Raw genomic sequence first — 134,382 nt, forward strand, 5'->3', positions numbered from 1 at the left:
CTAGCCCAGGTTGCTCCAAGCCCCCTCCAGCGTGGCCTTGGACATTTCCAGGGATGGGGCAGCTTCTCTCAATACCTGTCATTGATAGTATCGTGTCCTACAATCGTAGGAACTGTGCCCTGGAGCTGGAGAGCAGCATTTCCTTGTCTTTGTGCTCCTGGGAATTGCACAGGGTAGGTGGAGAGAGGAGCTTGGTGGAGAAAAAGGCCAGTAGATCCAGCTGTGCCTCGTGGCTTGGGCAGCAGCTTCAAACAGGGCTGTGCTGACACCCAGCCCGTGCTCAATGCTTGGCACCAAAGGCCAGAGCTGGGGGAGAGACCAGCCCCACAAGTGCTTCGCTGTAGATTATCCTTGAAGCCTTTAAAAGTCCAATCCAGGTTGTGCCTGCTTGCTTTTCCTTAGAGATGCTTTATCTTACAGCCTCCCTAGGAGGGGAGGGGGAAAAAAAAGTAAGTTTAATGTTCTTGTGGTTTTCAAGAGGACGCGGCAGGGGTTTGATTAGTTTATTGCTTGATGTCAGATTAGAAACGGAGCCTTAAGCAAGGCTGCTCCAGCTGGAAACGAGTAACGGGCGGCTTTGGAGACATGTTCCAAATTTGTGCATTCCTGCAGCTCTGCAGAGGGACTGACACTGGAAATGCTCCTGGAGTTGTTCCTCAGCAGCAGCCTGTGCCCCAGCCCTGAGTGGGATTTCACTCACGGCTCCAGAACAGCCCAGTGGATCTTCAGCAACAGCAGCAGAACAACACGTGGTTTATTGAGATGAGACCACGGGCTTGGGCTTCTAATTAGAACTGTCATTTACAGAGGGAATGAAGGTTTTGTTTGAATTCCCAGGACATGCAGGATGGACGTGTAACTCATCCCGATCAACGTTACATTGTGACTTTGTTCTGGTCGAGACCCACTGGGTCCTCAGACATTTTTTTCCTGTTGGGTGGAAACACGAGGATTTGCTCTCCGAGGTGTCGAACAAAGGGGTTCTCAGACTTGCCCTTTAGGTAACATTTAATGTGTCGTGTGGGTGAGGAATTTTATTAAAAAGCAGCAGATTTGGCAGCGTTCTGCTGTGAGGGGGAAAGCTTTGCTGTCTCCCTGCCCCTCTAAAGAAAAAGGAAGGTTAAAATACGAGAGCTGCTGGTTTTTGGCTCTGAGCAGCAGGGTTGGAGAAGCCAACCTGCAGTGGCTTCTCCAAGCAAAGGTCTTCCTGGAATGTGCCCGGAGAGACACATTCCCTTTGCCTTCCCTTCCACTCCTCCCTTTCTCTCTTGGACGACGTGCTCAGGACTTTAGTCGCTTCCAGTTGTTATTTTATCAAAAATACAAGTGCTGGGGGAAGGCCTGGTACGTGCTACACACACTTGGATGTCACAGTGCCCTGAGTAAAAACGTCCCTGGCTCCTATGTGAGGACAGAGGTGACCTTGGGAGGCTGCTGGGCATTTTCACAGGCTCTCATTTCTGGTGTGAGCTCAGTGCTGAGCTCAGGGCATGGATGGCTGGTCTCCCACGCTGCCTGGTGGGACCAGGCTGGGAGAACCGCTCCGGGTCTGGCCCTCAGTGGGAATAGGCTCATCCCCCTCTTTCCAGAGCCACCGTGTCACCGTTGGAGGACTGGGCCACCTGCCTGGAGCTGGAGCAATGTGGGAAACCCATTTGCTCCTCAGCGGAGCCGCAGGCGTTGGCCCCGGAGCAGAGGGGGTGTCACTTGTGGCCCATTTGTCTGTGCAATAAAGATCTGAGATTTCTGACCTCTGAGATGTTTTTGGATCCATAAATTACCAGTGATGCCGAGGGCAGGGTCAGGGGTCTGACCCCTCGGCAGTTTGCAGGACCTTTTGCCTGTATTTTTCTCCCTGGAAGTGTTTTGCTGCCTCAGCTCCCCCCTCCTCCAGGTTTCCATCCTGTTGGTGCCACCAGCCCTGGCCTGGGCTCGGGTGCAGCAGCAGCACTGGCCCCACTGGTGCCCCGTGGGTGATGGGTGGTGGAGCTGATGCACAGGATGGGCAGGAAGGGACAGTGCTGGTGAGCAGCCTGTGCATGGGACAGAAATAGGTCTGGAGTGGGGTTGGCAGCTCCCCTGAGCCCAGACTCTGGCTCTGCCCTGTCCCCTCACCTGTCCCCCAACTCTGTATGGGGTCCCACGGGTTTTGGCAGGCCCTGGCTCTGTCTCACTGCAGGGCTCAGTCTCCCCTGGCAGCAGAGGTGCTGGGAGGGCCCTCCATCCCAATCCCCCCACCCCCCCATGGTGACCCCCCTGTCCCCAGGGGCAGGGAGTAGTGCCAGGGGGATATTTGGGGGATGTGGCTGGAACTGGCAGTCAAAAATAGCTGTGCCACCTCAACCCTGCCGAGGGGACAATGGCAGACCCAGGGAGGCAGAGGGGACACTGTCACTTCCCCGTCCCTTGCCAGCCTGAGGTGTGGGAGGAAGCAGAAATCCATGCAGATTTTTACAGTTTACAAGAGTTTATTCAACTGGTTTCTGACTTTAGTTCTACCGAGTGGGTGCTGAACAGTTACAAGCTCCTTCAGGTAAATTACAGCCAATCTAACAAACAAACAAACAAAGAGGGGGAAAAAAACAAAAACGAAAGAAAAAAAATAAAAAGGAACAACTGGGAAAAACAATAAGAAAATCCACAACTTTTTCACGTGTCATTAAATATATTCATATATAATAACCATAATATATTAGTATGCATTGTAAAGAAACATCGCCCAAAGCAGTCTGCCATGGTCATAACTAAACAACATTTACAGTTCAAGATATTAACAGAAATAATAAAAAAAAAAAAATCGACAAAAACAGTTGAACCCCAAAACAACACAGGTTTTGTGAGGGGACGAGGGGGGTGTGCGGGGAGAGGGCACGGACACGACGAGACGAACAGAAACGAGACGAAGCGACTTTAGTCGGGTGCTACCGTCAGTGATGATTGTTTTGGCATTTCAGCTGCTCTCCAAAGCCCCGCCGGAGGCACCACAGCCCCTTCCCTGGTCACCCCCGCTGCCCTCCCGGCCCCCTGTCCTGTCCCCAGGGCCGTGGGGGGTGCCCGGGTTCTGTGCTGGTCATGGTGCGGTTGGTTCCCCACAGAGCTGCACCCCCGGCAGTGCAGGGCGTGTTTAGGGGGGCATCTTGTCCCTCTTTGGGTGACTGGACAGAGGTGTCCCCCTAGGAGATGTCCTGGAGCAGGGGGTGGCTGCAGGGAAGTGCTGCATCGCTGGGCACCCCGAAAATGGATGTGGGGGAGGCTGTGTGCCAGTTCCACCAGCAGCTCCTGCGGGTCAGGGTTACTGGGAGCGCATGAGGGGCACTGGGGGATCGTGCATGGAGTGAAGGGGTTTCCCTGGTCTGGTTGGAAATGCAAAACTCCAACAGGGATGATGGGACAAGGTCCTGGTGGGACAGGGATGGGGACTTCACCCCTGTGGGATCTGAGCTGTTCCATGTCCTGTGCAAACTCCTTTCCTTCAGATTTCCCAGGTTGTGTCGGTGCCTGGAGGGGTCTGGCCATGGCATGGAGTGGGTGGTGGTTCTTCTGAAGCCTCTGAGACCAGTGGGACAGGGAAGGGGCTGGGGTGTGTCCCTGGGTGGGTTTGGGGGTGTCAAGGCTGTGCTTGGGGAGAGTGGCTGTGCTTGACAAGGTTGGAAAATGGGATTGAGTGTTGGGTGTCCAGGTGTGCTCAGTGGGCAGTTCCCAAGTCCTCATGTCCCCTGGCCTTGCCTTCCTGCACTCCAAGTGAACTGGCTTTTGGTTGGATCTTGCTGGGTTTAGGCCATTTGAAGGTCTTCTGTGTTTCAGGACATCCCAAATAACCAAGGACATGCTGTCTCCAGCTGGTGGGGTGTCCCTGGCATCAGCTGACATTGGCTGCAGGAGAGCATCCAACCCCCATTTTGGGGCTTTAAGTCTCCATTTAGACACTTGAGGTCAGATTTTGTTCCTCAAAACTTGGTGGCTTGGCTTCCCTGGGTTGCAAAACTGTCACCTCCCCTTGAGCTCTGAGATGAGGAAAACCAAGTCCACTCTGGGAAAGGGGAGAAAACACAGACTTGAGGGGGATTTGCTTGATGTCCAGGGTGAGATTTTTCTCCTAATACCCAGACTAATTTTGGAGGGCCTTGTGGTGGCAGGGGGAGGCTCAGCAGAGCTTGCTCCCTTCGGGTGGTGTCTCCAGCAGCCCAGTGCTGGCTGGAGCTTCCCTGGGAGCCTCCACTTTGCACCTATTTACATGGCTGCCTCGCTTTATGGTGGTTTATGTCATTATATAAATATTGTCAATTGCTATAAAACAAGGCAAAACCACTGGAAAATGTCATAAAATAGATGTTTCCAAGTTTCCTAAAAGGAAAAATATCAGGGAGGTTTTGCTTTTCATAGCGACAAATGTTTGCTTCTCCTCCAGGTACCCGTCCTGCCCTCCCTGCCTTTCCTGTCTCCCTGGATGAGGTGAACTCGGATATCCCCATTCCTCATGGGCTGGTGTGGCAGGGGAGCAGCCTGGCATGGGGGTGCAGTGCCTGGGTGCCAGCTCACCAGCCAGTCCTGCCCTCAGGATGCAGGTTGGAGGTGAGGCAGCCCCTACCTGGCTTAGTGTGCTTGTGATTTGAAATTGGGAAATTTAAATTCAGGGTTTTCACCCCCAGCAGAAGGAGGAGAACAGTTTGGGGAGCTCCAGGTGGGTCATACCTTGTTCATCCAGTCCCTTCCCTCGGGCAGGTCTCTGCCCTGCACGGGCTCTACCTCAGCCAAGCCTTAGAGCTCTACCCTGGCCCCATGGGGACAGTCCCTGGCACTCACTGTCCCACCTCCTTTGTCTCCAAGGAGGTGGCCACCTTATGCAGGGATGCCAGGGAGCTACAGCTCCAGAGGGAGTGAGGGCAGAGCTGGTGTGGATTTGGGAGAGCTGCCTGAATTTGGGAGTGAAACCAGTGGCCAGTCAGGACCTGGGTGTCTTCTGCACAGATTTTCTGTCATCTGAGGGTTCATGGTCTGCTGACAGCACCGGAGAGGACCGAGCCCATGAAGGAGATCTCAGGGGTGGCCACAGTGGAGATTTAGGGATCTTCTGGAGCACTTCTGGGACTGGATGCCAGTTTGTGGCCAAGTCTGGGTGTTTCCTGGGAACCTGGTTATTAACTCCTTGGCTGGGAATCGGTGGCTGGGAGGGCACCCTGTGAGCTCACGCTCCTTCAGTGTGGTGGGGACAGCACTTCTCAGGGCGTGGGGGCTGCAGCGAGGAGTCTCTCCCCGAGTTATGCACATGGGGAAGTTGCCCACCAACAAGGTCCCCTCTTGGCTGTGCCTAAACTGGGCTCAGAGCATCATCATGGCTGGAGACCTCCCCAGGGACCACACAGCGGGTGGTGGTTACGGCTCTGGGGTACCCAAGTCTTCGATAACCCGTCAGTCGATCTCGGATCTGTCCTCGGCGAAAAGTCTCTGTTTAGTTTCCTCTACGATAACTGTCTTGGTCAACCTAAGCTGCGAATACGTATTTTGGGGATGGGGAGTTAATTTCCAGCGTTGCTGTTGATTAGTTTCTTACAGGTCTGATGTTCCCATGCCGTGCTTTGGAAGCAGCAGATGTTAGCAGCTGGAAGGCAGTTTGGTGTCTCTGAGTTCTTCGGCAATGGGGGGCAGGAAGAAGCGTGGGGGGGGCACTGGGTGCCACACCCACACTCCTCTTGGTTTGTGTCCATGTGCACGGTTGTTTTTGTTGGGTTTAAGTTTTGTTTTCCCCCGGAACACGAGGTGCAATCCCGACAGCCCCACGGCCGCGATCCCCCTCCCGTCCCCCCAGCCCGCCCCGGCGGCGCGTCCCCGTCGCCGGTCCCTGCCCGCCCCAGCTCTACACAAAGCAGCATGCACAGTCAGTCTCTCCCTCCCGCGCCCTCCGTGGCCTTCTCCTCCTTTTAGGCTTTCTTACACTTCCCCTTCTTCTCCCGCTGCTGGAACTTCCTGAGCCGCCGGGCCCACGTATCCCGCCACTGGATCACCAGGCTGGTTTTGTCCGCAATGATGCCGCTCTGGTCAGGAGAGTCCTCGTTGTTGCCCAGCAGCAAATACTTCTTCATGGGCTTGATTTTGGGGCACTTGCACGCTATGTCCTTGGAGTGGATCCACAGGGTCTGGTCTCCGCGCCGTATCCGGTTGCTCCCTTGTTTGTAGACGGAGATGATGTTGACCGTGAACTTCCACCAGTCGGCATTTTTTTCCGCTTTCAGGATGTGGATCTGAACAGCTGGAAAAAAAACAACACAGGAGGCAAGAGAGGAAAAGATGTTACCGTCTGAGCTGGTGAGAAGAAAATGAATTTCAGGTCTTACCTAAATGGGCTGTGTGAGGAAGAAGGGTTTTATCTCCGCAGCCCGGGCTGGGGGTGGCAGCGGACAAGGGTGGTGGGTGCCCCAAAACTGACCCTGTCCCCAGGCCACCAACCACGAGCAAGAGCAGCCAGTTCTGGCATCTGAGGGTCTCAGCAAAGGTTCTAAGGCCACCACAGACTTGGGAGATGCTCTCCAGTTCTGCTGCCACACACAGCCCTCGGTTCCCAGGGAGAATGGATGTGGTAACCCAAGGCCCACAGGGGCTGCAGGAGTGGCTGTAACAGCAAGAACCATGGCATTCCTTGTGCTGGCAGCCCTGGGAATGACACAGGGCTATCCAGAGCAGTGGCAGGGAGCAGGCTGCTTGTCCTCCTCTGTGTCCTAGGGAGGACCAGCATCTCCCAGGGCATAGTTGTGAAACAAGCACAGAGCAGCTCCTGGGGATGTTGGTGCAGCAACATCTGCCCCAGCACCTGTTAACTCTTAAAGTGATCAGAAAATCTTAAAAAAAACAGGTGGATTCGTGTACACTGGACCTGTCTTTTCCCTTGAAGCCACAAGCACAGAGAGAATTCAAACCCTGGGACAGCTGGTGCCTCCAGCCTCGGGGGTGGCCTGAGCACAGGGCAGAGCCCCATTCACGAGGTGTTGTAGGGGGCAGTGCTAAAGCCCCAGGCTGCAGTCCTAGGACATGGGATGAATATTCTTTCCAATCCACATGTCCAGAGAGCAGCTCATGCTTCAGCCAGAGGATGTGTTTCTGCAGGAACCCTCCAGCCCCTCTGCTCTCCTCTCCAGAGGATGTGTTTCTGCAGGAACCCTCCAGCCCCTCTGCTCTCCTCTCCTCACTGGATGGGCAACTTGGTACTTCTGCACCAGGACCCTCAGGCAGCCCCAGGTTTTAAGAGAAGATGAGCCCCAGTCTGGAGCAAAACACTGGGACTGGTCCTTATCTCCAAGCACTTGGAATCTGGAGGTAGGAAAGACCTGTGTGGGGGTCCAGCACATCTGCTCAGGGGCAGTGCAAGGAGGGAGCTCCTCATGAGACCCTGGCCTTGGACCAGGACACTGAGCAGGTTCAGACCTATGGATGGATTTGGAAACGGGGAGGATCCCTGGTCAGATGTTTCCAGGAGATGTTCCTCAGTCAAGGTTCTCCATGTCTTGCTGTGGAAAAAGCCATTGCTGGAAAAAGCACCGAAGAAGGACTGAGGGTGGGGCTCAGTGATCACAAGGAGAGGTCAGTGGCAGTGTCCAACTTTACTTCTGGCTCTGGCAGTCACTGGAGCACCTCTGCAGGTGCTGAACAGCAGCCTTGGGCTTCAAGGGGATAACTTAGTGTGGAGCAGCCTGGCAGAGAACCGGGAGATCACAAACTCCCGAAGGAGGACTGACATGGGAGCACAACTGTGATCCATAAGCAAGGTGATGATGTTTTCCAAGCCTGTGGCTGATGCTGTGTAACCTCCCCTGTTGCCCTGTGGGCTGAGAAAGCCTGGGGAGGGCTCAGCCCTCCAGCACTGCACCTCTTGCTCTTTCCTGAAACACGGTTCCTACGTGACATTATCCCTGCAGCCACCAGCAGCTGGGCAGGAGTGGTGGCCCAGGGTCCCAACAGGGACAGAGAGGAGAGGGGGCTCAGCCACCACTGGGGTGGGAGAGGGCTCTCTACAAGGTTGTCCACAAAGGTGCTGCAGAGCTGGGATGGTGCTGGACACCTGGATGCTCCAAGGGAGGGCTCTGCTCACGAGTGAGTTCAGAAGCCCCTGCAGCCACCATGGTTTTGTCCTGCAGCCCAGATGGCCCCAAGCAGACAATGGTGACTTCTGCCAGCCTTCCTCCTCCTCTTCCTCCTCCTCCTTGGACACCTCACCCATGCTGGACGACATCCATGTCTCCTGGCCATCCCTACAAGTGCTGCTGTGCCCTCCTCAGGTGACATCCTTGGGTTTAACCCTGACTTGGGTTTAAATCAAAGGGAAGGAAAGAGACCCACATGGGAAGGGGAGCGTTTGGCCCCCACAGCACGGTGAGGAAGAGGAGATACAAGCTCCTGCTGCACCAGTGGGCTTCCTCCTGACAGCAGTTCCTCACAGTGCAGGGGTGGCAGGTAAGGACGGGAGCTGCAATCAGCTGGGATCGCATCCTCCAGGGAGTCTGAACACATTCCTCCTCACCAAAAGTCAGCTTCCAGGAAAATATCCTCACCAGGCAGTGACTACCCAGCCCTCCTAGGGTTGCTGACTGTTGCTGAGTGTCCCCAGCAGCAGAGACAGAGGCAAAAACCCGGGTGGTGACTCCAGCCCTGGCTGGGAGAGCAGGCAGGGGCTCCGTGCAGGCTGGTGCAGCCCAACTATAAAGTGCTTTTTGACTAAATCTTTGAGCTTTTCCCTTTTTCCCACTCTTCCCCCGTGCCCTGGGAGCTATAACCTCCTGCCCATCCACCTGCCTGTCTCAGCTGTCTGGCCAGGCCCAAGCAGGGCCAATCCTGCTTCTATAAATTAACAGCAGGAGAAGAAACCCCCCAAAAAAACCAGGCAAAACTCTCTCATTTGCCTTTTAACAACCCAATTTCCCCCCACTGGGTTAGAGATGGAGGAGAATCACCCCCTCTATAAAAACACACCGTGCCAACTGATCCCAGGCTCTGGGAGGAAGCAGAGCTCTGCAGCCCAGCACAGCTTTTTAACACGTTGCAAAATATATGGGGTATTTTTTTTCAGAGCATGTCATGGAGGCCAGATGCTTTCATTAAAAAAAAAAAAAAAGAAAAAGAAAAAAAGGGGAAAAAAAAGGAAAAAAAACAACCCTAAGCTCTGACCGTGTATTTCCCTGTCTGGTGTGAAGGTAACAAAATGTGAAGATTAGCCAATTTTTATTTTTTTGGAAACAAATCTTTCCAAAAAAGCTTAAACCTTTGACCTGCCTTGTGTCCACACTGACAAAATGGAGAAAATGAATGAAAAGGAACCGGAGAGAGGTGGTTACAGGAAACTCTGCTCTAAAACACACAGTCTGTATTTTTTTTGATGTCAAGGCCCCCGTCTCTTATTTTTTTCCCCTTTTATTAATGAAGTGGAAGGAGTGAAAGCTTTGAGGAAGGCTTGGCTGGTGTGGCTGCAGCTGCCTCCCCTGACAGCCCGTTTTCTGCCCATAACTTCACATCCAGGACATGCAGTTCCCCCTGAGCCTGGTTTTGGAGTTCAGGTTTAGCAGTGCCTTGCCGGGGTGTTCCAGTGGTGGAGTGGGACCAGCTTCTCCAGCGTCTCCCAAAGACGTGCAGAGGTACAGAAAGGTACCAGGAGGTACCTAAGCTGGCTCCCCTGAGTGAATCCCCAGGGATTTAGACTCTCGTTTCTCATGAAAGAGAAGGTTTCAGACCCTTCATTATTTGGAGGGGGCTCAGCTGTGCCCCCCCTCTCCCAAAGCTGGTTTCAGTGCTTGGTGTTGTCCTTACCTGCCATTTCCTAGGGCAAAGCTTGGCTTTGTCTGTGCCGTGGTGAGCTGCTCTCACTTTGCTCTCCCACTGAACCCCTGTTACCAAGACTGTCCCTGTCACCATATCCCTGGAAAAACATCCCTGAAACATCCATGGGGCAGCCAGATGAAAGGATGCAATAGGGGATGATGGTTATTCACCACTGGGGAGATGGTGCTCCCCTGGCCACGATGCCCTGGGAGTGGGTGGTGACCTGGAGCAGGAGCACAAAATCAAACAAACTGCAGCTTTCACAGTGCTGCTGCTCCAGCTGGGGCTGGTGACACTGGTTTCCAGTGAGGATGGGCCCCAGTGCAGGCTGGTGACACTGGTTTCCAGTGAGGATGGGCCCCAGTGCGGGCTCCAAGCCTGGCAGAGCCTTGGGGCTGCCTGTGGCTTGTCCCTGAGCTTTGCAAACAGTGGGGAGCTGAGCCCTGCAGGCAATCTGGGGCTGCTGCACCCCAGACACCCCCACAGCTCCAGGGATTGTTCTCCAGGTTCACTGTTCTGCTCCCTGCCAGCCCCAAAGGAGCCCCAGCCAGCAATGGGCACGGAGAGCTGGGGGACCTGGTGAGCACACAGAGCCACCCCATGAACCACATCCCACCCTACACTGGTGCTCCTGGACCACAAATCCTGCCTGGATGGTGCCTTACAAGTCTCACCACGTTATGCTGCTTTGGAAGAAAAAGGTGGTCGAGTGGCCCCTGAGCTGTGGGAGGGGATGGAGTGTCCCTGCTCCCCTCCTGCATTCCCTGGAGCTCAGCTCAGGGGCTCAGGATGCTGCCTGGCTCCTGGAGGCTTGGCAGGGAGCCTCCAGCCACAAGAAAGACCCAAGGGCTGGATGCTGGAGATGAAAGCAGAAGGGTGGATGTCTTGATGTTAATAAAAACAAAACCCAACCCAAACCCTCCAAACAACATGTCTGAGGGCAGCTGCACAAGGCTTAAAGCAAAGCAGCTCCTCACAGCATTCAGAGACCATGAGTCAGGGGCCCAAAAATCCTGGGATTGCCATGAAAAGAGTGAGGCTGGGAAAAAAATTAATTATTTAAATTTTTGGGTTTGCTTTTGGGGTTTGTGATAAATCTCCTGCTTTCGAGGTTTCCCCTGCCAAGGCTGACCTAGGGCTGGGCTGCAGGGCCCAACCTGTGCATCCTATTGTGGACACACAGAATATCATGTATATCCTATGCACTGGCCTGTCCATTGGAGCTTCCAGAGACTGGGAGCATCGCTGTGCTGGCCCCTGGGGAAGATTCCACGGGCCTGGGGGTGGCAGTGGGAGCAGAGCAGTTTGCTGGGAGAACAGGAGGGTCTTTAATATGGACTGATGGAAGTAGGTGTTTAATATGGACTGGTGGAAGTGGGTGCTTGGGGTTCAGGTGTCCCAGCCTGAGATGGGGCTTTCCAAAGGCTTGGCTCCCATCTCACTGCACAAGCAGAGCAGAGCTCATGTGGATTTTATTCCAACCCAGCAGCTAAAGGTGACCCTGACACCATCTGGGTTTGGGAATGTAAAGGGCTGGCTCCTCGCTGGAGCAAAGAGTTAAAATGAGATTTTTCTCCCCTTATTTTTTAATTTTTAATTTATTTGGCGGTGGCTTTGCCTCGCTCCAGTTGCCAATTTCCTACTGGTTTAATATTGGAGATTTATGACTCCTAATCCCGGCCGGCCTGGGTGTGCCCTGGCCAGGCACAGCCCCTCCCCGTGGTGCTGGGAGTCCCTCACTGCCCCGGTCACTCCCTCAGCAAGTGGCTACAGGAGGGATTGCTCGGTGCTTCCCTGCTCCAGGAATGGGATTTCTCCACCTTCCCGGGCAGTGGAAGGGTCTGTGAGCACCCGGGATGGTGCTTCCCCCATGCCTCGTGTTTTCCTGTGGATTCAGGGTTTTTTCTCCCCCCTCCCTCTTTGCAAGCTGCCTTTTGAAAACACGTTTTTCCTTTTTTCCAGCAGCCCCTGCCAAGCTCCTCTCGACAAAGGGGGTGACTAAGTGAAGGCTCCGTGAAAGGAAGGATTTTTTTTCTTCACTTTTTTTTCCAAGAAAGGGCAAAGTGAGCAGATGATCTCACCTTTCAGATGAGGATCCTGTTCCTCACCCCCATCCTCTCCCTGATGCTGGGCTGTAGACACAGGACCCAGCACAACGCTCTGGGATCACCTGGGCAGGATCAGGCCCTGGTACAGCACAGGGGGCTCAGAATCAGGGGGGAAATGAGGTTTAAAAGCTTCAGGTTTCCTTTATCACAGCCACTTGGATGAGCCACAGTCACACAGAGAGTGGGAAAAGCCCCAAAGGACAGGATGAAATGGCAGCACCCAAGTGAGTAAAGGATGCTCCCACAACACCTGGATCAGCAGCACCTGCTCTAATCAAATAATCCCTTCTCCTTTTGGGCCACGGGGGAATCTCCACCCTCACTGGGTTCAGCAGGGATCCCCTCTGCTTCCCCAGGCTAATTTAAGTGACCCCAACCCAATGAAACCCCTCCTCTACCCCTGGATTTCTGGGAGCTGGGTGACCCTGCACTCCCCCACGCAGCCAAAGTAAACCCAGAAAAAGCTTTTCTGCTTCTCTTCTTGCCTTCCCCCCTCTCCGAATCTCCCAGCCCGCCCTCCCCGCGTCCTGTTTCACTCCAAATATTTGCACCAAAACCCATCTCGCAGGGAAAAAGCCCAATTTAAAATAAAAAGAAAAAAAACCCACAAACCCAACAAAAACAAACAGATAAGAAAAATAAATAAGGGAAAATATCCCCTTTGAATGGCTGAATGAAGCGGGGAGCTAAAAAGCCCCATTGAGGAGCGCGGGCGGATGATAGCTCCCGATTGAGCCCGCGGGAGAAGTAACTCTGTTCAAGCTAATTAGGGCCTTTTAGGACATTCAGCACAGCGATGGCAGCAGAACGGTGAGGAAAAGAGCCTCCTAATTGGCTTCCTGCTGGGGTGTCAGTCCCAAAGTCTTTATTATCCCTCCCTGCACCTTTTCATCCCTTTCTTCCCTCCCTCACCCCGGTGAAAGCCTGGACTGCCCCGGCACGGCACCGCTCACCCTGCAGCCTCGCCAGGCTGGTTTGCCCTTGGAAAAGCAAATTTGCTGTGGCTGTGGGGCTGGTTGGGGGTGTTGGGGACCCCTCCAGATTCAGGAGGGCTCGGCTGGGAGCACCCCAGTTCCTGCACTCGCTCACCCAAACCAGCAAAGGGTTTTGGCTCACTGGTGAAGCTGCAGAAGTGCTGCTGTGGGATAAAAGAGAAAAGCTCTTTCCAGCTCCCCTAATCACTGCTCTGGGGGTATCTCTCCCCTTTTCATGGCTCCAGGGGTATCTCCTGCCCAAAAAAGCTCTTGAGCCGTTCTCATCTCCCCAGCCTCAAACAAAACCAAGTGTGAGCTTTCAGCTGAACCCCCAACACCCCCTGGTGACACTGGACAAGCCAAGGAGCAAAAACACACCAGGGTTGCCCCTCCAGTAAAACCCAAGTGCTGCCACCACCAAAACCTCCCAATCCTCTCCCCAAGAGCACAGGGAAAGGTGTCACTGCTTGGCTGGAAACATGCTCTGAGGGGGATGCACTTGCCTTTTTGTCCTCCCTTCCATTCTCCCAACCCCTGGGGCTGACTTGGATCATGACAAGTCTGAGTTTCCTGCAGTCAAGCAACTGTTTTCTCCCCTCTTCAGAGGGCAAATGCTCCAGTGTGAGCTCAGTTCTCAAGACATGCTGGAGAAGCCATGGCTTTAGTGGCCTGGGGCTCAGCTCTACTCCCCTCTTTAATAACCCCATATATCACCTTAATAACCTTTTAGCAGCGACTTTCCCAAGTGCCATTAAACCCTTTTATCCAAGGGAAAAGGCATTCCTTGGACCTTCCCAACACGTGCTGAACCTCCAGCAGCTCCTACGAGCACGACCAGACCTCGGCACAGCCTTGCTGGATGGGGACCACAACTGCACCCCAGCCCTGGCACCTCACCCTTGCCAAGGGATACTCTCTGCTGCACAACCATTTTGCCATGTGGATAAAGGAAGAATAAATGGGAATGCAAATAAAAGATTTGCCTCCAAGGCCTTTTTCCCCTCCCCTGAGCTCACGGGGAAGTATCAGAGCACAAAGCCCGTGTGGAGCATCCCTCAGCCAGCCCTGCTGGGAAGCGCCTTGTCCAGGGATGGGCTGTTAAATGGGAATTCGTTCTACTCTTGCAAACACTTCCCAGACATGCTGAGTTGCTGCTGTGTGTTTGAAGGAGGGAGGAGGTATCTCCACTCCTGGGTGTTTTCATGTAGATGGAATGCGATGCTTCTGCTTGATAGTTTGGTGGAAATATATATACATAGATACATAAATGCACATGCATGTATTTATATCTAGATACAGATATTAGATATCTTTTATGTATTCCTCCACTGTGGAGGGAAGGACTGGCAGGCACTGGACAGATGCTAAACCCTGCAGCCTCTCATATTCCCTGGATTTTGCATGTGTGAAGGCTCAGCTTTGAGCTAGGCCCACTCCCCATCCCTGGGTCAAACCAAGTTGGTCCTTCCTCCAGACACTTTGCTCCCCCCTCTACAGTCCGTGGAGGGAGGAGATAATTTCCAACGCCTCCACAAGTTTAGCTGCATTTCTAACCATCCCCTGGCACACAGCATCTGTATTTAAGGAGATTTTTCCAGGTTGGTCCTATTCCTGACACTCAGCTCATCCCAGCAGCGTTGGCATGGCTGGCAAAGGAGGGACAGAGCAGAGCCATCCCTCCCCACCTGCCAGTGGGTGATGTCTGAGCCAAGGAGGAGAGAAGCTCCTGCTGGGGTCACCCTGGACATGTCCTGCATGGACACTGCATGGACCCACTGGTGACCATGTTGGGAATGGACCCACATTAAAAATAATCCCAGGAGCAGAGAGCTTGGGATGTGCCTGCTCCAAGCCACTGCTGCAGGGCAGAGCTGTGGAAGGATTCTCAGGACCTTGGGCACCAGCAAGGATTCCGCAGTGTCCCTGGCTCGTCCCAGGGCTGCACCACCTTCTGAACTGTCCTGGGATTTAAGGGGGATGGATCTGGGTGACAGGGAGCTACTTTCTGCTCATCCCCATGGCAAAGCATATTTTTTGAAAACTGCTGCACCTTATAAAGAGAGGGGACATAGTGTCATTGTAACCAAGAAGACACTGAAAACACCTGGAAAATATGAGTTTCTCTACAGACTCTAAGACAATCCCCTAATCAGGGTCCATAGTGTCCTCATCCCAAATTCCCAAGAAACACACTGCATCACTTTCTCCACCAAGCATTGCTGCCCAGGGCTTCCTCTCCAAACCTGCCAAAAATCATTCCCAAAACTGCACGTGACCCAGCACAGGGAGAGCTGGGCTGCCCGTGGCTGTGGCTGGGACACAGCCAGCAGCCTTTCCCTGGGCTGGGAGGGCCTGGGGACACCCCAGAGGGGGATGCTCCTCCTCTGCATCCCTTTGCCACCTCTCATCCCTGGGAAGCAGCGCTGAGAGGGAGGACTCACCATAGTCTTTCTTACAGTACTTCTTCATGTTGATCTTCAGTTTCCCCTTGGAGGCTTTGCAGTATGAGTCACAATCTGCACGGAGAGAGGGGGAGGGCAAGAAAACATTAACAAAACAAATTAGCCTTAAAATGAATAAAGGGCTGGGGGAAGGGGGGACGGCTCAAAGCTGCAGCCTGCCATGAATAAGCAGCGTGCCTGTGATATCCATCTGCCAGGCCCCGATTGGGTCGTCTAAGGGGGCATTCAGAAAACCCTTCCTTTCTAAAGAAAGCTGCTCACAAAGGAAACCATCCTCCCGCCCGCCTCCCCCAGCCCGGCTTCCCTGGGCCGCCTCTGTCTTCCTGGGAGACCCCGGGGGCCTCCCTTATTGTGCCACCCAGAGCTTTTGAGAGCCACACAAATTCTCCCTGTTCTCCAGCTCCCAACTGGAGCCTGCCCGGAGCCCACAGAGGCCCCATTGTCACCCCTAACCCGGACCAGTGTCAGCCTTTGGCATTCATTGCCGAGAGATTCGGGCTGGGGTCACCCTCCGACAATGCGGGTCAGAGAGGAAATTAGCAGCCCATGAAGCATTAGCAAAGCCTTTTGGTGTCCACTCTACTGAAGTGTGCAAATAAAATGCCCCAGTAGGAACATTTCATTTCTAATGGGCCCCCACTGCTGGGACACGCCGGCCGTGCCCGGGCGGCGCAGGGGCCGGAGCGGCGGCAGGCAGGAGGGCTGGCACGGCCTCCTGGCACTGCCACCAGGGCTGGAGCCCGGCCACGGGCACGGGTGGCTGCAGGGATGCTGAGCCCTGCCCCGGGAGCTGCTGCTCCCCAGGGACCTACTCCGGTGAGGGATGTGGGATGTGGGATATGGAATGTGGGATGTTGGTGCCCTCCAGCCACTGCTGGGAACATTCCAGTGGCGCCACAGCTGGAGATGTGCCACCCCATGCCAGCTCCCAGAATCGGACTGGGCTCAATCGGGGTGGGCTCAAGGATGTGCTGCCTGTGCACATCTCATGTCTCCTCAGCACCCACAGGTGCTGGAGAGAGGCTCCCAACACACAGAATGCCCTTATTTGGGAAAAAATGGGACATGTCTGGTACAGTGACAGCCCTGAGACACCTCCACTGTCCCAACTGCCCACCATCCCTGCACAGCCACCCATGGAGCCCAGGTGTGAAAACTGAAGTGCCCCAGCAGGGCCCCAGGGCTCTCTGAGCAGGGTGGGGATGCAGGGAAGGATGGGAATGCTGCTGGTATCCCAGTGCATGCCAGGTGCCCATATCCTGCCCCAGCCCACGTGGGCAGTGCCAGACCAGAACACACTTGCCCAGGCAACGCCCCCTCCTCTCCAGTACCATGACATGAAACCCTGGGGGACAAGCTGTGCAGCATCTTCCCTGTCCCCCGTCAGCAAGGCTGTGTCACACTCCAGGGTGGCACATGCCACAGCCTCAGCAGGGCTTGAGGCCTCATTCCTTGTGTGCTGCAAAAGCCCTTGCAAGAAGCAGTTCCTTCCCAGGGTCACTGGCACTAAGCAGGCTGGGAGGGGAAACTGAGGCACGGAGCTTGGAAGTGGCTGCACAGCCATAGCAGTGGCAGCATTTCCTGGCCATAACTCTGTTTGCAGCTCTGCTGTGCACACAGGGGCCATGGTATGAAGCCAGCTTTGGGACAGGGCCATGCTGGAGGAGGTGATCTCCAGTGGTGGATGCCCAGAGCCAGCCCAGGCAAGGAGGGCAGATGTGGTGCACTGAGTGCTCTGCACCCTCTCAGCTCACCAGCCCCAGTACAGGAGGTGTCCCTGGAGTGGGAGGTGAGTTCAGAACCATGGGGAGCTTTGTCAGGTGGAGAGGAGATGCTCCAGGAGGTCTCATGGAGCACAGATCCAACTCTGCCAGATCCCTCTGGCAGCAGAGCCAAACCCAGCCTGAGCCAAGCAGCAGCTGAAAAGTTTGAGTGGAGGAACTAACAAGTGAAGGAAACTTGAGGAGCTGGACACTCACACTTGCCAAGATCATCAGGTACCACCTCAGTACCAACACCTCTGATCCATGTGTGCCCCAGCCCTCTCAACATGGCCATGAAGAGTCCCCCAGCTCAGCACCCTCCTCCTGCCCCGTCTCTGCCTGCTGTTCCCACTCCTCAGGAGAGCATCCACAGGAATACATGGCTTCATCTTTCAGCATAACCCAGTCAGGGCCAAAACCAAAGCTATGATTTGAAGCAAGGCCCCTTCCTCCTCCAGGAGTCCCAGCTGAGGTCTCTGCACAGCTACAACCCAGCCAAAGCCCCTCAAAATCCAGGAGCTGAGCTGATGACTGAGGGTTTCCAGCATCTGATTCCATTTGCTTTTCTCATCTAACATGACTCTCAACATCGAGTAAAACTTGAAATGCACTGAGAAAGGAGTGGATATTCCATAAAAACTGCAGTTCAGATGATGGAGATTCGCTAGCAAAGTGTCAGCCATGCCTATGTGGCAGGTGGGGCGTGACTGCCCGGTGTCCCTGAGCTGGGGGAACAGAAATATTCCTGATCCAACACACTGGTAAGATGTTCCTGGCCATAAACTTTGCAAGAAAAGTCTATAGGGGAACTAAATGTGCATGCAGTGACCTGACAGCCCAGAGAGGCTTCCCCTCAGCTGCTCGGTGGAGCAGGGGATGACAAGGGACAGACAGGCCATTGCAGCTCCTACAGGTTTCTGGCACCATTCTGCTCAGCTGTGGATGTTCTCAGGACACCAGCATGGTTATGATAAACATGGTGATGGTTCTCCCCTGGCACAGAAATCCTGGAGCTCTGTGGATATTCACTGCTGCTGTTACCCCTCAGCCCCTGGGCAGCAGCTGCTCTGCTACAGGGGCAGGTGGAGAGGGAGCAGCTGAGCAGGGACAAGCCTGGGAGCTCTGGCTGCACATCCCTCCTGTCCTGGCCAAGTCAGACAGATGCTGGCAAGCAGCTGGCTCTGAGCACTAGTGGGGTGGACAGCAGCTCCCACCTCCACAGCTCAGCCCCTGGATCTGCGGGCTGATAGAGCCCACCTGGAGCAGATCCTCCTCCAGCCCAACTGCACTGCTTTGGGATCCACCCCAAGAAACAGCAATCAGACAGAAACCATTGCTCTGCACTTCAGTCCAGACCACTGACAAGAACAACCCCAAGTCACCTCAGCAACCTCTCCCCACAGGAACATCACTAACCACATCTGAGCTTCCCAGTCCTTGCACCACTGCTGTGATAATTCCACACTGCCTGAGATTCCAGACCTGCTGGAAACCCATCCTGGTGCTGTTTCCCAGACAGGGAGCCTGTGGGGTGATTGGGCACCAACCAGCTACCCCACACATGCTGTAGGACAGCACCCTATCTTCACAGCACCCCATCCCCACACCTCTGCTTGCTCCCAGGGCGAAAATCTGGAGCTCAAGACACCCACCTACAGCCAGATCTGACCCTGTTTTGACTGACACAACCCTGTCCTGCCTTCTCTTCTCTCTTTCCCCAGCCCCACAGGCTGTGCCAGAGCCTCAGCTGGTTTGAATTGAACTCTCTGTGGCCAGAGCCAGCTGGTGTAAATCACAGTGAATCACCAGATGCCAGGGCTGGTTTCCGTGGGTGGGGGATTTGCCCCGGTTCATTTCCTTTGTCTCCGATGTGGAGAGCTCTCCTGCCTCCTGGGTGACTTGGAGGTTCTGTGGGACCTCTTTGGGAGGGCAAATGAGATTTCCCAGAGCCAAGCACTGAGCCAGTTTGGCTGGGAAGCACTGCTGTGTGCATGGGGTAATGCTGAGAGATGACTCTTGCTTAGGGAAAGTGTGTGGAAGAGATGCTGCAGGATGTTATTTCAGTGCTGCCCAACGCCTGGGACAGACCCTGCTCTCATCCACCAAGGGACACTTCAGCATTTGGGCTCTAGGGAAGGTTTGCTGAGCTGCTGCTCCCTGATGGAAAGTGATAGTGGAGCTGGGGAAGGGATGGGAGGAAGGATCAGCTGGCTGAAAGGGGAGGAGAGGGTGGATGTGGAGCCCAGGGTGCTCTAACAGCCGTTCCAGTGACTCGTGGGTGTGCACAGGAGGTACAAACCATCTGAGACTCTTGCAAAATTTGTTCCCAAATGGTTCTGTTACAAACCTCTGGAGTCTCAAGATGTGTTGCTTGGCTATTCCAGGGGCTTGCTGTCCTGCAGGTCCCTCTTGCCCCTCTCCAGGAGGCTGCAGAGGATCAGCCTGAGGTAACCTGCCCGTGGAAGGTGATGCCAGAGTCCGGCCAGAAGGTCAGGCTGAAGATTAAGGGAGCTGCCTGAAGAGCTGAAGCCTCTTTGGGGTGGGGAACAACCTGGTACCTGAAGCATGGGGTTGTTGGTGTCCAGGTCCTGCTCAGCCAGGTGCTGTAGGTGGGATGTGGGGGCACCAAGAGGGGTGGGTGGGGTCAGGCCCAGCTCTCTGCCCACTGTGCTCTACAAACGTCCCCTGCACACGGGGGTGCAGAACAAGGGTTGGTGCTCACCCTGCTGCTGCCCTGCCCTGCTCCTCCTCCAGGCAGACCTGTCCTCTCAGCCTGCCTGGCCCTGGGCAGGACCTGAGACCTCTCTGAGCTGCTCCTAGCCTTAATCTGACCCAGCCACCCCCCTTCTGAAGGACCCAAACCCCCCTGGCTACAGCACCGCGGTGCAGGAGAAACGAAACGCTGATATCCAAGCACCCTCCTCCCCTGCTCCCGGCGCTTTCCGCCCCGAGTTTGCTCAGCTGCACAAATATTTCAGAGCAAATCCCCGTTTCAGAGGCTCAAACCCAAAGCACAACTAGACCTTAGTGCTTTTTTTTTTTTTCCTTCATCACTGCCTCCCGGCGCGGTGACATCCTGCTCCTCCCTGCCGGCTCCCCGGGGCCGGGAGCGCCCTTCCCTGCGGGAAAGCACCAGCTTTCTGCGATTCCCGGATAAACAGAGTGGGAGGGGATCTGGGAAGAGGCGTTTGGCGCTACTTGTTCGCAGAGGGAGCAGGTGGCGGGCGGCTGTTTCGTGTCCGTCGCAGCTTAGTAAAAAGTGTCAGCACAGCCTTCAGCAGCTTTGCAGCTCAGCCCATCCCCTTGATATAACTAATTCTCTGGCTGAGCAAAGAGTTTTCACAGCTAAACACCTTCTTTGTTTTGCCTTTTTTATTTTTTTTTTTAAATTTGAAATTTTTTTTATTGTATTTTTAAACATCTTCCTTTTGGGGTTGGTTTGAGCAGGGCTAGGGTTGCTCCCACCAGACTGGGAGCTGTGGGATGCTGGGCCCCCTGGTCACCCCATGCTTTGCTAACGCACCACGTTCCTCCCAGAGGCCGTTTATTTAAGAGTTGGGACTCTGTGATCCTTGTGAGTCCCTCCCAACCCAGAGTACTGTGTGACTCTGAGTGCTGATGCTCCCGGGGTTGGGCAGGATGGAGGTGCTGGCAGCAGAGCTGGGGGTGCTGAGTGTTGTTCCTGAGAAGACGCTGCACGAGGCGCCTCTTGCTGCGCTTGCAGTTCCAAAATGAGCTCTAAGCCCCTGTGAAAGCCACATGTCGGTAACGGAAATTAAAGGCCCCTTGATTCTGACATGATAGAACGATTAAAGCCACATTTCTTGGCCTGGGTACCTAACTCGAAATGCAGATATAAGGCTTAGATCCCCGAGGGGATTCAGATTTCTAATCCCAATTTATGCAGCTAAATTCTTATTGATTTCCCCCAGGTAGGGCCCTAAATGCCTTTGTGGGCTGCGATCCAGAGTGGAGGTGTTGTGGCTTAGAAGGGGAGCCCCAGCCTTGATGGTCTGACCTCAGTGTTTCAGGGTGAAGGGCATTTTCCTGCCTTCTCTCCCCGGGGGCTGTGCTTCCTCCTGGGGCTCTGGAGGGGGGGCCTGGGTGCCCCCATCTCCTGTAGTCCATGGGTAGGATGTGCAACCATACTGAGCCACTAAATAAAGGTGCAGGGCCAGTTATTAAATCCTGCATCCATGATTCTATAACTGGAGAGAGCAGGACTGAGGAAATGCAGTAGGGCCTGCCTGGGGTCCCAAATACCCCCAGAGTGGGACAGTGCATATCAGTGGGGCTGTTTTTACTTGCTGTAATGCAAGGGGACTGTGGTGGTGAGCAGCTCTCATCTCTCTGCCCTTTTCTCTTCCTTCCCCAGCATTACTGGTCAGAAATCCCCACACAGGGCTGGTGCATGAGCTGCCCCTTGTCACAGAGGAAACACAGCAGCATCCAGGTCCCCACCAGCTCTGGGCAAATGTATGCTTGGAAATGTCAGTGCACAACACCTAAACCTCTCTGCAGGTATATCCAAAACTGTTTGGAAATGCCAGTGCACAACACCTAAACCTCTCTGCAGGTATATCCAAAACTGTGTTTGGAAATGCCAGTGCACAACACCTAAACCTCTCTGCAGGTATATCCAAAACTGTGTTTGGAAATGCCAGTGCACAACACCTAAACCTCTCTGCAGGTATATCCAAAACTGTGTTTGGAAATGCCAGTGCACAACACCTAAACCTCTCTGCAGGTATATCCAAACCGTGCTCCAGCTGTGCTGCTGCTTCTGGTTTTCTAACAGTTGGGGAGGGTGTCTGCCCCCACCTAGGGGATGTGATTTATGTTTCTGTGCTGCAGAATCTGCACAAGAAGGAGAGGAAGGTGTATTTTTGTGAGCTCTGGTATCACAGTGATGCTGAAGATGGACCCAAATGATCCCTCCCTTCATCAGGAGTCAGGGAATCCCAGCTCTTGGCTGTGTCCATGCCCAGATCCCGCAGCTGAGCCAGCAGTGCTCTCAACCAAAGCCCTGGTGTGGTTCCATGAGCCCATCCAACAACTACAAAACTATTCCAGGTGCTCCAAAGAACTGCTGCAGCCTTAGTCCTGTGGGACATACAGGACACCGTGTACGGCAGCCTATGGCTCCACTGGTCTGCAGAGCTTCCTGCTGCCCCTTCCCCACAGAACTGAGTGCTCCTCCAGGCTATTCAGACTCTGGGAATTAATTTCCAGCCCTTCTTACAGGCAGCAATCCCACATCTTCAGCTTGTGGCTGGGGACATGGAGGAACAGCACAAGGAGCAGAAGGGGTGTGGGGGGGGGAGCCAGTTTTTGTTTGGGAAGGGCAGGGGCAGCAACATCATGTCTCTGCTCTGTGATTGAGCAGGGGCTCAGCTGGGTGCTCAGTGTGCTCAAACTGGGCATGAAAACATTTCTGGAAGCTGTCTCAGGGCATCCCAAAGGCAGTTTAACTCCCAGGCAACACAAGATAAAATGCATCCACAACCACCCAGCACTGGAACAGGAGAGGATGACCCTGTGCCAGGGTTTGGCCTGTAGCAGTTATGGCAGGGATGCCTTTGGCTCTTAGACCTCTGGAGATTTCCCCAGATGACCATGAAATCCTGTTTTGCTTCCCACAGCACTGAGGCTGCCCCTTGCTTCCATCCCAAAGAATTATTTTAACATCTCCTCCCTCAGTCTCAGTGAACGACTGTTAGAGTCATTTTGGAGAGTGCCAGCTCTGCTTGCTCCAAGCTTCCAGCTCTTGGCCTTTGCTGCCCACACATCCTGAGGGAGGGGATGCTCTGGAGTGGCCCTCTCCTTGTCCAAGGAATATGGATGGGATCCTCCCTGTGGGCCAAGCAGCAGGGACTGCAATGTGTCTGGCTCGCAGAGCACACACGGCCTGCGAGGGATCGATGCTGTGACCTAATTTGGGCTGGACTCCAGTGGGAGTCTTTGTCTCAGAGCTGGCTGCTTTAATATAAAGAAGCTTTAATAAAAAAGCAAACTTGGGGCAGAGAATCCCTCCCAGGTTATTCACTTTAGCAGTGGGATCACTTCTCCTGCACCCTTGTCCAGCCATTGGATGGAGCAGGAGGTCTGTTATGACTACACTGGCTCCTCTCCCCCCACCTGGTGAGGACCCAGCTGCTGAGCATGATGCCCTTTGCAAATATGATGTGCAAATCAGTGCCCTTCATCCTGGGCCTGCTGCAGGACAGCCAGTGCCTCTGGCTGGTGGCCTTGGCCATCTCTCCAGCACAGCCAGGAGCTGGAATGGGGAGACGCATCTTTTCCAAGCCTTGGACCTGGGATGAGCTGGGACTGGGCTGCTCAAGTCACACATGTTGTGTTGTCTACCTAATTGTCCCCAGGTTTGAAGCAGTCCCTACCTGAGCCTGTGGACAGGGATTCCAGGGGTCTGGATCTGCTCACAGAGGGACTGTGCAAATTCCTGGTGCACAGCAAGCCTTTGGTACAGCCTTGCATTTAACCACACAGCTGTGAGACTTTGCTGTCTGTCCTTGGTCACCCCCTGAGCTGGCTCAGGGCAGCCTTGGAGCAGCAGTCCCCAGGAGCTGGCAGGGGTTTGTCCCATCAGCTGAGACCCAGCCTTGGAGAGGGTCTGTGACCAGTCTGCAAAGGCAGAGGCACCTGCTTGGGCATCAGAGCATCTTCTGGCCTTCAAAGCAGGCTGAGGAGCACCTTTGCACCAGCACGAGTATGTGGGGCACTGAGGCCAACCCTGCCCTGTACTGATCACAATGAGCTGCACCAGCCCCAGTGGGGCAGGAGGAATGGCAGGAATTATTTCCACTATTTTTTTGTTTGTTTGTTTTGGTACTCTGCAGACCTAACCTTTCCCTGGGACCCTCCTGAAGCCCCCAGAAACAGAAACACAAAACCTTTCCTGCAGGACAGCTCTGGGACTCCCTGGGACCACCTGGCAGGAGCATCCTGAGCCCTGCCTGCAGTTCCAAAGATCCCCAGGCAGCATCCAGGCTGCTCCGTGCCCAAACTGGGGACTTGCTGCCTGGTGCTGAGGCAGAAGCTGCCCGAACCCCCGGCTGGGCAGCCCCGCAGGGGGAGAGCCAAGACCACAGCATCCCAGTGGATAACTGCCATTAACCTCTCCCTTGGAACAAGAAGGTGCAAATGAGCCCACAGTAGCCTCCTTTCTTCTGGCTGAGCAAGATTGATTGAAAAACAAATTGGCGCAAATAAAGCATGTAATTAGATTAAAGCCTCTCGCCTGGAGCGGGCGGGGAGCGGCAGCGAGGGCTTCGCAGGAGCCCGCAGCCCCTTCTCATCTCCCCAGCACCCAGCGCGGCTTGGGGGCCACTGGACCCTCCAGCATGACCCCCAGCACCCGCAGGATGCGGCCAGGGCTGCCCATGACCTCAGGGGAACCGCCCTTGCCAGGCCCCCCATGCTCAGCCACTCCAGTTCCAGCCGTGCTCCAGGCATGGTTTGGGTGCCTTTGGTGCATCCCTGGGAACCCTGGTCACGGTGTTCAGAGAGAGAATCACCCCCAGACACCCCCCGAGCACCACTGTGCCTCGGAGTGAGTTTGGTCCCTGCCTCCTGAGCTGCCTGCTGCCAGTTTGGGAACAGGAGAGAATGGCCTGAGTGATATCTGGTGTTTTGGGACATGGGTGCCCATAGCAGCCATGGCCTCATCAGCATCCCAATTTTCCCAGATATAAAGGGAGTGAGTAGGAAGGCTATGGCTGCTGGTGACACAGTGGGGACAGTCCCACTGTGACCCACTGGAAAACAGTACAATAGAAAACACCACACCAACACCGAGTTTTATGGTTCATCCATCCCCTCCTCTCCACCCTCCTCACTCTCTCCCAGGAGCACACGGGGCTGGCAGCACATTTTCTATCCCTTCCCACAGGATCAAACCCAGCACTGAGCCCCAGGACACGTGGGGGTGCCAGCCCTGGTAGTGCTTCATCCACACCCAGTGCTTCCCCACTCCAAACATATCCACTGACGAGCTCCAGGGGTGCTGCTCCCTGAACTCCAGGGGTGCCCTGGGATGCAGAACTGCCAAGAGCCACTGACAACACCATTAAATACATTCATAGGGAGCCATCTGTCCTCGAGAGCATCAGCCACCCCCTAAATTCCTGCCTGACAGCAGCTCCCAGCCGAGCGGAACCAGAACAGGGAAAATCACACTTCCCACTTTGAAACAGAGAGCTGGTGCTGGGGACAAGGGCTTTGTTTCTCCAAGGGGAATCAGAATCTGGAAATGTCCCCCTATGGGGAGAGAATCAGTTCATTTCACTTCAGAATCATCATCACTGTTTTTGCAAATGGGTCTGAGGGTGATGCTGAGCTGGGCAGTCCTTGATTTGAAGCTCGTGGCTTGGCTACAGTGCCCAGGGCTTGTGGGCACCCAGGTACCCCCGGGGTCAGAAGGACAGTCCCTGAGGCAGTGTCCAGAGCTGGGTATGTGGGGATGAAGGGAGAGGGGGATGGAAAGATGTGGGATGGAGAGATGAGGGATGGAGAGATGAGGGATGGAGGGATGTGGGGATGAAGGGCTGCAGAGATGGAAGGATATGGGGATGAAAGAATATGGGGATGGAAGAATGGAGGGTTTGAGGGTGGAGGGATGGAGGAATGAAGGGAGATGGAGATGAAGGAATGTGGGGATGAAGGAATGGAAGGATGTGGGGATAAAGGGTTGCATGGATGAAGGGATATGGGGATGAAAGAACAAGGGGATGGAGGACTGGAGGGATTTGGAGGTAGAGGGAATCAGGTTCAGGGGTGTAGGGATGGAGGAATGAAAGGATTTGGGAGTGGAGAAATGCAGGGATGGAGGAATGAATGGATGTGGGGGTGCAGGAAGCCCTGCACTGGGGTGATAAGAGCACAGTGCAGTTGTGCCTGAGGCTTATCTGCATTTCAGCAGTTTTATGGGGTTTGTTTTGGCTTTTTTTTTCCCCCAGACTTTCTGAGATATTTTGAAGTGACCAGAAGTTTCCTCTCTGGAAGCCCCTCACCCCTATTGTGCTCACAGCCATTCACTGCAGATCACCATGAGAAACCTCTTTTCAGGGGGGAGCTGGATGCTTTGGCCGATCAATCAGTCAATCAATCATGCAGTCAATCCATCACCTCGCTTACAGCCCGAGACAGGCGAGAGAATACCCATGCAGGGCTGAATTCATTCCTCATTTGGATGGGTACAAAGCTGGAGACCCCCAGACTGAGCCCAGATCTACACCAGGGTGACTGAAATGACAGTTTCTGCCTCCGATTGTGCCGAAGGCAGCTGGGCAGACCTTTATTCCCAGGCTGTGGGATGTGCCCAGCTCTCCACAGACAGAGCTGACAGTCGCTGTTAGAGCTTCCTCAGAGCAAAGTGCTGTGGCTTTTCTCTCCACAGGGTCCCTCTGGCCATGCCCCATCCCATCCTCACCCAGATGAGCAGGCAGGGCTGTGCCCTGGCAGCTCCCCCCCCGGGAGCCCTTTGGGAAGGAAGGGAGCAGTGCTGTGCCCTGTGCTTGGATCCGGTGCTGCTGACCCCCTCCAGACCCTGTGAGTGCTGACACGAGTGGCAACACACGTTCACACCCTCCTGTTCACTGCACACCAGTGCTGGGTGATGGCTGAGGCAGGTCACTGCTCCCATCCCAAAGGAAAGCTCAGCCTGGCTGTGCTCCTGTCCCCGCGCTCTCATTTTCCGAGCGAGCCTCGCACCCCTCGCAGATGTTCTGGAGGCAGCTGGCAGCTCACACGGTGTTGACTCCTTGTTTCCAGCTGCTGCAGCTCGTTAAAAGGAGCTGTGGTACATTTAATCCTTTCCTACTGTCACTCTTGCCTTGAAGCTGTTGCTGCAGTGATGATCACGGTGTTTATGGGGCTGTGAGCAGGGGGACAGTGATCTGCTCATCTGCCTGGAGTGGAGCTGTGGAGCCAAAAAGGCACGTTCCCGTGGGGATGCAGGGGTACAAGCTAGCTAGGAGGCTGGGGATAAGGAGATTTCTCCCAGCTGCCCAAGCCATGAAATTCAAGCACAGCTCCTGTACATGTGGTGGGAGCAAGGGATTTATTTAACTCATCCTCTACCTGTGCCTGCTGAGGTTTTGCTGGGGTGCTGCAGATGCTGGTGGCAGCAGACCCCAAGGAGCCCTTTTTCCTCCGTGCCTATCTATGGAGACAGACTGTGAGCCTCTGACCACCCTCTGAAATCTGCATTTTGCCCTTCTGCTGAGGGATACAGGAGCCCATTCCTGCTGCTCACCCTGTGATTGTCCTGGGAGTGATGGTGTGTACCTGGGAGCAGGGGACTCTCAGAGAGTGGCCTTGCATCACCTCAATTCATCTGGGCAGGGGCAGGCAAAGATTAAAGCTTCTGACATTCAGACAGAAGAAAACCAACCCTGTTTTAGGGCTTGAATACTTTGGCTACCTGCAAATGCTGCTGAAATGGGAGTTCCAGGTCATCAGGGAGGCCAATTTTCCGCATTCCTGGTTCTTGGGGGAGGATTCTGGCTAAATTTGGATATCAAGGCATGTACCCACCTCTGTAGTCTGGGAAAGCTGCAAGTTGCAGCCAAGCTGTGCACACTGGGGGACCCCCAGGGATCACCAAGACTGGGGGTTTCCCCCTTTTCTGCACTTGCTTCCAGCCTCTTCCTCACCAGCCAGGAACAAAAGGGCACAAATGACATTTGGAAAGTCCATATCTGGTTTTGAAGCTGCAGAGGCTGATTTCCAGGGGAAAACCATGTGAAGTTGCATCAATCCAATCACCTGGTTTTATTTAAGCCCACTAGCCAAAATCATCCACCTCAGATAATCATTCCCAAGCCAATCTGGATTTGATTCAGATAAGACAATGACTGAGTGGCAGGTTTGTAAACCTTTACCCCCCGCTATTATTTTTGTTTGCCCTTTCACTGGGGCCCTTCTGCCTCTCTGAATGGGACCAGAGAAGGACGGGGTGGTAGCACGAGGTCTTCTTGCCTCAGAAAGGCTGCAAAAGTGAGGAGCACCCCCTCCTCATCCTCCCATCTCCCGGAGTGGGAGAGTATGAATGCATTTCATCTAAACAATTCAGTTTTGGACTGTTTTCCCAAATTGATTGGGACCTCTGAGAGCTAAGCAGAGCCAGGCAGGACCCCCCACACCAAAGCTGATGTTGTCCCACCCCTTGTACCAAGGCCAGGTTTGGCCCATGGTCTTCTGCAATGTGCCCCTCGTTGGCTCCCAGTGGAGTGATGCTCTCTCAGCTCTTGGCCAGGGTGATGCTTTCTGTCCCCTGCAGCTTCAAGCAAAGGAAATAAAGCAGCATCTCTCCCAGAACTGGCTGCATCTAAAATCTCTCACTAATTACCTTCTCCATCTCTGTAACCCTTTTGTTCCCACAGCACAGGAGCTCTGGCTTGCAGACACACTGATTTAAGGATGTGCTAAAAACCCCCACAAAGTTCAGCAGAATTCTACAGGATGGGGGGGTGCTGAGGGTTGCCAAGGCACAGCACTGTCAGATGCTCCCCCTCAAGGGGAAGGCATGAAATGTGGAGGGTTCAAGCTCCTTGGACAAAACAGTGCTTAAAAAGTCCAATAAAATCACTGTGAGTAGAATTATGATGGGGTGCTGGGCCCATCAGATTGCTCAGCTTGGCTCAGCTTTCATGAGGAGGCAGGACAAGTGGCTCCTGGTGAGCTGGGTTGGTCCCTGGTCACCCTTCTGGGCAGGGAGTGGGGAGATCCAGCCCTCCAGTGACACAGGGATCCAAGAGGTGCTGTCAAGTCATTGCTCATGGCTCGCAGGCTGTCAGGATGCCCCCATGGATAACCTCCTCTCAGCCTCAGCAAGGGTTCCTCTGCTGAAGGGAGGTGCCTCTGACCCTGCTGAGATGTTCTCAGTTAGTGGCTTTATGGCAACTCAGTTGGGCTTGGGCAGATCCCTAAATAACCCCTCTCCCCACAGCAAGGATGCTGTTGTGGGGAGCTGTGGGACTCACTCCTTCCCCAGTGGAGCTGTTTGCTGCCAGGGGCTGCGGGGGGTCAGGACCAGGGGGTGCCCTGCCAGCAGCACCAGGGAGAGAAGGTGGCTTTGGAGAAAGGCTGGAAAACCCTGCAACCACCTACCCAAAGCCTTGGTCTGAGGTGAGGGGCACCTCCTGACCGAACTGCCTCTGATCCCTGCAGCCATCCCTGTTGGCATTCAGGGAGATGCAGGGCTGGCAGGGAGCACCTGGCTCTCCCCACTTGTTGCACAGGGACCTGCTCCTCATCAAAACGTCCCCATTTTGTGCCTAAAATGGGCTGTGCACCCCCTCGTCCTGCTCAAGGGTCCAATTGCTGCAGGCTCCGTGCTTGTCCTGACCCCGCTGAGGGGCCAGGGGGGCACCAGCCCCAGCCCTGCCCCAGCCCACCCCACACAGTGCCTGGTGCTGAGCTGGTGGCCGTGACTCGCAGCCTGGGGCTCCTGCAGGTCACACTGCCACAGCACATCAGGGCAGGCACTGGCAAGGGCTGTGGCCAATCAAGGTGGCATGTGGGGATTTGGGATGGCCAAATGCAGCTGCCCCACTTGGTGTTTGCCCAGGGCAGTGGGGGAGTTGTTTCCCCAGCTGTGTTGGTATCTGCAAGGAGCCCACAGGTGGCCAAGGTGGGGACATCCCCACACCAAGTCCCCTTACAGCCAGGACAAGATAGAGGGGCTAACAGGAGCTGTGGGGAGGGACTCTGTGTGGCTGAAAGAAGATGGTGAGCTGCACTATAGCATACGATTGAGCTCCTGAGGACCTGGGGAAGAAGATTTCTCCTGATGGAGTTGGGTAACAGAGGCTGGTATTGCCAGGAAACAGCATTGTAAGGAAGAGGAGACCTGCTCCTGCTTGGCTTCAGGTTGAGTGTGTTGGTCCCTGTTCCTGATAACCCAACACCTTGTTTTGTAGGGACTCCCCAAACAACACACCTCATGTTGGCACCCAATGTCTAAGGCAAAGCACCCAAAGGGCTGCTCAGCAGGGCTGGGCTGGAGGGAGCTGCCTGGGGCAGCCCTTGGTGCATCTTCAGGCTCCTTCCAGCCCTGCAGCTCAGAGGGAACGCTTCCAGAAGCACACAGGAAACAACAGGCACAACCCAAGGCTGGAAGATCATTCTTGCCCAGACCAGCCTGATACTGAAACACAGAGTTGCTGCTTCTGCATTTACATGTAGCAAGACTTGTCCTTTAAATCAGTCCTATGGAACACCCTGGGATTTACCTTGCCATGACAATGGAGACCTAAGACCTTGTCCCTTTGCTCCCTGGGTTCCCCACCCCGGGAGAGCTCCTGAGCACACAGCAACACACACAGCCCGTGTGACAACCCTTGCCACGGGACGAGCCTCGGCTCAGAGTTCAATTCAAGGTGACATCCATCACTTTTAGTACAAAGTCCTAAATTTATGAACCCTCCTACACTGCTGAGGCAAAAGTAAACAGCCTTTACACCTCGTGTCCTTCACAGCTGTGGCGCTGCTCAAATACCCCAGGGACCTGCAGGCAGTGGGACAAGTCACCCTTTCCCAGGACTCTCTGGCTCCTGCCATCATCCCCTGCTCAGTCCCAGACGTAAGACACATTGTTATAACACACACAGGTCACATCAGCACCTGAGATTGCTTGGCACAAGGAATGCACAGATCTAGGAATGTAACAAGAATGCTCCTATACAGCAGTAAGCAATGATTACGTATTTTTTCCCTTTTGGAGGATTTTTGGTTCTCCAGTCCTTCTCCACCAGAAAATCTCCTTGGAACTGTTCTCATCCTTCTGAGAAGGTAACCACGAAACTTTATAATCAACCAGTGGTGGTTTTGAATCCTTACCCCTTTTCCACCAAGTGTTGGTTCCACATTGAGTGGAACCACACATTAGGTTCCACCCTGTGTGCTTATGGATTTAGAACCTCTGGAAAAACCTCTCTCCACCTTCTCTACACTCCCACATGCTCTGAGGAACACCCGTCTCTCAGGATGCTGCACAGCTGTTTCGAACACTCAGACACTTGGGCGTAAAAGGAAACCACTTGTCCCGGTACGAACACCAGAATTTATGTATTTAATGCAATTTCATTCAAGGGAGGGGGTTGCTCAGAAGACTTTTAGCATCAGAGTGCTTCAAAAGAAGAGAGAACGTACCTGCGGGCTCCTCCGTGCTGCTGGCGGCCGTGGTGGGGGGCGCGGCGGGGATCTCTGGGCGGGACAGCGAGGAGGCAGGAGCAGAGGGGAGAGAAAAGAAAGAGGAATTATTCCAAATCCCAGAGAGCCTGGTCCCTGCACACACTGCATGTTCCCTCCCCAGCCGTGCCTACCAGCACGGAGGGTTTCCCAACGATGTCCTCCAGCAAGGAGCATTGCAAGAGCCCCAGAAAGCAGCGCACCAGGACCATACCTACTGGGGAGCCAGGCCTCCCTGGAGGGTGTGGGAAAGGGGTTCTTTAACAAAACATTTTGGCTCGTGGTTGCAGGCTGCACTGTGCCCAGCCCTTGCAGGCAGTGGGAATGCTGCTGCCTCTCCCTGTCCCAGGGTTGTCCCTTCCAGGTGCTGTCTCCACCCACGTCTGAGGCAGTGTGAGCACTCCTCTCCTGTGAGAGAGGGTGCAGGTAAAGCATTGCACCTCTGTAGGGATGCAAGAGTTACCTCACACATTTAAGGGAAACACAAACATATCTGGTACCAATGCACTGGTCCCTGGTTTTGATTTGGGACCAGCTTTGCAGAGCAAAAACCACATAATATTCGGGATATTCATGCCCACGCCTGGCTGTGTTTGTTGAAATACAAGGGATGGGCTGTGGATGGAGGGATGGCCCCAGCTTTGCAGGATGCTCTCCTTTCCCAGAGCACATACATAGCTCTCATCACAGACATCCTTCACACATTCAGGGCATGATGATGCAATTTCTGTGCATTCCTGGTAATCCTGGTGGGGGAACTCCCTACCAGCCCAGTTTGAAAGTGGAATTTAGGCATGAGCTGGGGGTCAGCATTTACTTCCTTCCACTTGTGCTCTTGGGAACACACCTGGCCACGAAGGCAGGGTTTGCTGGGGTCAGTCTGCATTGTGGTGACAGCAGCTCATAGGGGTGCAGCCCAATTAGCATTAGATGATTTTTTTAAGTCATTCACTCTCATGAAATTAAACACAGGCATAGCCCATGTGAAAGACATGGTGCATAGTCAGGAAGCACGTGGACAGCCAGCACAACCATCCCAAAAGGCTGGGTGGGTACTCCTGCCTGCAGTGCAGACCCTACTGGGGTCTTATTCATTCCCCATGAGGTGTTTTTTGCATGGCTATAAGTCTCTGGGACAAGGAAAATGTAAGCAGTGGTAAATCAGAGAGTAACTGTGCCCTTGCAGGCAAGGTGGCAGCCCCTTGCTAGCGGCAGTGAGCCTGTGGCAGTGGGAGAGCAGCGTGGGCAGGGATGGAGCCCCCCACTACACACAGATCAAACATGTGTGAACTCCATCCCCTCCCACGTGTAGGATATGCTGACTGACATTTTTCAAGGATGAAAATGTCCTGGTTTGGGTTTTTCTGGGATGAGGGAATTGTGAGTTGCTCATATCCTCACTTGAATTGCTTTAGAGTCCTACGTGCAGATCCAGCTCCCAACAACTGCACGTGGGCTTGACGGCCAGGCCAGAGCCTGGCTTGGAAAGCGTTTTTAGCAGAAGCTTTGGCCCCTGGGCAAGGATGTTTTGCAGTGACACAGAAGTAAGTTGCTCCCATGGGTGCTGGGTGGTGGTCAGGTGGCAGGGCCAGGCAGGGCAGCCCTGCCAGGCTCACACCAGCCTTGAGCATGCAGGGTCGAGAGCTGTGTGAGCACAGCCCAGCTCCAAACCCTTGGATGGGTCATGTTGAAATCCTGTGTTTGTCTTTATTTAGTGCAACAAATCCCAAGGGAGCTGATGCAAGGAACAATTTACTCTCTGATTTGCCATGGCCCTGGGGAATGGCTAATGATAAACCTTTGTGCATACTTGCTGCAGTGCAGACTGGAGCCACGACTGGAGGTCTTGGGGAAATAAGCATCTAGTCTGAGCTCTTGCTGTCCCATTGCAACATGGGGAAAAATGAATCTCAAGTGACCAAAACCCATCCCAGAATGTATGTTTTCTTCACCAGGAGAAGGTGGAGAAAGGGTATCTTCCCCATAATTCAGCAGTGGCCATGCTGAGAGGGGGATGCTGTGGGGGGACAGAGCAGGAGCAGACTGTGGGTTCCCAGGAAAGCTTTGATTCTTTAAACCTTCACTTTTCTTGTTGGGCCTTTTTCCCCTTTTAGCAGCAGGGAATCACCCTTGAGGGGAGCAGTTCCTCTTTCCCAGCCCATCCCAGGCACACTAATTTTGATGCTTCCTTTCATTAGGGTGGGGGGAGATGTCTCACAAGGTGCATGAGCCACTGAATGATCCAACAGCAGCAAACCCAACAGGCAGCAGAGAGGAGCACCAGGCTAAAGCCCACCTTGCCTGGGCAGTGAGAGCTCAACAGGGGCTGAGGGGGATCTGGGTGTTTGCAGAGCAAATGCTGCAGTGGAGCTGTACCTGTACCAGGGTGCTCCCTGCTGTTGTTTGAAGAGCAGAGGAGGAGAGCAGCCTTGGGAAGGCAAATTGAAAAGTAAGCCCAAGGAAGCAAACAATAAAACAGCCTCTGTTTCTGGGAGGGTTGTGTGAGTGCAAGATCCCCTTTAGCAATCCAGGTGCTATCACTGTTTTACTGTGATGGCAACTTCACCAAACCAGCAGCTCTTCTGATTTGAGCTCTGTGTCAGTGCAGCACAGTCTGTTTTTGGAGAGAAAATTCTGTTTGTAGTGATCTGATGTGGTACCCAAAAATAAATGTGCTCTTGAGGCACCTCTGCTCCATGAAGCAAAATCAAATTACCATCAAACTGGTCTGTAACTGCACTCACACAGCCCACCCAATGAGGCAGACGAGCTGTTTGGAAGCCAGTGTTGGATTCTGGGCTATGTTCCCTCCTGTGGGCAGTGCAGATGGCAGGGGGACCCAGGCAGCTCCATCCCCCCAGCACTGCCCACTGGCACAGTCGTTTGTGACAGGGTTAAGCAGCCTCCCAACACGGGCAGTGGCTCCTGTGGGTTTTTAAGGGTTAATATCTCTAATCTACAGACACTGAAAGAGTGATCCACCTACTTATGCAGGGGGCGATGGGAGAGCGGCTTTGCTGGTAGCCTTTGGCGCATCGGTTGCAGGTGATGCCGGTGACACCGTCCTTGCAGGGACACTGGCCCGTGGTTTGGTTACAGGTTTGGCCGGCGGCACCCACGGGATGACAGTCGCACTCTGTGGGGGGAACACACAACAAGAGGGTCAGGGGAGAGCAGAGCGGGCGCAGGCGACGTTGTGGCATCGTCGGGGAGCGATCCCGGCGTGGCTCCACCTTTCCTGCCGCCGGCAAACATCCCACCCAGCCTGCGACCACACTGACCTGGAACGGAGGTGGCATTTGGCAGAGGGGGTGTGGAGGCCCTTACTTGGGCACAGAGGGGATGGCACCAGAGAGGGAGTGGCCCTGCCACAGCCCATCCCGCTGCGGGGATGGAAACTGCAGCCAGGATGTCTCAGGTGCTGCACAGCCCTGGGCAGGCAGTGTGGGGACACCCACCCGTGGACACAGAATCACAGAGTACACCGAGTTGGAAGGGATCATCGAGGCCAACTCTTAGCCCTGCACAGGCCCATCCCCAAGAGTCACACCGTGCGCCTGAGAGGAAACACAACTGCTTTATCCGTGAGTGCTGTGATCAAGAGTTTGCAGCACTCAAAGAGGAGGGGAGCAGGCAAAGCAGCACCCACTGCCCCCACCCCAGCAACTTCAAACGCCCTCAGGCTCCCAGGAGCAGTGGCAGGACTGTAAGGAAGAGGGACAAAACCCAGGAGTGTTTCATCACCCCTTCAGCACAGGAGATCTCAGGCAGGGAGCGAGTGCTTTCAGAGATGTTGGGAATTCATTTCACGTGCACTACAAGAAAAACCAAACCAGCCACCCTCCTCCTTTCAGTGCTTTTGCTCGAGCCCTTCCCTGCTGAGCAGCATCCCTGGCAGCTGGCACTGAGGGAGCAGGAAGGAAATGCCCTTGTGGGATGCAGGCAGGCTGGAGGACCTGCTGTTCCCAGCCAGATGGATGGAGGCTTGACGGCAGAGCTGGGCAGATGTGAAGGGTTTGGCAGGGGATGTAAATACTGCACTTGAAAACATTCACCATCTCATTTCCCACAGTGGGACTTACCGGCGCAGCTGTTTGGTTAAAAAAAAAAAAAAAAGAAAAAAGCCAAAAAGAAAAAAGAAAGCCAAAAAAAAAAAGGCATCAGGGCTTGTTATCATCGCTGCTCCAAAAGGATTACGGCCTCGCACATTTGTTAACAGCCCTGATTTCTAAGAGCTGCAAGCACCGTGCCAGACTGTGGTCTGCCCCTGCTGAGCAGTGGCAGGGAGAGGCAGGAAAGCAGGAAAGCTTTCCTTTTCTTCTGCAGCATCCTCGGGAAGGAGCCAGCCAAATCCCTCCCAGGGGAGCACTGATCCCACTCTCCTGCCCCTCAGGGGAGCTGCCTGCAAGAAAGGGGGTTTGGGGGAAAATGTGTCCCACTGCCCAAAATCTGGAGGGGGCTGGTCTGTGGGTCAGGACCAGTACGAGTGTCTCCATGGGCTCCAGTGGCTTAAAACACCCCCAGATCCCCCAAACTGGGCATACCACTCCCATGAGGGTTTGTTCTGGACCCTGCAATGATTCTTAGTTTGTCTTGCAACCCCCCAGCTCTGAGACACCCTAAATCTGCCTCATCTGGGGAGAACAAATCACATCCCACATTCATTTGTGTTGGGTGTCCAAGCTTTGATGTTTGGCTGGAGCTTCCCTCCAACCCTCCCAGCATGATCCTGCTCCAGCTTCCCTGTACCAGCAGCTCCCAGTTTGACCCCCCTCCCAGCAGGGTTTGGATAGTGCCTCTGGCCTCCTTGCACCAGGATTTCCCTTTCTCCCTGCATGGGACATCCCATCCCTGTGCAGCCCTTCCCAGAGCACCAGCAAACTGCTGCCACCCCTGACTCCACCAGTCTTGGATGGGAAGAGATGGAGCCTTGCCAAAACCTGATGATTTTTTCACATGTGAGGGGAAAAAAAAACCTTCAAGAAACCAACAACGCTTTTGCTTCTTTTCTCCTCTTTTCCTAACACTTCTGATTTGGTTTTTTTGGTTAAGGGTCCTGCTCTCTCCCCTGCTGTGAGCTGTCCCTGGGAAATAGCTGCTTGCAAATCCGTCCACAGCAGAAAATTTGCTTTTCTAAACTTAATTTTAAATGAAAAAGTTTCAACATGAAATGAGTGTGGCTGGTGATGAGCTCGGAGAGCAGAGGGATGTTTAGGTGGGAAAACCTGCCCATTGCAGCCCCAGGGGATGGCTTTGACAATGCTGGGGGAGAGGAAATAAAAACACATTAAGTGAAAGAGTGAAGAAGAGCCAGGGCAGAAAAGAGTTAAAGAAGAGCAGAGAGGCAGGAGTTAATACAAAAATAAGCAAATCAGGGAAGGGTTACACAAGAAGAGGCAAAGGGCAGGAGGATGGGGAGGAACATGCCTCATGTTTCAGGCGTCCCCTCTGGGGCTGCGCTGGTTTCAGGCATCGCCTGCAAACCCCCATCCTGTGAGTAATCCTCCCCCATGTGAGCGGATTGCACCGATTTCAGTGGGACTGCTTGGACGAGAGAGGGAAAGGGAGGAAAAAAAGCCTTGGTGATGAGTAAGATTTACAGAATCAGGCTCTTGGAGGCCGGGCTGCAGAGCACAGAGCGCTCCTCTGGACACCACATAAATAAATAGCGATGCTGCTGCTTCCTTCCCTCATGAGGTAATGCCTCGGCACAGCTTGTCCGGAGCTGCTGGGTTATTTTTACAGCCATATCCGTCTGAGGTTGTCTCCTCTCTCCCCAGTCTGGGCTCCTGTGAGGGCTCTGCACACAAGTGTCACCCGTGTCCCCACGGGCACGTGTGATGTGCCCAAGGTTGCAGAGTAGACAAGTCATGGAGCTCGTGGTCCAGGACCTCACCAGGACAAAGCCCTGGCTGATCTCTGATAGCTCATGCTGACACATGGTGGGGTAAATCCCCTCTGGATGGAGGGATGTGCTTTGTGTCACCAGTCCCCAACTTTAGGTTGGGGCACAGGACCCTGCGTGTCCGGGACGGCTGCCCTGGGCAGAGCACTCTGGCTCCTCCAGAGCCTGACCCCACTCTGACTTAGTCTATCTTCCAGAAAACTCTCTGAATCAGCAGCAACTCAGCCCTCGTGGCGCAGGGAGGCAGGAGGTGGTCTAGGCAGTGTCTGCAGATGTGTATTTGCCGTCCCTGTCCTAGAGAAACTGAACCAGCGCCAGCAATTAGGAGCAATTAAAGGTAATTTGCAGTTCCCTGGCCAGTGCAAACACTTGCAGCCAGCAATTACAGGCTCTTCTCCTTCCCCAGCCGTGGAGTGGCTGGGCTGCTGGTGCTTGATGCTGATTTTTCTAGTACAGTTCAAATTCCTTTGGGCTGCAACCCCAAATTGAGGAAAGACTGCAGCAGAGTCACAGCGGGGGTGTGATTGGTGCCAACGCCCCCTTTGGCATCCCCATGGCCTTCCTGATGGGCACCTTTGGACTCACAAAATGGCTTTTCAGGCCTCAACTTCCCTGAGTGCAAGGATCTGTCACCCACCACGACGCAGAGGGTCGGCAGTGCCCTGCACTGAGTAGAGCCCTTGGGGCCCCAGGGCTGAGGAAAGCTCACTGATCAGGAAAGGAGGGTGTCTGGGACATGACTGGGGATTATAAGGGGGATAACAGGTGATTTTTCTACTGTACCCTCATGCCTTGCTTGAAAGGATCACCCCACAGAGGAGTGTGCAAGGGTGCAATGAGATGAGAGAGCAGCAAAGAGGAATTATGTCTGTGCAAGAAAACAGGAGGTCTGCACTCTGTTAGTCCACAGAGCACTGGGGGAAGGAAATAACCATCAGGATTTTGTTCTTTAAGAAAATCTTACAGAAAAATCTTTGATGTGGCAGAAATGATCAGGAATTTCTAGGGGAAAATGAAATAATCTTCTGCTTGAAAACATGGCTGTGGAGGAGGAAACTAGGAGCAGGAATCTATGGTGAGGTTTTAATGGGCACTGATGGTAGCAGTGGGGGTGCCTCTGCCCATAAAAGCTGATTTTTCTTATAAAATAATCATGGAGTGGAAAGCAGGGAGCTAAAAGCATTTCTAAGTGAGCCCCTGCAACTTGGCTAGTCCAGATGTGTTGGTCTTCTGCGAGACAGACCCAAACTGGCCGAATGGATGAGGGGATAGCAGCCAAAATCCGGTGCACAGAAGGCTGCATAATTGGAAGGAGGGAACAGGATGGCTCATACACACTGAAGGGTCCCAATTAACTGCAACCACTCCAGGAAAAGATCTAGGAGTCAATGAAACATCTGGCTGATTGCAACGGAGCTCAGAAGAGCCACAAGATGGGAGGTTGTGTTATGAAAGGGGTAGAGAGTAACAGTGAATGTGTAATATCATGGCACTATAGAAATCAATAGCACGTCCTCAGCTGGGGAAGTGCAGTGAAAGGCAGGGAGAGGCACCCATCTGAGGACGGAAAAGATTAGGGATGCCTTGCCAAGAGACGATGGAGGGGTGCCAAGCAACGCTGAGCACCGAGAAGGTCAGACAGGTGCTCCTCTTCACTGGTCCTTAAAACACGGGGACAAAGGGACATTCAAGGCGCTTAAAAGGCAACCTTTTTCAATGATAAAAGGAAATGCTTCTTTGCACTGCACGTAATTAACTCGTAGAACTCATGCTACGAGACACCATGGCAAGGGCCCAACAGGATTAGATAGGGCTATGAATGAGAACATCTGTAGTTACATTAGCTGGGATTAATATATATACGGATATAAGCACTCCAAGCCAGCTACTAACTGCCTGCAGTTAGGAGGAGATTTCCCCTGGGGCCAAGCTCTCGCAGAACTGGCTGTCTTGGAGTTTTATATCTCTGTCTGGAGCTTCCAAGACAAGCCACTATTATATGTACAAACCTGCTGAGGCAGAGCATCACCCGCCCGAGCACAGGGGCAGGGACACATTTCTGTGCTTCAGCTGAGGTCTGGGACGAAAAAATACCTGCAAGCAAATCTTAGGGCCTTTCATGGAAGGATGCAAAACACCCTGGGAAAGTGGTTGAACTTGCTGGGGTGTCTCTGCCCCGCTGAAGGCTGACAAATAGCATGACAAAAGTGCAAATATTTTTCCTCCCCTGAATTTTGGTCGGAGGTATTCCCAGCTGCTAATCTTCCCCCACACACGTGTGTTGAAAGGTAAACAGAGGGATAAATCTCCAGGCTTAGCTCTCCTCAAGTGTGACCTTTATTGAGAAGGTACCTGAAAAGACCTGCATTTTTTGAGAATTAACATCTTCCTGCTTTCAGGGAAGCTGTGTCTTTGGGATGCTTTCAGAATGACGAAAAATCTTTTTGACTGAGAGAAAAGGCTTTGATTTTACAAGGTGTGCAGATTTCCTCTTGTCACGCTGGGTCTGCCATGATCACACACCTCGCAGGGCTTCCAGGTCCAACTGCCCAAAGCGTGACCTCCGTACTGAGCAGTGACCCAACAGTGCATCAGACTGGAAAGAAACACTTTAATTTACAATAGTCACTGATGAAGTTCCCTGTACTGAGAAATCACATTCAATTTTAAGTATGAATTCATGTCTCATATAGCCCAGATGCCTTAGGTGCACATTTATGTTTGCCCACGCTTTAAAATGTTTTTTTCCAGAATCGCGGCCAAAAATTGCTTCCCTTTGGTTGCTTTTCTTCTCTCCTCTGAAGACTTCAATGGGAGTGAAAAATGTGGCTACAGAAAATTTCTGTTGGAAAAAAAAAATGCTCCAAGCCCAGATTTCTTTCAAACCCCTTCTCTTTGATTGCAGCAGTATTTTAAACACCAAAATGTCAAAACAGCTCAAATTTGCCTGTTGCCTCAATAACACAGCCTGGTGCAGTAACCATATCTCAGCCTTATGTTTTAGTATTTAAAGGTGTGGTTCCAATATTATTACTTATATGAGCTTTTTGTTGTTGTTGTTGTAGAGTTATTTTTTTCCTGCTCCACTGTCTTTAGTAACTTGCATACTGACATCCTGGTTCCTCTGGACATATCTGTCCAGGGAATGCAAGGTGTGAGAACTCCTTGGGTGAGTCCAGCTCTCCCATCATATCCATAATCCATCCCAGAGATGACCCCTTGAAGCTGTCACAAAGTCCTGACCTGGGCAGGCTATTTTAGGAGATTTGCTTTGGCTCCCGTCTTTGGGGAATCGATTCAAAACAACAGCTCTCCTTCCTCTGGAGACCTATCCCAGTTATTTGTCCATGGATGAGGAAAGTCTGGTCTGATCTCTGTGCACCTGAGCACTGCTGGCTCTGAGGGCAGCACCCTGTGGGGATGGGGGAGACCACAGCCACTGGCAGAGCATCTCCACCACGGGCAGCATGTCCTGCAAATCCCACAGATTTATGTCATGGGGAAGAGAAACTGTGGTATTTATTGTGCACCCACCCAGTCTGGCCCCAGCCTGTTTGCTTAACCAGAAGCAGAGGTTGAAATGTCTCTGTGTTAACCCTGAATACTAATAATGACTTTAAATATTAACTATTAACTGCTTTGCAAGGAGATCGTCGGCTTGTCTGCGATATTGTGAACTGGATTTAGCTCTCCAAAGGATCATGTTCATGCACAATGTCCCTCAGCACATTCTCTTGGAGATTTAAAGGTTTCTTGCCAGCAGAACATGAATTCCTCCTTTTATCGGGCGAAGCCAAATAATCTCTTGGTGTTCCACAGCGTCCCTCCTCCTGCGCCGCTTCTCAGGGCTCTCCCATTTCTTCCTCCTGAACTGGCACCCGGGGAAGCCAAGGGCTCTGGCGCCCTGCAGTTTGGGCCAAATTTCACAGATTAGACCTTGTCTTTGTCTTCTCCATAACAAGGAACAGACGGGCCCACAAAGCCTCCACTGAGCAGGAGTCGCCGCTAATCCGGAGGGGGCTTTGAACCACGGCAATAAATCCACTTTTTGGGCAGGCACACTACGGGCAGGCATTAGAGATACAGACAATAAGACAATTATGGCAGCACTCTCCAAAATGCTCGAAAATTCCCTCGTTAAAAAAGTTGCTAGAAATTCCCCTGTCGTCTGGGAGCTCCGGCTTTTGGGTGATTCTCAGCCAGGGATGCTGAGACACCCCAGGATGAAACATCAGGGTTTGCTTCTCCCTGCTTTGCTGGCAGGGCTTGGGTTTTGTCATAGAGGATGTTATCCCTTTTGTTTTTCCATCAAAAGATGTCAAGTCTGGTCTAAGACCTGCAGAGCAAGCTCTGGCCAGGCAAAGAGCAGCTTAGTGGGGCACATGACTCTAAAGCAAAATACAGCTCATCCTGCTTTCATGGGAGACATTGCAGGGGAAAGTGTGTTAGAAAATACTAATTTTGAGGGAGGAAAAAAAAAGGCAAACCTTTTCTCTTCCTGATGTGTTTTTAGCCTGGCTCCTGAGGAAATGAAGTTCCTACAAGTGTGTTCTCCCACTAACAGTATTTCAGTCAAATCTGGCAGCAGAGCAAAAGTTTCAGAGATAATGAGGTTGCCACAAGCCTCAGGGAAAAAAAGGCAATGGAGAAGATGAGAGAGAAACTCTAGGAAAAGCTCTGCAGAGGGGGATCCCTTCAGTGTGCACAGCCCTTATGGGACACTAAAGTATCCACAGTGAGGAGAGCCCCCAACACCTCAAGTGCAGGGGAAAATTGCAATGAGAGCTCTCGGGGCACAAATCCCAGTCACTAATTCGTGATGCTCCGAGAAGCCTATGTTTAAGTGGAAAACAAATCCTTTTCTACCAGAAAAAAAAGCCTTTTTCTTTTTAAAATGCTGAAAACCAGAGTGTGTGGATGAGCAGCTTTGGTTTAATTCTCAGGATCTGAGAGCCTGGAGGACTTTCCACTCTGGAGAACTGGTCTGAAGCAGGAAATTATCTCAACAGTTTGAAAACACTTATGGGGAAGGCAAATTATTCCTTGTCTTTCCTCTGTCTTGGAGATACGCAGAGGTCTAGCTATGTAAATGAATTTAGCAACTTTTGTTCATAGTCTGAGACTTATCATGGAGAACTGGAGTTTAGTCTGGTTTTATTTCTTAATTAGGGTGCAAATTCCCCTCTATTGTGTCGCATGCCACCACTTCTGAAAAACCACAGTCCAAACCTGCCCTCCAGGATTGCTTCTGGATGTATCTCTGCTGGAAAACCAAACCCAAGCCACAGTTTTGAAGGCGGTTGGCCCCCAGTTTAGCCAATAAAACTCCTTTTGGGCACCAGCATTGCCAGGATGTGATTTTTCAGGAATGCAGAGCTAGCTCTTGTCAGGGAATCAACTATCTACATTTTCCAATTAAGCTGGATCATCCAAGTGCCTAACACGGATTTGGGACTCAGCTGTCAGCTCTATCTCCCCTCTGAAGGTGCTGGGGGGTGGTTTCCAGGCTGCAGTGGAGACTCAAGGTCCTTCTGAGGGTCTCCAGTGGAGCCTCCTCCATCCTCCATCCTCCTCATCACACCTTTTGGTTCCCTGGAGTCAGCAGAGTGTCTCTCCCTGAACCCTGCAAGCCTCACACAGTGTTGGCAGGTTCTGCCATGGCTTTTACCCTTTCCTCTTTCCCTTTTTCAGCTCATCCCTTCCCTGGGCTGCTCCTCCTGTACCAAAAGTGCCGCAGGTGGAGGTGGATCTCTAACCCAGCTCACCTGGGGGTGTCCCTCTCCTGGGGGTGGTGTTTGGGGTCTTGGTTTTACAGAGCATTCCCAGACACACAGAACATGCTGGGTCTCTGAGTGCATCTCCCATGGGAGCAGGAGCTCCTGGCTGGGCTGGGAATGCCAAGTGGAGACAGCAGGGCCCCACTCCGGGGTCTGTGCAGCAGGTCAAGCCCCTGACCTGTGAACTGGTGTCTTGGTTATGTCCACATGTCTTCCCAGCCCATCTGAAGATGTCAAAAGTCCCTTCCTCACCTGCCCTTCCCTAAACCAGGTTTGTTTCAAATTAACCTTTAAATGCAAGGGAGTTGTACCAACTCAGCAAAGTCCAAAAGATTCCTGGGAGAGAGGGGAGCTCTGCTGAAAAGGGCTCTGGAAGTACCAGTGTGGCTCTTTGGAGGAGAACCAAAGCCCAGATAAGCAGCAGTCCCCTCCTTCAAGGTGCACAGGGCCTGCCCAGAGCAGTCCCAGGAGTCCTGGATGGCAGGGGAGTCATATCCCACAGCAAAAGTGCCTGGGAGGGAGCAATATGTGGAATTCTTGACTTCCCTGGAGCCAGAAGACAGCTGCAGCTTAGGGAAACTTTTGGAATGGAGGTGATTTTGCTCTGACCTTGTCAACAGGCAAACAGACAAACCCCTTTCTCTTCTTTTTCCTTTTTTTTCTTTTTCTTTTTTTTTTTTTATTTTCTTTCTTTTGTTGTTTTTTTGGTTAATGACCTTCAGAACCAATTTCCAGAGACTGTAGCAGAGCAGAGACTCCCAGCACATGCATTTTATCTGGGATGTGGGTGGCAGAGCCTCCTCATTCATGGCAATACCCCTTGGTGCTCTGCCAGCCCGTGGGGCTGGGAGGGAGGTCTGAGGTCCTCTCTGCTCTCTCCAAGCATCCAGGTTTCAATCCTGGACTGCCTAAGATATCCCCCACTGAAAGCAAATATCTGTTTAAACTTTGCTGTGTTGTGGGAGGTGGCCCTGATCGGAAGCCAGAGAGAGGAAAAAAATCAGTGATGAATTTCTGGGAAGACCAGAAAGCAGGAGTTTACCTTCATCCCAGCTAATTTGCACTGAACTGGAGAACCATACGTGACTAAAATTATGGATTTTAAAAAGCTGGAATGGCCAGGTAGATGCCTTGTGTTGAGCTTCATTATTCATTTGAAAAAGAAAAAGAATTCACTCCTTTTCCACATTTTCACACTACAAATGCAAAACAGTTTAGGAGTTTCTGTAATACTCATGTCCTTTGCTCTGGGACCCTCCCAGCCCAAGCTGGTGAATGGTGCAGCTCTGCCCTGGGTCCTGGGGGTGCCATAGAGGAGGTGGCACTTGGTGGCAGTGGCACTGGAGCTCCTGAGCTGCCTCAGGACACCCCCCCATAGCGACCCATGAGCACGGACAGCTCAGAGCTGCACTTCCACAAACCTTCCCCAACTGATTTGTGTGTGCCTGGGGGTTGCTGATGACAAGTTTTAGATGTAGAAACCATAAATCAGCTCTTGGCACTTGGAGTAATATCAATATAAAGACTTGTGGGGCCTTGGGGAAGGGGGTGACTAAGGCACAGCCACTAACAAATGCAGAATGGAAATGCAGCTAGAAAACTGTTCCTGTGGCAGTTGAAGTGCATGTCCTGTGGAGAAATGAAAGTCTGTGCTTGGCAGATCGATGCCTTGGAATTTGGACTTTCTCCAGTGATGCGATTTCTCAGAGATGACCAAGCCCTGACACATGAACTCGACCCAAGCCCTACCAGCACTACGAGTTGGCTCATCTCTCATCTGAACAGTAGCTCCAGCTGATCTTCAAAGAGGAAGAAAAAGAGAAAAGGAAGGGAAGGAAGTTTGATAATTAAGGACAACTCACTGGTGTGAGTTCCTAGAAAGTATTGCCTTGAAACAACAACTGAGCTGGACTGGAGATGGGCATCCAAATGAGGTTGCTCTGGAGAGAGGAGCATCTCTCTTGGGTTGCACTTCACCCTTGCCTAAGGTGGACACCAAGGGCACATCTCCTGTGTGGATGGGCTCCCTGCAGTGATGGGAGGGTGCCTGGGGAGCAGGTACTCACTGCAGACAAGGAGTCCTGTCAGGAGCCACCACTGGTGGCCCTGCTGTCCCTGGAGCCCTGGTGTAGGGGATCCAGCCAGACCATCCCTACGTGTGGGATGTGTTAGCTGTGAGCTGGCCTACCCTCCACCTGGGTGTGGACTGGGGACCATGATGACAGGGACATCCCTGAGGATGGAGGGGTGCTGACCACAACTGAGACCATGGACAGACTGATCTCTGTCCTGCACTGGGACATGGCCCGTGGGACACCAGTGGGACACCAGCACACTGATGGCAGGGAGCCCATTGTCAGACTCTGCTGTCTAAGGTGGGGTTTATCCCCACTGCCCTCTGCACCCCAAATTCCCAGTGGGGATCTGGGCAGCAAGGAGAGGTTCCATCTCCCCTGGCTTCAGCCTCGTGGGAATGAGCTCTCAGCTCTAAGCTGGTCACGCAGCTCCCTCTATAGTCAGTGGAGAGAGGTGGGGACTCGTCCCACTGTCCCTGTCACCAGAGGCTCTGCTCCCCTCTCCAGGCAGCACCGGGAGCCAAAGGGGTTCGACTGTGTTAGTCCCCCCCACTCAGGGCCTGCAGCTGGGTAGGAAGGAAACCTTTGTCTGCACCCATGAAATCAAGGATCAGAGGCTGAGCCCATGGGGATGGCACTCACCTTCCCTCTGCTTCGACCCAAACTGCCTCCAAAATGAAAATGTCAAAGGCTTGACCCTTTGTGGTTACAAGGCAGGATGGGCAGGTAGGCTGGGACTGCCTTTTGGGTTTTGAACAAGCCATTAAGTACTTCAGTGCAGATGGAAAACCTGCCAGGCTCTGCACAGGCGTGGAGCTGTGGCAGCACCAGGGAATCAGACAATCCCATTTTTTACCAAAACATGGAGTCCTAATGAATGTGACCTCTCCAGGTGCCAAATCCTGCCCCTCCACAAGGGGTTTACACTGGCAGCCTCAGCACAAGTGCATTCATAACGCGTATCATTTGTCATCTTTTCATCAAAAAGTGTGTAAAGCCTCTCCCTCAAGTGCAGAGCTGTTTTACAGCCGGGCTATAAAATCCTGCAGACTCTCTGCTCCAATAGAATTACATTAGTGCCAATAATCTGGCAAATATCAGGAGGGAATTTAATCAAAAGAAATAACACCAGGGCCCTGATTTACGGCGGCTCACGACAGAGCGGGGCGGACGAAGGTTTGCAGGACCCAGATGTGGAATTTCACTTGCAACATCATTTGGAGCAGAGGGAAAGCAGAAGGAACTGAAAGCACGGCTTTGGTGTGTTGGGAACTCTTCGTGCTTTCTCAAAAACCAGTGAGAAAGGAACAATTCACCCTTGTCTGTCTTAAAAGACGAACGTGCAAAACTTCTTATATCTGGAGCTTTGTTGCTTCTCTGGACAGCCCCCACACCTAAAGGGTCAATGCAACACCAGGGGTTTGATGTGTCCAGGGCAAAGGGCATCCTGCTCCCTTGCCCTCTAGGATGAGCCCATCCATCCCCCCGAGGAGCAGCAGGACCACGGGACTCCTCCAGCCCGAGTCCCGAGATGGGGCCACGCAGAGATCAGCTCTGGGGTCTGACCTCGAAACACCGGGGGAATCTGAGCCCTGGCTTGAGTAACTGTTGTCCCTGCGTTTGCCTGACCACCCACCCACAGCAGCCACACTCCTCCAGCCCCAGCCCCAGCTCCAGCCCCAGCTCCAGCCTGGCAGGCTCTGGTGCTCACCCAGCGTTGCCACTTCATGCAATATCCCCTCTCCATCTGTCATCAATTCCTTTGCATGTGGTTTGCAGACTCCGTGCCGTGCCCTGCCTTGTGTGGCTCTGTGGCAGGGCATCTCTGGGCACTGACAAATTCTTTGCTTTTATCATTTTTGCAAGAAAACCACTGGAAGCAAATGCAGAGGAGAATTACATGGCACAGCTGCATTGCTGTTAACCATCAGGGAAAAGTCATCCTTAAAGCCCAGCTTCTCATGCCTTCATCTGTGCTGCTGAGACAACTTCAGATCATGAAAAAAAAAAATCTATAATTTAACAGTTATTATAGGTTTGGCTATTAGAAAGCCAAACAGCCCTGTGATGGGTAGGAGGATGTTGCCCAGCTCTGCTTTCTGCTCACCTTTTGCTGCCTAAGCCTCACACTGTGCCCTATGAACACGTGCAAAAGTTTGTGGATTTCTCTTTTTCTCCAAGTTAAAATTAGGTAGATCTTGTGCAAACATTTCTGCAACATTGTATTTTTGCTTAAATAGCCAACCAAGCATTGAAAAGAATCCCTCTCTAATTTTCTAAGTTAGATGTGTTAGGAGCTGAGGTGCATAACCTCTTGTATAGGATGGAGTGGGAGATGAGGAATGTGAGTGAGAGGAAAGGCATTTTAGCTGGATGTGTGTGTTAGGCTGAATAAAGGAGTTGAATTAACACAAAAATCTCCTTGGCAGCTCTTTCATGGGGTGTTTGCTGCGAGCTCACACACTTGCCAGGGTAGGTGAGTGTGTCACGTGCTCTTGGCAGCTCCCAGGGCACCAGGGCTCTATTGTATGCATTTATTTAAATTTGTTACATGTGGAACACAATCAGAGCAATGTGATGGCTGAAAGACTCAAGTCTTACAGAGAAAACAGTCTGCTGGGTGAGAGCAGACAGCAGGTAGTGGTGAGGGAGATGGCAGATGCTTCAGAATGGTTAATTCCTCAATTTGAAACACATTTGGTCAAGATGGGGCTCTGGGAGAGGGTTGCCCATTGTCAGCTGGTTTGGTGAGAATGATAAATGAATATTGTTATCAATGGTGAGATGGCTGAAGCTGTTAGATGATAGGGTTGTTTTTTAAACATGCCTGTTTTCAACAATTCCTTCAGAAAAAGCCCTGAATTGGGAAAGAAAAATAGAGGGAATATGAACTTCCACTGTGTGATAAACAGAGCTCAGGAAAACGAGTTTTCAAAGGAATGTCTGTGCTGTAGGAAACTTCATTTTGCTGCTTTTGTACAGGACAGTGGATTACACCAACAATAACCCAACAAGTACCATGAAATCCTGCTCATAGGCTGCAAGCTGGGAGCTGCTCAGCACAGTTATCACCTTTGTATCTGTTACAAACCAGGGGGGCTGGAGAAGTATTTCAATTTGGCCACCGCCAATTTGAAGTGCAGGAGCAGTTAGAGAAGGCAGAGGATGAGAAAAGGACAATTGCAAAGAGCATTTAATAGAGTGAATGACCCAGCAACTGGGAAATTCAGCCTAAAATGCTTGTGGAGGGCCTCATGGAGGCCAGTGCCTGAATTCCCAGTGCTCTCCTGGAGAAACTGAGGCAGCTCTGAGGTTTCCCACCTGCAGGTACCACCCAGCTGTGTTTTTGGGTAGTCAGCCACGGAGAGGTCAGCAGAGGGAAGGGCCAGGGAACAGCAAGGAGGGGTGGGCAGGACAAGGGGAACAGGCTGCCTGGCCAGGGAGGAGAGCTGGGAAAAGCAGGAATGAGGACGGTCCTGGGAAGCACCAGGATCAGTCAAGAGAGGGTTAAGCACGGACATCACTGCCAACACAGGACAGAGACTGCATTTTCCCAGGATGAAAAAGCAGGAGATGGAATCCATCCTACCCTCCAGCCAAGCATCCCCTCCCTGCTCCATGCTCCGTGTGCTGATCCCAGAGGACTGGAATCCCTATGGATGCACAGTGAGCCCATGGCTGACAAAGAACCCTCCTCTCCTCCAAATCACACCACATCCATCCCCAGAAGTTCCCATGCTGGGGAGGCAGAAACCACAGCCCTGGGAAGGAGTTTACTGTCCTTGGGGAGGGCAAGAATTCTTCCCAGTGGGGAAGCCCAAAACCCTTTCTGGGGAGAAGGAAGGTAGACAGGAATCAGGCTCTGGACAGCAGCAGTGCTGATGATGGATGGTGATGGATGCCCACATGCATCCCACAAGGAGTGCCCACACCTTCACCATTTCCATTTGACTGGCCCAACTGAACATTCCTTCACTGCTATTTCACTGTTATTTCATCAGTGACCTGGCTGTGAAGGCAGAAATACTGACTTTATTCTGACACAAATCCTCTCAGGATGGGGAGACAAAGCATTTCCACTTACAACATGAAGCTCCCTGCCAGAGCTGAGGTCCCTCTGGGATGCTGGGTGTTGGGGCTGGCATGGAAGTGGCTCAGCTCCTCAACACCCCTCTCTTCTGGCTCCTTGCATCCTGAAATGGCAGCTCTTCTGCTGCCCAGGCCCATGGATGGGGTTCCCAGCAGCCCACACATCAGCTGGAGCTGGTTAGGAGCCTCAGTGCAGGGTAGGTCGAAAATATCTCGTTGGAGTAGTTTTTACAAGGTGAAAAGGGAGGAATAGGACTGTCTGAAGAAGTGGTTTCTTTTTCTGTTTTGGCAAAAAGTGTCTGTTTTCAGTGGGGAAAAAAAAATAAAGAAGCAGCATTTTCATTAAAAATTAAAATGCTGAAGACTCAAAACTTTCCAGCCAAAAATACCCAGCTAAGGCCAAAAAGCTTTTCATTTCTTATTGAAATGAGTCTTTAGAGAGAAAAGAGCTGAAGATTTCTGTGGGAAACACCAGCATTCTCTAGTCTGGGTTTTGAATGTTTGCTTGATTCCTTTCTCTGCACCTCAGGTTCAGGATTTACATCTCCCCCAACTGAGAGCGAAAAAGGTTCATTTGCAGGATTTGCTCTTATTGCTGCTCCCGCCCCAGCTGAAGCCCAGCTCGCCTCCACGTCCACACGAGGAAACCTCAAAAAACTCTGAGCTCAAAATAAACTTGTTTCCCTTTTTACTGTTCCCTCCTCGTCCCAAGGAGTGACATGTTCTGTGCGTGGGTTAAGTGCTGCCTGTGCCCCAGCAGTGCCGGGGCGAGGGTGGAGTGGGGGAGCTGGAGAAGGGTATTCGGGGGAGGCTGATTTACAGATGCTACATCTGACCCCATACCTGGGATTTTGTGCACTTTGCATGTGTGATGACCAGGTTAGCAGATGAAGCACGTGATAACTGATAAACACTGAAATAATTTAAAGTCATCCTCAGCAGTGAGGATTTGTTGTATTTCAGTGGCCTCGTCCTTACCAGGAAGAGACCAGGGAGAGGTGATATCAGGGAACGTGGGGGCAAGAAAAGCAATTTCAAACGGCACGAAAAGTCATTTCAAATTAGTTTGGGAGAGGGAGGAGCAGGAGGAGTTTGGCTCCTGCGGGAGCAGGAGCTGCAGGAAGGGGTTGGAGGGGAAGGAGCTGCGAGGTCCCGGCCATCCCACCCCCGACCCCGGTACCTTTGCAGGCCTTGCGGTGGGAGATGGGCTTGCTGAGGTCTCGGTAGAAGCCCTCCTTGCAGTAGTGGCAGTGCCTCCCCGCCGTGTTGTGCCGGCAGTTGAGGCAGACGCCGCCGCTCTTGCGCCCCGACAGCTTGTACAGCTCCATGTTGAAGCGGCAGCGCCGGGCGTGCAGGTTGCAATTGCAGGCTGAGAGAGGCAAAGAGTAGAGATTGTCACCATTTGTGCCCGGCCATGGAGGTGCCAAACCCAGGGGAGCCCGTGTGAGCAGGGCTGGGCACCCAGTGTGCCCTGTCAGAGTGGGGTGTCACAGGGTGGGATGCTTTGGTGGCAGCTGCTAACCCATGCCCCCTCCTGACCAAGGCTATGCGGTAAGTCCAGCTTTCTGGAGGGGCAGCTGATGTCACAAGGACCTCATTTCACTACCCTGACTTGCAGCAGATGTGCCTTTGCCTCTCCCTGCTCTTAATGTGGATTAGAATCTGGGTGCAGGCAGGGCTGTGAGGACAGGGAGCCCAACCATGGTCAGGGAACAGAGCACAGCGCCCCACACTTCTCCTTCAGCTTTGTCACAACCACTTTGTCCCATGCAAGCACTGCTCTCTCCCTTCTCATCCACTCTCACTTTGTACTGTGCTACTGCTCAGCACAAAGGCCCCAAACTGCCGTGAAATCCCCCACTTCCCAGTACCTCAGGAACCCCCTCTACCCACCCCTGCAGGAAGGGCATTTCCATCATCACCTGCCAGACCTTCCTGGTATTCCCACTCTCACCAGTTCTGACACACGTGTGTGTTTGAGCTCCAAATACCACTTCAAGACCTTCCTAGCTGGTTTCTTCCTCATCTTTCCATACCACAGGCTCTGTTACTCATCTGCAGCCTTGGATATGCTGATAAACCTCACCTCTGCCTCAGCATCCCCCATCCCGCCTGGGGCAGGGCCGGCCTGACACCCTGTTAGCCAAATACCAAGAAGTCCCCCAGTGCTTTGATTGCATGTGCTGTGACTGAGATGTCCAATTCCTCCACCATATGCAGCCTAATGTCAACACAGGCACTATTTTAACAGGGGGCCTTCGCAAAGGACAACTTAAGGACTTCAAAAGCCCGACCCCTCGCCCACCTCTCCCCAGAGCTGTCACGGGGACATCAAGAGGCAGTTGCTGGGGCTCTGTGCTTTGCTGAGAATTTTATAGCTTGTTTTCTTTTCCCCTTGCTTTTATTTGCTCTTCACCCCTGAACAATGCAGCTGTGCCATGCCAGCCCACAGCTGGGCCTCTCGGCTCGGCACGAAGGTGTCACGGCTCTGGGCTTGTCACCTTCCTTTAGAGCGGAGACATCTTAATCCCTCATTCCTTCCTGTTTACCTTATGGTGCTTGCCCAACACAAAGACATGCTATATTTGCTTAATTATCAAATTTCAACCCAGAAAATTACAGTGCAGTTCCGCATTATTCATCAGGAACAACCCCCAGCTGACACGAGACGTGAAAGGAAAGGGAAGAGCGAAATCCTCCATCCACATCCAACCAGCGGGATGGAGCCTGCTCTCTCTCCATGCCTTGCAATCGGAATTCCTGCAGCTGGCGTGGTGAGGCCAAGCCCCAGGTCCCCACCAAACGCTGGCAGAGCAGGAGCAGCAGCCACCGCCGTGCCAATGGTGACAGGAGCGGCCCGGGAGCGGTTTGCCGGCCGGGAGGGAGCGAGATCCCTGACGCTGAGCGGGGCCACGGCTCTGAACCGCGGTTTGCCTCTCCTTTAGATCAGCCCAGCAGCCTGTGGGTGCATTTGTCAACTCCTGAAACAGGAGATGGCCATCAAGGAGACCGGAGACACCGCTCCTGCATCCCGAGGGAACGGCTGCTGTTTGGATCTGGCCGGTCCCACAGACACATGTGCTGATGCTGCGCTTTAACAGCCTGTTTGCAGCTAAAAGGAGCACAGGAGCACGCACCAGGCGCTTTCTGTGCCCTCTTTGGAGGCTTTTCCCCTCCCATCTAAACCTCAGGAAGAGCAGCATGCTGTGCCTCACTGGAGCAGCTGCTCAGCTCTGGTTCCTCCTCGTCTCACACGTGCTGAGCAGCCCCAGCCACCACGATGGCTCCACCACACACAGTAAAAATAGGGGGTTAGAGGTGATTCTTGCCCTGCAGAACACACGAGCTGAGCTTCTGGGAAGGAGGTGAAGTTTTTAGAGTCCAAATCCTTGTTTTTCAGAAGGTAAAATCCTTGTTTTACAGAGGTGAATGAAGATATTGAGATTAAAAGTGCAGGGCCAAGGGCTGGTTCCTTCACTCAAGGCAGAGCCTCTCCCCAGCCATTAACCAGGGCTGTGACATGAAGGATGATCTCTTGGCTGTACCTAAATCCCAAGGCAACACCTTTATCAGTGGCACAGCCTCAAAACTCAGCTCAAGCAGAAGAAAAAAGAGATTTAAATCCCTCAGTCTGAGGGTTGGTCATCCCTGCTGTAGCCTGCGACCACATGGGCATGTCTCCATCATTCAAAGCCTTGAGGCTCATGAGCAGCTCTGCCTTTGGTGCTACAAACCACAGGACTTAGTCCCTGTTGATTAACAAGAGGAGACATTTCTCCAGGGGGTGGCATGCCCTCACAAAAGACTTAGTTCTTCCTTGAATCTGTCAGAAATGCATGTTTTCCCCAGAGAGTGAAAGCTCACCTCCTCCTAAAACTTGTATTTTAGGAGAGCTGGACTTGGCACTCGAGTATTTTGCAAGATTGCATTGGCAAATCCCTTTTTAAAATTCAAAGCTGAGCCCACACGAAGAGTGACTGAAAATCTTCGCATTTCTTTGGGTTGCTTGATAAGCAGAAATGTTTTTGCAAAGCCAGGAAAACAGGACTCTTGGGATTTTCTCAGGTTCTTTGCTAATATTTCTGCTGGTCCCACCAGAGCAGAGCTACACAGGAATGTGGAGGAATAAGTGGAGTGTGCAGAGCAGCTCAGAGCTCTGCTCCTGGGATCAATTTTACATTGATCTTCCAGGGATGGGAATATCCGGTGTCTGAAGAAGGGAAGAAGGGAAGAAGCTGAACCTCACAAGACACTGCAAGGAGCTCCCCAAAACAGCCATCCCTGTCCTCACCCAGCATCAACAACCTAAATATTGTGGATGCTTTGGGGTATAAACCCTCCAAGCGGGAGGAAGTGAATGAGCTGGGAGAAGGTGTGGGCTGGTCCAGCCCATCTCCATGAGCAGCATGAACTCCCTGTGAGCTTCCCACAAGCACAACAAGCAGCCAGGGAGCAACAGCCACCCCTCCACTGTGACTTCTCAGGTTTTTTTGGCTCCATCAGCTCAGCCTTTGTTCTATCTCCTCCTTCCACCTGCACTCCCAAGGCACAGAGGACACCCCTGGACACTGATTGCCTCCTAGCCCCATACACACAGCTGCAGTGCCATCATCCACCCCCTCCTGATCCACCTGTTTCTGCTGACAGAAGTGGCCAAACTGACACAGGGAGAGTGGTTTTAATTGAAATTACTGCCTCCTGTGTTCACCCTGAGTGCCTGGGTCCTGAGTGGCCAGTGCTGTGCACCTCTGGCCACCAGCCAGGGCTGGATGGAAGCTCCGTCTGCAACCTGATGTGTTTGCAGATGCCCAGTGGGAGAGGTTTGGTCTGATTGAAGGAAGATAGCCATCCTGTTTTCTCCTGACAATAGCACATAGGGACAGAGGAATTAGGGCAGTGCAGTAAATGACCCATCCAGGCAGCAGACAGTCCTTGCTGGAACACGTCAGGATGGGATCCATCACCTGGAGGTGCTGAGTGCTGTGGACCCAGCAGCAGGTCATGATGCTCTTGGATCCCATCTCCCAACCTGTGCACAGTCCCTGGGTGCTCCCCCTGCTCCCCATGGCGGGCAGGGCGTGTGGCTCACCCGGCCACACTTCCCTGGACAGAGGCACTCAGGAAAGGCGGATCCCACCCTCCCTCTCCCTCACCCGAGGTTAATCCCCCGCTGCGCTAAAGAGTTTTGCCTCGTTCCTAACATGACTTGGCCTGGCTTTAATTTTCAGCCACTGCTTCTTGGTTGGAATTTCCCTGCCACACTAAGTGGCTCTTTAGCAACCCAACTTTTCTTTCTATGAATGCCTTTGCCAGCTGTAGTAAAAATCACCTCCCAGTATTGGCATCACCTACACGCCCCACGCTTCGCTTTTCACCTGGGGGAGAAGACACCCCTGCATGGGCTGCAGACCCAGCTATGAGCAAAACATGGGCCAGGTGCTGAGACCTCTCTGATGAAAGGGTTTGGCTGCAGTTGCTCAGCTAAGCTCAGTGCTGCTGTCTCCTGCTCTCCTCTTTCCCCCCTCTTGCCAAGGACCTCACAAGCCTTTTGTTCGCTTGCTTTATTGCATACAGATGTACAGAGCTTCATCAGACTGTCTCTACCTGAGCTGCCAGGCTCCAATATGAATAACCAGGTTTCATTTAAACACAGATGTTCAGAAACTTGGAGAAGGCTGGAGTGGAAAAGGGGAAAGCTGTGGTTTGGACCCGGCTGAAGAACGTACCGCAGAATCTTCTCCGCGTTGAAAACAGCGACTCGGTCAAATTAATCACTAAAAGAAGGTCAAGGTGGGCAGGATTTTCCATTTGGGAGAACGAAAGGAGATACATGAATGGAAGCACAGGCTGGAGCTGTGTGGTGGGAGCTGTGGTTGTGGTCTTTGTGCTGCTGCTGTGTCCCCCAGGCCCCATGTCCCAGTGCCCTGCGTCTCCCAGGACGCATTCCTCTCCGTGGTTTTCATTCAGCAATGACAATGCTGCCCTTTCAAAAGACCCCACCCTCCCAAAGCTTATATTTTGGCAATTTTCAAAATGCAAATTGCTTTTTAAACAAACGAAAGCCCCAAAACATTTTGTTTTAATTTTTGCAAACAATAATTCGGGGGAAGGGGGGAAGGGAAAGGGGGGGATAGAAGAACCCAGAGGCTGAAAGTAATCTCTAAATTTGACTTGAATTTATGAACAGTCTCAGTCTCTTTAAAATCGTCCTTTTCCCAAATAAGTTTCTTTTTTCTAGAAAATTGCTAGTTCAGCCTGAGCCATTATTTCTCTTCTGCAGAGCAATCCTTGCGTGCACTGTCCTGGCTGCTGAGAGGGCACCCTGTCCTTACCCATCTGGGGGGGGCTTTGCTCCCAGGGCACCCCTGGAGATACCTTCAGGGATCTTATTTTTGAGGACCACACTGGTCAAGGAAAGAGCCACCTTTAAATCAAAGAGAGGAGACAATAGAGGTAAGGCAGCCAGAGACCTGTCTGCTTGCTGGACTGGGAGGTAAAGAGAAATCCCCTCTGGAGACAGCAGGAGGGCATCCCTGGTCCCCCACAGTGTCTCTTCAAGCTTGCTGGCAACTGGTTTGAGGTTTTGGAGCAGCTGGGCATGAACCTGGAGCTGCTGGATGAGCTCCCACACCACTACATGGCACTGGAGCCCACCAGTCCAGCACAGGCTGCTGTGCATTAGGTTGCCAGGGCTGTGCCTGCTGAGTGATCCCAGGTGGTGTGGCCTGCAGGGATCTCTCCTGAGGGCTATGGATATGGGGCAGAAGGTTTCTATCCGTGGCTGCAGCAGAATGGCCAAACGTGGTTGAACACCAGCCATGGTGGTGACAAAGTCCTGCAGAGTGGAACCACCACGTGTGGCCGCAGGAGCTTGGAGCCATCAGTACTGAGTGCCCAGACCCAGCTCTGCTTGCCCTCCCATGTGGCCCAGTGCCACCCACCACAGGCCCAGCCAGACACTGAACAGAAACGTTTGCTCAGGAAAATTCATTTGTGTGAGCTGCTGAGTCTGAGTAAGGAGCAGGCTCAGAAGTTGACTTGGTTTGCTCAAGCAAGAGGAAATCCATCGGGGGGTTGTGGCTGCGAGGGGGAGACACAAGGTCTGTGCCAGGCCCCAGGTTTTCCTGACAGTCAGAGCAAAAGGATGGAGGGAAGTGTGTGGACACACCACAAAATATGCGGCTATGGCTGGCATCGCCCACGGCCCCGAGCCACAAACCTGGCCTGCAGCAAAACCAAGTGTGCAATGTGGTGGGGGAAGGAAAGCCTCATCCCTGCTGGGATGGGACCCCCCCCACTGCTGGGCCTGAAGGCTTTTTGAGCAGCCCTTCACAGTCTGAGCTAATCCCCATGAGGCCTCTCCCCTCTCTTCACCCGTGAGAAACACCCTGAGAGCAAGGAATGGCCAAACTACACAGGTGGGTGAAGCAAGAAAGGAGGGTCCTGGGGATAAACACACTGAGAGCGTCTTCCCCTTGGCACAAAAATGGGTTGGGGAACAGAAGACTTTTCCATGCCTGAAAAACCTGAGGAATAGCCATTCTGTGGAAAAGTTCTAGACGAGATGTCATCAGAGTGACTCAGAACCTCCCTGGGGATGATGCACACCCCAAGTGCCCTTCACTTCCCACTTTGCCCAGTTCCCAAACCTCTACATCCCTGAGGGACTGGGAGGCCCTGGAGATGACCCCCCGTCAACACTGGTTCTGCAAAGTAGAACAACTCTCTGCAACACTGAAGCCCAAGTTGGTAACAGCAACGTTTACACCCACCTGGGGTTTCCAACGATAAGACACTCATTCTCTTTTATGTAAGAAAAAAAAAAATAGCCAGGCTCTGTTTGGGCTGAAATGTTTGAGATCAGGCATCTGACTCAGGCTGAATATTTCTAGAAAAATCCCTGCTAAAATGATTCAGCTGGTAATGAGAAACAAGACTAGTGAAAAATACTGTGCTGTGCCAATGCTAACAAATTTGGGGATTTATTTCCTTAAAGAAAATCTATTGCCCTTATATTAGAAGCCAAGGCTTAAACAGAAAAACATTGCTCTCTGGTAGGGATGTGTCTTTTGCTGTCTCTAAGAAGAACTCCTCGAGCTTGGCCGAGTTTCTAAAGGCACTGAAAAATGGGGGACATGTTTGGTTAAAGCTGATGGAGTTTTGTAGCTGAATTCCCTGAAAATCTAATTTTCACTGGCCAAACCAAGCCTGTAGAGAAAGGGCAGCGGATGCTTGTCCTGCTGGTGGACTCTGGTGGTGAATGTGGTGGTGCCAACCCATCCTGATCCCTTCTGCCTTCAATGCAAAGTCCATCATGCCCTGCCATGTTCATCATCAATTCCATCAGCAGGAAGGGTGAACTTTCAGCAGATGCTGGGGAATGGGTGGGAGAAGCAGATACTAAACAGCAGAGCTTGACAGCTTCAACCCATGAATGTGCTTTGGGAATTGCCCTCAACCCGACTGACAGCAGGGGAAAACCAGGCATGTCCATGGCAAACCAGATGTCCATCAACACCCGTAGCCAGCTTAAATACTGTCCATCAAAACTGGGCAGCCGACAGCTTGGCAAGGCCAGCTCCCAGGATGTGGTCTCTGGCATGTGGTTATGAGAGCGGATACAGGGAGAAAGTCCAGAGCTGTTCACAGATCAAACCCCAAGGAGGGAAGAACAAGTCCCATCAGATCAGCTACTGAGGGTTACTTTGTCATCACGCACAATTATCAAGTTTTCTGTAGTGCAGGGCTCTTCCCAATAGCACAAGATCCCTTTGGAGAGCACCCAGCAGCTGCTGCAAACCAGGCACTGTGGCTGCCTGTCCATCCTCCAGCCCCCCATGCCATGGGAGCTGGTCCCAACAGGGACAGACACCACTCACAACTTAACCTCCTACGTGAACCTCTCTGGCTGGGGTCTGATATATGTTTTTATTAATTTCATGAAGGGACATATTTTCATAACTGCTTCCACATTTATTAGTTCCAGACTGGACTGGAACACCAGAATCTCAGTAGGTATTTCCTGGCTGCACACGTGGCATTTCTGGCCCCACAGGAAGCATCAGAGGAGCAAGAACAAGACTTATCTTCTGGGAGATTTACAGCTCTTTGTTATTCAGATTTTGAGCCAGATTTTAACAATCTCTGGGCAGTGAAGATCCCCCCACTGCCAGCCAGCACACGTGGCAAACAGCTGCTCTCAGCCAGCAAGGTCCTACTGAATGGTGGGTTCCTGCCTGGAACCCTTGGAGACACGTCCAGTGACCTGCAATGACTCCTTCCAAGCCACCAGGCAGCTGACTGTCTATCAACAGGCAATGTTGGGATTTGTGGCAGCCTCTCACCCAAGGCATTTTATCCCAAGACAAAAGCAAGTCTTACTCAATACAGGATGGAAATCACAAAGCAAGCCTTGCCTTGGTGCAGCACACACGGTTGTACTCAAAGTGCCTGGAAATGGGTTGCAAATTGCCCTCACTTAGTCCAGTGTGCTGGTAGGAGGCATCACTGCTCTTCAACAGGGACTGGAGAAGACTCTTTTTCCACCTAGAGAACCTCTGGGAGCTGTCTGAAGATGAGGCCTTCAGCCTTGTAGTCTACATCATGAGTCTGCCTCAACAAGGACTGGAGGAACCACCTCTGAGGAGTGGGATGAGAGCTTCAGGTGGACCTCTCCTGAGGGCTGATCTGTGACTCAGAAGGACATGGGCAGAGTGTGTGCCAGGCTCGTCTCCTACACTGACTGACAGCACTTTGTACCCACATCCAGGTCCCAGCACAGCCAGTGAAGTGATGGCACTTGCAGGCACATTCTGAGTGATCCAACAAGAGCTCCCCTCTGCAAATCAGATGTTGTGCAGGAAGTTTGCAGATAACCTTCTGACTGGAAAGAGTTTAATTAATTTTATTTTTTTTTGAGAAGGGAAAAGTCAGGAAGTGAACTCTTTATTTCAGTGTGGGAGATGATACCAGGCTGTCATCAGCTTTCTTTATTTAATTGCACCATCCAAACCCAGCCTCCTGAGATTGTAAATCCTTTGAAATGAATTGTTTGCATCCCATAATTCATCCAGATGCCATCCAAAGGCAGGAGCTGATGGAGAGCTCACCCCACAACCCACAGGTTATCAGAGATAGCAGGCAGCCACCAGCCCCCCCTTTTGCCCACCCCAGCTCAGCTCCGAGGTGCTCCTTAAGTGTCAGTGTTTATTTAGAGTCCGAGGGGAATCCACTTGGGAACAATTTACCCACTTAGACTCTGGCCTTGTGGTTTCCTCTTATCTGGTACAGATCTCAGCAGCAGCTTCCCTCAACTGCTCCCTGCTCCGCAGGTTGTGGTGCTTTGCAAGACCTTTCTCCCCTCTCTACCCCACACCTCGGTGCTTCCCTCCTACTGTCCAGCCTGACGACCCCACAGGCAGTTCTGAACCGCTGCAGGTTGAGTGGATGCTTTTCAAATTGCCAAAATCATCATCCCAGCCCCAAGTGCTTGGTCTCATCAATACGTCTGTGTTTCTGTAAAACCCTGCAGCTCAAGAGGAGGGCACCTGGTGGGTCTGAGCACTGCAAACCTCCAGGTGATGCTCCAGCCCAGACCAAGGGGCAGGAGCCAGCACAGCCAGTGCACAGGCCATCGCTGCCCCACTCCAAGACATTTTCCTATAAGCATTCCTGCATTTCTGATCGAGGAGGAATCAGCCATTTCAGGGGTAAAGCCACAGCACAAACAGGTATTGAAAGAATTTGAGCAAAGTTTACCCAAAATGCAAAAGACTGATGTGTAACCAGCCCAGCAAAGAGTCAAAGCATTTTCAAATCTGTATTAAAACTCTTCAGCCCAGAAGGACCAGAGATAGAAACAGCTTTAGCTCTGCTTCCATCAGTGCCCCAGGGGAGCCAGGAAACTTGGCCATGGTTCCCCATCAGCCAGGGGTGAAAGCAATGCAAAGCTGTTTTAAACTAGCTCAGGCCGTGCTTCCTCCAGGGCAGACCCAGCTTAAAGTGCTGCTGCTCCTGTGCCCAGTCACTGCCGCTCCCGTGGTGCTAATTCAGCCTCCTGTGAGGTCGGGCTGTGCCGGGATCTACTTTATAAACAAACAAAGAGTGTTCAGGAACGTGCTGTGTTTTTTTAACCCTAGATCATTTCCCAATCTTCTCTGGAGCAGGGCCAGGGGAATTGTTAAACCAGCCCCAGCCAGACCTGCTTCCGAAGGGACTCTGTAGCTGGGAACCAAGGGCTGCTGCCGGAGCCTGGCATGGAGCTCAGCACATCCCATGGCATCTCAACCCAAACTGAGCAGCACCCCTACCAAGGTGACACAGAGTCCAGTGCCCTGTGTCACTGTACCAGAAACATCTCTCTGAAGTCCAGCTCTTGCAGGATTTCACTCCGGAGCCCGAGTCGGCACCACTTTCTCCTGTAACACCCTTTTGTCCTTTCCCCACTTTTGGTTGGATGCTGCCTTCCCTCCTCTGTGCCAGGATCCCATCACCTCATGTACCCGGGCAGTGCCAGTGGCTGCACCTGTGTATTTACACCCCTCTAGACCCGATATCCCTGTGGCAGCAAGGACAGGGGACCCCTGCCCTTAAGATACCATCCTTCTTGGAGCTGGGAAAGGATGTTATCCTGCAGGCAGATCCCACAAGCAGCTCATGGAACTGCTGGGTTACAGCATGGACAAAAGCCCCAGGCAAGGGGATTCTCCAAGGGGATGTTTTTTTCCATATTGTGGGACCATTTGGGAGATGGTTCTGCCTGTGCCTGCAGATGCTGCTCCAGCCCTTGCCTTACTCTGGCAGACGGAGCACAGGGTGGCTTTGGGAGCACTCACCACGGCCTCCTCCCCTTCCCCATGAATTACCGACCTCAGCTTGGCCACTTGACACGCCAGGCAGTAACACAAGCCTGACAGATGACGGCTCTCAGGAAGGGATTTGGTTTCTCTCCGAGGCCGAGCTGGCTCCGGGGAGCCGTTGGCAGCTCAGCACGGTCGCTTCCACCCAGCAGAGCAGGACCAGGCATCTGGAGAGGTTGGTCATGGGGCTGTCCCTGTGCCACACAGCCTGGGCTCAGCCACTTCTGCTCAGCAGCTCTTTCCTCAGTGAGGAGATGCTCCCCAGCACAACACCCCTTCCCAGCACAGCACCCCTTCCCAGCACAGCACCCCTTCCCAGGCTGGAGGCCACACCAGGAGAGCCAGAAATACTCATCTCTGCCTGTGCCATCCCCAACTGCAAAGCCCTGGCTGTGTCCAGAAGGACACCCACGTCCTGATATGACACCAAAGCCCTGAGCCACCCTGAGCTGCCATTCCCATTTTTGGAAAATATTTTCCAATCCTATTATATTAATTAATGCATTTAAAAGTAGATGAGTGCTTTGTAGGATTGGTTTCTTGCATCAGCTATTGTGCAGGGAAGAACTAGTGTCTTCCAAAGCACCACTGGTACAAAATAAGTCTTGATCTTCCCTGCATGGTGGGTGTCTCTGTTTTTCTGGCAATGAAGTTCCCTGATCACATTGGGCAGGTTCAGTTCACCATTAACCAACCCTGAAAAGGGCCTGAGCTCCTGCAGTCTGCAAAGTGCTCTGCTGAGGCAGGTGTGTGCATGGGAAACATCATTCTAGGAGCCTGAGGCTGGACACCAGCACACCTCCCTGTTATGCTAATAAAGTACAGTAGATTGCTGCTAATTAATCCCTGTTCAATCAATCCTACAGTGACTATGAAAACAGGGACCATCCATCCTTATGTGCATGTCTGGATGAAGGTGGGAAGCTGATCAGTGGCACATGTGTTTTTTCTCTCTGCTCTGCCCTTCTTTCTGCTCTACAAACACCCCAAAATTCAGTAGCTGTTGATGCCAAGGCAACGAGCAGAGTCAGCACTTCCTTCTTCCCATCCCACTCGTGCCCACCACTGCCTCATCCAAGGCATGGGCACACACTTCCCTGGACACCCCAGATGGTGACGAACTGCTGTCCCAAACAAACAGCTGCACTATCCCATTCCCTGCACTCTGGCACACAAACCATTCCACCAAAAGCAGAGAAGGTCATGCCATGGCTTGGCCAATCTAAGCCACCTAACACTGCTGTGCCTCAGTTTCCCTTCCTGGAAGTGGGCAGGTGCCTCAGGGGGACCCTGGGAGGGTTTTGTCCTGGCAAAGGTTGAGAGCTGTGGGTCACAGGAGCCCAAATTGTCTGTGGATCTCTCTGTTAGATGACTTATAAAAATTCAGCGCTACCTGGGAAACCTCAGCAGAGATGGATTTGAATTCCACTTCCAAGTCTTCCAAAACCTGAGGTAATCTGCAACCACACAGTCCTGAGAACAAATCCCAGCAGCTGATGGGATGAGCATCCACTGCCAATCCCACAGTCACTTGGACTCTGTATGGGTTGGCTTCCCAAATGCTGTGCAGGTGTGAGGAGTCGTGTTTGCTCAGGGATATTCACACCTCCAGGGCTGTGGACACAGCTCTCCTCTGTGCCCCGGGCAAACAGAGCTATCTTATCACTGAGACACTAGGAAAGCTCAGGCTGCTGTGCCTGACCTCCCAATCAGCGTTATCATCAACAGGGACATGACAGTATTTCACAGAGGGGTTGGGACAAGCTGTCTGCCCTGCTCCCCCTGCACTGTGGGATGGTGACTCTGCTCAGTGCTCCCAGCCAGGCTGGGCAGTCCTGGGACTCCCCAGCAAGGCACTGGTGTATTTTGTTTTCCTGGAGATTGGGGTTTTATCAAAAGCTGACAGGCTTATCCTGCCTTATCAGGGCAGCAGTGCTACCGTTAATGGTTTTCTGTAACACGCTCTGGGCAAAAATGTTGATTGTGCCTGGGCTCGAGTAGGTCGTGGAGGATGGGAGGCCACCACAGCTGAGCTCAGCATCCTCAGCCCACTGCAGGGGTCTCCATGGAAAGGAGTGCCACGATCCCATGGGTGAATGGGACAGTCCTGCACTGTCCTGCCGTGTTTGACATCAAAACCCCAGAACCTGTGAACATTCAAAGGTCCCTCTGCAAGAGGGCAGCTGCCAGCCTGGGTGTCCCACACACGCCCATCTGGAACACAGTGTTTCACCTTCTCACTTTCTCTTGGATTGCCATGGGATATGTTACTTGTCTGTTCTCCTGCTTCCCAGATGACTAGTGACAGCCTGAGCTGGCTGAAAGCTCACCCCAGAGAAGGGTCTGGGCTGCTGTAGGTGATGAGCTGTTACCTGAGGGTTCAACAGCCACAGTGCCCCTTAAATGCCAACATCTCAAGGAGCTTCACGGTCTGTGTGTGCTCATCCTCCCAAGCAGCTGTTATCCCCTTTTATAAATGGCAAAACCGAGGTTGGAGTGAGGGATCACAGAAATGTGAGGATCCTTATAGAAAGAACTGATGAGCTGGAAATGCAAATCTCTCTGGGGTCAGTGGGATCTATCGGACAATGTCGGGCAGGAACTTCAAAACAAGTCTGTACCTTGAGCCAGTGTTTGAGCATAGTCATGAGGGCATGGATGGAAAAATGCTTGGTGGTGCAGGACAAAGGGAATGGGGGGGTATGGACACTTCCAGCACCAGAGGAAGTGATGTTCATTTCATGAAGGATGCTCAGCTCCTGGCTCTGCCCAGCTCAGCCCAGCCCTGAGACAGTGTGAGCCTGCGAGTGATGCCACTGACCCAGGATGAGGAAAGCAGACATTTACTCAATCCTGAAGCAAGGCACCATATCTGACCCCACAGCCTCCCTCAGGCAAGGACAATGCACCTGAAAATGCAGCAGCACTTCACTGCCCAGCCCAGAGCCCACAGCTGCCTGCACACTTTGTAGGGTCACTCAGGGCAAACTTTGATGGCATCAAGTCAAAACACACAGCCCCAGGAAGGCTGTTTTTCTCTTTCTCTCAGAGGGATTTAGTCCAGATCAAAGCTAGTCAAACACAGGGATTTCCCAGCTTTTCTGCTGGGATCAACCTCCAATGCATGCCACAGCCCTGGGACACTGCCTTGGTCAGCCTGGCCCTCGCTGCTGTTATCACCCCAGGCTGGGGGCCAGGGAAGACCAGGACTGTTTGAAGAGGATGATTAATCCCTGGATGTGACAGCTTTCATAGCAACGGGGCAGTCTTTGGAGAAGAGCTTGATGTGAACACCCAGACTCACAAAGCTGCACGTTCTTCAGGGCACAAAGGCTGTTTCTGGCTGTGGAAACTCTTTGCTTTTCATTTTGGCCAAGACTTGAGGAATGGAAGTGCCTAGTAGAGGGTTCCCTGGGGGTGAGAGAAGGATACTGAGGTCCCCCCTTTCCTAAAGCCATATCACCCACATTTTCCAAGCCCCCTGCTCTCCACTGGTCTGTGGCCATGCAGGCACTGCCAGCAGCCTGTGGTCACATCTGTAACATCAGGGTCACTGCCAAAACCACCCTGGGGCACAGCAATCACCAGGAGACAGTCCAGACCTGAGCAAAGGTGCTGACAACCTCTTTGAGGACAGAGGAGGAGGAGGGGGTGTAATGGAGCCCCGGGTGTCCCAGCAGCTGCCTTCTCCCTTGCCCTGGGGGACTCCAGAGACACCACACACTCCTGTGCCTGCCGGGCAGGTTTTATCGGAACCCTTTAATTCCCTTATCACGGGCAATTAGCTCCCACTGCCCCTGGCACAGTCTGCAGGTCTGGATCCTTTCAAAGGAGGGCTGGCAGATGTGCAGACATCCCTGGGATGGAGGGAGTGGCAGTGCTGGTGATGGTGAGGAGGATGCTCAGAGATGGGCTGGAGTCACTCAAGCCAAGGGATGGGCCACTTTAGCCCTAAAATTGCCTGTCCCACCACTTCATTCTGCCCTGGATCTGAGTCCAGTCCATGAGCACTCCTGCAGTCACAGCAAGAAGGAGCATGACTGTGTGCTTACATGGACATGGGGCAGCCTGGGCATGGGCAGGAATTGAGCCATGTTCCCACAAATCCCGGAGCTAGCCCTGAACAGGTTCCCATACAAAAAAACCCCTGGAGTTGTACGATAGCTTAAGTCTGACCTGCCAGGGACGCTGTTCAGCTCATGTCCAGACTGTTCTCCTTCCTCTCCATCCCATGGGAAGGGTCTCTGGATGTACAACCCTACATTGGGTGTGGAAACAGGGAAAGTTGGTGCAGGCCAGCCCCATGCCAGGGAGCACGTGGTGGTAACAGTGTGGAGAGGCTGGCTTGGCTTCCATGGGGCAGGCTGGCCACAGCCTGACAGTGCCACATGGTGTGGCTGCTTCTCAGGTCACACTGAGGTGACATCTTCCTGCTGTGGGACAGGGCTGGAAAAGCTGCTTGGCCTGGGCTGGGAGACTAAGGCTGTGCAGGCAGGGTGACAGGTCTAATCCCTTCATCTAAGGGGGTTTTCTCCCTTTTTTGACATGATCCCCACTTGCCTGCAGCCCAGCTGCTGCACTAGACTTTGACTGAGCCTGTCTCTGTGGGAGACCTGCTCCAGGCCTCAGCTGAAGGTTATGAATTTTGCCCAAGTGTTGCAGAGAGGAGATTGCATTTCTCTAAAGGAAACTGCATTTCCTCTGGTTACAGCAACCGGCTGGGAGCGAGGAGTCCTGGATCTTAATCTGGCCTCTGCTTTTGAGTCTTGGATGCTGCTCTGAGCCAAACCTCTGATCCTGCTGTGGTTCATTTTCAGGCGCGTGTGCCCCAGAAACTTTTTTTTTTAAAATTCATTTTTCATACAGAATTCTTTCGCTTGATGGATGCAGTGAGAAACTATTTCCCAAACAGGAAAGAGGACCTCCCTCCCCCTCCTCTCTCCTGTGGATGTTTTTAATAACAACATCAATTGTCTACAAACAACTTATTCCTTTCTGACCTCAAAACAACTCCTGGTTAGTGCATTCCAGCTTGGCCACAAAATGAGTCTGAGTGACTTCACAGGGCTCAGCAAGAGGGTTTCCATCACAATGACCGGTCAGTGAAGGGCCTGATCCTTGCAGATGGGAAGTGTCTTGGCTTTGCTGAGGGATGAGGGTGCTGAGCAGCTTGGAAATACACCTCGAGCACAGGGGCTGGGGTGCTGCTGTGCCACTGATTTCCCTGATATTTATAACTTCATCTGCTCCCTTTTCCCTCAGGTCTACATCTACATCTAGATGACACCCCTGCTTGTCCTTTGTCCTGAAGCCCCTGTGAGTGGTATGGGCCAAGAAGCATCTCTGCTGTGGGCACTGGGCTCCTCGTGGCCCAAGACAGCTGTACAAGGCATGAGTAGGAGCTGAGACCTCCCACAGGTCTTGCTGCTGCACTGTGCAGATCAGGGAGAGGTTACAGTGGGGTGACAAAAGAAAGGGGAGTCTGAAGCTCCCCAGTGCCACCCCCGAGGGAGGATGTGTCCCCCACCACGCTGCAAGCTATGCCACCCACAGCTCAAGGCTAAACAATGACAGAGCTTTAATGTATTAGTGCAGACACAGACCAGCATTTTAAACCAGGTTTGGCCTAGGAAGTGGGAATTTTGGGGTCATCTTCCATTTCCATCCATTTCCATTCTTCCCTACACCTTGATGCTCTCCAGCATTTATCCCTTCATCCATAGCAATGCCCACACCAGGAAACAGGGAAGGAGCAATTTTTGCCCCAACCATACAGATCTTCAACTCAGCCCCACCAACCTTCAGCCTTACTCTTTACACCATGAAATTGTGGCTGGGGGTGGGTGAGATGATGCTCTCACAGCCGCCTCCCATGGTGGCACATCTGGTCCTGCCCTTGGATAGGCCAAAAATCTGCTGTGCTCCTGGAGCAGCCAGACTTGCTCAGCCCCAGCAGCCTCATGAGTGCTCCTGGTTAACAGGCTCTCACACTCTCTGGGCGTCTCACACTCACAGTTGTTACAGCCCAATTTCCAAATTTGCAGTCCTGCACAGCTGGACCACAGGGATCACCACAGGACCCAGACCCGCTGGCCCTGAGACTGCAGGATCCCAACCTGGCTGGGGGCATTTTCCAGCCAAAATTATTGATTTAAAGCAGCTTGGGACCAGCTGGAGCTGCTCACGAAATCATGGTGATCGAGCTGCAAAGAAATGCTGATTTTCCTGTTAGGTCACTGGAAATACCCATCTGGGAAATTTTGAAATGCAATATTTTGGTTTTCCGGTGTGAAAGGGCACTGCAAAGCCAAGGTCACCTCAAGGCAACCAGAGGAGGGGTGTCGAGCCACAGAGAATCAAACCAAAGGGAGGTTTGGTGTGGGGGATCAGATGAAACATTTCTATGGCCTGCAGTCCTGGAGGGAAGGGGGAAGGGAAGTGTGCAGGGCAGCAGATGCTTTGGCAAGGAAAAGAAAACAGGCTTGAGCTCAAGCCCACCTCCGGACAGAAAAGCTTTTGCAGTTCCCAGCTTGGCCAGAGCCGCAGGCACTCGCCCACTCCCAACTCCCCTCTGCAGGCGTGAGGGGCCACAGAGCTGTGACCTGGGATGAGAGACCCCTCCAGACTGGTGGCAATCACCCAACACCCACCCTTTCCACCCCAGAGCCTGAGCTGCCTAAAGCAAACCCCTGCCTCTGCCTCTGCTCACCCCAGCACAAACCTGGAGGTCTTGCAGAGACCCAGACATATATTAACTCCAAAAAGCCTGACTGCAGCAGGGGCTGATGTGCAAAACCTCTCCCACAGAAGCTTTTCTGGCTGGGTTTCCAGCCCAGTTGCCATGCAGACCACCACCATCTCCATGGGGCAGCCCATTTGTGTCCCCAGGGGTTGTGGGTGCCTCTGTCCCCTCTGGGCCAGGTACCGCCGCACCGGCCACAGCTTTGGAGCCTGTGCACACCAGTTCTCTTGCCTTGCCTTCCTTTGGGTGACCAGTTTCTCAAAGCCAAACCTGTGAAGTGCCTGTGGTTTGCCCAGTGCTGAACACTGGGCTTTGAAGTGCTTGTTTGCCATGCTTTGTATCTCTGGCACAAAGCTCTCTGCAGCCCTGGAAATAACGTGGAGCCGGAGCCCGATCCCCACGGCAGGAAACAAAGCTCATGTTATGAGCGTTAACAGACAGCAGAGCACCGGCAGGAACACGAGGCATTCCCTGGGAACCCAGATGTTTGTAAACCAACGGGCTGGGCCTCGCTCACGCTGATGTCAGGGAATGCTCAGGGCCTTAAGGGATGTTCCTACATTAGGAAACAATGTCCTCAAAAACCACAAAAACAGGGACTCCGGAGCTGAGAGGAGGAAAATGAACATGTGACATCCACCAAAGTGTCACCTTGTGGTCACACCCAGAGGAGCAGGAGACAGCAGGAGCACAGACCAGCCTAGCAAGGGTAATACAGCAAGGAGAGGCTGAGAGGCCAAGGGGACATGGCTTTTAGCCCTCTCTTAGTGGCTGACACTCTTGTAAGTTCTTATGGGCTTGAATATGCCCCTCAGCATTTTCTGGTTGCCATGCAAAGTGTTGGATTAAGGTCCTGGAACTCAGAAGTGGGATAGTTGCTGACTCCCCTTGGAAAACAAACATGTTTTCACCTGAAAGACCTGGGAACTTCCAATCACAAGCAGAGAAACAAACTCATCTTCACCAGGACAAACACTGCTTCTTTTGAAACCAGGCTTGGACCATCGGCCTAAAGCTCTCTCTGATGTCCCTTCCCCCAGGAGCTCAAGTCTTCACCTGTGCCCAAGCACGTTCCCTCCAAGGGAGAAGAGCTTTCTTCTCCCTTTGAAGACAGCCCAGCAGATTCATTCCAGCTGCACCATCTCGGGGAGCGCAAGTGAGAGGGATTTATTTATTGCTCTTGTTGACAAGCTGAACTAAACGGGCACTTGTAATCTGAAATCAGAGTATCTGCTGCAGCCTGGCACTGAGGCAGCTGTGGGTGAGAGCTGAACGGGTGTCACCAGCTGGGATCTGGGCACGGCTCTGTCACATGGCACATCCAGCCCTTCCTGGGATACTTCCCTGCTCCGTCCGACCGGCACACTGGGGCTGGCAGTGGGGCCCTTTGGGCTGTGTTTGCCAGTGAAGGGAAGACATAATTCAAATGATGTTTCAAATGTAACTTCTGAGCCCTTTCCCCAAATGGGAAGGGTATGTTTGTGCCCAGGGACCAGCGATGGGAGAGCTGCAGCACAGCTACTCACTGCTGGCTGCTGCTTGGGCAGGCATCAAAACTGCTGGTCCCTGGGCTACGGTTTTGCCTGGATTTAAGTTGGTGGCACACAGCAGACCTCTCCAGCCACACAGCTCATCCCAGGAGCTATTCCTGACCAGATTGCTGTAGGGGCAGTTTGGAGCTGGAACTGTACTCAGAGGGGCTGGAGTACCCTGAGTGTCCTGGGGATGGGACACTGGAGACCAGGCAGAAATCCTGCTCATGCCTTTGATGCCTTCCTGGGTGATAGAGGGTATTTTTTCAGCAGCAGCACAGACACAGGCAGGTTCTTTCCCCTCTGTTTGGACAGCTGCATGGAGAGCATCCCGGCTGAGAAACAAGACTTTGGTCTCATTTTTTTAAGCTTCTGCTGGGTTATTTATCACTGGTTCCAGTCCTGGATCCATTCACTGTGTGGCTGTGGCCAGCAGTGTGTGGGCAGGAGAAATACCCCAGGGGCCACGAAACCACAGCCTGAGCAGCTCTGGCTGAGGAGGGCAGCAGGAGCAGGAGCTTCCCCCTGTGCGGAGCAGGCGGCTGCTCTCCGTCATCACCCACTCAGCAGGAGAGTCCAGCCAGAGATATTGCCCCAAACAGGCCATTTAATCTGGGGAACCCTTTAAGGGATTGAGAACTAGGGAGCATCAGCCCCAGGGGTGGGTGGTGTTGCCTGCCCATTGTCCTGGCTCGGAAGATGCTGCAGAGCTGCGAGGACTGTGCACGGGTATCACCCTGAGGCTGTGGGATGTGTGATGGAGTGAGGCTTCATCAGGAATCAACTCTTGAAAACAAACTTTGTAGTTGCTGACACTCAGCTCACACTTCCAATAAACTGAAAAACTATTATTCCAGGCAAAACAGCCCCAAATAAACATTATTCAAACTGAAGCTCAGGGACTCTGCCTGGATGCAAAAAAACCATTTCTTTCAGAATGCCTAGAGGTGAGAAGGATGAGTCTGAGATGCTCAGCTGGTCTATGAGAGAGGGGCCTTCAAGTTTCCACCCTGTGATGGCCCTTTGGGATGCTCTCCATTGGCTCCAGCAACACATGGAGTGGAGAACTGCCTGCATTAACCACCCCAAGGTCCTCAAGGTGTCCCCACTGCACCTTGTAGGACACAGAGACACTGCATCTGGGGGCACATCTGCATGGAGAAAGACAAAGTCCATAAGATGTGGTCCTACACCTTGATTCTCTCCAGCATTTTTCCCTTCATCCATAGCAACGCCCACACCAGGAAACGGGGAAGGAGCAATTTTTACCCCGACCATACAGATCTTCAACTCAGCCCCACCAACCTTCAGCCTTACTTTTTACACAATTCTCTTTCCCTTAAAAAAATGCAAGAGATAGTTTCATTGGAGGCTCAGTTTCATGTCTGCATCCCATTCTGGGCCTCACCACACTGAGCTGCCCCTTGGCTGTCTGCAGCCACGACTCCAAACCCTTTGCTGACGAACGCGGGCAGCGCCGGCCCCGTGCGCCCAACACGTCCCTCTGCTCCAGGCAATTGTTCGTCCCAGATCCTGCTTGGATCATTTTTAACCTTCTACAACTCTGGCTCTGGCAGAACTAAGGCTGCTCCGTGGGTAGCCTATTCCAACCAGCGCTCCCTTGTATTTGCCTCTCCAGGTGGTAACGGGCTGAAAAGCGCCTGTAATCCCCCTGAATGAACCACACAGCACAGAAACAAAGTCGAACTCCATTGTGTTGTGTTCATCCCCTTTTAACACGGGCTGGTTCAGCCACCCAAGATAAAGTAGGCAAGGATCTCACAGCTCCCTGTGCCAGGCCCCCAAAGGAAAATGTAGGAAAGGTCCACCAGATTCCCCCATGGCCCTGAGGGGTTTCTCTGCCAAACTGATTGTGCTCTTGCCACCCCTTTTTAACCAGATCAAGGAAAAAAGTCTCCTGTCCCATCTCCTCCCACAACTGGTGCCTTTCACCGCATTTTTGTCAAAGTTCAATTCGATTTTTTCTCCAGCCTTAGTTGGGTTCCACACTGAAATAGAAAAGCTCCCTTTAGGACAGCAGTGCATGTCCATAGCTATAAATGGGAGACACATTTATACATGAGACACTTGTGCCTCAGGCTTCCTCTGAAAGACATCAGCCCATGGCCATGGACTCAACTGACCCGCCGAGACAGCAACTCCAGTCTCAAGGTCAATGTGAGCTGTTTGAAACAGTTCACTCAGCAGGGAGTGCAATACATTCTCCATGCCAAGCATCACATGTCTTATGTCTTATTTCTTCAGTTCAGGTTTTCTACAAAGATTCCAGCCAGGAAACTCTTGATAATCCTTGGCTGGTTGATTTAGTTTGTGGATCTGCTGCTCTGCACCCTCCCAAGACCCCTGACACGACTCAAGGTCTCTTGGCAGACCCGACTGCTGCCCTGAGGCTGAGAGGCTGCACTGACACTGCTCCCAGCATGAGCTGAGGATGCAGAGGTAAAAAGGCAGAGCTGAGCCCCAGCCCCAGAGCTGTAGAATCTGCTCCCATTGGCTGCCTTGTAGAATCTTGTATTGGCCTCATTAGCCACCAGAGTGCTTGTAACAAACGTGGATAGAGCCTTCCTAAATCTTTGTTCGCAAAGCCTGGCCATGAGGTGAGGTGAGAAAGGTGATGCTGAGCATGGGGGTGGCCACACACTGAATCCAGCTCCTGCTGCATTCACCTGCCCTGCTTGTATAGAAACTCCTCAGCTTGGCAGCCAAAAAAGAGCTCTGTGCCCTCTCCTAGTGTGTCTCTGTTAGGAGTGATCTCTCCTTGCTGCCCACAGCAGCAGCCCTTATGCCTCTTCATCCAACCATGCTCACGAGGACTCATGGTGATGAGCAACCAAGCCAGGGATGCTTCACACCTCCATGTTCAGCTCCTACTCATATCCAACAACTTTAAGTGGTAAAAGCCCCAATGGAGTAAAATTGGCTCCAGAGCATCCTCTGTGCTGGAGCCCGAATTCTGCTCAAACTCCTACAAGGGCAGCACTGGGAATGCTCCCACTTGGTTTGTCTGCAGGGGATCCTGTGAGCTACCACGCTCAGAGTGACTGGGATCGGGAGGGAATAGATCGGGGCAGCTGCTGGACTCAAGGTCACCTGGGGCCGCCCTTGAGTGCAGGTCAGTTGGTCCCTGCGTTGGCAGCTCAGGAGCCGGGACGGGCTGTTCCTGCTGACACCAGATGAGCTCCCGGCTCCAGCAGCACAGACTGCTCTGTCCTGCCCTTTGCATGTCTCCCTTCCCCTGCCCCCCCCATGGATGAGCCACAGCTTTGCCTCCCTGACCCAGAGCTACTCAGGCCAAAATGAACAAGACCTCACCGAGGAAGCAGCCACGAGCTGTGTCCTGTGCACTGCTCTGTTTAACTGAAAACAACTGCCCTCTGCCAGTTCAAATACAACTCCCCTTTCCTTACTTATATAATATGGTAACCTTCTTTCAACAAATTCCCTTTATTCCTGGCCCAACAAAGCATTTTAAGCCCTTATGTTTCTTGGCTACAATGGCCAAGACCCTCGGAGAAAAGCAAAGCGGTTCGGAGTCAGCACTGGGTGCTCCTCACTGGTACAGGTCCAGGCTTAGGTGAAACACTCCATGCATGAAGGACTGGATGTTTGCTAAGGGCAGGGGAAGCTGGCAGGATGTGGGAATTTTCTTCTGACTGTTGTCTGCCTTGTGCCACTGCGGAGCTGGATCCAAGAGGAGAAATGTCAGCACAGCTCAGGCTGCTCAGCACCTCCTGAGCAAGGTCTGCCCTCCATCCAGCACACCTTAGGTGGCCCCAGGCATGTCCTTGACCCAAACTGGGAACATCCCTGGTTCTTCCTTTCTCCAGCTGGGCAGGGGTTTCCAACAGGATGAAGCAGAATAAGATTTCTGCTTTGGTTTCTCACAACCCTTAAACTGGACCTGCATCCAGGCTCTTCACCAGAAGTCAGGGTTGTCTTGTCAGGAAAGTAGTGGAGAAGGCTTTGGGGCAAAGACAGAGTTTCCATTGCCAAACCCAGGCAGTGATGGGGAGAGGGAATGATGTGAGATCCAAGGAGATCCACCTTGGTCCCGTTTGCTGGGGATCAGTGCCTGCTGAGCCAATGGCTGGTTCGTTAAGTCAGCTGTTGTTTGAAAAGGCGTTTCATTAGCCTGGCGTTTTCCAAGAACATCAGAGCTTTGGCAGGGGCCAAGCAGCAGTCTGAGGTTAACAAAACAACCTGGTGTAGACAGGCGCTCTGGTGCCTCGGAGAAGTCCTCTGTCAGCAGCTCAGTTCATGCCACGGGGACCTGTGTGGACGCCAGGGACGTCCACTCCTCATCTTCCCGAGCCCTTCCGGAGGCCGGGAACAGCCCGTGTCCGCAGGAGGACAGTCCATGAGACGCACATGGAGAACAAAACCTCCTAGTCCTGCTGGAGAGACAGCAGCTCCCTGGCTCCTGCAGGCATTTCTCCACTACAAGTGAGCACTGGAGCCAAGAGCAACCTGTGCGACGTCCAACGCGCCGTCTCCTTCGGCCGCGCTCAGCCCGCAAGAGCAGCCGGAGTCTCAGGGGACAAGCCCGGCTGGAAATGTCATTAGTATGTGTCACCTCTGCCTGCTTGGAAGGATTAATCAGAACGAGGAGCTCACTTTTAACGAGCCTTTTCATGGTGCGTTACCGGGGGGAGAAAAAAACACACCACCACCACCTTCCCCCCTCGAGCGAAACAGATTTTCCAATAAAATTTATAGAGCATGAAAAGGGCTTCTGGCTCTGGGGTTCAGAGGTGGCTGGCTCTGTGCGTGTGGAGGCACCACCCTCCTCCTCCTCCTCCTCCTCAGATCAAAACAAAACCAACAGGCAGAAAAATTCCCGAAGCAGATAAGTGAAGTCACGTCCTTCACTGGAACGAGTGAGGTGATGGTGTTGGGAAGTGACCCTCTGATGGACAAACTGAGCCCTCTGAGGTTTCTGGGGTCGTCAGGGCAGGCACTCATCCATGGCCACAGGGCTCAGCTCCTCCAGGAGCCCCCCAGGACATCCCTGGATGCCAGGAGCAAACTCTCAGGCTTTCCTTGCACCAAAGTGGAACTTAAACCCCAACCCAAGCCATGCCATGCTGTGTGTGTGCAGAAGATGCTCATCACAGAGAGCTTGCACAGGGTGTGCTAAGTGGATAAACAAACTGTGGACAAGGTGGAAGCCCACGTGCCTTACAGTCTGTGGTTCAGTAGCCATGTTACATTTGAGCTAGCCACCCCAAGTTCTCTTTCAGAACCACAGGGCAGAAGCAGCCACTTCCAAGGGGGCTGCACCTCACCCTTGGGCAGGTGTCTAAGGTGTACAATAAGCCATTCTCAGTGCTCTGGGTGAGATGCTCAGACTCAACATCCCCCTTTCAGCCCTGGGCAAGGGGCAGGAGCATCCCCAGGTTGTCATTCACCGGGGCTGGAAGTGTGAGGAGACAGGAATCACCCTGTGACTGGCATTTCCCAGCTGGCTCTGTCCAGCCTCAGGACCTTGGGAGTCAGCATCCTCTTGTGGGGTAAGGGATGGGGGACAGGGGGGGATGGAGACTGGGGAAGGGGGAGTGGGATTTCCATGCCTAGCCAAGAGAACAAATTATTCTTGCAGAGTCCACCCTTCCCTCCAGTCGAGAGTAATCCTTGCAACCATGACAGCCACTTCTCTTTGCCCCAGAGAACTGTATAAATCAGAGCAGAACAAAAGTCCTTTGCTGGGAGCTGGGCATGTGCACTGCCTTTCAAAGGGGAGGCACATTTCTCTATAGATCTGCGTTCTCCAGGGACTGCAACTCTGACAGCAGAGAGATTAAGCAAAACAACCCACTCAACCTTCCCTTCTCCAGCGTCTCTCTATGGGTGGAACAAACCCATCACAGTCAAACCACAGGGCAGGGCCATAATTCACACTTGTTCCTTTGCCTCTTAGTTGTTTAATGGCCTATTTTTCCTACTTAATGTTTTCAAAGTTTTGAGTAATAATTACATAGAATACGGCCTCCTTTGGCGTTAGAGCTGGAAAACTTAGAAATAATGAGGAAAAGCAAACCAAATGTACCAATTATTAGAGTCCTCGGGGAACCTGCAGAGCTCTAGTGAGCTGCATCCAAACCTTCAGCAGAGCCATTCAAACTGCATTCCTCGCTGGAGTGGTAAACACGCACACACGAACCCTCGCCCACACACCCCGAAGAGCAGCTTTAAATCAACCCAACGACACCAGGCAAACTTCTTAAGCTAAAGCAACCACGGCTTCTTTTGTTACTGCCAATACACCTCAGGTTGCAGGTCCCCAAGGGGACAGTGCTGCTGGTGGTGTGTCCATCACCCACAGCACCACGAGTCAGGTGGTGGCAGGGAGCGAGGGCTGAATCCCTCCCCTGCTCTCACAGACCATGATGCGTTTTCTTGGAACTCTCCTAAGCAATCAGGGCAGCAAAATCATTTCTTTTTTGCTTCTATTTGCACCAGTGGAGACCTGGCTCAGCCCCACACCGGCTGAAGGAGGGACTGAAAAATCAGAGTCATGGGGAGTTCAAGCCCTCGTGTTCCTCAGGGGTTTTGGGGAATGGGCTATTTTTCTGTGAGCTCCTAATTATACAGCTATGGGCAAATTTTGGCTTCTGGGTTGTGCCCTGTGTGCCTGCTTCAAGGCTTGGATATTGGTGGGGTGTGGGACTGTGACCTCTGTCAGCTCTGTGTCTCTCCACCTGCTCCAAGGCCAGCAGGAGAAGCTCTTGGTGCACTCTGTGCTTGTTACCCCCATCCCCAGCCTCCCTCACATCTCCTGCAGAAGACTGTTCTGGAGCTGGGGACCAATCTCCACCTTGCTGACACTGGAGAGCTCTTATGTGGCAGCTCTCTGCAGAGGGGACATGGCATTGTGGGCAAGGGACACTCAGAAGGTCCCCTGAGCCACCTTGGGGCCACCTTGGAGCCACCCAGTAACTCCATCACCCTCCAGGCACAGCAGAACCAGGCACAGACTCTTCCTCCATCTCAGATGAGCCAAACTGAAAACCTGGCCTGGAAAAGTCTTTGAAGGAAAAGGAAGTATTAAAGAGTAAAGAATGAACAACAACCACATATGTTTGTCATTAGTCATACAAAGAAGTGCCATCCACAAAATCTGTGCCAAGAAACCTACTGCTATGATGTTCCTCTGCATAGGAAATAACAAGGAATTGTGCAACTGCAGTTGTTGTCAGAGCATATAACCCGAGCTGGGAAGTGGAGTTGTGGCTTTTGCCAACATGCCTGGGTGTCAAACCCAAAACTGATTACCCAGTGTGTGTGCTCGAGACAGCAACCACACACTGACCTGCTGGTTGGAGGCTCTTGGAGGAAGCATTTTCATTTTTCCAATGAAAAACATCTACATGTAGTAGAAACAGTTTTGGGTTTATTTCAGATTTAAATGGTTTCATTTGGGGTTTTGAAAGCCAAGCCAAGCCAAAAGTTTGGGTTTAAAACAAAAAAAGGGAAATTTTTCTCTCCTGTTTTGAATTGCCTTCCATCAGATAATAAAAAAACCTTCATGGAAAGGGAAGAGTTTCCTTCAAATATTCACATCCAATCTGAGACAGTAAACTCAAAGGAGCTGGATGTTTTTAAAGAGCTCCCCCATAGCAGCAATGTGACTTCTTTCCCAACAGCATCGAGACTCAACCTCTCCTGTTTTTCCTGCTGTCATTCCACTAACACATGGGATAGTTTTAGGGTGCCTGATTTGAAGCTGAATTGTCTCCAGAACGTTTCTCCAGGGGGGGTTGAGCACCCCCTTTTCCTGCCCATCCTGCCCATGGTCTAGGTTGGGTGCCTGGCAGTGCTTTGCTTCCCTTCTCATGGCTGCATCCAATAACCTCTTCCACAATTTTCTCCACAGGCAGAGGAGCCCGACTGAGGGTCTGGATCCCCCCAGAATTTGGGTACACACACAAAGAGTGAAAAACCACCCTGCTCCACAGTGTCTCCAGCCTGCAAAATGGGGATAAATACTATTTACTCTCTGCAAGCTGTGCATGAAAAATGATAAAATGAGGATAAATCTCTGCTTTCTCTTCTTTTCTCATCTTTTTAATGCTAGGAAGGTAAAACTCCTGAGCCCTGGGGATTGCCTTTATTTTCTCTTTTATGATATTTACTAAAGACTTAAAGATGGGAAGAGGCAGAGGCCTATGGTGTGTATGGGCTGAGATGAAAAGGTCCCGGATCCCCAGCGGGATAGGAAGGCTTCCAACAGGAGGCACAAGCTGCTTGGCTTTGTTTCTCAATTCAAACATGGTACCAGGCACAAAAGGAGGTGAATAATATCGCTCTCCCAGGCGGTGAGCCCACGCCTCACTGCTGGCCATAATCATCATAATTCTAAACAAAAAAAGGATGCCAGCAAGAAAAATGATTTGGGATTAAGGGTTCCCGTGTCCCACCTGCTGGCTCGGGGTATTCTTCTGCTGAATAGACCTTCAGCTCTCCCAGACCTCGGGCACCCTGGGGCAGGATCCATCCCTTTCCGGGCCACCATTGACAAACTGTGGGATCAAAATGCCTAAGGAAAGATTCCTGGGGAGCTGATCATGTGAATAAAAGGGCAACCTGTCAATGACTCCATGACAGCACAAACACTGGGGTTGAGGGGAAGGCACAGCTCAGGTTTTCCTGCGAGGCAGAGGTTGGGGGGAATGGGCAGCACAATGCATGTTAATGCCTGAGCTGACCAGGGCTGGGCAGCTCAATGCCACTCCAGGAACTCCCTGTAATCTGCCATTATATCCCTCCTTTGACATGGCTTTCCTCTGCTTAATGGTCCTCTGTGGGCTTGGCTCCCGAGGAACAAGGTTGAGCTGGCTGGCCCCTTCCCCAGTCCCAAGGTGTGAGGACAATGCTCAATTTTCTCCTAACAGCACAAACACAATGAGAGAGTCAAGTTGCCCTTACATGTCAATAGAGCATCTAAACTCAACCTTTTTCCCTCACAGTCACCCCTTGAGCCACAGAAACCTCTATTGTCCACTGCATCCAAGGGTGAGGAGCTCCATAGCTTGCCCACAGCACTGGAGGAATGGAGGAATGATATCCTTACATTTGACTTGGATCAAGATCCTATTGGCTTCATTCATCCCCTCCTGCACAAAGTCCCACATGTTCTCACAGAGCATCCTGCCCCACTGTCATCCACTCATCCCTGCATCCCACTCCCAGTGCTGGCAGGGGACGTGGCTCAGAGGCTCAGAAATGTACCTCTTCCAGTGTACCTTCCCAGCCACACACTTTTCCTGCCCCGTTCCCTGCACGGGTCAGGCTTTGCTGAGTGGGTTCAGGGGCTGTGAAACCCTCCCAGCCACAGCCAAGTTCAAATCCCGCTGCAGGGGCAGGACAAGCAGCTACTCCCAGGCCTCCACTGTAGCCACTGGAGGAGCATCACCACTTGTGTTGGCCAGGCTGGAGGAGCACCATCACCTGCCTTGTTTGGCTGGAGGAACATCACCACCTCTGCTGGTCTGGGCTGGAAGAGCATCACCCCCCACCCTGGCTGTGCTGGAGATGCATCACTGCCCTCCTTGGCTGGCCCCAGAGCACCTTGGCAGGCTCTGAATGAAGGTCCTTGCTGGCCTTGCCAAGCCAGAAGGTCAGTGGTGCTCACAAGGCACCAGGGCAATACAGAGAGTAAAAGCTAAAACTGAAGGGAACTGAGCTCTGACCACAACTCCCCAAGAAGACAAACCCACTCTGCTGAGTCTTTAAGCTGGCTTAGAAACCTCCACAGGCCACCTGGAGAGCTGTGCCCTTTGCAGTTTGTGCAGCAGGTGCTGCTCAGACACGACAGTCCCTTTATCCTTGGCGTGGTGGGGGCAGCTTAGGTAACCCAGCACTGGCATTTCCCCTTGGAGCTCTGCCCTGCTCCCACTGTGATCAGTGGGATGCTTCAGTTAACTCCAGAGAAACAACTGCCACCAGCTCTTCCATCAGCTTTATCCAGCATGGAACAAGCCCTTAGAATCACATAAATAAATAACAGCATTTCCATCTGGTTTTGGATCAAAGCTGGTAGGATTTTTAACTCACTAAGAACCGACGTGCCGTGCCCTTCATTTGCCCAGCTTGTTACGTGGGTACAAACTCTTAATGGCAAACAACTGACCTGATCCCCCCACAGCTTTACACAGTGAGATGCCACTTCCCCATGGGGAAGATATGGGTGACTCTGGCAATGAGAGCACACAGAGAGGGGCCCAGATTTGTCCTTTCAGAGATCAGCCACCATTTACAGGGAAATTACATCCCTGCTCAGGGCACAGGTCATGGGGCATCTACAGAATAATTCACAGAATCACAGAATGTGCTGAGTTGGAAGGGACCCCATCGAGTCCAACTCCTGGCCCTGCACAGGACCATCCCAAGAATCACACCATGTGCCCAAGTGTATTGTCCAAACACTTCTTGGCCTCTGTCAGGCTTGGTGCTGTGATCAGGCTTGCTGCTGAGGCAGCTTTAATGCCCAGCTTGACCCCTGTAAAACACTCAGAGCACATGACCCCAAGCAGGTCTTGGGTCCAAGGCTGGCCAGGTGAACAGCTGGCATAGGGATGAGTCAGGAAGGCCAAGATATAGGGTAAAACTCTATCTGTAGGATTATATATGTATCTGTAGGAGCCGTAGAGTCCTGCTGGGGCAAGGCCACACAGGAGATATAGAGTAGTAAAGACAAGGGCTGAGGAAACACCCTGTGAGAGGAAGGGTGCTGGGAACAGGGGAGCCTCAAAAAGGAGGGAGGCAGGGAAGGAGGAGAGTTGCTCTGCTCTCTGCCTGTGATAGGACATGGACAGAGCTGACAGATGCACTGACAGTCACCACAATGAGAGGTACTTTCACCTGGGCTGGGGTTTGCTTCCCTTGGAAGGATTGGCCATGGGGCTCACCTGTGCAGGCAGGGGTGGGAAACACCACAGCCATGTCACCCCGTGACAGACTGACATGCAAACATGCCGATGGAATTGCCTCCTCCTGCCCTCACCACCATCCAGCAGAAAGGTTCACCATTTCTCACAAATTGTGTCAACCACACCAACCTCACCAAATAAAAACCAAGACTGAACACAGCCAGCAGAGTGGAGATACCCAGGTAACAGATACACAGGTACCCAAGCAGGGGCTGGAGGAAGCAGAAGTCACTGGGATTTGTCAAACACCATTGGCAGCTCCCTGACCACACTGCACTGGGGTACATGAGTGTCCATGCTTTGGCTGTTGACAGTTTGGGTGCTTTCAGCTTTCTGGAAACCTCACATATCCTGTGCTTTGTACAGGTACTCAGCATGCAGAATTTTTCCAATTTCAGAGATATTTGTTTCTTTAATAGCTGTTTCAGGGTGGATGCATGAGCTCTAGCGCTGTCTGTAGCACCAAGATGCTGCTCTTCTGGCAGAAACTTCTGAACCAGATACTGAAATGCAGAATCAGAGTGTGTGACACACTGGCCTAACCCTGCTAAGCCTCATCCTTTTTGTCTGCTGAGGCCTTTTGCATAGATTCACAGACTGCAAACACCAAAGTGGGCTCTAGGGCTAAATCAAAAGGCAGAATCTCCACAACACCTACAGCAATCCCACAAGATCTAACAGAGCCACAGCAAAAGTATCAGTCAAAGAAACATCACCTGCCCCAGTTTAAGGACTTCAGATGAAGGACGATCAGCCTCAACACTATAGACACTTTATTCATATTTGCAAAGACTTTCCTGGTCACGTCTTCTTATGGGAAAGAGCAGGATCTGCCACACTTCTTTGAAGAGGTACATCAAAAGGCATTGCCAAAGAAGACAATTTGGGGGCATTACAGCAACAATACCCCATTGCATCATTCATCAATTACACAGCAAAGCTCAGCTGAAACCCAGCTTTCAGTACGAGGCTGTGATGAAGTGACAATCTCACCCACATCTGTGAGAAAGGTCTGTGCCACATTTATCTCAGGGAGAACTGGGAGCCTCCAGTAATTTTGCTTAATCTTTTATATGAGGTTCTGAGTTTACAAGATTCAGTCTGGATGTCTGGCCAGAAAGGGAAGTCCTGGCATCATCTGGGTCCTCATGTCCTGCAGTGTTGTGACAATCTCTAGAGCATCTCCTTGGACATTCCGATGCCCAACAGGGTGTTGAATTTGGAGTTGTCTAAGAGGTTTCAGTTCTCTGTCTAGCATTACTCCCTCCTGCAGGGTTGGGAATTGTTGTGAATTTTATTTTGTTTTGAAAGAGGGGAGTTTTTGACTCCTGTTTCCCTCAGCCTCCAGCTGCTTTGCCAATGGCTCACAGCGCACGACTTCTACGGGCTTGTGGGACCAGACCCAGGATCTGCTGGGGGCTGGTTGTGCTTGGTCATTGCAACCCCCAGCTGGCCCAAATCCAGCCTTGAAAGGAAAGACCCAGAGCAGAGCAGGGAGAGGGGCAGGATGGCCTCTTGCAGTGCACTCCCTGTTCCTGCTCTCCAGTGTTTCTCCTCTAATAAGGGCGCTTGCACTTGAGGTTCTGCACTTCATCTTGTTCATAAAAGTGATGCTAGGCAGAAGGCTTGGCTCAGCTGGAGCGTGACCCACAGCTATAAATCTGCTCTGCTCCCCCTGCTTACGCCCCCACGGAGCTGCTGTCACTGCCCATTTTGAGTTGAAAAACCAAACATGACATCTCCCAGGTGCAGATGTGTCCCCCCTCCCTTCCAGACTTCCTTGGTTTCTCTTTCTGAAGAGAGAGAGATTTAGCAGGCTCTCCTTCTGGATGGAAACGTTGAGGCAATGGCTGGGGCAGAAGGACTGTTCTGAGACCCACGGGAGACAGCAGCCACCCCATCAGCCACGCAGGCTGGAGCAGGGCTGGAGGTCCTGCCTTGCCCCAGGAGAAATCCAGAGGAAACAAGTTTTCCATATCCCAGCACTGAGGCAGTTGAGAGGATGCGGAAAGTTTCCTGGAGTTGGCTGCAGGAAGAGCTTATGTAGCAAAAAAACAGGTTGTGAGAGGAGGATGGTGGGGAGAAGATCAGACAAGGAGGCAAGCTGGTCTTGTGGAAGAAACTAAACTGAGCTCCAGTGCTTCTGCCCTTCCTGCAAGCACCCGTTACACCCAGTAACCCAGTGTCTGCTACACAGCCCTGTGGGCTCCCTCCTGAGGGAGAGGACATGCTGGGGACACAGCACAGACAGAGTCTGAGGGCCCTAAGAGCCTTCTGACCTTTACAAAGGTGTAGATAAAATGCTGAACAGGTCTAGACTCCAAATGATCCCAACCACTTCTAATCCCTTATCCCATACTGGTTAATCTGTATAAATAACCTGAAAATGTCCTAGATGTGTGATCCATAGAGGTAAAAGCCATTAAAGTACTATTACTACTAAGGTGCTACTAACATAAATTACAAGGATTCCGTCTTTGGTTCAGAAACTCCTAAATTTCAGAAAAACACCAGCCAGCTATTGCCACATGGCTGCTCCATACTCAAGCACCTCCCAGGGAATCTGGTGCTACTCAGGTTGGAAACAGGATCCTGCACCAAAAGGTCCTTTCTTCTGACCAGTATGGGCAGTCTAAGGGCCAGTTACAGAGGCTGAGGCTGGGATTCATCCCCACTTATCATTGGCATTTTAACTGATGCCCATTTTAGTCACCTGGCTACTCTCACCTTCATTAGCAGGCATGAAGGGAGGAAGGACTTCCAAGGAGGAAATTCAGAGCATAAAGGGAAATATCTCCCCACTTCCCAACCAACATCTCCATGATCCTGCAATAACATCACCATAAGCACAGACCAAGGGTGGCATCAGCCATTTATGTGAGTGTTACGTGGAGCTGGTAAGCCTTGACCACACAACTCTATGGGCTTTCTAGAAGAGCCTAACCTGGGAGCTCCTAAATGCAACCCGGAGCCAGCAAGGTTTGGGGTGAAGGCAGCAGTACTAAGCAGCCACGTCACACTTGCTGTGACTGGCCATGTGACCCCCTGCTCAACTCACAGGGACAGAAATATTCCCAAACCCTGCTCCTGTGGCAGCCCCGTGTGACTTTTATAGCTCATTGTCTGCTCAAGCACCAGATTTCCTTCTATCTCTGTGCTATGTGGAGGTGGGTCTTATTTCTGCAACTGGTGCAAGAAGCCTCCTCTTCAGATCACACAGTGATAAGAGGTGACTGGGGCTCTTTACGACATTGCTTAATGAGCTGATGACATTTTTACGAATGAAGAAAGTCCCAAGATGATTAGACTTGTTGATCCTTCAGAGATGCCAAGACCCTCCCCTGACTAACAAACCCCATTCACATTCTTCTCAGCAGATGAAATCTTTGCCTCATGTTTTCTCTCCCTGCCCTCCACCAAAACTGTCCTCTCCTTCTGGCCAGCCTGAAATCAGATATGGGAAGAACCTGCCTTTCCTTTTGGTGGGAAACTTTGACTTCCCCCATACAGGGGGGAAGTCAATATAGGATGTGAGGCTCCCAAATCAGAGGTGTCCATGGCACCGAGGATGGGAGCTGGGATGGGAGAGCAAGCCTGGATATCGGCCGATCTTTCATTGAGGTCAGGAGAGGGATGTGGGATGAGGTGTGCACAAAGGCACTACTGTGTATGGCCTCACAAGAGCCATTCCTGCCTCCTTAACAGATAAGATGGCTTTGAAAGAGTGAGTTAAGTGTGCCAGGGTACACGAAGATTTTGTGAGGGGCTTTTCTAAAATCTCCCACAAGAGGCTGTTAAGGAAACCTGGTAACCAGAGGATAAGAGGCAAATTCCCATCTTAAACCCAGCCTGGGGTAGCAGAGACAAAGAGCTGGAACCCTGCAAGGCTTGGCGTGCAGGGGGGTGAAGGGTGCCCGGGGCACAGTCATAATTAAAAATAATAACACTGAGCACGTTCAAAGCACTCGGTAAACACGATTAACTAATTAGTCAACTCTTTACTAATTAACCAGTCACAGGACTGGTGTTGCTCAATATGTTTAATGATCCGGAGAGCAGTTGAATAGCTGGGGGCAGTGTCTGCGGAGGACGCGGGAACTGCGCAGGGAGAGAGGGGAGACTGAGATGGGCTCACACAGGGCTTGGACAGGAGGGGACAGGCATGGACACGGGATGGACCCTCTGATCCTGCTGAAGACAGGGCTGTCCTCTTCTCCTCTTCCCTGGCAAACCCCTGCTCACCTCTCGAGGTAGGGGACTCCCTGTGCACCTCCCACAGCTGCCTGTAGTTCACGTTTGTCGCCGTTTAGGCACAGCAGGATGCAGATGGAAATTTTCAGATATACCTGAAACTAGTCCAGTCTGAGATCAGGAGGAGCTAAATGTGAATCCCCCAAGTGCTGTGCACTGAAAGCTTCAGGTTAACGCTCCCCAGCACAGCAATGATGAGTCTCCTCTCTCTTTCCTTCCAGTAAACCAACAATTGGAGTAACAGTAGTGCAGGATTGGGGAAAAGGAGAGAGAATTAGGACCAGGGAGTCTCTCTGGTTGCCACTGTATTGCTTATTGATCAGCTCCCCCACCTGTGCCTCAGTTTCCCCAGGACAGGTACTGTATGTCACACCAGACCCTTTCACATCAATTTGTTTTTTAATCAGGGCTGCACACAATTCCCCACAAATTGAGTGAAAAACATCTTCCCAAAAGGCAGATACTCTACTGCTCACTGTCCTGAGTCATGCATGAGTCCCTGCCTCCTTCTGAGGCTGTTCTCAAGCTGCTTCTGCACCAGCCTGTCTCTGCTGCTGTGACAGGTGTCACACCAAAGGAAAGATGCTCTTGGCTGGTGGCTCCAGCACATCTCAGAGCCCTGCAGGGCACCTTCATGCCCCTGCCATGATTCTGCCAGTGAAAGCCACCTTTGGGGACTGGTTTTAAGTATTTCCTAGATGTAATTTAGGTATTTACTGTCCAGCAGGCCAGGATTCCAAGTCTCTCTGTAATCAAGCATTGGATTTTCACAGCATCACAGATGCATCTAGAACAGATCTGGATGGCTGTGACCATGGCTCTTATCAAAGCTTCTCATCATACAGATCCCTATTCCCCAGCACCAGGAGTTTTTTCCCTGCAGGAGGGATCTGCCAGAACAGAAGGTGCACCAGGCAGTCCCAGCACCGCTTTTCCTGGAATAGCTGGGAAGTGCTGTGCTTTCCTTGGGACCTGCAAACCTGCAGCACCTGCACACCCCACGCAGTGCTGATGGGCTCACACGGCCAGGCAGCACCTCAGCCACTGCCACGGCCTCTCACAGGACACCTGCAAGAGAAACCAAGCTGTGGAGAAGGTCTGACCTTGGGGCTCTTCACTTGGAGTTCTGGTGGCTGGATGAGCTTTTTCCATCAGACATCCCCAGAGAGCTGAGGAAGGGCACGCAGTGCTTTGCAGGGAAGACAGAGGACTAGGGCAGGACCTGCCAGCTCTGCACAACGTGATGATTACTGGGTGCTCTGCTCATGGTGATGGAGCATCCCACCTTGCTAGAGTCATCACAGAGTGCCTGAAAAGATCATCTTCTCCATTTTCTTCCAGCTGGCTCCTGCACCTTGAGAATGAAGACCCACTGGGCAAGCGGTTCCTGGCTGAGTTACTGTCTTGCTGTGATGGTAGTGAAAGTTTCCAACTGCAAACACTTGATTCTGCAGTTACCAGGAGAGAAAGAAAGAAAATTCTCCCATGCAGAACAGCGTTTTGAGGTCAATAGAGAAAACCCTGTGGCCTGAATACCCAATCTGGGGAGACTGGGGAGCCTGGCAGGGAGGCTCGGGGTCTGGGTGTCTGCGTTGTCACACTTGTAGCCAGGTTACCATGGCTCATCCACAGTGCATCCACACCCGGGGGGCTGCTGCCTGCCTGCAGTCAATGGGCTCTGCTCCTCCAGCATTGAGAAGGACAGTTGATTTGCAGGAGAAAAGCTCGTCCTTAGTGGTCCTGTCATGTCATCACCACAGGGGTTCACAAAGGAGGGTGGGTGCAGCCCAGAAAAGGGATGCCTGTGCTGCCCTGCAGCCCCTGGAATGGCTCAGGGACTGGCTGCCCACGGGCACGGTGCCCACACCCCTCCCCAAGGAAGGGGTGCTGTACCAAGGGGCCACTGGGCACCCACCTCACCCTGCTCAGCCGGGCCCAGACACAGCTCAGTCCCCTGGGCAGCCCACAGAATGTGGGAAGTGGTGAGCACGCAGAAATGGCCATGTTGCCTTAAATTCATGGGCTCTGTAAGTCTCACCCCGTGCACAGGAGTATTTGGGTGCCCAGGGTACTGGGACATCAGTGCCTTCAGAGTCATAGATCAAGAGCCACCTAAGCAGACAAGACATGGGAAGCCTGGTTTTTTTTATTTTTCTTTTTCTAAATGCTTGAGCTGAGACCCAGAGCAGGGTATCCAGTGGGGATGAAAAGGCCATGGATGCTGTTCAGTGTCCAAAAGACACCCTGGCTGCCCCAGCTGCCCATCCCATGGATGGGGACCCTCTCTCAGCTCTCTTTCAGGGCTGACCTCATCAAGCCCTGCTACTGTGGGAGGAGAGTTGGGTGCTTTGGCCATGTCTGCCCACCCCCCTCCCCTCCTCCCGGGGGATAAGAACTGAAATAAAAGGTCCATTTCTTTAGAAAGACAGGCCTGACTATGGGAAGGGTCCCTGTATCCATGCAGCTCTCCCGGCCTCCCACTCCCCTGTTTAGTAATCTCACTTCTGGGCCTGAATTCATTCAGACGCTGTGAAGGATTAGCTGACCTTTCTTTCAGAGCTTGGTAAGCTGGGGATGTTAAAGCTTCCCAAAAATTAAACTCTCAGGAGGCTGTCTCAGAGGCTGGGAGCCTGGAGAGCTGCTCAGAGGCTGTGGCTGCTTCCCCAGCATCTGCCCTGGGACAGGGACAGACCCTGGACAGTCCCTTCACGCCCCCCAAAAGTGCTCAAATCCACACACAGCCTTAGCACCCGACTACACGGTGGTGGTGTGGGGTGAAACCAGCTGGTTTTCTCTCCTCTTAGACAATTTGGTCATTTTTTCTGTTTGTCACATGTGGGTTTCAGCTCCTGCTTTCCCAGTTTCTCTTTGCTGCCATGAGAGGAAGGAATAAGAGAAAACGTGAGCCCGTGAACTTGGGAGCTGAGGTTTGGGGAAGTGGGGAAAGCTGTCACAGCTAAGGGGGCACCAGCTTGTGAGGACAAGCTGCTCTCACCATTACAAACCAGTGTTCACTCTGAAACCAAATGACAATTTGTGGCTTGAGTAGCATTTTGCTGCCTGGGATCTCAAACTGGGTCTGAGTACAGGGAGCTTATTTTAAGCTCCCAAGTGCAGATGGGATGAAGTGACCTGCAAAATGCTTCCTGCAGAGTGGGGAATGTCCACACAACAGAACTGCACTCCCCTGACCAACTGGGACTGATTTTCAAAGCTGCTCTTTGCTGGATGCATGGGAGATGCAGAAAATTTTCCCTCTTTTCCCACATTTTTCTATGAATTTTCCCCTGACAGTTAAATCTCAGAGCAAGGGGACTATACCTGGATATGAGCAGAAAAGACACCGTTAACAAAGACCCAGGCACCAGCAAGGGAGGAGATATCACTGCTTCTCCCATTTAAGGACTTAAGGAAAGTAGCTGGAGCTGGGAGGAAGCTGGAAGCTGCATGGCCTGTGCCCCACTGCTCTGAAAAATGCTGAGGGCTGCTTTTGGGGGAGCCCCCTCTGCAAAGGACAGGCTGCAAGGATGACCCCACACCCCAGCAGGCAGGGCAACCAAAGTCCTGGAGGCAGCACTTTGCCTCTTTGGTTTCAGCCTCTCCTGTTTGGGGTTGTGTTGTTGCATCTGGCAGAACAGGAGCAAATTCATCAGCGTGAGCAAAGCCCACATTCAGCCAAGTCCGACCGCCTGTCCAAACCCAGAGCAAACTGCCCAGAGGGAGAGCAGGGCTTCATCCAGAGCCCAAGGAAACCAGTGGTGAGACTAGAAATGAATTCTTCTCTTCCCACTTGCTTTCTCTCTCCATCCCTTTGGAACTGAAGCCATTTCCATGTGGAAAGAATCCTCGGCAGCAGCGTCTGAGCGGTGCAGAACCCTGACTCAAGCAAACCCACTGCTCTCCTTCCCATCTAGTTAAACTCAGTTTTTGTACAGAAGCTGCGAGGGGGGCGAGGGGATGCCTTTGTTATGCACTTAAATTGCTTGTTTAAATGGGCAGCCAGCTTCTAACGGGGCTAATTTTATAGGCACCGTAACATGACGAGAGGAGTTTCTTTTACGACCCCGCACTCCCCCTGTCTCAGGCACGGGGGGCTCGCAGGGAACCGCCAGTTCTCTGGCAGAAGAAGGCACCAGTAATCCTGAAAAATAAAACTGTCTTATGAGATATAAATTAGATTATTGCTCTGGGGAGATGAGCTGCTCTGCTCACCCACGGGGCCGCCACCATCGGAGAGCATCTGTTGCAATTACAGGTTCCTCCAGCCTGCTCGGCAGAAATGACCTCCCAAATATTTCGGCAGCAGCTGGAGCTCGCACAAACACTCCATGTTCTTTTTACAGCTGAACAGCAAGTGCTTGATCTGTGCTAAATTGCTGGTTGGTGGTCTCATCTTCTCCAAGGACTCTGGAGGGGGTGTCCAGAGTCCTCTTGAGAAGGTAACAGGGTCCAGATTGTCACCTTGCAGTGGGTGCTGGAGGCTGAGCTTGTCTCTCTTCACGGGCTTGTACAGTACAAAGTGCACCCTTGGCACTAGATCAGCAATATTAATTGCCCATGAGAGGAAGCATATAATCAGCCTTCAATGCTGTATAATTACACAGAAATTACCAGAAGAAATTAATTCCAAAAGGTGAACATATGGGCCGCAACATTGAAGCCAAAGCTGGGTTTTGCCTCTGGTTACTGCCACTCATAACTGAGGGCAGAATCTAGGCCAAAAGTGTGTTTTCTAGTTCGTGATTTATTGTACCAAAATGGAACTGGTAATGAAAACCGTGTTCCACTTAATACACAGCCGACTTCCAACAAAAATGCCAGCAGGAACTCTTTCTTCTCGTTTTTGCCTTACAGCTGCCTGTCAGCAGAGGATCTACAAGCTCAGCCCTCCTGCCATGGCCACAGGGAGAGGCAGCACCATGCCACCAAACCCAAAAGCTGGCTGGCACCAGGCTCAGTGCCAGACACTCAGCCATGCCCCAGCCAACCATGGATTCTCCTCTGCCCCTCCCTCATCTCCCTCATCCTGTCACATCTTCCCCACCTGAGCAGGGCCGAGCCTCAACTGTAGATTAGTTCAGCAAGCAGACAAAAAGCCATCTCTGACAATATATTTCAGCTCACTGGTTTCCAAAATACCCCCACAGGCTGACTCCATCATGCTGAACCTGCCCCACTCTGCTGCAGCATTGACTCATCCCACCCAAACCGTGTGGGTGCTGAGCACCCTCTGCAGCACCCAGAGCCGATGGAGCCGTATGGGGCAAGAGCTTATCTCCTTCCTGGCCCAACCTGCTGCTTCTCAGCTTTAAAAAACATCATATTTTTCCTGCATGCATGGAAGAGCGGGACACCTCCGCTCTCCTCAACGGCGGCAGCAGGTGGAGAAAGCTCCAAGGAAGCCCAAGAGCGGCAAAAAGGACTCTATGGCCCCCACAATCCCCTCCTTGCAAACACGGGGCGACCTGTGGGAAACGGCTGGGAGATGGCCGAGTGCCACGGCTGAGCCCCTTCGCTGCGAACGGGAATTCATTTGCATGCCAAAGTGGTAGTCGGGCGCTTTACAACAACACGGTGCAAGCATTTAAATGTATTTGAATCTTCAGCATCGCCCCGGCCACCGCCCAGCAGCGCCTTCCCCTCGGAGAAAATCCCTCCGGGGGTGGGTGGAAGAGGGTTCCAAGTAAAAGATGCCCAAAGGAAACCTCAGGTCCCAAGGGCAGCAAAACGACGGAGAGCTGAAACGCACGGAATTCAGGCACAAGGCGTATCTGCGGCGGGGTTTTCCCAGCCAAAAACATGAGTGCCAGCGACAACAGGAAACTCGCGGGCTGTGTGACAAGTGTTGTGGCCTCTCCTTAGCTCTCTTACTGCTCAATGGGTCCCGGGTGACTCTGCAATCAAGGTCCCATTCAAGCCAGGAAGAGCCGAATCCCGGGGATATGTGTCAGGCCAGCACTTTCCACTTTTCTTTCAGCCCATGGACACCTATAAATTTTCCAGGGACAGTGGTACAGTACATGCCTCCGCTGCAGCCACTTCCAGACTCCTTAAAAGTAGCCCAGGACCCTGAGAAATCCATTATATTAAGCAATTAACAGTGATGCGTGTGAGTTCACGGACCTTCTCTCTGCCAAAGAACAGAGCACAAAGTACATCACCCCCAGTCGAGGCAAGTGAGTCAAATTGTTGGCAATAAATATATTTATTCCAAATGTCGACCCACTTTACATTCCTTTATTTAACACAGCTGATCTAAGGGGGAGCTGGAATAAAGGGAAAATAAAGTCTGTGAGACTTCATGCCTCCTTGGTTCTCTTGGCAGAGCTGGCTGAGTTCTGGTTGCTATTATTAGTGTTACGATTGTTGTTGTTATTATTATTGTTATGATTATATGCATTTCATTCTCTTTTGGGTAATGCATAATTTATGACTCCGTCTCGATCCCACTTTCAATGGCTTCACTATCCAGGGAGACTTGCTGAATAATTTGGATCATTCGTTTTCAAGTGCATGGGCTGCCGACAAATTGTTCGCTTTTCATTCCTGGGGACGTTCATTGGTCACCCAAACCAGGGGGTTTCTTTGATTGCCCCAGGCACGTGATGTACTGTCTGGGGTCTTGTTGTTTTTGTGGTTTTTTTTTTTTTTTTTTTTTTTTTATTTTGATTGGGTGAAACTTTGTGAAGTGGGGACTAACAAACAGCTCGTTTGGGGGGGGCTGGATTTCTGGAGAAGTCAGTTTGCCAAATTTTTGTGAACATTTGGGGGTTTCTCAGAGGCTTGTGAAAAGTAAATGCTGCAAAGCACATTAAATGTTATTTAAATGTTTTAAAGGCAACGTTATTCTTGCTGTTTGCTATTCAAAATTATCATGCAGCCGATTATTAAGTTTTGCTTACTCAGCTCTACCTGGAGAAATATTGAGGTATTAGACCTGCTTTGCCTAAAATCCTGAGGGAAAGGGAATTTTCAAGCAGCTTGCATTTGGGGATCTTTTTGCCTTAAAATCAAATAAGTGCCTATATCAACTTGGCTGGGTCCACCAGTGGGACCCTGAAAAGCCCTGATCCTGCAGGAACCGTCCATCCCACGGGAGCAGCATCCCTCCAGCCCCGGGCAGGCTCTGAGCTCACCAGGGATACACTCCCAGCCATGCACATGGCTCAGTGAGGATGAGCACTGCTCCTCACTGTGCTGACCATGGGGTGGAGACAGCTGACACATCACCTCTGGTACCCGTTTGTCTGGGAGGGCCCCACTTGGGCAAATCTCGGCAGTTTGCTGCCAGCCCCATGAAAATCATTAGGACATGCCAGCTCAGCTGATAGCAAAGCTGTGTTGGTCCACAGACCGTCTTTCTCCCAGGCTAGATGTTGCACTGTGCCCAAAAATGCCACTGGATAAACCCAGGTACACCTGGGAATTAACAGGGCTGTGCATCCCCGCTCCGGCTCAGACCTTTCCGGCACAGCACAGTGGGATTGCGACCCATAGTCCCAGAGCTTCCAACTCTCTGCATCACAAAAGCCGCAGAGGACAAACCCCGGTCCTCAGGGCCCGGCGCAGGAGCGGCTCATCCCCTCCCTGTCCCGCGCTGCCTGCTCAGCTCCGATTTAGGAGCACTCGGCACCGATTCAGAAGCACTCAGCCCCGATTTAGGAGCAGCTCATCCCGTCCCTGCCCCGCACCGCCTGCTCATCCCCGATTTAAGAGCGCTCAGCCCCGATTTAGGAGCAGCTCAGCCCCGATTTAGGAGCAGCTCAGCCCCAATTTAGGAGCAGTTCAGCACCGATTTAGGAGCAGTTCATCCCCTCCCTGCCCCGCACCGCCCGCTGCCCGCACTGCCTGCTCAGCCCCGATTTACGAGCAGCATGTGAAGGACAGACATTGGGTCACTGGGCTGAACAATGCGGGAATATTAGCCGAGTTACAAAAACAAACAAACCAAACCCTGCCGGGAGCCCGTTTCATTTATCTTCTTTTGTCCAGTTTTGCTTCAGCGTGAAAGTCGCCCTTTCAAGTCCAGCAGTTGTGTTCCAGCCCCGGCGGGTAGCTGATCCAAAGCGTTACACTCAGAGCTTCCCAATGGCATGTTTGCACAGTTCAATTCATTTCTAAATATTCAGCGGAGTTTCCCTCCCTCCAACCCTCCCAGGACTTTTTACCCGAGAGCCGAGGGTGTAAAGTACAGGGCCGGGGATATTGGTGCACAGAGCCTTTGTGTGCAAACACAAGCTGCTGTTTGTATTTGCCTTCACACTGTCAGAGCTCAATTGTGCGCGGTGCAATGCCGGTTACCAGTCTGCTTTCAATATCCGCTCGGCCATCCCGGCTGCCAGAGGGACGCTCCCCCTCCCCGGCAGCTTTGAAGAAAAGGGATTTAATTTCATGAGACTTTCAGTAATCACGTTACAATCTCCCAACATTAACCAGAACTCACTCCCTGTTGCAAAAGGGCGGGCGGACGACCCAGTAAACAGCCCGGCCCGGGACAGGTTGCAGTGACAGAGGAAAGCAAAAAGCCTGGCTGGTTCTGTGCCGTTTATCAGATGAGTCTGGAAAACAACAGCCTCTTGCCAGCACCAGGAGGGAGCAACCGGCTTTGCCCAATCTAAGGATGCTCCAGAGGCTGCTCTGCTCATCCCATGCACCACGACGGCTGATTTTAAAACCAGACCTTTTTCTTCTGTCCATACCTCTAGCCATCATTTGCCTTCCTTCTTCCCTGTTTACAGTGCCCTGATACCTCGTCACATTCCCCAGGACTTGCTTTGCTGCTGAAACAGTCTCCTTCTGATTATGCATCACTACCTGCTGCAGTGACCAGTGGTCCAGGAAGAGCCAGAGCCACTCTGCACAGGGAGTGGGGTCTGGGGAAGGTCTCGAATGAGGAAGAGGTTGAGAACAGGGAGATTTAGGTCTCCCTGCACTGTCCCTCCCTCCCCTCTCCTCACCTCCCTGCACACATAGCTCACCTCTTCCCAGAGCACCTCTTGACCAAGCAGGGATGATGCTCTAGATCCTGAAGGAAAGTAATTTTGGGGCTGTGAGAGCAACGCAAGGTGCTGCACAGGCTGCCAGGCACTGGGCAGTCCCCAGTGCGTATAAAACAATCCCTTTTTGCAATCAGATGTGCTGTACTTTCTCTCTTCATCCACTGTGGTCTGACTGCCTGAGACTGGAGCCTAAATACCCACACAGTTGACATTAAGGGACATTAATTCTCCCCAAAAAGCTGCCATGAAAATAGTTGCACTTGGTCAAAATAAAGCACAGCTCACGGTGATCCACGCGGCGCCACAAAGCGCAGCCTGGCAGGGATCGGGGTGATGGATGGCTCTGAAATACCACAGGGAAGATGACGTGGACTCCTCATCCATCTTTCCATCCAAAGCTCTGAACTTGGAGCACACAGGCATGTGCAAAGATGGTGATCAGGGATGGAACAGCTGGGCTTCGACTCGCACAAGCTGGGAGCTCGCAGACCCAGCACGGATATGGCACACGGCCCGGAGAGCGAGCGCGAGGCGGGGACTGCTGAGCCAGCAGCATTCCTGCTGCACTCTTCCTCTAATTCCCACCTGGGACAGGAGGGAGAGAAATCTCACCCCCCTCCCTAGTGCCTTGAGAAATTGGGGAGCGCTCTTCCTGCTCCATCATGCACCGTTGGTGAAATTGTGTCTACTTCTCCTCTGGCAGAAATCGTTTCCTATCCCAGCCGGTCAAAAAGAACAAATCTGCTGTAAAACAAACTTGCAGAGCCCGGCTGCTCACAGCCTGCATCAGTGTCCTGGCTGCTCCTGCCCCTCATGTCATTTTTGCCCTTTCCTAGGTGAAACTGGGAGTGCTGGGTGTGGGCTCTGGGATCCTCACTCTCCTCTCCCCAAACAGTAGAGATGCAGCAGCTTTGACCCTCAAGCAGGGAGCCCCAAGGTTGCTCACCCCACCTGCACCAGCATTCCCACCTGCCTGCCCACACAATCTCTTTCTTGCTGCTCATTTTTGGCAGAATATGGCAAAGGTCTCCTGGGCTCATCCTTTAGCGTTACCAGCTCCTCCATCCCCAGGGACATAACACAGGAACAAGGCTCAGGGCTGTGGCTCCCCATACAGCACCCTAGGGCACCCTGTTCCTGCACCAGGCTCAGCACAAGAGGAGATCCCTTTCCATGTGAAACCACGACCTGGGTGACAACGGCTGTTGGGCAAAGCCAGAGGTCCCTTGCAGCACATATCCCGTGGAATAATTTAGAAAACCCCTGTGATTCCAGGAGAGAGTGAAATAGAAGTTTGTTCCTTCCCCAGACTCCAACCTTCTATCCAGGCAGGGGGTGCAGATATGATTTTCAACCCTCCCATCACTTACAAGACACTTTCAAAAGCTTTGAAAGGAAAACTCCTGTCTGCATCCTCTGTGCTCTCACAGCTGCATGTGGGACATGAATCTTTCCCTGCCTATAGCTTTCTATGCTGGCTCCAGTGATGGAGCAGACATTTTGCACAGGGGGTGCATGTTGTGGGCAGCAGTTCTGTGCCCAGTTTGTGTTGCCAATGCATCAGTGACCCCAGTGCCAGCTGAGACCTTGTGGTGCTCAGCACCATCAACACTGAGCCCTGGAATGAAACAGTCTCTCTGACCATATCACTCCATCAGTTTTTAAACTCCAACCTCCACTAAAAACAGTGTTGTTCAAAATAAACCCACAAATCAAGCTCCCAGCTGAGCTGTGCACCTCCTCCATTCCTGCTGCTGACATGGGTGCCCATGGTTTCCTCGGGTCAGAATCTGTTTCTTTAGTATCTACCCAAAAAAGGCAGGATTTCTTCCTCCCCGCCAATTAATTCCCTGCCTTCTTCTGAGCCCAAGGCAAACTCCCAGCCGGTGTGTGGCTGAGCCCCTCCATACCACTGCTCTCTGCTGCTCTTTGCTCCCTCCAACAGCCTCCACGACCACACTGACTCAGGCAGGAAAAGCCTCCCTCTCTCCTTATCAGTCCCCAGGGCATCCTAATCCCCTTATAAATGAAAGCTATTAAACAGATATCTTTTTAAAAGCCTGCCCGTCACTTCAGCCAGAGCAGCCCCATCCCGGCTATCAGGACTTGTCGGAGTGTGTTTAATGCGGGCGAGCCCCTGCCCCGGACAGAGCTGGGGTTGCACCGGGTGACGATCTGGCCTGTTCCTGCAGGAGCTGTGCTTTGATCCCCGGAACGCCGGGCTGCAGAGCCAGGCTGAACCCCGCGCCGTGCCAGGCCTGGGCTCTGCCACGCTGCCGTGCGGGAAGCAGCGGGGATCTGGCAGGGATGCTCGGGAGGGGAGCTCGGCTTTACTGCAAAGAAAACGCTCCCCGCTGATTGCAGCGGCAGAGGCCAAACGGCGGCCACTGCTCCAGAGACACCCTGGGGACGGAGCAGATGTGACTGCTGGGCTCTGACTGCTGGGCTCTGCCACTGCTGAACCCTCTCCCCGGGTCTGAGCTGTCTGCACGGGCTGATCCCGGCAGCAAATCCTGTCCCTCCTCTACTACTGCCTGAAAAACTGGGGGGGTTCTGTTCGGTGCAATTGTGAACATGCTGCAAATAAATGGTCTGGGTGAGGTTGAGTCTGGGGGTTGTGAAGCCCCCCATGTGTTGGGGGCTCAGCCCTGCCACGGGTTGGTGTGTTCTGTGCCCCAGGCAGCTGTACCAGTGCTATCCAGGAAAGGCTGGCTGTTGTAATTGGTGGGTTCTAGGGCTTGTTTGGGTTTATTTCTCCTGTTTGACAGCAACAAGGGGTGAAATGATGTACAACCTCTACCATGCTAGGCTGGTTCCAAGTCACCCTGACCCAAGATCTCCTTTGCCCTGGATATCCCACGAGACAAAACTGGTTGGGGATAAAACAGCACCCTAAAACAGCACCCTAAAACCCTCCAGAAAGCCCTCAGTAAAACTCTGCTTACACAGCCCAACCTCAGGACACAATTACCCATAATGAGCACAAGAGACTCCAAAGTCACTGTACCAAAAAGCAGGGCATCACAAAAAAGAAGACAGGAGTCAAAAAGGCAGCAGCTCTCCATGGTCAGAAAGTCCATCCCCCATTCCTGAGGATGAAGGAGAGATATATTAAGAATACAAAGACACACTCGTGTGCCCCAGCTGCTCCCATTTCAGAGACCGGGTAGGAAAACTAGAACCATGGGAGTGCTTTTCCAGGCAGGATCCTTGCAGGCAGCAGAGATTAAAGAGCCCTCGTGGGCTTCTTGCTCCATCCTCAGAGAGGCAGCACATCCCCCCAGGCAGCCATGGGGAGTTTGCCCAAGCCAGGACAGTGTAGGCTGAATAAGGATGACATGCTTTGGCCCAGAAAGAGGAGGGCAGAGATTAGCCGTGGACAAGCTCAAGGGAAGGCAAGTGTCCAACCCAGAGTGCCAAGCCTGGTTTTGTTTTAGCCTTAACTGCGCTTTTTTGTTTGTTTGTTTGTTGGTGTAAAAACCTTTCTGTTGGAAATCAGTTTAACTTTAAGCTTCCTGAGAATAAAAGCCTGTGAGAAAGCTCTGCCCATGCAAGGCTCCCTTGGGAGGCTACAATGGGAGTCTCAGCAGCTTATGGGCCCATATTTCTATGGCTACAGCACCCATCTGCTCAGCAATACAGTGTTACCCACTGCTCCAATTCCCCATGCAGCACAACCCGCTGGGAGCTGCACCAGGCTGGGCTGAAAAGGCCCTGTGGCTCCAAGGATGGCATATGGTGCCACAAGAGGTGCAACCCTCACAGGGTCTGGCCCAGTTGCTGGCTGGTGCCATGTTATTGGTGAAGCTGTCCCAGTGCAGAGTTTCCCTAGGTATGAGAACATTTCATGCTTTTCTTAACCCAGGTCCAAAGGATTTTACACCCCCCCCTTTTACTCCCTGTAAATGGGGAAACTGAGGCACGGGGCAAGCCTGGATATCAGAAATGCTGAGTATCCCTTATACCATCAGAAGGTAACAGGCAGTATCACCACGCAGCAGCTCCAAAGTCCCCCTGTGAGCCTTACCTGGCTACATCGAGGTACAGACATCGTCGTGCTGTGCTGTCAGCATCTGTCTCAGATGGGCAAAGGATATTATACCATGGGGATCTTGAATAGGCACCCTGGGGTTCCTGCTCTGGCACCCTGAGGATCCTATATGGGCACCCTGGGCATCCTGCAGGGACACCACGGAAAATGTGCTCAGAGCCTCTTTGCTCAGATTGGGAGCGCTGCCGCTTTTCAAGGCAAGGTTTGCATCTTTCCACATCCCTCTGGAAGAGATGTGGCCATAAGCAGGGCGACACTTAGACCTCTCAAAATCTTCTCACAGAAGGATTTACAAAGCCACTTAAATCCTCTGTCTGACTCCCATCCCACCACGGTGCCTGGAACTGAAGGGGAAGCGGGTGTAGTGGATGTGCCTCTGTGTGACCAGGTCCCTGTCAACTCTGCCAGTCCTACTCACACTACACTTCCCACTACTGCAGCCAGAACCACTTTCCCTCTGTTCCCCTCCAGGACAGACCATTTCCAAGGCCCTGAATCACCCCAGGAGAGGAGAAGACAGAAAGGACATCTCCCACCAGCCCAGTCCTCCCTGGTCAGATGGGTTTTGTCCACTGTGAACTGTTGTCACCCATCAGAGGTGCAGGACTTGCCCTGACTCCCCGCTCTGCCGTGTGCTCCCAGGGTGCCTGGACCCTGCAGACAGGCACTGAGGGCTGCTTGCCCAGCCAAACAATGCCTGCAGACACTCTCAGGTGCAGCCACCAGCCACCACCAGCTTGACTCCTCATCCCATTTGGAGGCCAAAGGGAATGAGGAAGAATCATCCAATGGGATTACCCACTCTACCAACCCTGGGGAAAACGGCTGAAAAGACAGGATGAGAACCATGAAGACTTTTCAGGTAGAGGTGATTAATGCAGGGGAAAGAAAAGGGATCAACTAAATCTAATAAGGGACACCAGGAACTCCCTGGAATGAAATCCTGCAGTCCTCACATCCCTCTGTGGGAGCAGAGCAAGAGGAGCTTGTTGCTGTGGGAGGATGTGATTTCCCTGGCTGTGATGAGGGTGGAGGGAGCCTGTTAGCTATTGCAGTAAGCACTGCCCTGCAAATACATCCCTGGACCACCACGGAGGTGATAAAGCCCCAGGTTTGTCTGGAAGGAAGTTTTTCACTGGGAATGTTTGGCAGGCTGTTCTCACATAGTTCCTGGTCAACTCCTTGTCTGAGACGAAGTTTCCTTTCAGCTGAATGAGAAACTTGCTCGGAAATTGCTCTGACATGAGACACATCCCAGCCTGGGAACCCTACGGCAGCGCACAGCACGGAGCAGAGCCTGTCTAACACCAGGCTCCCTGCGCTGCCTGTGCCAAATCCCCTATCTGAAAACACAATATGTTTCCCTTCTCTCACTGCGCTCGCACTTGGTTTTGTTAAACACTCTCTAGGCATCACAGAGGGCCAAAAATCCGAGAGGCAGACACTGCTGACGTCAGGCACACGTGCAGGTGGCGGGTGCATCTCCCGGCCCCACAGGGGAATGGGCTGGGAAGAACCAGAGCCAGCACTGGGAACAGAGTCTGGAGGCCGTTCTCCAAGTGCCTGTCAGCGGGCTGCAGCCCTGGGTTTGTCCAGCAGCGCTTTATTCGGCCAAATGCAAAGGTATTTCATGGTAACTAAAGGAAAGGTGCTTGTCCGGGTTCATTTCCAGCACTCGGAATGACACCGCTGTTCCTGAGAAACTGTGGAACGGCGTCATCTTAGTGATGTCATTAAATCTGGTCCAAGCCCCTGCCTGCATTTTCATGTGTCCACACCAGCTCACCAGCAGTTGAGCTCCGACAGCTTTTTAGTTCAAGCCTTTTCCAGCTGCAATCTCATCTCCCAGGGGAGCTGGAAGCTTCATCAGGACAAACCGGGTTGGAGACATGAGGCTTGGGCTGGACCAACGCTGAGCAAACAGAGCCAGCCCAACGGCACTGGAGAGGGGGAGGATGGAGAACAGACCTCCAAACTTGTCTCCAAGCTGTGTCCTCCCTGGAGCACGCTCGCTCCCAGGCACTCCGCCAAAGCTGGACTGTAAAGCCAAGCTCTACGTGGATGAATTATTTGCCAGGTAAAGTTGATGGGAACCTGAATCTGTGAAAAGCTCTGCTGGCCGGGTTCCTTCTGCAGGAGCAGATCCTGGAGAACATCTCCTTGGGACAAGACCTGTCCTGTCCATGGGCAGGGCTGGGACCTCGCGGGCAGCAAGAAGCAATAAAGAAAAATTAGATCTGACTGGCAAAAAACGTTCCCGTGGGAAATTTTGACTTTCTGTCAGAAACTGCAGTGCATTTCTTTTTCAGCACCAAATAAGCATGAATAGGAACAAAGATTCAGTTTTGGCAGGGGGAATGGACTTACCAAAGCAAACACCCAAATTTTTAAGTAAAGCAGACACATTCTATAATTTTTCTCCCTGGATGAAAATAAAAATAAAACCCCCAACGATTTTCCAGAAAGGAAAAAAATGAATTTGATGAAAAAATTGTAACTACTTCTCACACCACTACCCGAGGCAAAATCAGCTAATTTGGCTAATTGACCTACCCCTTCAGCACGGCTGTTCAGCAGGGTTTGGCCGCCTCTCCCTTCTCTCTCAAGCGGTGGGAGATGCCTCCAGCGTGCAACCGGCAGCATCACCACCAAGTCCCCGCTCATCCCCTGCCCCTGCCCGGCGCAGGCGGGTCCACAGCCCCCGCTGACCGCAGGGCCTGACTTTCTCTCGGGATTTAGGAGAGAAACCAGGGTGGGCTGATGGTCATGAACAAGTGGGTGGGAGCTGAATAGGGTTATTGTGATCTTTATCTGGGGGGATTATTCCAGGCAGTGTGGGCTTGGCAGGGCAACACGGTTGTTTGGCCGTGGCTGGTTTTGCAGAGCGATAGGTACGGCCCCAGGGAACGGCACACCGGGATCGGGCTGTGGAAAATTATTTTACGGTACCTTCATCCTTGCAAAACATTCACTTCCCAGCAAAGTCGGTGGAAAAGGAAAAAACAGAGCGATTTTCGTTTGCAGAAGTCTGACGCGGCTGGGACTGCTCATGGTCTGAAATGCAAAGCCTGGCATAAAAGTGACACATTTTACTGGAAACTGGGAACTTGTTTCCCTTTTATTGGAAATAAATTGGAAGGGAGAAGGATGGTAAGAGCACGGGGCCAGCACAATAACTGAAGCATTTTTCAGGAGCATTTGAGGACCCTGTAGAGTAGACGGAGGGTCCGATAGCACCCCGAGATCGCACCAAAATTTATGGCATCGCTGATTGCGGCAACTGCAGGCAGGGAACTCGTCCCAGCCCGTGAGCGGGGGTTGAGGCTGGGGGAGCTGGACGCCTCCTGTCCTCGGCCCAGAGAATAATATAAGAAATAACCGAGACGCGAATCCCCGTCTCCGAGCGCTGCCGGGCAGAGGGATCCACGGGATGGAAGAAAAGCAAACGCGGAGATAACCCCGGCATCGCTCGGGACGCGGCATCTCCCCGCCGCTTCCCCCCGTCCCGGCGGGAGCCGCAGCCCGGGGGAGCCGGGGCTCCGGAGCGGGGCCGAGCATCGCTGCCGGGACCCCCGTGCCTCCCCCGGCGCCTCCCCCGCGTGTGCCCCGGTGCCCTCGGGCCGCAGGAGCGGGACCCCCTCCCCGGCGGACACCCCGGGCTCGGCCGTGCCTCGGTGTTGAAGGCGCCGGCGAAGAAACTGCGTTGTCTGCGAGGGACACATCTGATTGTGATTTGGGGGGGGGGGGAGGGGGAGAGAAAGAAAAAAAAATAAAATGAAAAGAAGGGAAAGAAAACAAAACCAAAAAAATAAGGCGCCCAACCCCGGCCGCTCGGCGAGGGTTTTTTCCTATCGTCGGAGCTGCAAATATTTTGGAAGACGGGGCCGTGTTTTCCGTGTAAACAAGGCGGCGGCGGGGCCGGAGCCGCGCTCCGCGGGGCCCGGGGATCCCGGCGCGGAGAGCCGAGCCCAGCCCGGGGCATCCCAGACCCCGGGGCTGAGTCCCCACCGGCACACGGCTGAGCCAGGGGCTGGCCCCGGCCCCCCAAACCGCGGCGAGGAGGGGACCGGCAGCGCACGGGGTTCCCGCTGGGAAGCGGGGAAATGGAAAATCGCGGGGAATCGTTAGCGGGACATGTGAAGACTCACGGGGAAGAGCAACCTAAACCTTTCACCCTCATTCCCCCCTGGCAGAAGCGAAGGACACCCTGTCTCCGCTCGAGGACAGCCAGGAACGGCGCGAGTTTCTCGCCCGCGATGGAACGAACCGGCTGCTGCCGGGTTCTCATTTGGTCTCGGGGCTCAGTCGAGTCCCCGCCGCCCCGCCACTGCCTCCCGGGGCCGCCCGCACCCCTCGGGGAGGCAACGGCGGGAGCCGTAGGCACTGCCGGGTTTCCCTCCCCTGCTCCCAACCGCTTTCCTCCTCCGCGGAGGCCGGAGCCCGTCCTCGTCCTGTCCGGGCACGGAGCCTCTCGGGCTCTGCGGCGGGTCTCTGAACCGGTGTCCCGGGGAAGAGAGCGGGGCTGCCGGCGAGCTCCGGGATCCCCGGACCGAACCCCAGGCCGTGCCCTGCGGGACCCCCGGCCGGGACCTGCCTGTGACGGGAGACCCTCCCCAGCCAGCCAGGGCCCCTCCGCGCTTCTCTGGACACGAACGGCCTTTTGTCGGATTCCTGAGTGTCTCTTCTCCCCCCTTCTGAGCTCCTTGGTGTCCCCTGCCTCGCGTTTCCGAGGTTCCCTGCTGTCCCCTGCTCTGTGCTCCGGAGTCCCCCGGTACTCCCTGTCCTGCACCGCCAAGTGCCTCGGTGTGCCCCCGTCTTGTTGTCCCGGCTGCCTCGGGTCTCCCCCCTCCCACACCTCCGGGGCTCTCGGTATCTCCTCCCCCAAATTCCTGTGCCTCGCCGTGCCCTGCCCGGCGGTCCCCGGTTCCCCATGGCCCCTGCTTTGCACCCGGACGTCCCTCGGTGTTGTCACCATCGCGCTCCCGGGTGCCTCAGTGTTCCCTGCCTGGAGTTGCCGGGCGCCTCGTTGTCCCATCCCCTGCGCTTCCGAGCGCCTTCACAGCCCCGTTCCGAGCTTCTGGGCCCCTCGGCGTCCCGTCCTTTGCCCTACGCTCCCCGGTACCTCAGTGTCCTCACCCCGTCCTGTTCTCCATCTCCCCGCGTGTTCCTGTCCTGCTCGCCATGTCCCTGGTTGTCCCTGAGCCGCTCGCCGTGTCCCTGGATGTCCCCGTGCCTTTCTCTCCCGTACCCCGCGGGTCCTTCGCTCTGCCCTCCCTCTCCCTGCCCCTCCGGGGACCTCCGCGCCCTCTCGCCGTCCTTCTCCCCGCCTCTGCCGCGGCGCTGGACTCACCCACACACTCGTTGGCCTCCCGGGCCGTCGCTCGCTGCCAGGGCCGGTCGTAGTGGAAGGGCTTGCAGCGGTCGCACTCGGGGCCGGCCGTGTTGTGCTTGCAGTCGCACACCAAGCTGTCGTCGCGGTCACGGACACAGCGCGACGCGTGGCCGTTGCACTTGCATCGCCCGCCGACCTGCAAGTCGGAGACGGCGTAGAAGTAGGAGTCGCGGGCCAGTTCCGAGTCATCCTCGCTCTCGTCGCCGAAGGTGTGGAGGCGGCTGAAGGTCACCCTGATGTCGGTGGCCGTCACCCAGTCCTGCAGCACGGGCGAATTGTCGAAGTCGTGGGCGGTGGGGCGGCCGTCCAGGGTGCTGAAGGCGATGAGGCCGCCGGAGAGGGGCCGCACGTCGGTGTGCGAGTCGGTGCACACCGCCTCCTGCTCGTTCTGCTTCGTGATGGCGGCGCGGTTCGGCTTGTTGTACATCTTGCGGCACTGCGTGGAGTAGAACTGGAAGGGCACCCAGGTCTTGCCGTAGTCCATGGACTTGTGGATGGCCATGGACTCGGGGCGCGGCGAGCAGAACTGCAGGCTGACGTAGGTCACCTCGAATTTCTTGCCGAGGGAGAGGGTGAGGGTGACGTTGTGGGGGTACTGGACGTAGCTGTCGGACTGCCAGCAGGTCAGGTTGTGCGGGTTGTTGAGGTCGGTGAGGAAGGAGGGCGGGTGGGCGCGCTTGGGGTCGGAGGCGTTGCAGAGGTGGCAGGTGCGGACCTGCTCCTCGCCCTTCTCCGTCACCACGCAGTACCGCGACGGCGGCTTCCCGCAGGTGCTGGACACCTTCACCTCCTTCCCGAAGGCCGAGTTGACGAAGTCGGGGATGCAGCGGCGGGGCAGCCCGTGCTCGTCGTAGCAGGGGTCGGGCTGGGCCGTCTGCACGGCGAACATGCTCACGCCGTGGTAGCCCCCGCGCAGGGGCTGCGCCAGCCAAGCCGCCGCCAGCAGCAGGGCCAGCGGCGCCTCCGCGCCCCTCCGCGGCATCCTGCGCGACCTCCGCGCGGCGTGGGGACAGCGGGGAGGGGGCACGGGGGACACGGGGGAGCCGCCGCTCGGGCGCGCAGCTCCGCGGGGCGCCTCGGCCGAGGGACGCGGTGCGGCGGCTCAGGGAGCGCGGAGCATCGCCCGCCCCGCGGCCAGCCCCGCGGAGAAAGGGGAGACCGCGGCGGCGGCGGCACCACAAAAGTGGGGCTGGCGGCGGGGCTGGGTCCCGCCTGCCTCCCGCCCCGGCCCTCGCACGGAGAATGACTGGCGGTCCCAGCCCCCGCCGCGTTTGAGGTCATGCTAAAGGAGTGACATCGCGCTCAAGGAACAGAACAACGACATCCACTGGCGGCTCAGCCAGAGACGCGCACAGGCCTCGGGGAGGGCGGGGGGGGGATGGGAGTGGGACGGAGCCCGCCTCGACACCGCGGCGATGGGCGCCAGCGCCGCCGCGGGGCTCCCGAGCCGCCCCGAGCACCGCGGAAAGACCATCCCGCTCCCCCCCGACCCTCTGTGCCCCCGACGGGGCCGGGGGAGCCCGGGGCCGCCTGCGCCCCAGCAGCTGGGGATGCTCCGTGGGCGTGGAGCGGGAAGAGGAGGGGAGCGGCCGGGAGGAGCCCCCCGCCCACCTGTGGGGACGCCGAGAGGGACAGGATGGGGACGTCTCCCAGCTGGTCGCTGCTGGCCTCCCCTCTCTAGCAGGCCAGACAGGGACTGGTCCCCTCAGCTGGACCGGGAGGGGGGGCCGGGGTAGAGACCGAAGCACGTCCGGGTACCGGCCCTCTCCGAGGGGGCTCCCGGAGGGTCTCGACCCGCAGCCTTCGCCCCTGGGACAGAAACTCCGATGCCAGGGAAGTTTAACAGGGAGACATCTCGAGTCTTTGGGCACTACACGGGAACTAACGGGCCTGGCGACTGTCGGCAGGTTGTTTTAGGGGGCCGATCTCGTCTCCCTAGCACAGCCCTGGGATAACCCAGGCACAGGGGCCGCCCCCCGCCTCGGTTTGCAGCTTGTCGGGACTCCCGTTAAAGCGAGGAAGGAGTTAAAGGGCGGCACTTGTCCCGCACTGGGCCGTGGCCCAGCCCCGGTCTCCCCTTCCCGCCCGTCCTGCGGACCCTCTGTGCCGGGGGGCCGCCCCCGGCGACCGCCTCCCTCCTGATCAGCTCTGTCCCAGCGCTTCCTCCGGTGATCCCGGCCGGAGGCAGAGCCCCAGGGGACAGTACCGAGATCTAGGAGAGACGGTCCCGCGAGGGAGCGGAGAGTTTCCCTCCCGCGGCTCCCGGCCGCCCTGCTCGCCCCCCTTCCCTCTCTCTTTGATTAAAAGGGCACTTTTATTTTTCCAACGGAGGTGCCCTCTCTCGGAGCGCTGCCCACGCCGTGTCACTCAAGCGGCCTGGCCCTGGCACGGCGGCGTGGTCCCCTCCCCGGCGAGCCCCGGCGGGGCGGCCCGAGGGGACGGGGGCTGCCCGGGCAGCCGTGAGCCCCAGGCCGGCCTCCGCCCCCTCCCCTCCTCCCGCCCCTCTCCCCGCTTTGAATTCCTTGCCACCGAGCTGAATAAAAGTGGTTGTTGTAAATTGAATTAGTGCCTGATTAATCTGCTCCCGGGCCTGCTAGCCCAGCGGGGCGTCTTTGGCAATGCAACCGCCTTCCCTGCAGGGCAGCGGGGCTCCGCAGCCTCCCTGCCCCCACTGCTCCCCCCGGATCTCCCCCACCCGCCCCCCAGCCCCGCCACTCCCGGGATTTGTTAACTCTTCCCCGGGAAACAGCCCCTCCGTCCCGCTCCCGGGGCTCTTGGTGCTCCTTCGCCGGAGGAAGAGGGGTGTTTGTGTGTACTGGGAATGCGTCGGCCCAGGACCGGGGGGGTCCCAGTCCCGTTGGTCTCACCCGAGCTGCCCTTGGACTCAGTCGCAGCCCGGCACACCCGGGACACACACGGACAATCCTGGGATACCCCAGCCCCGAAGAAAGATTTTCCCCCGCTCTTGAGTTGAGGACCTATTTGCGTAATTGAGATAGGGTGGTACCTCAAGGAGGAAAGGGGACAATTTAGACCAAACTGTTCCGGGTCGTGGGGGCCAGGCGGGAGAGAGCTGCGGGAGGCCCCGGGACATCTCCGTCCGGTGCGGGCTCTCCGCAGCGCCGGGTGGGCTCGGCCGCGGCTGTGGGGACAACTCGGGATGGGAATCCCCAGCCGGAAGCCCCAAATTCGGGCCCGCAGACTCTCCCACGTGCCTGCCATGAGCATCCCCACTCGTCGTTTCTGAGCCCCCGCTCTGTCCGCCCGACGCTTCTCCTTCGGCCACGCACGTCCGGGACCAGCCCTTCCTTGCGGGACTCCCCGTCCGCCCGTTCCGGGCCGTGCCGGGGCGGCGAAGGGATGGGGCCACTGGCTCCTGTGCCCGGGGGGGACATGAAGCCACGGGGCCACCGACTCCTGTGCCCGGGGGGGGACACGCGAGGCTGTCTCGGGGCGCAGCAGGTGCCGTTGCGAGGACCTGCGTTTCTCCAGGAAAGGATGCGGGTTTGGCTCCGGTTTCTCCAGACGCTCCTTAACTCTCTTTCCGGCCCGGCTGCTGCACTGGGAATGCCGCCGGGCACCGGGCGCAGGATAGGGTTGAAATTTTAGCGGTTCCTTAAAATCCGGGAAGGTGTTTAAAGGTCACCCCCCACCTTCCCAATCCCTCAAAGCCCGCACTGTTCTTTAACGCCTCACGGCAAAAAATGGGGTGAATCTAAGAAATCCCGACTCCCGTTAAACTCCCCCGCAAACCCGAGGTGCTGCCTAATCCCATTAGCAGGGTGTTAATTTAACAACCACCCGGCGCTGCCGAACGCGGGGCCCCGCGCTGCCCGGCGGCGTTCCCGGGGCTGCGGCTCTCGCCTCTCTCCTGCCCTTCTCACTGAGTTTATTCGGTGTTTCACAACCCCCGGGGTTTGTAATGGCTCTTGCGGTCATTAACGTGATTTACTGAGGCTTTCTCCTCTAATTACCTCGCCCTCGAGCTATTAAATGCGTGTAAGCAGTTCCGCGGGGACCGAGGCGCAACTCTCCGAGCCTCGGGCCCGAGTCTGTCCGCCCGCTCCGGGCAGGGGCCTGGAGCAGTCCCGGGAGGATGGAGCAGGGCGGGTGCTCGGGGTACCGGGCCACAGGTCGCCCCCTTACCTTGGGGTTTGATTTTCCTGTCATTAAGCACCAGCTAACCCCGGCCCTCTCCTGCCTCGGAAGGGGACAGATCCTTGCCGAATCCAGCCCCGGTGCGACCCCGAAGCACGCTCGCTCTCTCTCCGGGACTGGAGCATCTCCTGTACCCGCACCGGGACCGGAACATCTCCGGTACCTGCACCAGGGACGGAGCATCGCTGGTACCAGCACCGGAGCATCTCCGGTACTTCCACCGGGACCGGAGCATCTCCAGTACCTCCGGTACCTGCCCCGGGAACGCGGTCGATCCCCGGGAGGGCCCAGGGGCTGAGCGGCGGCGGGGCACGGCCGGTCCAGGGCAGAGCGGAACCTCCCCGTTCCCCCGCGTTGGGCCCGGGAGAAGCTCTCCGGTGACGGAGAGCCGAGAAGGGCTTTATTTCAGCCCCACCGGGGCCAGCGGGAAAGGCCGCCCCGGCGCTCGGAGCCTGTTTTAAAAGTCAAATGGCTTCGGGTGCCGGAGCTCGTCCTCCTCGCCGGGAACAATGCGCTGCTCCTCGCCCACCTCCCCCTGCACGGCCCGGGTTTGGAGAAGGGAGGGGGAAAATCCGGGCGGCTCTTCCCCTCCTCGGCTCTCGGGGGGCCGTTCCCCGGCGGGATCGGGAGCGGCTGGAAAAGCAGAGAAGACCCGGGTTGAAATAATCAGGAGCGATTTATTCCCCTGGAGTGACAGTTCTTTTGAGCAGTTGCCGAATGGCAGTTTCTGTCTTTCTGAAAGCTTTTCTTCCAGATTCTGTTCAGATTAGGCTGGGGAGATGAATGAGGCCATTATCCAGCCCAGTAGCTATTCTGAAATGCCAAATTAATTACCAAGGGCTAAATCAAGGCGATGGGGGCTGAAGGAGGAGCGGGGCGGATGGGGGGGGGGGCGGGGAGGCGGCGGTGGTTTGAGGTGTGAAAATATCTCCGCGATCTTTTAAACAGTGACACGGCGGGCGGCCCGGGGTGCTCCCCTCAAACCCCCCAAACCTCGCTCCGCAGGTGATGGGGGCAGCGGCGTCTGGAGGGGCCCCGGCCGGGCGGAGCGGGTGAGGAGACCCTGCGGGGTGCCGCTCTGGTTGCCCCTTCCCTGGCTCCGGAACGGCCCCGCCGGCCGCCGCATCCCTCACCGCGGGGCTCCGGGCAGGGCTGAACCGGGGCCGGGGCCGGAGCCGAGGCCGCTCGCCCCCTCTCGACGCTCACGGGTCCGTCGGGGCTCTCCGCCACCTGCCCGCCGGCCCCGCGGCGGAGTGAGGAGCAGCCGCGCTCTCCCCAGTCTTGCTGCAGCGCTTTGTCATCGACTGAGCGGCCGAAGAGGGAGCCTGGGGGATTCCCTGAGCTCCGAAGGGCCGGATGGGGGATGCAAAAAGTGATCAAACTCTCGCTTCTTTCACCGGTGTTTGCGATGAGTGCGAGAAGGGAGTGTGCATGTGCAGAAATGCTGACCCATAACTCGGTTCGCGTTGTCTGGCTTGGAGGGTTACAGAAACACCGCGGGGAAAGGGGAGAAAGGCTGATCCCAAGAAAATTAGGCAAGAAGGCACCTCTGGCTCTTCCCGCACTGATGTCGCTCTGCCAGCACAGATCACAACATTCGCACATGACATTTAATCCTCCATCCTAAAGCTCTTTGGCTCTCGGCAGGCAGTTATTGTTATTATTGTTGCTCTAATATTTACGCTTTGCTCCCAAACAAGTGTAATTTCCCTGGTCGCTTTGTAGATCCCTGGCCCTTAATCCAGTTTTCTCTTCAGTTCCCGGGAGACCACACCTCTGGCTCCTCTCATTCATGAAAAAAAAACTGCGCGAATTTTACACAATAAAATTAAACGTTTAGGGAATGGTAGGTCAAACCTGACTATCAGTTTTGGGTTGGGGTTAAGGCTGAATCTTCTGCAGCAAACGCACACGGCCGGTGACATCCCGGCTCAGCCCGGGCAGAACCGCTGGCAGCAGCGAGAGCAGAGTTAGGCAAGACTTTTCCCTGCACTAGACAGTCCTTGCAAACGAGGAATAAGCAACGAGGAGATTTCCCAGGGGCTGAGAAGTGGGCTGTAGAAGGAACCGAGCCTTTAATGTAAATTGGCCGTGGCTGGCAGAGACCACTGAACACTGGGCTATTCAGCATCGCTGTGAACCTCTAATGATCAGCTCGGTTTTCAATTATACACCCACAATTGCCACCAAGTGAGATAAGCCTCTGGAATACTATATTTTCTCTTGTAAAATGTTTTTTGTAGGGCAGGCAGGCTGGAAAGCTCAGTGAGTAATATTCGATTTATTTTCAGCAGAGCAGCGGGACACCCAGCAGCCAGGAGAGCTCCCGGCCCGACCAAACAGGTGCCCAAACGGTGCTCGCACTCCTGGGGACTCGCAGGTGGATTCAGCCACTGCAGGGAGACGAAGCATTGTGGGAACCAGATATTCCCAGGAAAACAGAGGCACTCCTTGATGTTAAACCCCGTGATTTATTTGTGTGCTCCTCTGCAGAAACAATGGCTTCATTTGGATGGGTGCAGATGTAACACAACAAAAAAGAATGCAGCTTGGCCTGGAAAATGCTGCCATACACTGGACATGCTGCCGAGGTCTCATCCAGGGGAAAAAGGGGATGTTGCCTGGCATAGCCCAGGAACATGCCCAGACCCTCCAGACTTCAGTTCCTCATACATCCCAAAGAAGGCTACCCTACATTTTCAAGCTATTTCCAAGTCAAATTACTTTTCTGAGCAATATATTACAGGGAGTGGGACAAGAAGAACACAGTGACCTTGCAACAATGTTTTGAGCTCCACGGGAAAAACATACCAGAAGTGAACTGGGAGCTTAGTCCACCCGAAACGCCCTGGCACAGCTGAAGAAACCTCGCTGCAATGAATTGATGGAGACCTGGCAGAACCCCCTGCACTGATGGAGGGAATAACGCTGTGCGTTTCTGGGCACTGAGAGTGCAACCCCCAGTTCACACATCTGGGGGGCTCTGCTGCCAGGCTGAGGTGTGGGAGATGTGGGGTGAAGAAAACGACTTTTGGCTTGGAGGTGGAAGATTCCTGTGCAAACTTTGCTGGTGATCTCTGTGGGGAGGAGGGGACGGGGACATCCAATTTATTCAGTAAAATGTTTAATCCAGAGAGACTTCCACTGAGTTTATTGGAACCACGGCACAGTGCAGAAAAAGGGACTCTGCAGATAGTATTTTTAGATGATTAAAGCACCCACCTGGATCTCAGGGGACCTGGGAGCAAGTCCAGTCACTGCAAAGAATTTTCTGCTAGTTTTAGGACTACTCTCTTTATATCAAGTATTTGTGGGTCTGACTGGCAGAGGGACATGAGAGCAATTCACAAATCTCTGCCGAGCCTGGTCTCTGGAAACACATCTCCCTGAGGCCCCGAGGCTCTGCACCCACCTGAGACACCACTCAGCTCACCTGCCATGCCCTGTTCGGGACTCAGAGGGAGCATCCCTGCCCTGAAGTGCCCGGCTCTGACCCCACACCACAGTTTGCACAGGAGTTTAGTGTCTCTCCTGCAGCTTGGCATTCACTCCCCATGGACGGATTTGGGGCTCGCTGACTTTCCTGTCTGTGCTGGTTGGAGACAACCCCGGCTTGGAGGACTCAGATGCCTTCACAGCAGCCGCTGGCCCGGGCTGTCCCTTTGGCAGAGGGATGTCACCACCCCGGCACTGGCAGCCCCATGGTGACCATTGCCTGGCGGGGTACCCCCTGTCATTTACGGGTAATCGGCAGCAAACGGAGCAGAAGGGAAGACACTTGGGGTGGGCTCCTTGGGTGAAATCTGACCTCCGCAGCCATCAATCGTCCTCGACATCTCTTCCTTTTTTATTATTTCTACTTTTCCTTGCAAGTGCTGTGGCTCTGCAGGGAGCAAAGAAAAGTTTCTTCGCTTCCTGCAGAGAAGCAGTAAAGCCAAGCTGAGAGCCGAGCAGGACTTCCCTGTCTGCCTGGCGCTGCCTGACAGCAGCTCGAGGGAGTCCTGGGCACTGTTAGCTGCTCCTCTGGGAGGAAATCAGCCTTGATTCAGAGTCATCTGCCCCTGGACCCTGTTTGGGAAGGATAACAATAAAGTTTTTTCCTTTTGATTTGAGACCAATGTTACTCAAAGGAAATTCATTCTTTTACTCTCTGCTTTGACTCCCTTTAGCAAATTCTGAGCAGCAATTCAAATACAAGAGTTCTGGTGCCAAGAGAATCCAGATGGAGAAGGTCAGACGTTGTCCAGAGCAAAGAGAGAGCAGCCAGGATAAGGGCAGGGATATTGCAGGGAGCAGTGCACCACGTTCCTTTAAAACAACAAACGTTCCTTTAAATAATTAATTTGAGCAGAGACAATTCTTCACCTACATTACAGAATTGTTTGCTGGACACAATGAACACTACTGCTATCAGTCCAGTGTAGGAGTTTCTTCAGCTCTGGCATAAGAAACTGGCCCATGCAGAGACTTTCTACCTCGGCAGAGACTATTTAGGAGAACCCAAGATCACAGTTTTATATAGGACCCATGTAAGGTTGTGCAGCTGAAATGCTGATCTTCTTGCTGTGAATTTTCCTCCCCACTGATTCAGAATAGAGCCTTGAAAAGGAATTTGATCTTCTTAAGCCGGTGTAAGGTAAAGATAGAACCTGGGCTGAGTTTCAAGGGCAGAAGCTGGAGCCAGGGCAGGCAGGGCTGGGTGTATTTCAGCTGCCTAAGGAGCAGGATTATTAAAACGTGGGTCCCCAGAGCTTCTGAATTCCCACCACCTAGTAACTCCCTTAGCCAGATAATTAACTATTCTCCAACGTTGCTTTGCAGGGACCAGTGGGCTCTTGGGGCTCAGCTCCAATTGAAAATGTGGCAGTGCTGGGGCAGGCTCTATTGCACCATTGCAGATGAAGGGGGTGTTTTGTTGCTTTCTTTGTTTAAAAGTAAGTTTAAAAATAAAAATATATTCCAGAAAGCATCCTGTTCCCTGAGGGAAGAAGTGGGGGGTCTGTAGGGAGGGTCATGCAAGCAGCCATCCAGGTTTTGGGTTTATGTCTTCCTTAAGGATAGTTTCCTCTTGATATGAGACAGAGAGTGCTGGGGGGTTTCCTGGCACCCTCAAATCAGCTCTGCAAAGGGAGGCTGCCCAGCCCTGGCCTGGCCCTTTATGAAGGTATGTCATCCATCCGGACAGCAGGAAACATGTTTTTCAGGAGTCCTACCCACAGCTTTGCAGCACTCGGTCTCTTTTTGGCAGCCATCCTAACCTAATTATAATTAAGTAAGTATTAAGCTGGAATGAAGTGGCCTTCGAGTGGCTATAACCTCCTAATAGGAGAACTCGGGTAAGGCAGCAGGAGCAGGGCTCAGGTTGGGCACCGAGGCATCGTGTGAGCGCAGACACGGCGCGCTGGGGACGGGGCCAACAGCTCCATCGAGGAACCTTCCCCACAGGACACAGAGCCCTCGCCCCGCTCCACCCCAGGGCTGGGGTTATGCAGAGAGAGGGTTACCCGCCCCGGTGCCGGTGCTGAGCTCCGGAGCCTTGTCTAGGGGCTGTCCCCACACCCGCAGCCATTACCAGTGTCATTAATGAGCGCTGTGCCCGTGCGAGGGTGGGCGAGGGGGGTCGGGCACATCTGAGCGAGCACAGCCAACAAACACCGCGTCCACCCCGGCACGGCACTGCCCGCACATCATCCCTGCGTGTTTGGGGGTCCGCACCGTCCCGAGCCCCAGCACCCCCCGAGCCGGGGGACCCCCGAGCCCCAGCGCGGCGGGTGCCAGTGCCGGCGGCGGCACCGCTCTGTCCCAGCCGGCTCCCTCGCAGGGGTGAAGCAGCTGGGAGCGCTCGTTTGCCGAGCTGAATTCCTCGCTGTCGACTGCTGCTCAGCGGCACCGTCGCCTGCCTGCTGCAAGCTGAGCCCCGCCGAGCGCGCCCTGGAGCGCCCGAGCCCCGGGACTGCCGGCGGGACAGCGGAGGAGGAGCAGGAGGAAGGGGGAACGAGGCAATGGCGAGAGAAGGCAAGTGGACAACTCCGCGCCGTCCTCAGATATTCAGCAGAGAAATGACGCTCGCACCCTTCATAAAGCTCTTTGCTGCCCGTGGCAGAAAATGCTTCTACGAACTTCTGCAGTTCTCATCCCTGCTCCCGACGCCTTGGAAACAAGGGGTAGGGAGAAGGTAAAACTTACTCTCTTGTCCTGGCACGCTATTGCCCCATCCCTACCCTCTATGGCTTCAGTAATGCCCTGTTGTTTCTCAGTGTTAATCGTGTGCTATAGAAAAGCAAAACCATTCTTCCAGCACGCTGCCTGGTTTTGATTCTGCTGGAAAACAGCCTTATCTCCAGGATCCTGCCTGTCCCTGTCACCCCAACTGATTCACACACATACTGCAGGGAAGTCAATAATTCCACATATTGCTCCCACCCAGGCACTTTTACTGTGGGATGGGAAGACAAATTCCAGCTGCAACCACCTCACATCCATCAGATGCTGCACCAAGACCCTGCTACCCATATCACTGCTCCCTCCTTCCAGCCCTGCCACAGGTCTCCTGGACATTTGGTGGCATCAGTAAGTGTGAGGTGACAGATGCAGTAAAAATGTTACTGCTGTGAAAGTTAATGTGTGATGTGAGGTGTTCCTGAGCCACCCCAAAATACAGAGACGAATGTACACAACTCTGCACGGCCTGGGACCTGGGGATCATGGAAATATCTGTAACACATCCATTCCTGCTGGCCTCTGATAAACCAGAGGGTTTGGGTTCATAATTGTCTCATTTAAATATTAATCTACAAATCTGAGCCTAGGCACACACTGATGGCAGCTAGGAGGAATTTCCGAGCATGGAGTGGCTTTGCTATAAATGTGAATTAGAGCATCAGGATGAAACTGGCCACTGGGAATGATGCCAAATTCAATAAGTTTAAGAATTTAAGGACAGCAGGGTGCCTGTGGGTGCCTCCTGCCCAGGGGAGCCCTGCACTTGCTGTGGTGCTCCCTCAGAACTACCTGCTGCCCACCTGTGAACCCCCCCTTGTCCTGTCCACTCTGCTGCCCCCGAAGGAGGATGGTTGAGGGGCTGCTCCACAGGTTTGCTGCCTCACCTGGCAGAACCAACATCCTGGTGTCTTTGGAAAAAGATACCAAAAGCTGTGTGTGTTCCTTGGTGAACGTGGTGCTGATTGGCAGCCCAAGGGAAATGTTAAATGTGTTTCCACCAGGGCTTGGTAAAACGCCGTGGTCAGGCTGATCACTCCAGGCCACCTGGAAAAGCCTTGCTCTGCTCACTACCAGCTTGCAGGTGGCTCCCCAGTTTGGTGACTGGCTTCCTGAATCCAAAGTGGTTTTGGCAACTCTCAGACATCCTCCTCTGCCAGTTTCCTGGTCAGCACATCCATCCTTTCCCAGCCTGGGACCTGGAAATCACCGTACACAGGAGATGTGGCTGCCTGCCCCATCCCCTTCCCCTGCCCTTTACTCCCTCCCCAGGAGTTATTCCAGCCTGGGGTCTGCAGGTGAGCAGGCTGGTGGGGATCTCCAAAAGGTTTGTGAGGGGCTGTTATTGCCAGGGCTTGCTTTCCCAAAGCTCCCAGCATCCTTTCAGCTGCACCCCTCCGGAAAAGCCCTTAAAGCACACACCCAACATGAAATACATGACTGAAGTCAGTGTGATTCCAGCAGTAGCCCACGTGCTACAGTGGGAGATGAATTCCTCGCACAGGGAGGGCTCAGTGTCCATGGGAGGTTTCTCCTGGGAATTTTGCATGCTGAGAGCACATGCTGGGGGTTGTTCAGGAGATGGCCACCAACAGTTCCCTGTCTCCTGCAGCTCTTGCACATTCCCAGCCACTGTCAGGTCAGGTCCTCCCCAGATCTTTGCTGAAAGCATCTCTGGCTGATGCTGGCATCAGGATTTCATCCTCTGCATGGAGTGGGATGGCCCCAAACCTTTCCCACTGAAGACAGCAGTGACCTCAAACGACATTGCTCCTCCCTCGATGTCTCCTTGCATGTGTTACCTGACTACGCAGCCAATTCATCCCTGAAGGGAGCCAGAGCCATTCCTGGGCAGCAGAGACCTCCTCTGGTTGCCCAGCCCAGCTCTGTCCTGCTTCCAGCCTCTTTTGGTTGGGCTGGATGGGACTGTGTGTCCAAAGGTGGGATCTCTGTCCCATTTTTGCCATCTCCCCGAGTGTGAGATAAACCCTGCCTACAAATACAATTTTCTCCTCGTGGTTGATCTGGGCACATAATTCAGATACCTGAAAGGACATTGAATTTGTCACCTGGACAAGGTGACTGACCAAGCTGGTCAGGGTAAACGTCCCTCTCCTAGTTCAGCTTATCCCAAGATATGCCTGCAGTGGATTTGCACGGGATGATTATTTTTATTTAAAACAAGCAGGGGGGGAAAAAACAAAAGAAAAAGGAAATTCACGGGAAAAACCGATCCATTGCAGCTCAGCCTGAGGCCCTGCTGCCATCTACTGGGGTCCCAACGCCGAGCCCTCTGCACCAGCCCGGGGTGGGGATGGGTCCTGCCTGGGTGTGGGGATCCCTACAGGGTGCTGGAAGGGGAGGGAAGCCCCTATCCTCGTTATCCTGGATCTGTCCCTCTCCTGCTGCAGGCTCATTTGGGAGCAAAACCGCTGGACAGCCTTAAGACCTCCAGGAATTTCAAGTTGAGGAGCTTGGCTGTCCTCTGGGCTGGCACTTGCAGAAGTATTTTGGCACGTGTGTTTTGGGGAGGCAGAGCCCAGCTCCCGAGGGATGCAGGAACCTCTGCTTTCTACTTGTTGATCTGGTTTTCAGATTTGCACCGGGTGCTTTGTGTGCCCATCACAACGTGCATCCAAAATGTGCCTCTCCCTTTGGGCAACAGGGATGACAGAGATGTGGGCACAGCTGGGGGAGTGGTGCCCTGTGCCCCTCGTGGCTCCCCTGGGTGGCAGCGCTGTGAGCTGGGGAAGAAGAACAAGCTGCAGATGCTCCGAATTCACAGCGTGCTTTGAATGTTGCCACCTCCACATCCAGCTGGATGGGCTGCCCAGGAGCGTGGCCAGCTGCCCCCAGGCCCACATGGCCAACGTGCAACCAGCTCCACTGGTTTTCCAGAAGGTTTATTGAGTCCCATCATGACCTGGAGCAAGGCCAACTGGTTATGGACACACCTTTTACTGGCAGTGCCCAGAGCAGGATCTCATATCCAGGCAATGTTATGGGTTCACCAGGAGCTGTGATGCCCTGGGAAGTGGAAGGTGGTAGTGGCTCTGGAGGCTCAGAAGTGGCTGGGACAGAAGGTGCTGGGCTGAGGGTCACCATGGTCACAGATATCACGGTACCCACCAAATTTCATCATCCTCACATCATCCCTCCTCCAGGCTGACCCCAGGAATTCTGCCAGAGGCAGAGCTCTCCCTGAGGAGGTGCTTTCCAGGGGTGCACGGCCCAGTTGGGTGCACAGGGGCGGCTGAGCTGCACCCCCGGAGTGGTGCTCAGACCCCTCCGTCACTGCAGTTCTCCGGCAGAACACGGGGTGGAAACCTCAGCCCGTACGAAAACCGCTCCCAGACCAGCTCTTCCCAGGGCTCTGCCCCTTCCCGGAGCTGCCTGGGCTCCTTATAGCCCAGGGGGCGATCCGGACCAGGAATTGCCCTGCTGTCAGGGGAGGAAGTTCTGAAAAGTGAGGAATGGGGTGTTCCATCTTCGGGAGACAGATTTTTGTTCGGGTAAGGTTGGGACGAGGCCACCTCTCTGCATCCAAGGGGACTTTCTGCAGTAGCATCTTGCCTCAAGGAGTTAGGTAAAAAGGTTGGATGCAGCTCCTGCAGGAGATGAAAAGGCAGGGTGGGACTGGGCCCAGGCAGGTGTTTTGGCACAAAGGTGGCCATCGGGCACAATGAAGTGCTCTCCTCCATAAGCCACTGGCAGTAAGAGAAGTGTTTGAAGAAGGGATTGATTAGAATTGGGGAGGTTAGGACTGGCACATGGAAAGGCTTTCCAGCAGCAAGAACAGAGCCATGCTGGCATTGCCGGGGATGCTGGAGATTCCTGGTCCTCAGTGGACTTGGGAACAGGGCAGACAATTGTCTGTCAGGGACAAGTGTCTGTAGCAGCCCTGCCTTGGTGCAGGGGATGGTCCCTTGCATCCAGCTGGCTCCCCTCGGTTTCCATCCCAGCCCTGATTTCTGCACCTCTTTCTTGTCCCTCCCCGTTTCTCCTGTGGGAAAAGGGCCCCCCATCCTCTTCCACAGCTCTGCCTTATGCACTTGCAAGTTACACCCTGGTCCTGAGAAGAGCACCAGCCACTGGCATAGCAATGGACAGCTTGGAAACCCAAACCACAGTGTGCTGTGACCGTGAGGGCAGGAGGGGTGTCTGGCTCCTTCTCTTACAATTCCCACTCTAATTGTTAATGTTACAGTGGGGAATATGTTTGGTTTTACTGCATCAAAGGTTTACTCAGACTTTTACTCATCTCGCTTCTCCCTTTGACCAGCACGGATGGTTTTCAGCAAGAATCCACGTGGCTTGGAGCATGCACAGGTCACAGACCAAAATGGTCCTGAGGCTGCAGGATGGATCAGCCAGAGCAGGACCTGCCACATGGCAGATGGGAAGCTGAGGCACAGAAGGCTGAGTGACCTGCTCATGTCCCCAGGGTGGCAGTGGCAGTGTGGGGAGCTGAGCCATGATCTCCCAAACCAGGATCAGACTTTCTCTGTGGAAGAAGGGACCTGAGAAAGGAGGTGGAAGACACCCAGAAATTAGTGTGGTTTTGCTCCAGGCGCCCAAGCCCTTGCACAGGAGAATAGAAAAGTGCAGATCAGACAAGTGTTCACCTGCCAAAAGTGTGACAGTTCTGGAGCCCTTCGACCCCAGAGCTGGACAGAAAACCTTTGGCACTTTGATGGATTGGGTCATTTAAGGTTGTGTTTTCATCTCCTATGTGGGGGGTAGGAGGGGAACATCTGGGGTCAGATCTGCCACCACCAAAGTCTACGGCCCAGTTTCGTTTCTCAGGGGTCAGTCTCAGGTGGTGTGGAGCAATCTTTCAGGATCCTTTGACTTTGCACCGAGAAATGAAAAACATAAGTCGTGGGGAAAACCAGTGAGAATAAGCAGGTTCCCTTTTCAGTGGATCCTGCTTCCCCTTCCCTCTGAAGCTGGGCAGGCAGTGGGGAGAGGCTGCAGAGCTGCTTCACTGGGGCTGTGATGCTCTGTCATTATGTGAACTCAGTGAGAAGGAAGCAATGAGCTCACCTGGAGCTGTGGCAGCCCAGCCTGTGCAACCACAGGCACAGCAGCACACAGCAGCCCCGGTGTCTGTGTGAGTCAGTCCCCCAGATCTGGTGGAAATCCATACACTGGACACCAGTGAAAGCATCCCAGGGAGATGGCCTGTGCTTAGAACCAATGACTTTATGGCATTTTGGGGGGCTGAGTTACTGGATTTCCAGTGTGTGGCTTGGTCTGGGTTATTGTTTCAGGGAGTGTGTCTATGTGTGGAGTAGAGAGGAAAGGGAATAAGATCGTGATGAACTTATGTGAACTTAAGTGCAATATGAACTTAAGTGTTCAAGGCAGGTTGGACAGGGCTCTGAGCAACCTGGTCTAGTGGAAGATGTCCCTGCCCATGGCAGGGGTTGGAACAAGATGATCTTTAAGGTCCTTTCCAACCCAAACCATTCTGTGATTCTATGATTCTAAAAACTTCTGAGAATCTCTGTGAGTTCAGGGTAAGTATCATCTTCAGCAACCATCCAAGAGGTGCCTTTGTGATGATTTGGAGGAAAAGGAGTCCAAGTAGAAGCCAGGCAAAGATGATTTGGGTTTGTGAGTTCCCATTCCTGGAAATGAAAAAGGATTTGAAGCAGAGCAACTGCCCTTGCGGGACACGTTCAGAGCCCATGGGCCCTCCTGCACCCTGGCCCTTTGCATACATGGGAAACCTGATTTGCTTAGAAAAGTTCTCTGTGGAAATCACTTTCTATCACCAAAAGGGCTTAATTACTTAACTCTTCTCCCAGCCCAGTGTTTTTATTATTTGCTTTGGTGCCACTTGTGGAAAATTGACTTTTATATTTAACTACTTTGTCTCTATCCCTGTATTGTCTTTCGAGCATCTCTGGAGCAAAGGTGGTGTCCCCTGAGCATCTGGAAGCAGTGATGTGGCCAGATCTCTGCCCTTTAATTTGCACTGATGTGGGCTTTTATGTGGAGTTAGCTGGAACTCACAGTTTGATATTTGGGTCGTTTTACTTTGCCACATCAGCTGTGGAGGGACAAAGCAGATCAGGTGAGCACAAAGGCAGATCGGTGCTGACAGCCCGCGCTGGTGTGGAGCTTGTCCGTCAGAACCGGCTGTTTCCACGTTTCTGGCGGAGGCAGCTGACCTCAGGCCAGCGTTTCACATCACGTGCCTCGGCGTGTTTACTCCGATATCGAGAGCCCAAAGATCCAAACAAGCGTGTTGTCAGCGCAGCCTCGGCTTCCTCCTCCCGGCGGGGGCTGCTCGGCAGCTCGAGGGGAGGAGCTGAGCTGCGGCGCCGTGCGATGGGATGAGGTGAGATGAGATGAGGTGAGATGAGATGAGCCGGCAGCTGCCGTGTGCTCCGCGGCACCGCGCCGGCTGCAGCTCCCTCCCTGAGCTTTGGCATCGCCGTCGGTGCCACCGCAGCCACCGTGAATGCAGCCCTGTCCCGTGGGTGGTTGGGCGACTGGGGATGCCACTGCTCCTCTCCGTGCAGCCTCTGAAAGCCGCCACCTGGGACCACCTCCCGCTGCCCTGCTGTCATCCTGGAGCGTGGCACCAGCATCCCGAGGATCCCCTGAACTCAAATGAGAACAACTGAGTAATAAGGAGGAGTGCAGTGCCCTGCTCCCAGGAGATCCCATGAGCACGCTGGTGTCGACATCCCTTGGAGGTGCCTCTGCTCCAGAGCCCTTTCCCCGAGTGGCTGCTCCAGCCTGGTGGCTGCCACGCTGCTGTTTGTCACTCTTGCCCCTGCAAGCTGGAGCCTCCTCGGTGGTGGCTGGGGCACCTCCCTGTGCTCCTCCGCTTCCTTCCGCCGGCACGAGCCCCCCCCCAGCCCCCGTGTTCGGTAACTTCCTGAGCTGCACCGTGCCCCCAGGAGCAAAACAAGCAGCTCCCAGGGCGGCAGGTGGGGAGGGCACGGGATGGGAGGGGACGCGCTGCAGCCCTGACACCCAGAGAAGTTTGGCCTCTGCAGCTTTAGCTCTTCAGACGTGTCCCAATTCCTCCAGTTCAGGGATACGGCCTAAAAAGCTGAGTCTGAAATGAGCAGGTGAGAACAGGGCACAAGGGATGGGAAAGATCAGACTGGCATCCTAAATCCTGAATGCAGCCCTTAAAGCTTGCATGAGGAGCCCAAGCCCAGAGGAGCTGCGGCACAAAGCCCTCTCCACCGGAGTATTCGGCTGTTTTCCAGGGCAGTGCCTTGGGGCAGGTGGCACCGTAACTTAGACACCAGACTTTCCCCGTCCTGCTATTTTTGCTGCCAGAGAATTTCTTGTGAATTGCTGGTCCCGCTCAGCTGGGGAAGGCCAAGCCCATGTCCCGGCCGCAGGGGTGTCACCTGGCGCAGGGTGGAGCGCGGTTTGCACGGCGGGTGGTTGTGTCAACGGATCACCAAATGAAGGGGATTTTGGCTCTGACTGGGTTTGCTTTTTTTAAAATTCACTGGAATCTCAGTGCGAAACCCCACATCTATTTTGGCCCCTGAGCAGCTTTCGAGTCTCGGAGCGTCGGTGGCAGCGGTCACTCTCTTCTGAAAAACCAAAACCCGCAGAGGAACCCGCAGGCAGGTTCTTGCCCTTCCTGAGGCACCATCCGGGCCGGATCCGGCCGCAAGCCCCGTGCACAGATGGGCCAGCAGGGAGGCATGGGGGGCCAGTACACCAGCGATGGAGGGGGTACAGGCCCTTTCTCAGGAGCAGGCTTGAAGGCAGCAGGAAAAGGCCATTCCCAGGTGCCACCAGAGCAGACATGACCCCAGTCTGGTGTCACTCAGCCTGAGCTTTGCACTGTCACGGACATGCTGAGGGTTTTCCAGCAAAGATGGGGTAAAGGGCTGCATAGGGAGAGAAGGAAAACAAACTCACATAATGCATAGGATGGAGGCATGAAGGGAAGGAGAGAGGGATGGAGGAATGGAGAGGTGGATGGCAGGAGGGAAAGACAGATGGATGCATGGAGGGAAGGGTGGAGGGTTGGAAAAGTGAAAGGGAAAGAAGGAGAGATTGATGGAGGGACGGGTAGATGGACGAATAGCAGAATGGTGGGATGGATGGATGGATGGATGGATGGATGGATGGGTGGCAGAATGGCAGGAGGGATAGATGGAGGGGTGGACAAAGGAAGCGTGAAGAGTGGAAGGCAAAGTGGTGGGGGGACAGACGGGTGTCACGATGGATGAGGGGATGACTAGCTGGATGAGCAGCAGGATAGTGGTAGGGAAGGAGGAAGGGGGGATGGATGGGTGAAGGGAGGGAGGGAGGGCTGGAGGGCTGGGTGGGCGGAGGAAGGGGTGGGCGGAGGGCAGGTGGAGGGGGCGCGGCCGGGGCGGGGCGGGCGGTGCACATGTGCGGGGCGGACCCGCCGCCAGCCCCGCCCGCCCGTCCCGGTGCTGCCGGTGCCGCCCGGCGCGGAGCGGAGCCCGGCGGGGCAGCCGAGCCGAGGATGGGCAGGGAGCCCCGGCCGCAGCCGCCCCCCAGGTGGGAGAGCCGCGGGTGTCCGTGTGACGGGGCGGGGGGGCCGAGCGCGGTGTGAACGGGGTGTCCGTGTGAGCGGGGCAGGGGGCTCTGCAGAGCTGCTGCACGAGGAGGGCGAGCGGGGGCGTTCCTTGTGTTCCCGGGGTGTCCGTGTAAGCGGGGGCACCGGTGGGTTTGGGGGGGTGGTGTACTTGGGAGAGCAGAGGCCACCGGGCTGTATAATTAGGGGTGTCCAAGTAACAGGAGGGCGACTGAAGGCACTGTAATGGGGAGGTCCCGTGCGAGTGGGGGCTTCACTTAAACCCACCAGTGGGGTGTCATCAGCCTTGCACCCTTGGAAGGGGCACCCTGAATCACCTCGGGGTCCCCGTGCGGGTGGTCTGTGGCCGGCCGTGCCCTGGCCGGGAGGAGCCGGTGTCACCCCGCGGGTGGGGACGGGCCCCGCTGCTGTGACTCATTTCTGGACTCTGTGTTTGTTTTCCTCCGCGCCGCCCCACGGAGCTGCTGCTCGGGGCCCAGGTGTGGGGCCCTGCCCGCCCCAGGGGACCACCCTGCCGGGGCTGGGTCCCCGGGAAATCCCGGGGGCTCTCCACTCCCTGCCTGGAGTTTTGGCCGGGCCGCTGGCAGGGTGGGGTGGCAGTGAGTCACCCCGGGTCACTGCAGCAGGAGCTCTTCCCCAGGCTGGAGGGACCCGAGGGTCACGAGTCTCCTGTTGCTCCCATCACCCTCAGCTGGGTCTCCACAGCCCAAGGGGGCTGAGATGTAACCCCAGGGAGGGCTCTGCTTTGCCAACAGGATATGGTTTGGGACGTGACAAGCTCAGCAGTGTCATCCCTCCAGCATCGGAGCCTGGATGTGCGGCCAGCCCTGAGATGTCCCCGTGCTGCCTCATGCACCAGCCTGTTCTGATAGGTGTGCCTGCAAAGGACTATCTTCCATCAGGTGCCTCTGTGGCCTTACGGTGTCACCAGTGGCTCCTGTTTAGTGCCCAGACCCAGCCTGGCCTCCTGCCACACTCGTTTCTGCACCGAGAGGATGTTTAGCTGCTTTAGACGGTGTAAACCCTGAGGGAGGAAAAGGCTTGGCTGATTCAAATCACTAACGAAAGCGGGAGAAAAGAGATTTCAGACCTTTGTTTTCATGTTTATTACAATCTGGTTGCTGTCACCCCAGCACTCCTTAACTTTGCAAAGGGCTGGTTTCGGGGCTGCTGCTGCTGTCAGTGCAGTGAAACCCTGCTCAGGCAGCTGCAGGCTGGTGCTGCTCCTGCTGCTCCTGCTGGAGGGGCTGGTGCTGCTTGCCCTGATGCTGAAGGGGCTGATGCTGAACAGCTGCAATTTATTTAGTTTTTCCACTTAGATTAGTTTCCTAAATCTTGGTTTGATGCAAACTCCAGGGATATGCAGGATGTCAGTGCTTTAATTTTCCCGTGTGTCAGAAAGGTCTTGTTGGTTTTGTGTTTGTTTTTTTTTTTTTTTTCTTGTTCAAAGCAAAACTTGGAGGGAGTTGCAAATTGTTTCCGAAACATGATTGCAAAGTGGTTCCGAGCTCTGAGTGTTGCTCAGATTAGAGGTTAAATGTAGAAAGGTGAGAAGATAACCAGCGAGTGCCTGGCAGTGGTGGTTGCAGTGGTTGCATCCCTCAGTTACAGTGACTACGTAAGGTTGGAGGGCTCAGGTGATGCTGGGTGTGTCCATTGGGGCTGGGGATGCTCTGCAGGGAGGCAGCTGAGTAGAGCCAGATCTGCTACACTGGGAACCTGGGATGTGGCCAGCTCCAGCCTCGTGATGTGCTGCCAAAATAAAGCGTGGGGAGCTCATTGCTGTGCCTTCCTTGGCATCCTGTGGCCATCACTGTCCTGCTCCCTGCAGTTCTGAAGCCTGGTCAGGGGTGGGAAAGGGGATGAGAAGTGTTGGAGATGCTTGTATGGAGGGAAAACCTGGAATGGTGGTGTGCATTGATTTAGGGAGGAGGTTAGGGCTCCTCACCGGCAGCCCCACATCTCTGGTGCTGTAGGATGGTGCAGCTGGCTCATCCCTCCTCCCCCCTGGGGATCAGGGCATCCCAACGGGGAGAGAAACAGAGCAAACCTGGCACTGTGTGCTTTTTGCTGAATGTGAAAATGAAGATGTAAATTTTGCGCTGAGAAAAAAGAACTGAGTGCCGTGGAAGGCACTGGCAGAGGCACTGTCTGCTGCTCCATCAGGTCGAGCTGCTCCAGTGGGATGAGCTCCCCATGCTGCAGCAGCCCTCGGGGCTGAGGGATGCCAAATGTGGTGCTCTGGCTGTGCTGGGGACCAGGGACAGCCACTCAGTGGCATGGGGACCTTGCCATGCTGCAGCTCACCCTGGAGTAGTTTCAACTTCTCTTTTCTGGGTGCCTGCTGAGTGCGACGGGGCTGCCCATTTTTGTGTGGTTATTTTGCAAGTGGAAAATGGTGCACGAGTGTGCCGGGGAAAGCCACTCAGGTGAGTGCCTTTGAGCAATGGGAGGCTCCTGCTGTGTCTGAACTCTGCTCCCATCAGTGCTTTGAACTTCCAGGGGGCAGTAGGTGAGAGGATGGGGAGGGGAAATGAGGTTCCTAAGGAAGCTGTGCCCCCACTCCTTGCAGACACTGCACTGTTGCCCAGCAGGGCTGTTCTTGCTGCAGTTCTGTGCTTTGCTGTTTTGGGCTGGACATGTCACTCTTGACTGCAGAGGAGGAAAACATGACCTGTGGATGCATTCCAGGCTCCATAGCTACAGTTCATGCTCTTTCCCTCCTCCCTGCAAGACTTCCCTAAGAGGCTCAGTATTCCAGGACTCCCCATCCTTGCCCTATCCCTCATGTCCAGAGGTGGTGTGAGGACATTTTTGTAACCAATCCTTTGCGAGGGTCCCACCCATCCAAAGCCATCATTGGGGTCTCCAGGTGACCTCTGCCACCCACCTAAGGTTGCTTTCACCTTGTGTTGGGTCAGTGTTGTTTGGTGATGTGGGTGTGACACACCCGAGGATCCCCTGAACATCCCCCTGTGCCGCAGCCTGGAGGGTGGACAGGACCTGTCAGCAGCGCTGGCACCCTGCCCCCGTCACCAGCCTCCGGGGTGGGAACCTGGGGGGCGGCTGCATCTCCCGAGCGCCTTTCCCAGCACGGACACCGAAAACCCACGTCCCTGTTTTTCTGATCTCGTCTCTGGCTGCCAATTAGCACGACGGGAGAACTTGTCTCCCCGATGACGCGCCCGTGTGACTCCTCGGGTGCTTTAATTGCCGGGTTTTCAGCAGCCCGGCTGCGATGAAATGGTGATTGTTGTGATTGTGTGCCTGGGCAGTAACTAAAAGATGCAGCTCTTTGGCGAAGCCTAATTAGGAAATAGGGACAGTGTTGGGAATGGCTCTGCGATGCGATTTTCCTAATGAAAGCTACTGAATAGGCAGCCTTGTAATGAAGAACAGACTCGCAAGGGCACTGCCAATTGCTCTTCTCTAGTGTTAATTTTGTATTTCCTCCCCATTGTTTCTAATACCCTCTTGGAAAAGCTTGAAGATAAAATGCTTTATTTTCTTACGCCTCGTATCCTGTTTGGCAAGCAGCGATTATAGCATGTGCATCTGGAATACATGAGTGGCCAGGCATGAGCTCCTTCAGACTTGTTAATCTCTGATTTCAAGGTCTGCCACTGAAAAAAAAAAAACAAACAAAAACCACCACGAAAATAAAGCAACTTCAGCTTGCAGATGATCGGCTCCCTCGTGGTGGCACAGCAGGAGATGCTCGGCTGAGGTGGCAGATGTGAGGCTGGAGAGAGCTGGCTCTGAGTGATGCCCTGGGGAGCACAGTTCGTGTGGAAGTAGCGTGGTGGGGTTTCATGGTTTCATCTCAGCTGTCCTGTCCTCGCACGTGCTGTGTTTAACCTGCTGCATCTGAGAGTTCACCCAGGTTTGAGGCTCCTGCTGGTAAGGCAGAGCCTGGAGGTTGGATCCTGCCCGGGGCAGCTGTGGCTGAGTGCTCCCACCTGTGCCACACCGTTCCCGGAACAGGGCTGGAGAGCCCTCCGGTGTGCCCGGGGAGGAGCAGGCTCTGGTGCTCCCTCCCCAGCTGTGCCGAGCTGGCCAGGCAGTGAAAAGGCCTGCAGATGTTTTTAGCCAACAGATGTGAGCATGAGCCTCTTGCTGAGCTAAAAGGGGAATAGGAAAACACTACCTGGCTGGGTGGCGTGGTGCTGTGACAGTTATCAATGACTGTGGGTGCTGCAGGGACACCACCTGTGTTTGTGAAGAGAGACGGGGATGGGGCTTGGCTTTCCCTCAATTTGTTTAATTGCCCAAAATTCCCACAGTGCTTGGGGTGAGAGCAGCTTGAGTGCTCCTAAAATGCTGCTAGTCCTTATTTTGGGGTGGGTTTAAGCAGAAGTGAGCAGAGCCTGGCATGAGCAGCTCATGTGATGAGGGTGGCTGGAAATGGAAGGACATGCTGGAACATCGTCCCCCCGGTCACGCCGCTCACTGCCCGACGCTGCTTTGTCTGGGCAGGAAGAGCTCAGCTTCAGCCTGATCTTGTGACTGTCCTTAGCAGCTGATGGGGTAGGGAATTTGTCATCTTTTTTATCCTGTGTTGGAGGGTTTCGTGCAGTCACATCAGGGCATTTTCACTCCTGTTCTGTGGACAAGGGTATGGTTGGTGTGTGCACGCTTTAGGAAAGATGCTGTTGTTTTGAGCCTGCAGAAGTGTTTTTCATCCCTTCCACAAAGGCCTATTCTTTGTTGTCTCAAATTAGGATGAAACGCTTCCCCTTTCAGCTGCTTCCCCCATTGCTCGATGTCTATTTAAATCCTCAGCCCAGAGGCTTCTCGGCAAACAAGCTCTCATCCTTTCAGGTGGCATTTCCCTTTTCTCATTGTTTCTGGCAATCTGTACATGTGAAACTTCACAAATGTTTCTTCATTCTTGGTGTCTTTGTGTTGATAAACCTCATAAATGGGCACACACACCACCCACAGCCTCCCCCTGCCTGGTGCAGTCACAGCATCCCTCGGGCGTAGAGGCGACCGAGCAAACTCCAGCCTGGCAGACCCATCCCTGCTGCTCCTCATCCAGCTGTGTGAATCCTGCTTATCTGAGGGAGTTTCTGCTTGAGGTTTGCCTCTCTGGATCAATTAGCTGGGTTGCAGTCAAGGCCACCAAGTCCCCAAAGGGCTGCTCATTAAATGGAAATTGTTCCCAGATGGATCTGGTCTGAATGCCGGTGGGTGCTAATCCTTTAGGGAACTCAGATGGTGTGAAGGAATGGCTCTGTGGGTCTAAATCTGCTTTTGCTGGCACAGAGCACACCAGAGCCTGGGGATGTCTGTGGCCCTGAGCTGCCAGATGGTGGTGCAGGGTTTAGAAGTGATGTCAGGATAGCGAGTATTAAACAGCATCCCACCCGCTCCTTGTGGTCTCCAACCAGAACATCACCACGAGGGGGATTTTTTTAGGATGAAGGGAACAGCCTTTGACTGGGGAAATTGTATGCTTACAGTCACCATCATGCCAGTTCCCAGGAGCTTGGCTCCTTGGGAAGAGCTGGGATGAAGGACTGGCCTTGTCCCTGTCCCGTGATGCTCCTGCCCAGCGTGGGAGGAACCAGGGGCTGGAAGGGGTTCAGGCTCCATGAGCTGCTGCACTCCTTGCTCCTGTGACATGTGCCTGGGGTGGGCTTTGGGGACTTGCTTTGTGTGTGAGAACCAGCAGGCTGGGGCTGTGCCAGCCTGGCTGGAGGCACTTCACATGTGGGTTGCTCTTGGTGCTGCTCGTGGTGCTGCTCATGTCACTGAGCCAGGGGGAGGGGATGGACAGTCATGGATAGGGTCTTCATGTGGAGAAGGGGATACCTCTTGGCTTGCCTTCTCTATGGATTTTTGGGCTGATAGGGATGTAGCTCTGATGGCTGTATTAGGCCAGCCCAAAGGATGGTCCAGCTCAGGGTTCTGCCCTCAGGCTTGAACTTTGCTCACTGCAGTGAGACTGGCCCAGGCTCTCCAATCCCTGCAATCTTCCCTCTGTGCAGGCTGCCCTTCTTCACATCTGCAGGTTTGGCACATCTGGGATGTAGCAGTGGCCTCCAGCACTGAGTCTGCTTCTTCCCAGAGGTGAACACAGGGTTTGGAAAGGTTTCGAGCCCTGGGCTCATTGTTCTCCTCTCAAATGTAAGTGTGAATGCTGCCCTGATGTTTGAAGGTGCTCAGGGGATGAACAGCCTGGTGGGGTTGGTCACTGCTGGGTGGGTGCCCACCTCTCCTTGGGCTGTCTCCTTGTTTGGACACTTCCTTTCTTCTCGCTGACTGTGATGGTGGTGCTGTGGTTGTATTGAGTCCTCTGGTCAAAGTGACCCTTGTCTGAGCTTGGGAAGTGTGTGTGAATCTCAGCCTCACTTGCCCTTGGCCCGAGGGTGATGGGGAACAGCCAAAAACGTCCTTGCCATCATCTGTCTTTTGTGGTGCTGCAGCCAGCGGTGCTGGAAGTAAATTGAAGTTTTGGGCAACCAAGCCAGGGACTGAAAAGGCTCCTGGGTTCCCAGCAGGGCCTCCACAATGGCAGGAAGCAACTTCTAAAGCTTCCTTTGGATACACAGGGCCTTGGGGGAAAGATTTACTTGCTTGTTTATGCTGTAAGTTAATCTATTTAGTAGGTTTGGCATTAAAGCTCACAAAAAGCCCTCTGAAATGGTCACGCTGCTTGTTTGTAGGGCTTTGTCTCTCACTTACTTTGTTTCACAGCTGGAGTAGTTAAGCAGAGACAGAGCCAATTGAAATCTCACGTGTAAACTTGTTTTTCCAAATAAGCTGAAGGAATTAACACCAGTTCTCACTGTCCCTCATCACAAGGGAGCTGTGGGGGAAAGGCAGTGTGGGGCAGGGGTTGGGTCCCCTCTGGGAGGGCTCCTTGTGCTCTGTGCCACCTTGCTGGCATGTAGGATGGGGATGGTCCCTGGCTCTACTCTAGCTAATTTTTGCAAAAGAAGAAAACCAACAAACCCAAACCAACCCCCAAACAACCCAGCACCCCTCCCTGTGAGCCTCTGTGGCAGAGTAGGGAGCAACATGACATGTTTTTTTTAGGGGGGGGTGAGAAGTCTTGGGAAGAGTTTTAAGTGGCACAGAAAAGTGCTGGATCAATGGAACAAAGAGTGGGTGATGAGAATTTTTCATGATATCTCAGTATCACTGTTTCCCTTTGTGTTTGATGCTATCCTGAATACAATAGTGCCACCCATCTGTAACCTTGCACTGTAAAAATGGATTTTCCCCATGGACCGTGTCCAGAGAAACCCCATGTACACAGAAGGTGATGTAGGAAGCACAGGGGACAGCTGGGGTTGAGGTCTGTGCCTACAGCAGTAGGTGCTGGGCTCCCTCCCAAGCTGAACAACATTTCCTTGCAGCATCTTCATCTTGGGAGGGAGCCAGCACCTGCTACATGTGGACATGGACCTCATCTCCAGGTGCCCACATGCTTTTGGGAGGGTGTCTCCTGCTGAGTATAGAAATACCTCGAGTCTTATCACCTTTACCTCATGTGAGTGGCCATAAGACCCTTCAAACAGGGATGTCTCCTCGTGGTCTGTCCCACCAGGCTGAACAGCCACCCTGGGAAGTGTTGGGAGGGACTGTTTGATGCTGTCATGTCCTTCACTTCCTTCTTGGCAGGGGCAGCTTGGGCTGCTGCCTGTATTTTGGGAAACACCTTTTTTCCCCCCCTAAATTCTGCACTTGCTGAATGTTTTTTATTTTTTTGCCCCGGTCCTCTCCTGTGACACACAGCAACTTCTCTGCTGAACTTCCACCTTCCCTGAAGAGCAGCCCTGGAGTTTCCATCACATCCTGCTGACAGCACCCAGCACCCTGCTGGGCTGTGACCAACACCATGGGCATCTCCAGCCTAAATCTTCTTGGGCTTGACAGAGAGCTTGTAATTGGCTGTGATGTTGGGTGAAACTTTAACCTTTATTACTTTTGTGATAAAGACTAATAGAAGCTAAAATTGACACTTGCATCATTTGGCCAGGGGTTTTCATAATTGGTGCCAGGAACAAGTACATTTCCTCTCTGAAAAGTGAGTATATAAAACTGATCTTCTCTTACTCAGATCAGATGTGTGTCATTGCTGTTGGGGGTTTTTTTTGAGGAGAAAAGGGTTTTTCTTACCCTGGCTGAGTTTTGCCAATCTGACACAGCCCATTGAGTGGCTGTGGGTGAGGTTGGGGTTGTTGATGTCCTGGGTGACCTCTCCACACCCATCACAGGCTGGCTGAGAGCCCTGTGTGGATGCCAGGCAGGTGTGGAGGTGTCCCTGGCTGCCTGGCACTGGCGGCAGAGCTGCTTTTGCTGATGAGAGCAAGAGGAGAGGAGATGGGCTTTGACTGCTCCTGGCCAGAAAGCAAAGCCTGGGCTGCTGAAACCTGCCAGCCTTGGTCTGGTGGGTCAGAGGGTGAGCAAAGTGCTGATGGAGGGAGATAAAGAGCCCAGGGTAGGGCTGGCATCCTCCCCTCTCCTCCCCTTTTGTTTTTTTTCTTTTCAGAAAGTTACTGTTAACATCAAGATGTACTTTACAATGATGAAATCCGAGAGATTACCACAGACTCTGTAGCTGCTCATGTTCCTCAAGGCAGGAGGATTGAAAAGGCAATGGAGTGTAGACTGGAAAGACTGCTGAGAGTCCCTCCCTGGCCTTGGGACAGGGAATATGTTCCCTCTGTCGTTCTTTCTGAGTCTCTTCCTGTTTGTTCTGCCTTCAAGATAAGTCTCCTCTTCTTTACCTCAGCCTTTCTGTGACTAAGTTCATCCCATTTCTCACCTCCTGCAGACCAGGGCATATTTTCTCCCCATGCTTCAATTTGAACCTTGTCCTTCACCACCTCCAGGAATGGGACTTCTGCAGTTTCCTTCAGAAACCATTGCAAAAAAATAATTGACCTTATTCTAAAGCATCAGGGAGAAACATCCCTCCCTGTGCCTTTCACTTCCCAAAGGCTGATAATTGAACCATACAAGAGTGTTGTGTCACAGGAGCTAAAAATAATGGAATATGGAGATGAAGAGTGCCAGTGGTGAGAGCGTCTCTGAAAGGACCTGCAGTGAGTCACTGGGGCTGCAGACAGAGAAATGTCATTTTGGAGGAGAGAAGGTACCACAGCAACTGTTCTTAGTGGGACTAATTTAGAGATTTGTATTTCTCAGCATCAAAATACATCGTGGCTTTAAAGGGGTAGCGAGTGGAATTCCCCCATTGTCTGTTTGTCAAGAACACACCAGATCCTGTCCTGAAAAATGGTAATTGTAAAAAAGAAGGTTTTAAAAATAAGTCAAGAGGAAGTCTCAGTTTGCAGAATGGCTGGTGGGGAGGTTCACAGGCAGTTCTGTGCTGGACACTGGTGCTGATGTGGTTTCAGTTTCCCCTAAACACTGTGCTGGGGTCTGCTGCTGGTTGTGGTCTCCACGTAGTCGCCCTGTTCTCACTGCCAACCTCCTAACAAGGGAGTCACTCACTTACAGAGAGTCCCAGAATAGTCTTCAAGTGTCTTCAGCTTGTGTGAGTCTCTGATAACATCACAGGCTGCTTCTGTACCTCAAGGAAATGCATCGTTAGGGTAAAATTCAGGCCTGGATATGGAAGCAACAAACCTTCAAATGACTGGTTTGAGCTCAGGTCAGTTGAGATGCAAAGCCAATGAAAAATTTTGCAATTCCCACTTAATTATTGTCAAATGTCTCTAGAGGAGGGGCCACCCAGATGATGAGAGGGATGGAGCAGCTCTGCTGGGAGGAAAGGCTGAGAGAATTGTAGTTCTTCACCTTGGAAAAGTGAAGGCTTTGGGGTGACCTAGTTGTGGCCTTTTGGTACCCGAAGGAGGTACAAGAAAGATGGAGAGAGATTATTTACAAGGGCCTGGAGTGACAGGACAAGGGGGAATGGCTTCAAACTGACAGAAAGTGGAATTGATTAGAGATTAGGAAGAAATTGTTCCCTGTGAGGGTGGGGAGGCCCTGGCACAGGTTGCCCAGAGAAGCTGTGGCTGCCCCAGCCCTGGAAGTGTCCAAGGCCAGGTTGGACGGGGCTTGGAGCAACCTGGGCTGGTGGAAGGTGTCCCTGCCCATGGCAGGGGGTGGGATGAGATGAGCTTTAAGGTCTCTTCCAACCCAAACCATTCTGTGATTCTTGACATCTCCTGTTGTCTTCGGCTGTTAAGGAGGGTGAGTGCTGTGCCCCCACTGCAGGTTTGGTACCCAAATGCTGAACCCAGTACCCACAACTGCTGAGCTGCTGCAGTTCTCATGCTCTTCCAGCAGTTCCTATGAGACCCTGGGACTGGAAAAGGGGGTCTCCTTTGTTTGCATCCCACACCTTCACTTGCTGCCAGCACTGCTGATGGGGAAGGTGGAAGTGATGCATCAAAACCAATATGTCCATGTTTTAATCCAACACTTGTTCACCTTGACTGGATTGCAGTTTCCAGGTTGCTCTTACTGCACGTTGCTGAGACTCCTTTTCTCTTACTTTATCCAACTGCAGCTATTGCTGCACAGGGACAGACTGAAAGGATCAGAGGGGTTTTTTGTGAGCCCCGAGAGTCTCCTGAGCTGCACATGGTCTTCTTGAAGTTGATCCCATGGTATCTCCTGCAAATGACTAACTGCTGTGAGTTCTTGCTAAAACTAGAACCAGTGCATTGCTCTGGACTTGTCCTGGTGTGACCAGAAGCTGAGCCTGTTGCAAACTCAACCCTTTGTGCTGTGTCTCCATCCAGCCCTTGCACTGTGTTTTGCAGTTGCTTTACCTCAGTGTCTCTGGTCAGGCTGAGAAGGAGACTGTTTTTCCTGCTTCATTAAAGTGAAAATAAGCTCCTAGAAATGAACTGCCTGGAGCTGGAGCCTGGTCAGTAATACTGTGATGAGAAGTTCATTACCAGGATGATCACATGGTGATGGTTTCACTCTGAAATCACTAAAATTTTGTTGTGGTTGAGTTTTGTATGTTCTAGGGGCAGCCCCGCCTGCCTGTCAAACTTTTTCTTACTAAAAAATGACTGAAAAATACTCACTCAAGAGAGGAGAGCCAGTGGCAGCCTCAAACAGCAGCCTTCAGCCAGGATCCTCCATGGGCAGTTGGAGGCTGGAGCTTCCTCATTCCTCTGCCATCACTTTGAATCCTGCTTGTGTCAGTCAGCCTTGGCAGGGTGGGTGAGAGGCTGGATCTGCCCTCCAGGAGGGATGAGGAGGTGCTTGGTTATAGACACAGAGCAGTTGATTTTAATAACCTCAGGGCTTGGTCCATGACTGGGAACTGATGGGAATTTCGCCCCTGGCTAAAGAGCCAATGCAGGTTTGGTGTGGAAATGAGACCTGTGCTGCCCTGTCCCACACACTCTGGGCTCTTGGTGTCCATGACTCTTTGTTGCCAGACCTCATGTGCCCCAAAGAACTAAGGAATGATGCATTTATTTTCTCTTATTTGTGTTTTCTGGATTATCAGTGCTCTACTGCAGTTGATCTGTGAAATAGCCCCACAAAATTGACCTGAGGCAGTTTTGAAGTGCACGTTCCATCTTCAAAGGTGGGAATAACTTGGAGCAGAGACTTCAGAGTGGCACTTGTAGAGCTTTCTGGGGCTGGTGGTTTATGGAGAGCTGCTCACTCCAGCATCTGGCACTCTTCCTCAGAGCTCACACCTGACTGTCCAGGAGTGGAACTCTAGTGAGGAATCCAGGGAATTTTCAGCAGAAGAAAAATCCCTTGTAAAAAAGTTGTCTTCTGCTTTTGTTTCTTATGAATTAAATTTGGGAGGGTGGGAAAGAAGTAAAGCTAAACTGAGTGAGTCTAATTGCAATTTCCATGTTCCCATTATTGCATTATCTGAGCTTCTTACAGGCTTTGAAACATTTGGTTGTGCAACTGCTGGCTAAGGAAGGAAGTGTGATTATTCCTGTTTTGCATGTGGGAAGCAGCTTAGGAGAATAAGGATGGGAGTTGGCTGGCTTAAGGATGCCTGCCTAAAAATTTAGGCCTCTAATTTAACTTAGTTTATGGGCCAGCCCTGAAGTGGGGTTCAAGCTGGATGGGTGAGCTGCCCTCCATAGCAGGTGCTCTCTCTGTCTGTAGAGGTTGATTTGTTTAGTCACCTCATTTTTGCATAGGTAAAGTTGGAGGCAATGAATCCTGCCTTGGGAATAGACCCAGTGTGACCACGGAGCTTCACAGCAGAGCAAAGAGTTGAGGTGGATTTTCTGAAGTCACTGAATAATTTGTACCTTGATCTCCATCAATTTTGGGGGCTCAGGATGATATTCCTGAAATTCAGAGCCTTAATTACATCATTGTAAGAAATAAGACACCAAGAGTTTTGGCTGGTCTGCTTTGCCTTGGTGTGTTGCTGGCTTTGCAGCGGGTTCAGGGTGTGAGGGGCTTTCTTCAGTTCACTGTGCACTTTTTGTGCTGGTCAGAGCCCTTGTGGGGACACCAGCAGGGCTGCTGGGGATCCAGGATGTTCAGAGAAGGTGTAAAACTCTGCCAGAAAGTCTGACTGAACA

The 134,382-nt window shown here is 53.4% G+C and overlaps 1 protein-coding gene across 1 annotated transcript; it reads right to left on the bottom strand.

Annotated features, from left to right (window-relative positions):
• Positions 1-5,805: 5,805 nt before the first annotated feature.
• NTN1 (netrin 1) lies at positions 5,806-103,925 on the bottom strand. The gene is made up of 6 exons (XM_032707009.1): positions 102,898-103,925; positions 50,346-50,534; positions 34,306-34,455; positions 31,281-31,334; positions 15,325-15,399; positions 5,806-6,247 (listed from the first exon to the last, which is right to left on the bottom strand). Exons 1-6 carry the CDS (start codon positions 103,919-103,921, stop codon positions 5,919-5,921), a joined length of 1,821 nt encoding a protein of 606 aa, XP_032562900.1. The 5' UTR covers positions 103,922-103,925; the 3' UTR covers positions 5,806-5,918.
• Between the last annotated feature and the right edge of the window lie 30,457 nt (positions 103,926-134,382).

The sequence above is a fragment of the Chiroxiphia lanceolata genome, chromosome 19, assembly GCF_009829145.1.
Source record: "Chiroxiphia lanceolata isolate bChiLan1 chromosome 19, bChiLan1.pri, whole genome shotgun sequence".
Lineage (NCBI taxonomy): Eukaryota > Metazoa > Chordata > Aves > Passeriformes > Pipridae > Chiroxiphia > Chiroxiphia lanceolata.

Excerpts from the sequence above, each read along its gene's own strand:
- NTN1 (XM_032707009.1), bottom strand. The coding sequence starts at position 103,921 with ATGCCGCGGAGGGGCGCGGAGGCGCCGCTGGCCCTGCTGCTGGCGGCG. Across the intron at positions 31,335-34,305 it reads TCCCATCGCCCCCTGCATAA|AGATCCCCGCCGCGCCCCCC; the intron begins GTAGGTGGATCA and ends TGTCCCGCCCAG. Across the intron at positions 15,400-31,280 it reads CAGCACGGAGGAGCCCGCAG|ATTGTGACTCATACTGCAAA; the intron begins GTACGTTCTCTC and ends CTCTCCGTGCAG.